Genomic DNA, 103861 nt, shown 5'->3' with positions numbered 1-103861 from the left:
GTCTACAGAGTGAGTTCCAGGACAGCCAGGGCTATACAGAGAAACCCTGTCTCGAAAAACACCAGTAAAACAAAACAAAACAAAACAAAACAACAACAACAACAATAACACAGCTTCAAGAGATGGAGAGATGGCTCAGTCTGTAAAGTACACGCTGAACAGACATGAGGACCTGGGATTGGATTCACAGCATCCACATATAAAACAGGTGGGTGAAGCAGGGTGCATATGTAACCCTAGAGCTAGGGGTCTGAGGGTGGGGACTGTTGAATCCCTGGAGCTCATTGACCAGTCATTGGATCAATGAGCTTCCTGTTCAGTAAGAAACTTTGTATCAAAGATTAAGGTGGATAGTGGTGGAGAGAGACATCAGATATTGATCTCTGGCCTCCACATGCCTGCATATATATACCTAAACAGATACACAGACATACATCACACACACACATCCACAGACACACAGGCACAGATATACACAGATAAAGAGATGCAGGCACACACAAAAGACACAGAGACACACACACAGACACAGACACACACACACACACACACTCACATTTGCTGACCAATTCCTCCAAGCAGGACGTGTTGTAAATTGGGCATTTCTGGCATTTTGGGTGTTTTGGCATTCTGAGTTACAAACGAGGGTTTAGGTGGGCAATTAGACCACGTACTCAGGTGAGTTTTGAGGGGATTATGGGTAGAACAGGAGACACCAGCCAAGGCAGATCTTATGTGCAAGGTTGTTGGCCACAGTTATTTGTGGGGCTTCTATCTTTTCCTGCTCCAGTCTCCAGAGGATTTTATTTTATTTTTTGCTGCTTTACAACATTCTGTTCCTGCTTCCTCTGCTCTCTCTCCTTACAGAGGCCTTGAGGTGGCCTCAGCTTGGCAGTGACCTCACATCTCTTTAATGTCAGATGCATCAATGCTTTTCACGTTTCATCACTTAGGGGTGGATGGCTTGTCCTTAAAGAGTGTGAAACTGGGCCTGGGGACATAGGCCTTTTAAAAAATTCAGCATTCAGGAAGTAGAGTAAAATTCAGCATCAGAAGGTCCCCATTTTCTCTGGCAACATGACAAGTTCAAGGTCTGCGTGGGATACACGAGACTCTGCCTCAAACAAACAAACAAACAAACAAACCACCCTCAGACCCCTAGCTCTAGGGTTACATATGCACCCTGCTTCACCCACCTGTTTTATATGTGGATGCTGTGAATCCAATCCCAGGTCCTCATGTCTGTTCAGCGTGTACTTTACAGACTGAGCCATCTCTCCATCTCTTGAAGCTGTGTTATTGTTGTTGTTGTTGTTGTTTTGTTTTGTTTTGTTTTGTTTTGTTTTGTTTTGTTTTGTTTTGTTTTACTGGTGTTTTTCGAGACAGGGTTTCTCTGTATAGCCCTGGCTGTCCTGGAACTCACTCTGTAGACCAGGCTGGCCTCAAACTCAGAAATCCACAGGTTGGGACTGGATTCACAAGTCAACCTCAGAGAGAATCATATTGGACCTTCCTGCTTTCATATTTACTCTGGTTCCTCGCGTATGTGAGAAAGGTGAGCTTACCCCAGGGCCCATCTCCATCCATCTGCTGAGGGAAGGAGAGACTCCCCTGCATAGATGGGCAGTTGCTACAATACATAGCTCATGAGAGCCAGTGATAACAGGAACCTTCGGATGTGATATGATGAGGAGCCTTCAGCATTGTGATAATCTCCCCCCTAAAGCTGCAACCCCCAGTCTGATTGTGAGAAAACAGCAGAAGCCACGCTGAGCAGCACCTTCCAGGACACCCCGATACCCCTCTAACATCGAGGACAGCTAGGCATAGTTGCGCCCACCTGTAATCCCAGCACTTAAGAAGCTGAGGCCATAGGAGTACTAACTCCAGGCTAGTGAGACTTGGTCTCAACAAGATGGAAAATAAAATAGAATAAAAGTAGTTGTCATAGTCAGGAAAAGCCAAGCTCTCTCCAAATGCAGGAGACAACAGAGACACCATGATTAAATGCCATGCTGGGTTTGATGGGATCTTGGCAAAGAAAGCAGGCATCATTGGGGAAAACATAAGCCTGTATGTAGTTCAGCTGATGGAAATGTGCTGATATGGACTCTTTCCCTTTGAGAAATGTTTCACAGTTCCAAAAGACACTGACATTAGGGAAAACTGGTGGAGGCTATATGGAAACTCCCTGTATTAACTTTTAAATTTTTTTATAATTCTAAAATTATTTTAAAGTGCAAGGCCTGGATTTATTTTATGTGTACAGGTGTTTGTTTTTATGTGTGTTTGCATACCACAGGCATTCCTAGTGCCCTCTGAGGCCAGGAGCCTCCATATGAGAGCTGGTTAACTCTGTGAACCAGAGAGGAAGGAGAGGAACAGAATTAAGATGCTTTATACAGGCAAATACGCACAGTCACATATACTTTCTCATTTACATTCTCATTTACACATTAACACATTCACATTTTTGTTGGGCCCAACCACCTGTCTCATGTACTCCACAAGTATTCATGCATGTTTACATAATACACATATACCTACACACGTATGTACAAACAGACATATACATTTGGATGGATGGATGGATGGATGGATGGATGGATGGATGGATGGATGGGGCAAAACTCGCCAAGCCAAACCATCCAGCCTACAACTTTGTTTCTTTTCTCTGGTCTTTTATACCTTCTTAGACAAAAAGTTCTTAGAAAATTACCTCAGAGATAAAATGTTACATAAAATGGGAGTTGTAGAAGGATGTTGATACTAAGATCACAGCAGTGTTTCATTATAATATGTTTATTATAATTTCAAAGCAATAGTTTTTACACAGCCTTGCCTTATCATAGTGCACACCCGTTACTTTATCCTTGGACCTAAATGTTTTTCCTTGAACACAAATTTGTAGCTGGGCATGGTGGCACACGCCTTTAATCCCAGCACTTGGGAGGCAGAGGCAGGTGGATTTCTGAGTTCGAGGCCAGCCTGGTCGACAGAGTGAGTTCCAGTACAGCCAGGGTGATACAGAGAAACCCTGTCTACAAAAAGACAAAAAACAAAACAAAACAAATTTGTCCCAAACCTATTTCTCTTTTTAGTGTAATTATGAAAGCTCATTGTGCTCCCTTACTGTGCAGCCTTTACTTATGAAGAGTGGGCACATTCTATTATTGATTCTAACTTTATTACATCTTCCTAGCAAAGCAACCAAGACCATCCCTTAAAACGTTCTTCCTAAAATTATTTGGATCAAATCAGGAATTCTACAGCATCATTAATTGATCTAAACAGTATTATTTCACAAAAGTTGGTCTCTATGTTGATATTTAGGAAATCTGATGAATAGGGTGGGCTAGTCCCAGGGGCAGTTATATTATTTAATAATGACGGGAAAGGCATGTCAGCTGCAAGAAGCAATCCTGAGCTAAAGTCTCTTGCCATCGAGCTCACCCATTACAGACCATGCAAAAATGGTGGGCCACCTCCAGGAAGGCCACCTGCTAGCCTTAGCCTATCCAGGATGGCTCCTGATTCATTTTCCAGTCATTCTACATTTTTTTTTCACAGTCATAGAACAAGGAGCTCAGCAGTAGAGCACTTACCTAGCAACAGGTACAAGGCCCCAGATTCAATCCCTAGCCCTGCAAATAATAAAAATTAGAGGAACAACAACAACAACAACAACAACAACCAACGTGGAACACATTTCTCAACCCTATCATGATTAGTCCAAGATTACCGCCATCCTTCAGTCGATGGCTTCCAGTGTTGACTTTGTCTCCCATTTGCTGCCACCAGTAGGCAGCATTAACAGGGGGGCTGTGAGCAGAACATTGGTCTCCTTTCCATGCATCAGGACCAATGAGAGAACAAAGCCATTGCACCCTTTGGAGAACAGTGTGAGAGGTGCACCTCCGTGTTGTGAAGTCTGGATGAAGCCTCCAGGGCACTGCGCTGGTTTAAATGAAAACTGATTCCTGTGGGGCTCCTGATTGAACACCCGTTCCTCGGTTAGTAAGACCTTTGGGGAAGAACTGAGAGGGATGGTGGCCTTGTTGGAGAAGGCATGTCACTGGGAGTGGGCTTTGAGGTTTCAAAAGCCCATGTCAGGCCCAGTCTTTCTTTCTTTTCCTGTATCTGTAATAAAACAATCTGACAAAGCATTTCTCTCTCTCTCTCTCTCTCTCTCTTTCTCTCTTTCTTCATTCATTTAATGTTTATGAGTACACCATTGCTCCCTTCAGACACACCAGAAGAGGGCATCAGATCCCATTTCAGATGGTTGTGAGCCACCATGTGGTTGCTGGGAATTGAACTCAGGACCTCTGAAAGAGCAGTGGGTGCTCTTAACCACTGAGCCATTTCTCCAGCCCCTGACAAAGCACCTTAAGGGAGGAAGGGTCTATTCAGGTTATAGCCCATCTTGGTGGGGAAGCCACAGTGGCAGGAGCTGGAGAGCTAGCTGGTCACAATGCATCTGTAGTCAAGAGTAGCAAGGGACAAGTGCTGCTGCTCAGCTTGCTTCTCCATGTCCACAGTCTGGGATCCCTGCTCCGGGATCTCCACGTCCACAGTCTGGGATCCTCGTCGACGGATGGTCCTGCCCACAATTAAGATAGTTTTTCCCACACCAACTGACTTATGAGGCTTATGTCCCAGGTGGCTCTAGCTCCTGTCAAGTTGACAACACTAACTATTCCAGAAGGTAATTAAGTTTCAATGAAACCCTGAGGGTGGAGCTCTAATGATAGGTTTAGTGTCTTCATAAGAAGGGAGAGACACCAGTTTCCTCCCTCTACCAAGTGCAGACACAGCAGGAAGGCAAACCAGGAATAGGGCCCTCATCGGAACTGAGTTGCCAAACACCTTGAACTTGGACTCTTGGCTTCCAGAACTTTGAGAAATAAATAAGGTACCCAGCTGTTGGGTTTTGTCATAGCAGCCTGAGCAGACTGACAGAAGAGTGGCTGTTCTGGGAGGACAGTCTGACATAAGAGTCAGGGCTTGCCTGCGTGCACATAGGCCAAAAGGCCACATTGGCAAAAGATCTCTGGGGCACACCATCTGGGCTGCAACAGGTCAGATAACAGCCAAGGCTGGGACCATCCTTTCCCATAAAGCTCAAGTTCAGGTTTGTTTTCTTTTTTCTTTCTTTTTTCCTTTTTTTTTTTTTTGACCAAGCCTTGATTTTTATTAAGAAAGCTGCATATTTATTTTGCTGCTTGAATCTGTGCTTGTGCCTTCAACACTCTCATAACATTTTTCTGCACCTCAATAAGGAAAGCCCTCTAGATCCTATCACTTAACTCAGCTTACAGAACCACCATAGACCCAGCTGGCATGCTTTTTTTGTGTTAGATAATCATAAGGACTTTAGGTCTCACAGCACGAACCCCTTGTAGTCTGCCTGGGTACACACCACGTGTGGATTTAGGTGCTTCCCCAAACTTCTTGGTATAAAGGTGAACAGTCCTGTTGTCAGGGCTTTGAGAGTCTGGACTGTGAGAGAGCCTACGACAGAATTCAAACATTGGGCCATTCTGAGTGCCTCTAAGGACCGTCCCTGGAAGAGGAAAAGGAAAGGGCCTCAAATTCAGGTTTTGAAGAGGGCCACTTGTATCCCAGAGCCTTGAACTCATCCTGAGTCGAACACGAGAGTCTGCCAGTCAACTCAGCAACACCAATTTACTCTGTACGTAAGTACCTTGAAGAGGAAAACATGGCAATTGGGCCTTCCGGGTCTGGGGCCCAGTCATTCTGCTAGCTGGCACTCATGGCCCTGGCCAGAACCATGGGACTTAGAGAATCTTAAAGGATAAAGTTCTGGCTAACAAAACCCTTGCCCAGCTTGGGAAACACTTCAGGTACCCTTTGTAGATGCTTTAACTGGCTCTAGAGGTCACTTGACTTTTTCGAAAGCATCACTTCTGCCCCGTGGGTTGGAATAGTCATTGTGTCAGCCAGATACAAAGACGGTTGAAACCCTGCCCTTCCTCTCAGTGGAAGGAGCGTCAGTTATACTGTAATATACCTGTAGAATGGATCATATGATTGGTGACCATCTTTGACAAACAATCTGTTCTGAGAGGTCCTATCATTGGTCCTTCCTTCTTTTCAGGACAATGCCTTCCGAACACTATACGAAGGGACATTTTGACATTGTGGTTCCATACAAATGCATCTTCCATTTATCCTCCACTTCTAGGTAGCGACTGTGCTGTGAAACAAATGAGAGTCCTGCTGTGCATAAAGAAAACAGTGTTTTTATTCTGTCCAGCATCTCCTGTGTCTGTTAATTATTATATATGTTTGATTTCCTAATGCTCCAAAGTGCTCAGAGTTAACCTTTAATTTTCTCTCAAGGAATGTGTGTGCCTATATATGTGTCTCAAGTTGGTTTAAGTGAAGCCCTCACAAATTAAAAAAAAAAAAGTAAATATAAAAAAAAAACCAAAAAACACTGGGCTGGAGAGATGTCTTAGTGGTTAAGAACACTAACTGCTCCTCCAAAACACCCAGGTTCAATTCCCAGCACCCACATGGCAGCTCACAACTGTCTGTAACTCCATGGATCCAATACACTCACACAGACATACATGCGGACAAAACACAAATGCACATAAAAATAAAAATAAACAAATGATGTAAAAATCACCATTTACAGAACACTCACTCAAATCTCTTAACTCAACCCCCTGATATTAAACTTTACCTTCTCAACAATGCAGTAAGTCTTCATCCTTACAAACCATATTTTAAGGTCATTAAGTTTATGGTGTCTAAGTAGCTCAGCATTTAAGTGCAGTCATTGCTCTTGCAGAGGACCCTGGGTTGTTTCCTGGTACCCACACGGTGGTGGCTCACATCATCTGTGATTCCAGTTCCAGGGCATCTGTCACTCTCTTCTGGTCTCTGCAGTCACCAGGCATGCATATACACATGTGTAGCTAAAACCACTCACACTCATTAAAAAAAAATCCTTCCTAAAAAGACAAAACCCAAAATTAAAATGAATGAAAAGCTTAAATATAATCAAGCTACTAAAACAAAAACGTGGGTGAAATGCTCTGGGCATTGGTACAAGAAGAGTTTTTGGGTTTGTTTTTTTCAGAAGTAGATAACAAAAGCAAAAAAATTATATCTCAAATTGCATCAAATTACAAATCTCCTGCACAGCAAATGAGACAGAGAGACGTGACCTGTGGGAGGGAAGAAAGCCTTTGCAAACTAGACATCTTAGAAAGATGGTTAATCTGTAGAATGTGTAAGAAACTCAATTTAGTAGTAAAAAGAAAAAAGCAGAGGATTTGATTTTAAAATGAGGAAATGATATGAGTAGACATTTAAAAAAAAAAAAAAAAACACTAGCCAAATGGCCAACAAACAAGTCTATGAAAAAAAGTTAATTGGGGAATTTTCAAGAACTACGTGAAAACCACAGGAAGACATCATCTTACCCAACTTAGAACGGTTATTATAAAAGAGATTAAAGGTAGGGTTGGAGAGAGAGAGAGGGAGAGAGAAAGAGAGAGAGAGAGAGAGAGAGAGAGAGAGAGAGAGAGAGAGAGAGAGAGAGAGAGAGATCATTAGTTAAGAGCACTGCCTGCTCTTCTAGAAGACCAGAGTTTGATTCCCAGGACCCACACGGTAGCTCACACTGTAACTCATTCTGACCCTCTTCTGGCCTTCCTGGGTACCAGTCACAAAAGTGGTGCACAGACAGACACGCACGCATGCAAAACATCCATGCGCAAAACAAAACAAAACAACAACAACAACAAAAAAACCCGTTCTAAAGAGTAACAAAGTGCTGGTGAGACAGAAACGCAGCTCTCATACGCTGAAGGAGAAAACGTAAATCTCTACGGACATTATGGAAAGCTTCTTTCAAAAAGCAGAAAAAACATCTACTCAAACGACCTCAGGGGTGAGAGGCGACACATTTAAAGGAACTGAAATCAGGATGCTCAAGGGACACTTGCACTTCCATGTTATGGTAGCGCTTTTCTTTCTTTTTTCTGCTAAAGACTTCAACTTTATTGAATAAAAAAATTACAAATGATACAGCAATTAGAGCAAAACCAGTTCTTGGAGGGCTGTAACTGTATATAATATACAACAATAAAAACAACAAATCTAATTGTACCCTCAGTTTTACCAAGTCTGCATGTCAATGCCATCCTCACAGTACAGACTTTCAGGCCACCATCGACTGCAGAGAACAGAATCGTTCCAATGTGATATAGGTCTCCTTTCCTGCATCCTAGAGCACAAAATGCTTCCAAAGTTAACGCTCCCGTTTCCAGTGTTAAAACAGCGATATACTTCAAGCAAAGTTCTAATTCTTCCCCGTGGAGTCGAAGCCTCTTGGGCCTCTCTCAGCGTCATCCAGTGTCTGCACTTCCTCTAAGTCTGGATCAAAACTCTGCTCACAGATGAGCTGCGCAGTCCGATCACCGTTTTTCACCTCAAACTTCGGTTTTCCAAAATTAAACAGCACGACACCAACATTTCCTCTATAATCTTCGTCTATGACACCAGCGCCTACATCTATGAAGTGCTTTTTCAGTGCTTTACCTGAATGCCTGTCTTCACAATGGCTTTCTCCATGGGTGATAATGTATAACCATAGGCACTGTACAGGTAGTAGCCTACAGCTTTACATCCCTGCATGCATACGGCAGCTTGAAAATTAACCTGAAAGTAGAGTAAGGCATGGGAGGGTCAAATGGAGAGAGGACAACTAATGGTGCTGAGATGCATAGGATAGATGGAGGAGTAACTTCTTATGTTCTTCCTTGCACAGTGGGAAACCATGGATGACAATAATTCATGAAATATTTCAATATACCCATCGAAGAGCAACTGAGCCCTCTCAACACAAACAATGACACAATAGATATGCTAATTACCCTGTGTGATGGTCAGTTTTGATTGTCCACTTGTCACAGTCTAGAGTCACCTGAGAAGAGTCTCAAGGACAGATTGTCTAGATCAGGTTGGCCTGTGGGGATCGTACTGACTAATTGATGCAGGAGGACTCAGCCCACCGTAGGTGGCATCACTCTTTAAGGTTGGGTCTTGGACTAAGAGTGAACTTGAGGACAGCGTAAACATGCATGCCATTTCTATCTGCTCTTGATTGTCGATGTGACTGAGTGCATCGAGTCCCTGCTGCCTCAACTTCCACACAAATCATGGACTGTAACTTGGAATTATGGGGAAAAGAAACCCTTTCTCCTCTAATCTGCTGATCAGTATTTTACCACAGCAACAAGACACTAAATTAAAGCGCTCTGTCTAGTGTTCATTGCTTACACATTTCTGTCTACTATACATTGTTTGCATAGGTTGAAACGCCACACTGGACTTCATAAATATGTATACCACGTCCAATTACTAGGTGTCAATAAAAAAGAGTATTGAAGCATGATTGAATTTCATGTTATAATGTGGAAAAGAATTCCAGTTCACATTTGTATGTACTATGGTAGTTGAGGTACAGATATATGTGAAAACTTCTGGGGCTGGAGAGATGGCTCAGAGGTTAAGAGCACTGACTGCTCTTCCAGAGGTCTGGAGTTCAATTCCCAGCAACCACATGGTGGCTCACAACCATCTGTAATGTGGTCTGATGGCCTCTTCTGGTGTGTCTGAAGAGAGCAATGGTGTACTCATAGATATAAAATAAATAAATACATCTCTAAAAAATGTAAAAACAAAAACAAAAAACAAAACAAACCCCAAAACTTCCTAGCTGGGTAGTTAGGAGTTTTAAAACTTCTATTTGTTCTACTTCTATTCTCTTTTACAACAGTTCTTTTTTTGTATATGAAATAAAAATGATAAGAGAGCCTCAAGTTGGAACTGAGCACAACTTCTTTCCCTCATTTAAAGGAATGGAAACCTCTCTTCCCTCTAGCTTTCCTTAAAAGAACTAAGTCTGCCATGAATTAAACTCTCAAGGTGGAGGGACTAGAGGTATTTTCATTTTTCCAAGTACTTCTTTTTTTTTTTGAGACATGACCTTATGTAGCCCAAGCTGGCCCAAAGCACTCTGTGTAACAAGTTCAAGGATGAATATGCTACTACATATGGTTTGTGTAGTACTGGGAATCAAACCCAGGACCTCAAACACACCAGGCAAGTACCCCACCAACTAAGCTATGTCTGCAGTTCCATGTGCTTTAAAAAGGCTCCCAGTCCTCCGTGTCTGTCACTTTTCCAAATCCCACCACCCGCTGCTCTTAACCCTATCAGTCTGATCTCCCATAGATGTTCAATATTCGGTGTTAGGAATGTGGTCGCAAGTAACAGAAAACTCAATGGATTGTGGTATAAATAAGGCTCACCACCCTCTTTAAAGCAGGAAAGGAGTACAGAGTTTATGCAGTTTCCTTGGTGTGTCCTAAAGAGGCAGGTTTCTTTGCTTTGTTTTACATTTATAGTAGAGTCTTCTGCAAGGTCTCAGAACGACTGCCACATCTCCTGGCATTGTATTATACCATGGTTCCAATCATGAAGTAGGGGAAAGTTGAAGGACACAAAATCTCCCAGGACTTCCTTTATATCCTAAGTCTCCCTTGGAACTTTGGTTTATGCTTTATGGACTAGAACTTTGTTTCACTGGTATGCTGTCAAGCAGGGGAGGGGGCTTTGCTTTTTGGCCTCTGTAGTGTAGAAGTGGGAAGGAGAGAGGGGCTTGGAATAGTGTCTATGTGCTAAAGCACTTATCAAAAACTATGTCTAACTGAACTTTACTGTTTCATCCACACACTGTCCTGGCACATTGTTACCCACCCTTTCCCCTCTTCCTGTAGGTGAGGTTGTGGTCTTAAAGAATCCTTGTTTTATCTCTTCTATGAGGGCACCAGTTTCTTCTTCACTCCTACTTGGTTCATGGTCTCTTCTGAGGATGACAGTCACCGTTTTCTCTGCTTTCCATATAAACGTGTTCTTTGCACAGCCTAACACCCTGATCCCTCCACCTCTGAGTTCCAAGGTCAGTCACAAGGCCAGGCGCTCTAGGAAGCTGCCTCCATCCCTCTTTCCTCTCAGCCTGACACGTGGGGAGTACGTCTCCAATGTTGTTACTTTCCTCGTGGAAGTTGAAACGAAATTCTTGACAGTGGTACTGTTTGCAAAACGTCCGGTGCATGGCAGGTGCTCGAACTTGTATCTCTTGTTAGTAATAGCTTATCTCCTCGATCGGATACAACTCGTTGGTGACAGGTTCTGAATCATCCTTTTAAAGCACGCCAGGCCTGGCGAGGCCATTGCCCATAATAATGCTGCGCCCATGTAATAAGGGGCTGGGCAAAGGAAGAGCTACAGTGCTGGGATGTGAGACATTCCTTTAGCCTGAATGGTAGCCAACTTTTCAGAGAGAAGCCCCTTACTCTTCTGCACTAAGAACAAGTAGAAGCCAGATTGCTTCTGGAGCCCGCACCGCGATGACGTAAGTGTCCGTCACTTTACTCCTCCCACTTCACCGGAGCCCGAAAGGGGGCGGTGTGGGCAATCGCGCTTCGCGCGGCCCTCTGGGACAGCTGCGCACGCGCAGCTTCCGGCTCCAGGCTCGGAGACTTATTTGACGCTGCCCACCCGGTCCCTTCAGAAGTCGCGGGTCAGCTGCGCCGCGCAGGCGCAGTAGTCCCTTCGGCGGGGGAATTATTTGACGCCACCGCCCCTGGCAGTCGGAAGTTGCTTGAACGGAGCCCAGCCGGCCGGCCAAGCGACCGGTGTTCGTCGTCCCCTGGGCGCCCTGGGAGAGTCACTGACGGGTGGACGGACTGACTGCCGGTGGAGGGCCGGCCGGGGCAGTGGCAGCGCGGGCCGGATGGCGCAGGTCGCGTGAGGCGGCAGGCCGAGTGCGGCCCGCGGTGCGCCCGCCCAGCGATGCGGGCCCCGCCCGTCGCCTCAGGTACGCGGCGGCCGGCGCGGTGCGGCCGGACCCTCCCCTCTCGCCGTGCTTTTTTTTTTTTTTTTTTTCCTCTCCTCGGCAGCTACTGAGGCAGGGGCTCTTTGAACCTCCGCTGCTCCCGGGGCCGAGCGTCGGCGGGCGCATTCCTGGGTTCTGAAGTGGCCGCACCGGGCGCGGGAGCACAGTCCTGGCCCGCGGATTCTACCGGGTGTGAGCGAACCCGGGAGGGTCGGACTGGCGGAGCGCTCCCCTGGCAGCCTGGGGACAGGGGCGGGTCTGGAGTGGCTGCGGCAACTCCGGGGAGGATGCGGTCCACCGAGGGGCAGGTGGAGTTGCTGCTGTCCGGTGAGGATGCTACTGCCCCGGGCACGGTGACGCTTGCGAGGAGAGTAAACAGCCACCCTCCGCAAATGCTTGCTGTCCGCCAGGCCCAGGCCAGATGGGGAACTTGAGCACCTTGCACGGCAGGACTGTTACCCCATTCTACGGACCAGGCAACCGAGGCCCAGAGCGATCGGGCGCCTTTGGTGCCCAAGGTCATAGAGCTGGGTAATTTGAACCCAAGCAGCCTTGACAGTCCGATCCAGGTTCTTAACCAATTAGGTCATTGGATGTCCAACTTTGATGCACGGTAAAAATCACTTGGGGAGTTTTGAAAAGATTCCTGGTGCCATAGCACCCCAAACTAATTAAGCCACCATGCCTAGAGGGTAGGGGGAGACAAATACTAGTATCTTTCTACTATTATCTTTCTAGTATTTGTCTTTCCGGAGATCCCTAGTGGTTCTGGGCTATAGTAAGGTTTGACAACTGTGAAAGCATGTAATCTCAGAGGTCTGACAGTGCCTCTCTAGTTTATGTGTGCAGGAGGATGCTTGTTAAGATTGTGGATTCTACTGGCAGAGATTCACATTGTCACTCCCTTCCCCCCAGCGCGCCCTTGTTCTATTGCTGGAACTCTCCATTTCTCTGCCTCAGCCTCCTGAGTGCTAGGATGGTAGCTGTTCGCTAAGAGAGAACTTTTCCTTAGATCCACAGACTACCACCCCTTTGGTAGGTAGGCCTCCTTGAGGGTGAGACCTAATTATGGATTCTTAGCTGAGCTTTTAAAAAATGTATACATTCCTTGCAAAAACTGTTGTTTTGCAATTTCCCTTAATATACGGCACTCATGGTTCTGGTTTCTGTAGCCTCTGGACTTTTGCATACACTGTTCTTTCTACAAGACAGTCCTCCGTGTTTTCTCAGCACCCTACCCGAACACATACACTTTATCTTATGCATCAGTTCTGTCTATTGCCCAGCTCTCAACAGTCCCTTCAAGATCCTCTGCCTCCCCTGAGCCCTGCCCACCTTGGCATTATTGTAGAGTAGCTGACCACATGTTTTTCTGTATTGTACTCCTAGCTCTTCTGTAAGGTTTTGATGGCAGGGACCATGCTTTTCTTGGTCTCTCTCGGAGTACTTTGACATCGAGGCCAACAAACCTTTTTTGAATATAATGTTTAGTCCCTTTATGTCATAGACCTCATGCCACAGAGGCATCTGTTTTCTGTTTTTATAAAAGATATTTGCTGTTCTTAACATTAGGGTTTTTTCCTTTTTCCTTAGGAATACTCTAGTTAGGTTTATTCATTTATTCAGCAGATGAATAAAATGTTAAATTCTTATCCATGACAAGGCACGATGTAAGACCATGTTCCAGCAACATTGGTTGGTTTAGCTGGGTGAGGTGGCACACACCTTTAATCCCTGCACTCAGGAGGAAGAAGCAGGTGCATCTCTGAGTTTAAGGCCAGCCTGCTCTGCACAGTGAGTTAGTGACAGGATAGCCAGGGCTCCATACAGAGGCCCGCCTCAAGTAAACCTCCACCCAACCAATCAACACACAAAAACAAACAAAACAAGAACATTGGTGAATTTTATTGTTAACTCCCATGTAGACAGTCTATTCTATAGTGAGAGACTTTTTATTGCCATTGGGTCTTTTTTGCATGTGGTCTTTCCTCATTGTCTAAAAGAAGTGTTGTCTAAATGCTATTGCCTTGTATGTATCAACACACGCAGATGGGATAGTTCTCAGTTATGTTCATCCCATCTGATGGGAGACAGTCAAACTCTGTATCAGAGCAACTGACAGACTCCGTGTAGTTTATTACATAATGTCTGAACTGCCATTGCTGCACATGCTTACCAGTTTAAAAGGAAGTCAGTGCAATAATTCACATTGCTTCTGTTTTTAGTACCGCCCCCTTTTTTGGTAAAATTTATTTTTATGTTTATGGGCATTTTGATTGCATGCATGTATGTGCACTACTTGGATGTCTGGTGCTTGCAGAGGCCAGAGGAAGGTGTCAGGTCCTCTGGAACTGAAGTTCCACAGGGTTGTGTGCTTCCATGCAGTTGCTGGAACTTGAACGTGGGTGCTCGGCCAGAGCAGCCAGTAAGTGCTCTTAACCACTGAGTCAATTCTCTAGTTCTTTGTTCTTGGTTATTCTTAAAGCCATATGAGATTAAGTAGATTAAATATTATAAGGTCATTATGAAGAAGTTTGTTTACAATGAAGAGTCCCCCTACCCCTGTCTTTTTAGATTGGTACTGGGGGTTGAGTACAGACCTTCTATGCAAGTGCTGTACCACTGTGTCTTGATTCCCATTTTATTTTATGTGTGTGTATACATTTTTTTTAATTTTTATTATTATTTTTTCTGAATACTGTTTTACTATGTAGCCCTGGCTAACCTAGAAATGGCTATGTAGACCATGATGTTCTTGAATTCATGGAGGTTTGTATGTCTCTACCTCCTGAGAGGTTAAAGGCATGTGCCACCATACCTAGCTATAATTTTTTATTTTGAAACAAGGTCATACCAAGCTATCTGGGTTGACCTTGAACTTAGTCTGTAGCTTAAGCAGGCCTTGAACTTAGGGTCCTTCTGGCTCAGCTTCCTAAGTAGCTGGAATTGCAGGCCTATACCAGCATGCCTAGCATTTCTCCCCAGTTAAATGTGATGTGTATAGATTGGATAAAAAGACATATTTCATAAAGTAATTTTAGCAGTGTAGTATTGTTAGGGGAAGGTTCTCTTGTCTCACTCTTATATACGGTTTGCTTGGTGTTTAGGCTGAGGCTAATAGAGAAAGTGATGGGATGAAAGGTGTTAAATTCAGCCTCTCAAGAAACTTGGCCTTATTCTCTTATCAGGTACAGACAGAGTTTCCAGTTCTGGTCTTGGCACGTGGAAGAAAGTCAGTTTTTAAAGCTTGAGGTTAAAGTTTTGAGCTGACTTCCACTGTATCATGGACAAAGGTCTTTTAGACAGAATGACTGGTTCTTGTGGTATAAGATAAAGTTTTAAGCTGGCTGTTCTGCTCACACCTATAATCTCTGATAAAGCAGGCAGATTGGGACAAGTTTGAGGCCACCCTGAGGTGTATAGTGAGAACCTATCTCACCTCCTTTTCCCAAGATGTTTTAGAGGTAGTATCTATATAGTTTAGTTTTAACTTTTTATAGATAGATTGTGCTAAAGCTTCTAGGCTCCTCAGGACTGGAAACACCAGCCTTTCCCCTAGACTGTGTCCTCTTCCATGTCGTCCCTGCTGTCCCTCATGTGACACACTCTTTGTTGACAGACAATTGGAATGGGAAAGCTGAAAAGTGTAATCTGTATTTATCTATTTAAGATTAGAATGGTAGTGAGTGTTTGGTATGTGACATGCATTTTGTTATAGCAACTGGAGGTAAGTTGCTATAAGTACTTAAGTTCTGTAGTTAGAATTGCAATAAAAAGCATCGTGCCTTAAGCATCTCTGTGAAATAGAATTTTCTGTCATGTCTGATCAGTCCAGTACACTGTGATAATTCTGTATGCCTACTAAACACTTCAAATGCAATAAAGGAACTGAGTTCTAAATTAATAGTTATCTATGCCAGTAGTTATGATACTGGAAATATTAGTCCGGAACAGTTTTGATAGTTCTGGCTGGGGGCTAGGAGTGTATTTATATTTTCTTTCATAGACTAGCAAAAACCATCTGTTTTTTTTTCCTCTGGGAAGAAATGCAGGCAGAAGTTGTCTCTCTCCTGTAATTCAAGAGCTTGATAGGATCCTTAGCAGTTACAGTCTAGTGCATAGGTGACACCATTCCCCCCACCCCACCTTTTTAAGTGCCATCTTGATGAATGTTTGCCTTGTAGAGTCATTAAGACCACAATAGAGTTAAGAAACGTGGTCCTTCTGTCATAACATTATATGGATGAGTTTGTGTGCACTTTTCCCTTAAGATCCAGTGACACTCTATATAGCACACTGCTACCCTTTACCCTGTTTAACATGCACCTTTCTTTATATTTCCTCAAGTATGTTGTTGACTTAGGCTGCTTTATTTGATCTTCTCTCAAGTCTCTCTAGATAGGCACTGAAGGTGCTCACCCATTTTAGAAACAGGGAGACTATGAAAGTAAACGTAGAGTGACTTGTCCAAGGTCATGTGTGAGGCACAGAGTCAGAAGCATTGGCCCTTGAGGCAAGAGGTAGAGTTTCTTGTCCCAATGTTGCTGTTACATAATGTGACCCCAAATGAGTGGTAGTCTTATGTGTGTCCTTTCCAAATGGCTAGTAAGTCTTTCTAACTTAAGAAGCCTAAGGTAGTTGTTGGAATAAAATGAAGCAACCTGTGAAAATTCTTGGAAATTGGTCAATTCCAGTTACACAAAGGCATGTTATTATCAAGTCAAGATCTCAGGTACTTCTAATCTGCTGCCTAGTAGCTGATCACATCATTGATCATATTAAATGCTATTTTGTGATAATGTCTCATTGATTTCTGTCTTAATCATTATAAAACTTTGTCTTAGTCATTGTGTTCTGTTTATAGCTACAAACCTAAATCCTAGGACAACCTGATAATACAGGTGTTTAATAACATTTGCTTAGTGATACAACCGATACTTAGATTTACTTCAGGAAGTTTGCAAACAATTGTCCTTTATAGTTTGACTTGAAGCTCTTTTGGAATAGTTTATTACTGTGTTTGCTGTATAGAATACATGGGGTGACTAGTGTTTGAGTCAGTTGATGTGACTAATATTAGGTTGTAGCCTTTGTGGGTCACCACTATATTGCTTGTTTTGGGTATTGTCATTTAGACTGAACTTACATATGGGGTGCTTCCAAGCTGTAAGTTGTAAGCAGCACAAAGTCATACAATGACAACCTTGAGAGAAGATACTTTGAAAAGGGTCCATGTGGAGTTAAGAAGGAAACTAGTGATCAACAGGGTGCACTTTATCTTGTTCCTGTAGTATTTACTTCTGGCACAACTCCCCACAGCTGCACACTCTAATATCTAATCCTGATAGAGATGTGTGTGACAGTTTTAAACCTACACTTAACCCCCTGGAATATCTCTAGATTGGTATTTAGGAAGTGGGTTTACCGACTTCTTTCCAGATAGTTATTCCGTCCCTGTATTACACGCACTGGTTTGGACAGATAAGGTGTGTAGAATTCTTCTGGAATGCTGTACAGGAGTGCAGTGGTGTAATTGCAGAAGGGGCAGATGCATTGTGCCTCTAGGGTATATCTTCCTTGGAGGGTAGCTTCTGGTTTCATTTTCTGTATCCCATATCTGCAGTTGGATGTACTTACACTTTTTCTTGTTGCAAAGTTTTAGTTTATGTGGACACAGTCTGTCTTTAGTTTTTTACTTTTATTTTTTAATTGAGCGAGCGTATGCCATTGTGCATATTTGGTTAGAGGACAACTTGTAGGATTCTGTTCTCTCCTTTTACCACGTGGATCCTGTGGGTTGAATTTAGGTCCTTAGCCTTGCTGAGTCATCTCACAGGCCTTGCCTCCAGTTTTTACTGAATTAATTATAAATCTCTAATCCTGCCTTTCAAACCCCTTCAAAATTGGGCATTGCTTACATTTTAAAAATTATTTAAATTAATGGAAAAAAAAGGTATTTATTTTTTTAAGGCAGGGTCTCACTTCAAGCCTAGAACTCACTATATAGACCAGGCTGGCCTGAACTCACATGGATAAACCTGCCTCTACTTTCCTAGCTCTGAGATTAAAAGCATATACCACCATGTCTGGCCTTTTTCAAATAAAATCCTATTATCATCTACAATATAATCTTCTTCCCTTTCCACTCTGAGCATCTTGTTCCAGATGTGGATTTGTTTTAAAACATTAGAAAAATTGTGTGTGTGTGTGTCTGTATGTCTGTCAGTTAGTCACTGTGTATATCTGTGAGTATATGCCATAGGTGTGCAGGTATCCATGGGGTCTAGAAGAGAGTATCAGTATCAGATTCCTAGAGCTTGAGTTACAGGCAGTTGTGACCTGCTTAATATGGGTGCTTGGGTTTGAACTCAGGTCCTTTGGAAGAGTGGTAAGTGTTTTAACTGCTGAGCCATTTCTCCAGTCCTGTTTACTTTTTGTTTTTCTTCTTGTTTTTTTTTTTTTTTTAATAGAAGGATCTTACTTTGAACTTGGTCTTTCAAGTGTTAGAATCACAGGTGTGTGCCATTATACTCTATTCCCTGTTATTGCTGTCTTTTCTTTTATGATTGCCCTTTCTTACTCTCATTGAGTACCCAGTTTTCTTGTAATCAGTGTCCAATTTGTATGTTCGATATCCTTCTTGTACCCTGAACCTACCTGGTTTTCAGTTCACTCTTTGTATCAAAAGTAGTCTTTTCCATGAATTTTTTGGTCATTGCATTGCTAGCTGCATAGACATTCATGCAGGTAAAACACTCATGTATGTAAAACAAAAATAAATCTTAAAAAAAAATGATGACCTCATGTTCTAGCCTAAACCTACTCAATCAGAATTTCTAAAGTTGAGGCACAGGAGATTGCTTTTTCCAGCTAACGTATCATAGATAATTTTTATGTTTATATGGAATTTGATAGATAGTATAACTTTTTCAAAATTAAAAAAATTGCTTTCTTAAAACTTTTATTTCAGCCAGGCATGGGGACGCACACCTTTAGTTCCAGCACTCAGGAGGCAGAGGTAGGCAGATCTCTGTGAGTTCAAGGTCAGCCTGGTCTACAAAGCGAGTCCAGGACAGCCAGGGCTATTACACAGAGAAACCCTGTCTAGAAAAACAAAAAATAAAAACAAAACCTCCCAAAAACTTTTGTGTCCTGTAATAATAATTTATAACATCAGTTTTAATTTTAACTATTTTCTTTTAACATTTGGAGATGTAATTTTATAATAACTTAGCTTGAAGTATATATAGAATTTGAAATATATATGATAGTATAAAATTTTGGGCATACTTTAGTAAAATAGAATATTTACTAAACTCTCTTTCCTCACTGGTACAGCAAACCTTGACATTCTCAAATATCTAATACGCAATGTAGGTAAGGAGTTGAGATTTCTACTGAAGACTGAAATTTCCTAGTGGAGAACCTATACACAACTATTGAATAATTGAATGTGAAACTCTCTAAACAGATCAATAGGCACTCAGAACAAGGAGGAGATGGTTTTGGAGTCAAAATTTTAGCAGAAGGATGAATCTGGACTGGACTTCATCATATAGGTTAAAATTACCAATAGGAGAGGCAGAAACAGTTGTAGAAGTTGATGGAATTGGTAGTTCCTGAGCAGCTATCACTAGTCCTTTGAAGCTGGAGCTTGGAGGCAAGGACTGTGGGACACAATGCTGTAAGCAGTTTCAAGGCCTGGAATTGTGGCTTAGTGGTAGAGAAGTTGCCTGACATGTGCAAAGCCCTGGGTTTGATCCCCAGCATAGTATGCAGACAATTAGATTTCTAGCAATTTTATTTATACATTTTTTTGAATTAGAGAAAAACCCATACATTCTATATAAAAGGACAGATGCCTTGGAATAGGCAATAAATACTTTAAAATGAAGGATAGGGAGAGATTCTTTGCAATTGTAAAAGATTCTGTAAAGCTACTGGAATTAAATCATGTTATTGGCATAGTACATGACAAAAATGTTACTTCAATTTAATGAGATAGGATTTTTTAAATTAAAATTCATTCAACGTATTCTGGTTATGGTTTCCCCTCCCTCATCCCCCAGATCCTCCTTACCTCCTGACCCATCCAACCCCATGCCTTCATTTTCTCTCTTTAGAAAACAAATAGGCAAATAAAAAGGGAAACAAACCAGAATATAAAAGGCCAAAACAAAATGCGAAAGCGTAAGAAACACACAGACACAGACATATACAGACACAAACAAAACCTATAAAACACAAAATCTAAAACTATGACAATACAAGCAAAAGACTAGTAGCATAAAAATGCTTAGTCACAGCAATATAAGACCAAAACAATTCCACACAAACATATTTGGGTTCGTTTTTGTTTTGGACATGAGGCCTACTGTTAAGTGTGATTTATGTACCTGCTGAGATTCCATTAGAGAACACTTGATTTTTCCTTTACAAGCTGTTGACATTTGGAGAGAGACACCCACATCTGGTCAGTGTGCAGAGAGTGAGACTCTTTGGGACACTCAGTCCTAAATGGGATGTCTTCATCAAACTCTCTCCTCAGGGCTCAAGAAGCTATGCAGAAGAAGAGATGGAAAGGTTGTAAGAGACAGAGGGATGGAAGACACTAAGGATGTATTTTGAATAGATGATACCAAACCCAACTGCATATCTGAAAGACAGCCTTTCTTACATCATTTGTAGAAGTAAATTCCAGATGAGCATAAAACTTAAGTGTGAAGAACATTGAAAGAAAACCTAAGAGACTGTATGTACACATAAAGTCACCCTTAGCATTATTTTCTGTCTTAGGACTGTTGTTGAAAGGGAAATGTCGGAAATGTCCTTATGTTGTGGTAGAGTTCTGGAGCTGTTTTTCTGTTTTATTTGTTTTTTGTTTTTTCATTTCTCCCTCCTCCTCCTCCTCTTCCTCCTCCTCCTCTTCCTCCTCCTCCTCCTTTTCTTCTTCTTCTTCTTCTTCTTCTTCTTCTTCTTCTTCTTCTTCTTCTTCTTCTTCTTCTTCTTCTTCTTCTTTCTCTCTCTCTCTCTCTCTCTCTCTCTCTCTCTCTCTCTCTCTCTCTCTCTCTCTCTCTCTCTCTCTCTCTCTCTCTCGTGTTTTCTTTCCAGTACTGGTATTTGCATCTAAGGCCTTGAGGCATGCTAGGCAGGTATTCTATCGCTGATGTATATTCTCAGACTATTTGTATTTAAAAAATGTTGTTTTGAGACAAGTCTTGCTAAATTGCATAGACTGGCTTTGAATCTACTCAGAAGCAGTAGTGTAGTGTAGGTGCTCATCCAACTACTTCTTGGGCTAGCTTGTCACCTCATCTCCCAAGGAAGCTTTTAGATAGCTCAGAACATTAAGATACATTTTAAAAATTACTTTTATTTTTAATTATGCACGTGTGTGGGGAGTATATACCTAGGAGTGCTAGTGTTTTTGGAGGCCACCAGAGGACATTAGATTCCCTGAAATGGAGTTAGAGGAAGTAAACCACTGGCTGAAAGTGCTGAGGATTGAACTCTGGCCCTCTGGAATAGTAGCAAGCATCTGAGTCCCTCTAGTTATTTATTATCATTATTATTATTATTATTATTATTTTTTGTGAAACAACATGTTATTTAATTATGCTGCTGTTTATACATCTTTTTCTTATATTAGCAATAAACATAATTTGACATGCATAACTGTTTTGTCTTTTCAGGTGCCATTTGGATAGTACTTTAGTGGCACAATGTACTCTGAGTGGCGGTCACTGCATTTGGTGATTCAGAATGATCAAGGCCATACCAGTGTGCTACACAGCTATCCAGAGAGTGTTGGGCGAGAGGTGGCGAATGCAGTGGTCCGTCCTCTTGGGCAGGCATTAGGTACTTCTTCAGTGGCTGGTAGTGAGAGTTTATTAAAAACTGACAAAGAAGTAAGTGTTTCTTCATTTTATTCTATTGTGTAAAAGTATGCATTGATTACTAAAAAACTTATTTAGTGTTGACTTTTAAAAAATAATAAAAATAGTTTTATTACTTTTAATTTTGTATCTGTATGTAGTCTTGAGTGTGAGTGTGTATACACGAGTGCAGATGCTTATGAAAGCCAGGGTTGCTGGATTCCTCTGCAACTGGAGTTAGCAGCAGTTGTGATCCGCCTGGCATGGTGGATGGGAATCAAACTTGGGTCCTCTGCAGGAACACTGCATTGTTACAGTGTGGACTTTTTAATGGATTGCTGCCCAATGTAGTGAAAGTTCTCTGTTTTTATCTCATTTGGATTCTTAGCTGGGACTTGGGCCTATGGGAGATAAAAAGAAAGGGTTGTGCCTTTTTTTGCTGCTGAGACTTCGCACTGGCCCCCTTCATGTGAGCCGAGTGGTTAAGACAGAGAATCAAGTGTCAGACCCTTAAGTGCTAGGCTCAGTTTTCAGATCTCCATTTCTGTTTCTGTTTGGAAGTCCCTGTCTTAGTTAGGAATACTATTGTTGTGATGAAACACTATGACCAAAAGCAACCTGAGGAGGGAAGAGATTATCTAGCTTGCAGAGTCCATTGAGGAAAACCAAGGCAGGAACTCAAACAGTGCAGGAACCTGGAGGCAGGAGCTGATGCAGAGGCCATGGAGGGGTGCTGCTTACTGGCTTTCTTATAGATCCCAGGACCACCAGCCTAAGGTGGCACCACCTACAGTGAGTTGGGCCCTCCCCCATCAGTAATTAAGAAACATTTTCAATTGAGGTTACCTTCTTGAAGATGACTATACCTTGTTTCAAGCTGACAAAAGTAGCTAGCATTGTCCCCTTCCTTGCTTATATGTAGACACTCACTGAAAGCCTCACTTATGTCGGATTTTCCATGCTACATGTATGTGCTGAGCTTGAGCTCTCCTGTGTCCCTCACTCTGACGATTATTGAGCCTAGTTTCCAGATTTAAGGGTGATGCAGAACAACTATGCCCTTCTGGTTGTAAGGTGGGGTAGTTGGAATTGAGTTTGGAATTGCTGTTCCTAAACTTGCTGTTTAAAGGCTTCCTGGAATAACTTGGTTTGGAACTGGTTTTCTGTTCATGGGGTCAGGGCAGTAAGCTGACATAAAACCCCAGTCGGAAGTTGTAAAGGAACCCTGAGAATGGCATGATTCTATGTAGGTTTAGAACTCTGTCCCCTTTGTTTAGGAAAGTTCATGCAGGCTTTTTAGGCCTATTCTCAAACCCTGTCCTTTTTTGGTAGCAGGGTTTCACTGTATCCCTGGTTGGCCTTGAATTCATTTTGTAGACCAGATTGGGCTCGAGTTTAGATCCACTTGCTTCTGCCTCCCAAGTGCTTGGATTATAGGCTGTTGCCTTTGCCCTGGACATCTCTATCTGCTCTTGGGGGTTGGGGTGAGTTGGTGCAGTGTCAATGACACAGGCTCCGGGAACAGGGAGAAATGCTGCAGCTCATCTGAGCACTGCTGCAAGCTCCTTCAATACCCTCCACTCACGCCCCCATTCGTTCCAAGAAAGCATCTATTCTAAACAGAAGTTCCCGATTGGATGCCATTATTTGCACCAGCAATCCCTTGCTCTCTCAGGCAGTCCTCAGTTAAGTCCTCCTGCAGGAATGCTGGTGTCACAGGCAGTCCTCAGTTAGGTCCTCCTGCAGGAGATGCTTCTGCAGCTGCATGACCCCCAGCATTTATATAGAGTCAGCCTTGCTGTTCTTGCTACAATAGGAGTGCCTTACTTTATTATAATTATAATTATTACTATAGTTATTAAAGATAAGGTCTTATTCTTTAGATCAGATTGACCTAGAACTCACTCTGTAACCAGAGTAGTCTCAAATTTGCAGTCATTCTCCTGTCTCAGTCCTTCAAGTATTGGGATTACAGGAATAAGCCACCATGCCTAGCTCTTCTTATTTTGATCATTCATGATGTTTCAGACTTCCCAGGTGCTAAAGCAGAGAGATCTCAAGTTCAAGGCAGTTTGTTTATCCTCCCTTGCTCAAGGATTGCTAAAGGTTGAAGTCCTTCAGTCTTTGTAGTTTTCTCATTAAAGGGCCTGCAAAAGCCCTGATCCCCTCTCTGGCTTTAGTTGTGATCCTTGCTGCCTTTTCCTGAGATGAGATGGCATGTAGATAGATAGAAAGTGACCTAGTATAGCCCTTAGTTATTGTCTTTACTGCCCTCAGAAGATTATGGAAAGATACTTGGTTTCAAGTTTTATTTATTATTGTTTATGTTGGAGGTTGGGGACAGGGAGGCATGTGTGCCATTTTGCACATTAAGAGTTTAGAGGACAAGTTTTGAAAATCAGGTCTTTTCTTCTACTTCTGGTCCTTAGAATCCACCTCAGGCTATCAGATATGTGCAGCAAATGGTTTTACCCTGAGTCATCAAGGGTTTTTCCCTTTAGAACAGTTGAACTACTATGACATTATCCCAAACATCACTTGTCTTTTTTCTTTCAACTAATAATTAGGGATCTAGGGCTCTTTTTAAGATTTCTTTTTTGACCTGGGGAGATGGCTATATAGCTCAGGCTGCCTTGAACTTGAGGTCTTAGTTGGTAAAGTGCTTGCTGTGCAATCTAGCTTTAATTTACCCTGGTCTACATAGAAAGTTCTAGGACAGCTAGGACTACATAGTGGAACCCATGCAAAAACAGAAACAAAACCAAAAAACAAACAAACAAAAATCGCCAAAACCCACCAAAAAATCCAAAACAGTATAGTGGCATGTACTTTATTATCATCCCAGCACTGGGGATAGAGACAGGAGGATCTCAGGGCTTATAGCCAGTGTAGCCTAAATGCAAGCCCCAGGTCAGTGACACAACTGTCTCAACAAGCAAGGGGTACAGTACCTGAGCAGTGACACCTGAGGTAGACTCTGGTATCTACACTCAGGCACAGGCACATGCATGTAACCCACAAGCATATGAACACATTCATACTCTGTTTTCTTGTGTGGTTTAACATTCAACACCCCCTGCTCTGAATATGTCACAGTTTCACTGTGGTTACAGTTTTATTGAGCATTTGTTGCTGCTAGCCATAAATGTCCTACCTTTAGCCTTTGTAATTGTTTTTGAGCATTCCCAGGCTTAGGCAAGAGAATCCAGAGTGTCAGGATAGCCAGGGCTATCTAACGAGACCCTTTCCCAATTCCACCTATCCTCTACCCCCAAAATTCAATATAGGTATTTATTTTGTCAGATTCAAGTTTTTAAAGTATTTTTGAATCCTAAATTATATTTAACAAACTGACAATTCTTTTTGTCCATGTTGTTTACAGATAATTGCCCATTGTTTTCATTGTTGTTGTTGTTATTATTATTATTATTATTTTGAGATAGGATCTTTCTGTTTAGTTCAGGCTGTCTTGGGCTCACTGTGTAGCTTAGGCTTCCTTGAACTTGAGATCCCCCTGCCTTAGCACCTGGGAGTGCTGGCAACATCAACCATGTTTGGCCTCAATAAAAGTTTTGGCAAGGTAGGTGTGGTATAGTTCAGCAGTAGAGTGCTTCCCTGTTGTGCTTAGCGCTCTGGGTTTAATCCCTAGCATCACCAAACAGCAGCAGCAACAACAACATGAAGTTGATATGGCCTTTGATAAGCCAGTGGCACCCTTTCCCCAAATACTTTCAGAACCTTCATTCTGTTATTGTTCTGTGTGGTATTTGGGCCACTTATAAATCCGGCCATTCTACATCCTGCAGGCAGTTATGTCTTCATCCTTGTCCATAAGGATTTCTTGCCACATTTCCTGTTAGAGATAAAATACCCTGATGCCAGGAACACCTGTTAATGGCTTAGTGACTTGAGAAACCAGGTTCATGTTTCTCATTGGTTTCATGAACCTATGGTGGGCTGAATTATTTAAATATGCTGTTTTATTTTTTGATGTATGAAATGAGGACAGTTTACCTGTTACCTAGGGTTGCAGTGATGGTGACTTTTATGAAGGTCCTTTTTAAACTGTAGTGACTGTACAGTTGTCAGCTCTTCTCATAATGAGCTGGTTAGTAAAGCTTGACTGGCTTGACTTGGTCTATTTGAGCAGCCTGGTCCTCAGTGCTCACATATCCTCTTTTATTAAATGTTTACTGATCATCTGCTTAGTATTTGTCCAGAATTTTATCTGGAATTCACTTAAACATTCTAGGCTTTGATGTCTGTAGACTTTAGTTTTACTTTTCTTTTCCAAGTTGGGAGATTTTTTTTCTTCCTTTCTCTTAGTATCTTAATTTCTTTGTTTGCTTGCTTGTTTGTTTGTTTGGGTTTTCAAGACAGGGTTTCTCTGTATAGCCCTGGCTGTCCTGGAACTCACTCTGTGGACCAGGGTGGCCTCAAACTCAGAAATCTGCCTGCCTCTGCCTCCCGAGTGCTGGGATTAAAGGCGTGCACCACCACGCCCAGCTAGTATCTTATTTCTTATAGCACTTAGTATGTGTTTCAGGTGGTCAGATGCTATGACTAGATGCCTAGTTAAGACCATATCCATGCGGTCCTTCTTCATCTCTGTAAGTTCTCACCTGTTCATTCTAGTGTTGTAGGTTGTTTTGCTTTGTTTTGTTTTGTTTTTATGACAGAGAAAACAAGTTGTATAATAAGTTGAATGATTCATCTTCCTTTCTGTCATTTGTTCCTGTTGCATAATCTGAGGATGGAATATAATTGGAATGATTTCTTAAGTGATACATATTTACATATGCAAATTGGGTAGAATAAAAATACTATTTTTTCTTATTTTAAAGATATATTTATTTTATATTCTTTATGTGTATGGGTATTTTGTCTGTTTGTACATTTATACACTAGAAGAGAACGTTAGATCCCATGGGACCATAGTTATAGATGGTTGTGAGCCACCATGTGGGTGCTGGGAATTGAATTCAGGACTTCCTTAACCACTGAGCCATTCCTCCAGCCCCTGCATTTTCTATTTTTATATTTCTAGTGTCTACAGAAAATTGAAAGGATCATTTTATATAGTGAATGGTAATGATATCAAAAGGGTAAAACATACAAGGGCTTAATATTTAAAAATAACAAATTTAATTTCTCCTGAAATTTGCTTGACAAATCCAACATATGTCTACAACATGGAAAATATATGTCTAGATTCAATTTGATGTATATGTTGAGATGACTGTATCTTCAATTCTGGGCACTAGAAGATGTTGAATTTTAAATTAATCTAGTGAGATACAGATAAAGATCTATAATCTTTGTGAATATTTTCTTTTGCCTAGGTAAAATGGACCATGGAAGTAATTTGCTATGGACTGACCCTTCCATTAGATGGAGAGACTGTAAAATATTGTGTTGATGTATATACAGATTGGATTATGGCTTTGGTGTTGCCAAAAGATTCTATTCCATTACCCATTATTAAAGAACCTAATCTATATGTTCAAAGTATATTAAAACATTTACAAAATCTTTTTGTACCAAGGTAAGTTGGACCTAACTATCTGGTCATTATCAAGATCATAAACAAGTCACATGTATAATGTTACTTTATTAAATATAAAAGCTGTTATTGTTAGTCCTTTGAATTACTCATTCACTTATGGATTCTATAAATATGAATAAAACAGATAGGCTTACAGGGTCATGTAACGTTTCAAAGAGGTTTTTCTTTGTTGTTTTGAGGTGGCTTCTCACTGCATAGCCAGACTGGCCATGAACTTGCTGTGTAATGTTGATCTAAACTCACAATCCTCCTGCCTTAGCCTTTTGAGTTCTGAGATTACTGGTGTGTTCTACCACTCTTGGATTTAGCACAAGTTTTTAAATAGATGTATCTTTATTTTAAATGCTTTTGGCCTTGTTTCTGAGATGTTGGATATTAAAATTTGGTGATGGTGACATATTTCTTTCCCTCTTTAAACATTTTTGGGGGTGGGGCTGGCAAGATGGCTCAGTGGGTAAAGGTGCTAACCCCTAAGCCCAGTGACCAGAGTTTGATCTTTGGGACCCGTATGCTGGAAGCAGGCGGAAACACCCACAAGGACATATGCACGTGCACCAATTCAGTGTTTTAAAAATCACTCAACTTGTGCATATTTTTGTATATCATAATTCTTGTCTCTGCTTACACCAAAGGCAACTGTTCTTACCTTAAAATAATCTTGTGGTGTATGAAGGAGTAGAATTAAGCAAACAGGCCAGGCATGGAGGCTATATTTATAATCCCACTACTTTAGAGGGGGAGTCAATATGGGGAGTTGAAGACAGTCTTGTCTACAGGAGGAGTTGAAGCTTAACCTGAGCTACATCATGAGACCCTGTCTTAAAGAGCCAAAAAAGACCAGTGAGATGGCTCAGTGGGTAAAGGTGCATGCCACCAAGCCTGGTGTATTGCTGAAAAAAGTAATGGCATTTGAATAAGTTGTGCTTTTGTTTTTACTTTTGTTTCTTGAAAAGTGTGACTATATTTAAGTGTTTTGCTATTTGATAATTAGCTTGTTCCTCAAAAGTGGGGTGTGTTTGTGTGTGTGTGTGTGTGTGTGTTTTTCTGTGTGTGTATGTATATGTATGTAGAGATCAGTGGATTCTGAAAGACATTGATTCAAGTATTAGGGCTCCTTCCCCCTGTGATGCTATATAAAGATTCGGTGAATGTTTTCAATGCTGAATATTGGGACTTCTGATTTAATCTTCTATTACTGCAAGTTTCTGTTTAAAAATTTTAGCTAGTTCATCAAATTGTCATCAGAGCTTACTTAATTGTTTTTATATAAACTGATTCTCAAAGTGGAGGAAACTGCCTTTACCTTTTGCTAGAGATTAAGTTAATATGATTTCCTCTTTTGCCTATTAAATTAGTTTGATTTTTTTCATAATTGAATGAAGAATATGTTATCTGTTGAAATTGATTGGAGTTTTAATTGCTTAGATACATTATAAGAAATGCAGTACCTATTTTTCCTAGTCCTTGTGTATATGTCTCCTAAGCAGAGGTCTACTTTTTTCTTTTTTTCTTTTTTTTTTTTTTTTTTTTTTTTGTAAAAAGCTAGCTATAATGTTTCTCCTCAGATCTGTGGTAGAGTAGGAAGACAGATATTAAATTACAACTACTAAATTAAGAAATAAGAACTTATGAAGGCAACTGGGGAGATAACTCAGCAGTTAAGGGCAGTGGCTGATTTTCCCAGAGGACCTGGGTTTGATTCCTAGCACTCCACATGGCGGCTCACAAGCATCTCTATAACTCGAGTCCACAGTGTATGATGTGGGCAGGGTACATACTTGGTACTTAGGCATACCTGCTGGCAGGGTGCCAACATAAAAATTAAACAAACAAGTAGTGTGTTAACAAAGGCAGGTGTTAGTTAAGTTCTGACTGGTTCACTAGCCCCTGTTAGAAGGTTTTTCTGAAAATTACAGTCACTTTTGAGATTGAGGAAAATCTCTTTTGTTCCGACCTACTCACTTTTTATATAAAGACTATCCCATTTCTTCTAGTTTAGAAACTTGAATCCTGTTCCTGAATTTAGGCTTTCTGAGTGAGGCTAAGGAACCAGGGGAGGATTTGTTTCTTTTCCTTTACACCTGGAAAGAGTGGCCACTGTGGGGAGCATGCCCTGCAACAGCCATCTCAGAAGAATGTCAGCTCAGAGCCGGGGGGGGGGGGTGCTTTTGGTTCTTATTCTGGGCTTATGTAGTCTATGGGTGAATAAGCCTTGAAGGTAGTTCTTTATTTGTTCTTCCTCAGGTAAGGCAGAGCAGACACATGCTTGAACTGTGTGGCATCTTCTGGACTAGCTTCAGCTCTAGATGGATGTGCAATGGACACCCCCCTCCCTGTGTGTGTCTTTGTGATCCATGCACAAGTGTAGGTGTGTCTACATGCAGAGGTCAGAGGAGGAAACTGGGTGTCTTCCTCTGTTGTTCTCTGCCTCACTCACTTGAGACAAGGCTTTTTGCTGAGCTAGAAGTTTGCCATTTCAGCTTAGCTGCCTGGCAAGCAAGCTTTCTTCTTTCTTTCTTTCTTTCTTTCTTTCTTTCTTTCTTTCTTTCTTTCTTTCTTTCTTTCTTTCTTGTTTGTTTTTTTGAGACAGGGTTTCTCTGTGTAGCCCTGGCTGTCCTGGAACTCACTTTGTAGACCAGGCTGGCCTCGAATTCAGAAATCTGCCTGCCTCTGCCTCCCAAGTGCTAGGATTAAATGCGTGTGCCACCACACCTGGCTGCAAGGAAGCTTTCAGGATCCACCTATCTCTACCCCACAATGCTGGGGCTACAGGTACACAGAGCCATGCCCAGTTTTTTATGTGAGTGCTAGGGATTTGAACGTAGGTACTTCTATGTTTGTATAGTGAATGGCCTTATCTATTAAGCCCTTTCTTTGGCCCAGTTCTGACTTCTTTAGGGGACAATTAGTTAGTTGTGTGATTTGTCTGTAACTTTAGGGTAGGGTCCAGCTTTCTGGGTCATGGCCCAGGTCTAAGGAGTGAGCATTCTAGGCATAGATAATTTGCTGACATTACTTGAAGACACTCCAGCTCTTTATATCAGGTCACAATTTATAGAAATTTGATTTTATAATTTATTACCAGTATTGCATTGGGTTTCTCATTGGGAAATATGGAGGTCAGCTCACCAGTCGTTAGAGCTGTTCTTGAAATTCTCAGGTTGGGTATCTTAAAAAGAGAGGCAAGGGCTAGGCCTTGGATCTCTAGCTTTCTCTTCTGCCCCCATTTTATTGAATAGTTTCCTTCTCTTAAGGAGCAAAAATGTCTAAAGAGAATTTTGCAACTGTTGTTTGAGGAGCCCTTGGAGCCGATGTTTATTAGAGCAATAGTAGCAGGCTGGCCTCTCTGAGGAGATGCTGACATGCTTCGTCAATTTTGGATACACCATTGGGCCTCATAACAGAGGTTACCTTTGGGGTGACTGTGAATACTTGAAAACACTCGAAGAATTCTTGTGAATGTGTGTTTCAGAAAATTGAAAAAGAATATAAAGGCTTTTCTGCTCCAGTGTGAAGAACAGAGGTAACTAGGCATGTACTCATCTATCAGGAATTAGTTGACTGTCTGCTATTATGTGCTGGAATATTTCAGAAAGGAAATCCAGAGGTGAAGTTTACATTCTAGCTCTTCTGTCTTCTCACAGAAGATAATTTTTCAGAGAAGAGGTGGATGGAGATCTCAGGGTACTGAACTGAATAATGGGGGGGGGGGTTAGTTGTAAACTGAGGAGGGTTGTGCTGTCCACTGGTGGCTTAGGCAGTGTCACTGGACCACTGTTCTACGTCAGTAAGTTTCCTGTTCTTTGGCTGTTGCTGTCTCTCTTCCAGGACTGTCAGTGATATCTGTCTGTCTTCTTCAGACAGGAACAGGGCTCCAGTCAAATCCGACTATGCTTACAAGTTCTGAGAGCCATTCAGAAACTGGCCCGGGAGTCATCCATCATGGCTCGAGAAACCTGGGAAGTCTTACTGTTGTTTCTTCTGCAAATTAATGACATACTTCTGGCCCCACCAACTGTTCAAGGTTTGTTAATGAATTTTACCCATATAATTCTAAGCTCCAACATAATTTACATTTAAACTTAGTGAATGATAGTCTTTGGAAATTTCAAATTTGATAAGAATGTTGACAAACAATTTTTTGGTTGGAAAGATACAACATGGGTTGGGGGTGGTGACACCGTCCTTAATCCCAGAGTTCAGGAGACAGAGCCAAGCAGATTTCTAAGTTCAAGACCTGCCTGGTCTACAGAGTGAGTTCCAGGCCAGCTAGGGTGACTCTTTTTAAGACTCTGCCTTAAAAAGAGGTGGGGGATGGCGTGTTTGGAGTGTTTGTGTGTCTAAGTTATTTGACCTTTGGTGATTATTTTGCTAATGTAGAAAAATGTAACTGCAAGTTTTTCCACCTGTGCCCCGTTCCCAAATAATGACTTGGAGGCTTATTTATTTATGAATAAATCCTTAGGCCATAAGCTTTGGCTTGTTCCCTAACTAGCTTATAACTTATTAAACCATTTATATTCTATATCTGTTACAAGGCTTGTTACCTCTCCCCAGTTTCATGCTCAGAGTCTGGGTGATAAATCTCCCTTGCTTGACTATCTCAGAGTTTCTCTCTCTCCAGTTGTCTAATCCTGCCTCAGCTCATTGGCCATTAGCTTTTTATTGATAGGTGATGCTTCCACACAGTGCAAAAGAGTTTATCCCCACAGAAAAAGACTTGTAACTAAGCATGTTGGAGAAGGATAGGAACAATAGTTTGTTTTGTGCAGTATAGTATAGAGCCTGTCTAAGAAACAGCAAATGCTAAATTAGAGTCTGTGGATAATGTATTGGAAGGCAAAGTTGTTATCAAAGTAGAGTCTTAAAACTGGAAAGTGATGATAGTGAGATATCTTGTTCTTGGAAACGACCCAGGGCCTTGCCCCTGGTAGGCAAACACTTAACCACTGAGACTGAGCTCCGCCTCCAGCCCAGAAAACATCTTGTTTGGCAAATAAAACCTCCAAAGCCTTAAGGTGTTTGATTTGGAAGTATGACATTCATTAGCAACCCATGAAAAGCCTCTACTTTTATACAGTTTTGCAGTGTATTTCAGAAACCCAGCTTTGTACATTAAAGCAGAATACACATAAAGTAAGTTGGTAGTTGAGTTTCAGGGTCTGTTCTTCTCTGTGTATTCTAGCATGCTTATGTTGTCAGATAGATACAGTAACCAAGGAATGTTTAGAAGGAATCATGGAATTGAAATGTGGAAAAGGACCCTATGATAGGAGTACAGTCTGATACTGATAGTAGCTTGCCAGTCAAAGCACTGATTCATTGGCTCTCTGCTATTGGTTCCCCACCCTACACTAGTGACTGACCTCAGCAGTTGGACTCAGGCATCTTGCCCCCTCCTTGGGCTCTTTATTATTGGAACTCTGATTTTGCTTGTTTGTACATTCCAGTTACTTTACCTTCTAGTCCTAACTATTTTCTTGAGCTGTGCATGTCCACTGCCTCTTCTGGTTTCAGGACTTTGACTAGAAGGACAGATCTGCCTTTTGTTTAAGGTTTGGTCTTACCTGGTACTAGTGCTTAGCTTACTCTTTGGTTTTTTTCCACTGAAGGGCAGCTTTAAGCACCTGGGGCATTTTGTTGCAGACTTGGAGTCAGGAAGACCTTGATAATTGATCTGAGTTCTTTTTTATTGGCTAAGTGGAGTGGAAACATTCTGGCATTGGAAGTTCAGGGTTACCCTTCACTACATAGTTCCAGGTTAACTTGAGTTACATGACAGGACCGTGTCTTTAAACAGAAACCTAATAGGTATTCACAAATACCTGTCCTGTAGAGATAAATGAGAGGATTATGTGAGGTCATGTGTCAACTGCTTGGTACAGAAGGTGATGTATAGTGGTCACTCATTGTTGCCATCCATCTCTTTCTTTCTGTTTGTCCTTAGCTAGAACTCTACTAAAAACTAGCCGGGCAGTTTGAAAATTCCCAAAAAGTGATTCATTGATGTTCTCTATGATTCCTTCATAGGTACTTCCTCCTAAACATCTCAATTTAGTTATTTGAAAAATTGTTACTGTTACAACTATTTAATTTTTGATTATTTTCCAATATAATGAGTGAAAGACTCCACTTTAAAAATAAGTATGCCAAAGATATGTTTCTTTTCATTGCCAGGTGGCATTGCTGAGAATCTAGCAGAGAAGCTGATTGGTGTTCTCTTTGAAGTTTGGTTACTAGCTTGCACCCGGTGCTTCCCAACACCTCCTTATTGGAAGACAGCCAAGGAGATGGTGGCTAACTGGAGGCACCACCCTGCAGTGGTGGAGCAGTGGAGCAAGGTTATCTGTGCACTGACCTCCAGGTAAGTCATTGTCTTCCTCATCCACCTGACTGGGGCACCTCTTTTCTGGGTCTGTCTTTATGGGGTTCATGGAATATATTTTGAAAAGTCTGGATCCATCACTATGGATTTTAAACTGTACCAGTTTAAAAGGAGTAAAGTCAGGGAGCTGCCTCATGGTAGAGGTTCTGGCTATGCAAGCCTGACAACCTGAGTTTAATCCCCAGAACTCATGTAAAGGCAAAAGGAGAGTTATCCTCCGACCTCTACATGCATGTTATGTCGTAATGATGGCTAAAGAACTGTGTCTTCTTTTAATTAGTTTTGATTACAAAAGCCATATGTGCTAATAATATCAAAATTGGAAAATGTAGAGTAACATCTCATCATTTAAAAATGATTTTCAATGTACTTCTCATTTAGTTCCCTCTTATTAAATACAAAACAAGTTTGGGATAGGATTGTTTACCTGTGTTTTTGTTTGATGTCATTCATAATTTAATAATTTCTATTTTGATAAAAATATACTTAGAAATTTTGTTGAAGGAATACTTTATATAGTTTTTTATATATTTTGATTGTTTTATTAAAATAAGATCCCTAGATACAGAGTAATTGAGTCAAATGGCTTTGAAAAGTCCCAACACGTGTAGACTATTACTGTTATGTAAATAAGTTGTTGAATTCAGTTAGCTTTTATGGTATATCATAAAATGTACTATATTCTAACTGAACTTTATGTAAAGTTGTTATAAATTATACCTTAGTTTTATTGAAGGATTTACAGTGGTACCACTTTTTTTATTTTTATTTTTAAATTTTTAAATTTTTTTTTCGGTTTTTCGAGATAGGGTTTCTCTGTGTAGCCCTGGCTGTCCTGGAACTCACTGTAGACTAGGCTGGCCTCGAACTCAGAAATCCACCTGCCTCTGTCTCCCAAGTGCTGGGATCAAAGGCGTGCGCCACCATAGCCACTTTTTAAAAAAATAGTAGGAAGCTGGGTGTGGTGGCATACATCTTTAATCCCAGCATTCAGGAGGAAGGAATAGGCAGATCTCTGAGTTTGAGGACAGCCTGGTGAAGATTATTTCCAGTCTGGTTTCAAGGGGAGTTCCATGCCAGCCAGAGCTACATGTTAAGACTGCCTCAAAACAAACATAAAAATTAAAGCCATCCAACCAAACAAAACAGGAAAGAAATAATGTATATGTTACTTTATGTTTAATAATGTAATTATATAGGTATAATAGCAAAATACATAATTTATGACCTGAAGGTTTTATAAATAAGTTAAATAGTTTGAATATTTCACATAAAACTTTAAACTTTAAAAAAAGTCTGAAAATTCCTTGTAGTTTGTTTTTACAAATCAGAGTTTTCATACAGCTTTTTTGCTTAGGTAAGGTGTTGCAATATATTTGATCACATTGTGAACCCTGAGATTGTGTTGTTTACTGGAAAAACACAGTTTTCTTGTTTATAGTTGTGGTATGTCGTAGCCTTAGCACCCACCTTCAGTCCCTTTGGCTGGAATACAGACACGCCCTTAGTATACTCTTTTAATCCATACAATGAAAGTAGTTAGTTTATTAAAGGAAGCATTCATATTTGCAAGTGATGTTTAATTGTGTGGGCAGACAAAGTGATGAATCAGAGAAAGATTTGACAGAATAGGTTATGCCCAGCTATCATGGGAATAGAGAGAATGAAAAGAAAGGCTACTTAAGAGAGAGCAGTTGCAGAGAGAGGAGACAGTTTTACAGGGACGATTTGTATAGAGGCAGGTTGCTGAGACAGAACAAGCTAGTGACAGATGAAGACAGAACAATCCAGAGAATGAGAATGAACCAGAAGATTAGAATATATTGCCAATGTTAGTATGAAGCCAAGTAGAATAATTCAGTGAGAAACTGAGAGAAGTCATATGGAACTAGTCAGCCTGGAGGTGAGTTTTGAGCCAAAACAGCTGAATTGACCATCCCGAGTACAAGAAGGAGTGAGCTTACTCAGCAGTAAGTCTCAGAGGCTGAAAACTTTCTAGGTCTAGATAAAATTGTATGGAGGCTAGAAGCTTCTAGGATTAGGCCTTGGTTAAAAGACTGAGGCAGTAACCCTCAGAGACGACAGAGCAGGAAAATAAAAGTTGCTTTCATGTTAAGGTATGTTTAATCCATTTTCTTATATAACGCTTGGATGTTTGTTTAATTTGTTAATAATGGACTTGGTAGCTGGACGTGGTGGTAAAGACTGTAATATTTGTTAGTCAGGAGGACCAGAAGTTCATAGCCAGCCTCTGCAATTTAGTGAGATCTTGTTTCAAATTAAAAAGTTAAAACAGACTGGGATATGAGTCACTTGCTTGAATGTGTGAGGTCTAGGTTCAGTCCTCAATACCAATTAGAAATAAAACAAGACAAAACCTGAAATGGACTTAGTGGTGAATGGCTTTATTTTCCAGATTGCTCCGCTTTACATATGGTCCTTCATTTCCTCCATTTAAAGTTCCTGATGAAGATGCCAATCTCATCCCTCCAGAAATGGACAATGAGTGTATTGCACAAACATGGTTTCGATTTTTACACATGCTAAGGTATTGTTATTTTATTCACGGCAAGAACCACACTGTGCTTCTGCTGGAATGCAGCATGTGTGCTAAGCACAGTCCACAGGAAAGAGCTGAGTTTGAATAGCATGCATGTCTGCATCGTGCATCTCCTCCTCTCACCTTTCCAGGGTGCTCCAGTTGCCTAAGCTGCTTTTGGCTGCCCTCTCTAGGAACTTGTTCTCTTGCTTGTTACTGCATCTTAGATGATGCTGTCTCTTCCAGGACTTTGTCACGTTCTTTAGGGACTTGAGCTCCTTTCTCTGTCATCAGTCTACTAGCCATTTCATTGGCTCAATAAAATAAAAGTTTTAGAAAAGGAACAGAGGAGGAAAAGGATCCAATGCCCTTTTCTGGTGTGTCTAAAGAGAGTGACAGTGTACTTAAATATATAAAAAAATAAATAAGTCTTTAAAATTGGATCCTAAGAACCACAGTTCTTATATTTGGTAGAGATTGCCTTTTTCTACTTTCCTTTTCCTCCTACCATCAGGAGTAGTCTTAATTCTTAAATTGGATTGTGTACATTTTTTTATTGCTATAAACATTGCTAAGGGTCTGGTGAGATGGCTCAGTGGTTAAGAGCACTGACTGCTCTTCCAAAAGTCCTGAGTTCAAATCCCAGCAACCACATGGTGGCTCACAACCACCCATAATGAGATCTGACGCTCTCTTCTGGTGTGTCTGAAGATAGCTACAGTGTATTTAGATATAGTAATAAATAAATCTTTAGGCTGGAGTGAGCAACCTTCATTCCCAGCAACCACATGATGGCTCACAACCATCAGTACAGCTATAGTGTACTCATATATATAAAATAAATAAATAAATAAATAAATAAATAATTCTTTAAAAAATAATCTCTAATTATATAATTAATTCTTTTTCCTTTTCAATAGTAATCCTGTGGATCTGAGTAACCCAACTGTTATAAGCTCAACTCCCAAGTTTCAAGAACAGTTCCTGAATGTGAGCGGGATGCCACAGGAGCTGAGCCAGTACCCCTGCCTTAAACATCTGCCTCAGATATTCTTTCGTGCCATGCGTGGAATCAGCTGTCTGGTGGATGCATTCTTAGGTGAATTTTGTGTATGTTTCTTAGATGTTTGAAGAGTTGTGGGTAGATATTCTATAATTTAATGTTGTATCCTCATAGGGAAGCCAGAGAAAGAGGAACAGACTTGGTGGCAAATAATGACCTAGGAAAAATTATGTTCAGCAAATTGTGATAGCTAGAATGCTATTGTCTTTCTGTAAATCAAACAACAATACTAAGGAAAAGACATAGCCATTTCTTCTGGGTTTCTATCCTACTGAAATAGGTTCTGTTACTTAGGAAGAAAGGCTAAATGGACCATGGGGCAGCTCTGTTTTTCTTAAAACAAAAACAAACTTTTTTTTTTAAGGCATTTCTCGACCTCGATCAGACAGTGCTCCCCCAACACCCGTGAATAGATTAAGTATGCCCCAGAGTGCTGCTGTGAACACCACACCACCACATAACCGGAGGCACCGGGCTGTTACTGTGAACAAGGCCACAATGAAGACGAGTACAGTAAGAACGTTGAGCCTTGTTGTTTTGCTATATGGAGGGTAAGTCCTACAGCCTTAACTTTCTCCAACTTTTCACGTCTGTGGACACTTACTTGTATTCTTCTGGTAGGTTACTACTGCTCACACCTCAAAAGTTCAGCACCAGGCATCCTCCACCTCTCCTCTGTCCAGTCCAAATCAGACTAGTTCAGAACCCAGGCCGCTGCCTGCCCCCCGAAGACCAAAGGTTAACAGCATCTTGAATCTCTTTGGATCGTGGTTATTTGATGCAGCATTTGTTCACTGTAAACTCCATAATGGAATAAACAGAGACAACAGCATGACTGGTAAATATGCCCAGAAACATGTAGTCATTATCCCCTTTCTGTTTCTTTCTTTTTAGTCTTTCCTACCTGCAAGATTAATAGAGATCTTGAAAAGCACCCTGTTTCTAACCAGGCAATATGCTGTGCTTAACCCCTTCCAGCTGAACCAATAGAATCATGTGAAGCTTTCTTATCTATCCTTTTTAATGTGTATTTTATGAAGCTTAGCTTTTGTCTGGTTTTATTAGTGACACTTAAGGTTAGCTACTTTCTGTCAAATCAAATTCCATTTTGTAGGTGACCTGGAAATTCTCTTTATGTCAGCCAGGATGATAATAGGTATATGAATAGTTAAAGATTTTGAGTGAAAATTCACTCATTGAAATGTTTTCTTAGATTTTTCGCAGCCATTAAATCATCAGTACATTTAAATATCAGAAATTTTCTGTTTGCTTCATGGTAACATCTCAGGTTTTAGTCTAGAGAAAATATGATCTGCTCTGTAACTTTGTAAGATTTGCTGAGCATTGCAAGCCAACCCCAGTATCTTTATTAGACTTTACTATAGAATGGAATTGTCTAAATGAAATTGGATTTGTCGTCTTACCAGTATGCATGATGCAAGTGCCAGGTGGATGGTGAGGTAGTGCAGAATGTTGTGACTGGTTATCATCTGTCTTGCACAGTTGAATAATAATAGTGGTTGGCATTTATTGAGTGCTGTTAGTATGTGCCAGGTATCATGTTTATGTATTAATGAGTGTGTTAGTTGTTTTCTGCAAAGTACTTTTCTACAGGCATTGTCTGATAGTATTACTTTCTGACAGTATTATTTTCCAAGAAGAGTGTTGATCCAGGGATAAAGTTAACAATGTTCACAAGGGACTCTTTTTCTCAGACACTCATTCACAGCTGGGTGTATGCCTATGAATAGTTTATAAATGTAATTATTTTGGATGTTCTTATGAATCTTTTAAATAATTTAGAAAAATCTTAAGTATGAAGATGTTATGGAATATGAGGCTGCATAAATCTTTTGCTTGCTTTAGTTTGTTCAAATTCAGGTAGTTTATATTTTACCATTTCCTCATTACAGTTTTATTCATGAGCTTGAGTAAGTGAAAGTTTTTAAAAACCATTCATGGGTATATTTTCATTATGTCATATGCCATATATTTGAGTTTTCTCAACCATGTTTATTGATTTATATGTTATTATCCAGAGTCAGTCAGCCTTTAATTTATTTTGATAAGGTATAATTCTTACAACGTAAACTAACTGTTGAGAAGCTGTTGGCCTTGACATCTTTGAATCTAGCATGGCTCAGTCTGCTGCTTTGTGGAAGGCTTGTCTAATGAGAATCTAGAGCTTTCTATCTCTGGAGAGTTTGTAACAGCTTTGTTTACTCACTGCACTAGAAGATAGAACCAGAACTGAAGTGATTAATGAGCACCATATCACTTTTCCTTCATTCCTAACCTTCTGCTCAGTTCAGAAATGAGAGCTGCTCCTGCCTCCAGAAATGCTAAAGGCTGTTACATTACCTAGGAGATCTGAGGAGTCCAAATAGTTACAGTGGATTTAGAGTGCTCTTGGGTGCCAGTCTTGAAGTCTTGGATGGGAGGCACAGGGGTTGGGGGTATCATGTGTTTTCTAAGTACTGGCTGCCATCAAGGAATTCTGCCATGCAGTTCACCTTTAACTCAACTTTACTTGCTTCTTTGAATTGTTAGCTTTCAATTTACCTCATGCACTGTGCTTTGTAAAAGTAACATTGAGCTGGGAAGGGTTAATAAACTAAAAACTTTAGTGCACGTTATAGGCAGTTCAAAACCTCAGTTCTTTGTAGCTATGTAATTTTCTTTGTTCATTGTTTTGCATGATACAAAATCATAATTTCGGACCTGAATGCACAATTTCCTATGTTTTTGAATTAGCTTGTGGTATCGTAAAGCTTTAAATCTAACTTTGAAAAAGCTAAAAAGCTTCTTAATTTATTGTAAAATTTCACCATCTTTAAAGTATTTTATAATTACTGCTGTCCTTTGATTTGTTTCCATTTATTTCTATTATCTTGCAGCATCTTTTATCCAAATTCTTCTTTCTTATAAATCTTGTAAGTAGGAACCAGAAGCTTCTCCTTAATCGCAGTCATGTTTTTATTTTTTCCATAATTCCATTAAAATTTTTGATTGTCATTGTCTATTGTAGTTTTTGCACTTGGGAAGAAAACTATTTTTTCTGTGTTTTGAATGGGGAAGATTGTTGGCAAAAGCAAATTAATCTGCCTGAATCAATCCCATTATTTCTGTATACTAGTCTGGTCATGTCATGAATTCCAGGACTTTGCACTAACTGTGTTTTGGCTTTTTTTTTTTTTTTTTTTTTAGCTTTAAGCTTATTTTTATACAGATTTAGTGTTTAATTTGTATGCATTCTGCATGGAGTGTTTTCCAAATGTATTATTGCTGGATAGTTTATTCAGGACTAAAATGGCTCATGGGAAGTTGCATAAAGATTTATGCTTGACTCTGCATCTATTAAGCCTTCTATCATTACAAAACAATTTATATTTTATGTGTAGTAATAAAAGATTTCAGAGTGATCTGTGTGCTATGAAATCTTTTGTTAAAAGCAACTTTCGAAGGGCTTCTGTTTTGTTGACAACGAATGACCATGATAATCCTCCTTACCAACCCAATTTTCTGATTTATCAACCTCAAGTTTGCTGCTGTTTGTGACTGTTAAAATTCATTCTCATTTGCTTGGTTGGGCAGCTCTTTGGTGTGTGTTGTGGAGCTGGGTGGGTGGTGGGGATGCCCTCTTTGCCCTCCTTACTCAGTTCTTATCCTCACCTTGTCATGTCATAAAGTACTCAAACTGGCATGCACTTGCCCTCTTAATTACTTTGTCCATTTGGGTTAATTGTATAAATTTTAATTGCTACTTTTCTTCATGGTTAAGCATCATTCTATAGAAGGAGGAAAAAACAGAAAATAAATAATAGAAAAGGCAAATTCTGTATATATCTGTATGCAGATGTATACAATTATAGTCTTCTGACCAGAAATTCAATGAAAAAAATCATTTTTGTAGAATCTGTTGACGATGTTATTGTAAATTAATTGCTATCTATTTCAAAGAAGATATCAGAGAGCCCTTTAAAAAATAAATTATGACATAGTTGCTAACCAAAGCATTATTGGATTCTATTAAAGTAGTTACGTAATGACACCAACATTTGATCTTTGTGTCCAGGGTCCCATGAGCCTATTTGGCATTTTGATAACATTAATGAAATGCTCCTTTTTTCTCCCCAGCCATTGCAACACAAGCTAGCATGGAGTTTCGACGGAAAGGGTCCCAAATGTCAACAGACACCATGGTTTCCAATCCTGTGTTTGATGCAAGTGAATTTCCTGATAACTATGAAGCAGGAAGAGCTGAGGCTTGTGGGACATTATGTAGAATTTTTTGTAGCAAGAAGACTGGAGAAGAGATTCTGCCAGCTTATTTATCCAGGTTTTAGAATTTTTTTGTTTATTTTTGCATTTATATTATTGGTAAAATACTATTGTGGCATGGCTAAATCAGTAAGCCACTGTTGGCCTGAAATGCTTGCCAGTGTCTTTATGTAATTGAAAACTGCTTGAATTCTATTTTACCTGCCTCATCAGATCTGGTAAAGACTTTAAGGTTTTATTCTAGAGCTATTATTATTTATCCTATCATTTGTAAATTCTGGAGAGATTTGGATGTACCACAGTAGTTTGATAATAGATTTTTGGAGACAATGTTAGGTTCTGTGTACAGTCCAGAAATAACTCAGCTGTGAATTTTTACTCCAAAGCGTTTAATGACTGTGGTGAATAGATTCAAGCAAAATTACAGTGATTCAATAGGAAGCAGAAGTTGGCAGGAGAGAGACATGATGGTTTTGAATGTTTGGAGGAAACAGCAACTCATACTTAGCCTAGAAGGGTCAGGAGAGAGATCTGGCATATTATTAGATATTTGTACTGGATTTAGAAAAAATCGGTAGTGTTGGAAGGTTGAGTAGGATTATCTTTGCCAAGCCTCTGGCTTCCACCATCTGTGCATGCCCCTGCCATCCATTCAGCTGCTCAGACCACAACCTAGGCATCATTTGCCTTTCCTTCTTTCATTTTGAGTTGATTATTCAACTCCTGCCTTGTAGCATTTAGCTCTCTTATTTATCTCTTCACCCTGTTCTTACCATGACACTTCAGGTGTTATTCTTTGGAAATTTATAGTTCTTTATTCTGCTTTGCCCTTCTTCGCTACTTGTTTACATGATAACTGAAGTAGGGTTACAATCAAGTAGACCACTGAGATACCTGTATTGCTAGATACTTAGGAAAGAGGGTGCCAAGTCTGAAACATAAGTCAGGGAAAACATGGTATAGACTAGTCAGAACAATTTTAACCATAGGCTTTCATCTTTTTTTTTTTTAATTAGGTATTTTCCTCAATTACATTTCCAATGCTATCCAAAAAATCCCCAATACACTCCCCCCCCCCCCCAGTCCCCCACCCACCCACCCCCACCCCTTGGCCCTGGCATTCCCCTGTACTGGGGCATATAAAGTTGGCAAGTCCAATGGGCCTCTCTTTCCAGTGATGGCCGACTAGGCCATCTTTTGATACAAATGCAGCTAGAGTCAAGAGCTCTGAGGTACTGGTTAGTTCATAATAATGTTCCACCTATGGGGTTGCAGTTCCCTTTAGCTCCTTGGGTACTTTCTCTAGCTGGCTTTTATCTTTAAATGTGGTTTAAGTCAAAGTGAATAAATTATGAGACGCTAGTGATACTTAATCAAGTTTAAGGTGAAGCAATACAGTAAGGCATATAAAAAGTAGGAATCAAGGGCTGGAATGTGTTTAGGGACCAGAACAACTCTCCTGCCTCCTGGGCCTCTGTCTCCTAGAACTGCTTCTAGAACTGCTTCATTCTTCCTTGCAGGTCATTTTCCTTATCCTGCAATGTGCTTGTACACAAGCTCCTAGTTGTCATCACCATCTTCTAGAAGTCCAGTGGGGTTAGTTAGCATCTCTGAAATGTGAGAGTCTAGGGAAAGAAGATCTGATTAATTAGCTGTCTGCCCCTCCTCTAGCTACATATAGCTGCTAGAGAAGGTCACATAGTTGTTGGAGTTTACTCCTCATCAGGAAGGCCCATTTCTCTGAAGGAGACCTTGGGCTGGAGAATTATTTCAAATTGTATCAGTAGTAGGAAAGGAGAAAGTTATGGACATGAGCTTTCTATCTAGTTCAGAAGAGTGGGTGGGTGGGTCATGTGACAAACTTCGCAGGTTTTTGAGAGGACAAATGATTTATTTAAGTTTCAGTCTTGCATTCCAAGGGTGTGTGGGCTATTTATCAAGAACTGCATAGTATGTGCCTGTTTAATTGAGTTCTGGGCACAGAAGATAGATTGAAATGAGTTGAATAGGCACCAGTGAGTGAGGAGATTGTTTTGAAAGAGTTTTGCAGAGAAGGAAGAAATGCCATGTGAGAAGAAGAGTGGAGCAGTGTGCTTGCTCTTGAGAAGCAGGCCCCTCAGTGCTGAGCGGCTTGGTTGTAGTTGGAGGTTGGAGGAAAAGGAAGATATGTTCAGGTGGATTCCTCACAGGCATCTTAGTGTGATCTTCTTCATACTCTGATGAACAAAGAGTGGGCTGGGGCTCCTTTTTCTCTCAAACCCCTCAGAGGCAGTGAAGGAAGGAAAATGATACAGACTCACCTCTGTTTCTTAGGATTGTGAATGCTACAAAATTTTACTACTTTAGAATTTGACTAATTGATTCCATCAGTTGATTGATAAGTACCCAACATTTGTTTTGGTGTGGCTATCTCATTTATAGGCACCTGTAATTTGATGTACAAAGAGTTAAAACTTTTTAAAAAAACGTATAATGGACATGGATTGTATGATTTTTGGATTGTTGACTCCTAGTAGTTCCTTAAAGTCTAGAAACTAGAGTGCAGAGTAGACAAAGGCTCTTCAGATAACTATGTAGAGAATGCTAATAGTTTGGAAACATTTGATCAGCAGTTTGTTAAAATTTTTTTTCTTGCTTTCCTAGATTTTACATGCTTTTAATTCAAGGTTTGCAGATAAATGATTCTGTATGCCACCCTGTCCTGGCCAGCGTTATTCTAAACTCCCCTCCTTTGTTCTGCTGTGACTTGAAAGGGATTGATGTTGTGGTTCCTTACTTTATTTCAGCTCTTGAAACCATTTTGCCTGACAGGTAAGCTGTCATTTTCTACCACTGTGTCCGCTTTCTGGTTTGCCGTGGTCTGTTTTGGTGCTTCCTCCTGTCTGCTAATTTATCCTATCTAGTTTTTACAGTCCAAGGGGACCTAGGCTACATTAAGTTGAGTACAGAGCATCCAAACACTCTCAGTCCCTGGGTGCCTTCAGTTCTCATGTCCATGGGCTGACTGGATCCTTTCTGGCTTGTCTAGATGGGTCAGACCTGAAATCCTACTGTAATGAAGTAGGCCTTACATTTTCAGTTACATTCTAGCTTTAATTCAGTCAGTGTGTAACATAGCAGTGCTTGGATTGTGGGAAAAATGGCATAGTTTATATGAAAGTAGCTAGAAATACTCTTTAGTTGAAAAATACTAATAGTTTTTTATTTTTTGGCAGAGAACTCTCAAAATTCAAAAGCTATGTAAATCCAACAGAATTGAGAAGGTCATCCATTAATATCCTGCTTTCTTTGTTGCCCCTCCCTCATCATTTTGGTACAGTCAGATCTGAGGTAATGTTTCTTTAATTATTTCTTTTTCTGTCTCCTCCCCCTTCCTCCTACCCCCTCTCCCACCATGATTCGTGGTCTTGCTAAATATCTCAATTTGGTTGCAAACTTAAAACCCTTCTGTCTGGCATCCTGCTAAGCATCATTATTAGCATTTTTTTGTATTCTGCATTCTGCTTTTGTATGCTAATTTAAGTCAAACTATGTTTTTAACAAAATGGAGCAGGGCTTTTAAAAAGTGGTTTTCTAGCCCTGTATGGTTACACAAGCCTTGAAGGTAGAGGCAGGTGAATCTCTTTGTGAGTTTGAGGCCAGCCAGGGCTATACAGTGAGACCTTGTCTCAACATTCAGTAAATAAACAAATATTTAAAAATACACATTTCTAGTGGATTAGTGAGTTTTTTTGTTTTGTTTTGAGTATTTCTAATTTTGGAAGTGCCAGTATGTCATGGCTTACTGCTCATGTGTTATAGACTAAAGATGTCTGACTACAGGTCAGACAAGTGGGAGCTACAGTTAGGCTGAAAGCCTGGATCCTTAGCCTGTTCACCTCTTGTCTCCTCCTGCTTTCCTAAATGGCACCATGTACAATAGTTGATGTTAAATGTTTTTTTCTTTCTTTTTCTCTAGGTGGTCCTAGAAGGAAAGTTTAGTAATGATGACAGCTCTTCTTATGATAAACCAATAACTTTTCTGTCCCTGAAGCTGAGACTTGTGAATATACTAATAGGTGCCTTGCAAACAGAAACGGACCCTAACAACACCCAAATGATACTAGGTTTGTGTCCAGACAGTTTTGTTTTGTATTTTGGTAAGTGAAACCCAGGTACTAAGGATCCCAGGCATGCTGGAGAGACAGGTGAGAGAATCCCAAGCTTAATGCAACTGTTAACTATTCTGCTTCAGAGTTAGAGGTTTCTTGGTTTTGTTTTTTTGCTTTTTATAGAAAAAGGTCTAAGAAGATCTGGTAAGATAATTCAGTGGTTAAAGATGTCTGCCACCAAGACGACACAGACCTGAGTTTGATCCGCAGGTCCCATAGGGTGAGAGGAGAGAACTGGCTCTCTTTAGTTGTCCTTTGACCTCCACATACATGCCATGGTGTGCACATAGCCTTTCTCTCCCTACATAAGTAAATAAGGAAGGAAATAAATAGATAGAAAAAACAATAAACGATTTTTAAAAAAGATGTATGGAGATAAGATGAGCAAAGGCGAGCATTTAGTCATCTTTTTTCCCTCCTTTGTCCCGACGTTCTTCTTTCTCTGCCCGTTTCCTTTCAGTACTGTAGTGGGTACCTTGGAAGTGTGGCATGTTAGTCAATGAGAAGGCGGACTCAGTAGTCAATGGTGAGTTGTTAGTTTGACAAAGAGCTGAAGGGACATGTGATAACACACTTTTCCACATTACTGTTGATGTGGCTATAGAAACAGAAAAAAGCCCAGGAGAAAAACTAGAAGCAAGAGAATTCAGCTGTTTAAATTCTGTACTTGGGAATTGCACACAGATTCTATGTGTTAGGAAAATATTTTAAGCCAGAGAGAGAGGAAAAAAATACTGTTCACATGAAGGGACTTGTCAGAAATCAAAGAATGCAAAAAGTTTAGTCCAGTGTAGAGGTTGGAGGGGTGGACAGGGTGGTTGCAGGGGAGGGGCACCTTTGGAATCAGGCAGCAAGAGGTTCATTGGGTTAAAAGTGCTCATTGAGTTAAAGGTGCAAAAAAACTAATGACCCGAGTTCCGTTCCTGGACCCTAACTTGGAAGGAGAGAGCTGAATCCTGAATGTTGTCCTTTAACGTCCACATATGCTGTGGCATGCACTTGTGTGCAGCCAACCCTTACCCTCAGAAAGGAAAGTATAAAAACTTGGAAGGCATATCAGAATATGGGGATTTTTAAAGCATTGCCTGTTTTAACCTATCAATGTATTTATTTGTAATCTTCAGAGAATTTCAGGAATACTTTACCAAAATTTCCCTTTTCATTTTTTTAGGGGAGGGGAGGAGACACAGAATCTGTCTATGTAGCCCTGTACTTGCTGTGTAGCCAGGGTGGCTTCAGCTGATAGCAGTTCTTCTGCCTCAGGCCTCTGAATGCTAGGGTTATCTTGGTTCCAAATCATTTCCTCTTTGCCCTGACTGAGCCATCGTACTGTAATTGTATGTCATGTAACTTCTTTGTTTTGCTATTGCAGGGGCAATGTTAAATATTGTTCAAGATTCTGCACTTTTAGAAGCCATTGGTTGCCAAATGGAAATGGTAAGAAGTTTACATAATCTGTCATAGAATATATGCTTCTGATTTTATGTAAATCATTGTCAGCAGTGCTGCAGCTGAACCTAGAGCCTCAGCACACGCTCAACAAGCTGTCTCCACCGAGCTGTGTCCTCAGTCCTTTGTCTTTAGTTTTTGAGGCAGTGTCTCATGGAGCCCAGGCTAGTCTCAAACTGTGTATATAGCTAAAGATAACCTTAATCTCTTGGTCTTCCTGCCTCCACAGGTTTGCACTGTCACACCTTGTGTTTGAAACCATTTTGTCTGTTTATAAATTTCTGCTCATAGACTTAGAAGGACCCTAATTTAAAACATCACATATATTGAGAGTTTTCTCATTAGGTCCTTGAGAAATCCTAAATGAGAGAAACACCAGTTGGGACAGTTTCGAAGTACCAATTAACTAGTCTGAATTTTCTAGGAAAGGCCTTTCTAGTTCCTGTTATCCCTAACAGATATAGGACTACTGTTAGATGTGCTATCTTGTTTGTAGTTCCTGTAGTCAGAAGTTTGCAGGGGCTCCAAAGTACTAAAGTTTTTAAAATGTTATTTAAAAAGCTCCCCAGATTTGGACAAATTCCTAAAGATACATGTTATACTTGGGGTTCAGGCTGGGCTGTGGGGGAAATAATAAGGTATAATAGGCTGAGCTAGATAAATGAAAAAAATTATTAAGGAAATTCATTCAGGTAGATTCATCCAGTAGATGGCTTATAATGTGCTGATCTGGAGACAACAAGTTCTGTTTATATGGGAAAAGGTACAAGGAATCTTTAACAAGTGGGTTTATTTGCTCCTATGTGTATGGGAATTTATACTAACTATAGTATTTTATTGTTTGTACTTTATCGTGCAATCACATTTAAAAGTTGCTCTTTTATGTGTGTATATACCCAAATGAATATGGGTCTTCGTACGTGTGTGTATAGATTCATGTGTCTGGGAATGCTTGCATGTGTCTGTGCTTGTATGTTTGTGTGTGTGTGTGTGTGTGTGTGTGTGTATGGGTGTGGGTAGGTGTGAGCATGGAGGTAAGAGGAGGATGTCAGGTATTCTGTGCTATTACTTTGCCCTATTACCTTGAGACAGTGTCTTTTGATGACCATGGAGCTAGACTGGCAGCCAGCAAGCCCATCAATGCTCCTGTTTCGACCCCTCCCAGCACTGACATTATAGGCATGCGGATGGCCATACTCAGCTTTTAAGTAGGTGTTGGGGATTTGAACTGAGGTTCTACCACTTGTGTAGCAAGTACTCTTACCCACTGAACCATCTCCCTGGCCTTCTCTCCTTCTGCCATTTTTTTTTAAAAAGTAGGTTCTGGGGCTCAGACTCGGGTCCTCATTCGTGAGTGGCAAATACTTTATTGTCTGAGCTCATTTCCCAGACCCATATTGTCTTTATTTGAAGATTATATTCCTGTTCTGAGGTTTTTCTGTAAATGCACTTTCAGGTATTTTCCTTAATGATTTGAAGTCATTATTAGCTAGAGAGCTCTAGCATATGTAAAGGGTTCTAAGGTAACTCTTTGAAAAACATCACAGGAGACCTCAGTATGGATGTTTGTAGTTATCAAACCCTGTGTATCCTGTTAACAGATGGCATCTGAGCAATAGTACCACAGTGTCTGTCTGTTTACCATCTGTGTATCACCTGTGCTAGTTAGCCTGTTAACTGTTTCAGTACTAGGGATGAACCTAGGGCCTCCTGCATGTGAGGCAAGTGCAGTACTCAACTACAGCCCCAATTCTAACAGGTTTTAATAATTAACTTTTAATACTTGTAAACCACTCATCTTGGTTCCTTTGACTAGGGTGGTGGAGAAAACAACCTGAAGAGTCATAGTCGCACTAACAGCGGCATTAGCTCAGCAAGTGGAGGAAGCACAGAGCCTACAACCCCTGATAGCGAGAGACCTGCTCAAGCTCTTCTGAGGGATTATGGTAAGCTGTGCTTAAAACAGTCTGTTAGCATTTACACGGGTCAGTTCTCAGATTTACAAAATAAGCAAAACTAAAGCTTTTCAAGAATTGAAAATAAAAATAAAAATTCTGTCTACTTAGGTATAATAGACAGAAGATGTTAGTCTAAAAAATACTAAGGAAAAAGTATTTTTATGATTTTTTTTTTTTTTTGTAGATCTGTTTTGGAGTTTGTTAGATCTTACAGATGTTTAAGATGAAAGGTCTATGTTCTGCACCAGGCTAAGATGTGGACTTTGCTTCAGAATAATGGCAGAGACTGTCAGTGAGCCAAGCAATTGCAGCTGTGAGGGAAGTGATGGAGGTTGTACTAGAGGAGCCCCAGAGTAACATGTGTTTCCATGTTAAAACTGACTTAGACACTCTGTCTTGTTAGGCTCTTCAGTTATAAGAATAAAGAGACACTTTTTGCCCTAAATAAATTCTGCTAAATAAAATACTCGCCAGCAGAGCATCCTGTTCAGTGGTGTCCTTTACACTGAGCACTTATCCTATGGACTCAGTGTGAACATGTTATAATGGTTTTATGCACGAGTGTTAATGGTGATTAAACCTGTGAGTGTTTATTCCATGAGATTAGCATATCTAATTCCCTAGATGTGAGCTTAACTTTTTAGTCATCTGGAGAATTTTTGAGCCGTGTTGATGGGGGATGCTTTCAGTTGAAGTTTATGATACATTACCCATCAGCATGTCAAATACATAGTCATTATATGTATATTCAGTACATTTAAATTGTTACTTCTTATGTAGACTTAGGCATTCTCTAGGTTGAAGTTCTCTTTCTCGTACTTTCTAAGACATTTTAAAACTGAAGATAATTTTGCGTTACTGCATGTGTTGTATATAAGTGTTTGAAGGGATTGCTTGTTCCAGCATTTTTCAGCTGGTGTTAGTGAGCTCTGCTTGTTATGTCATATTTTTTACTAAGAAATCCAGATTTGTGTTAGTGTCGCATGACTGTCTCTCTTTAATGATCATTCCTTTTTCTGTTGTCACTGCCCTCTTTCTGATAGGATCCACAGGTATAATGCCCCTAAAGCTTCCTTTATAATAGAATTTATCATTGCTTAATTTCTTAGAACTCACTCTTTAAGTAATAATTACTATAAATATAAAATTGAAGTCCAAGTAAAAGCATTGACTTGGTTATCTTACCTTCATAAAGGTATCGAAGTAGTGGTAGAGAGCGAAATGTAAACACGGGTTTGAAAAGGCATTGCATGTGGGTTTTACTGGCTTAACCCTGTCATTTCAGCAGATGCTTTAAGCTAATTCCTAGCATCTGAGGAGGCTATAAGGTTCAATTTTTGCCTCTGTAAAGCTCTAGGAAATAACTTGGATGCCTTTTCATTGTTTGTCTTGAAGATTAAGCTTTATTTAGATACTTATTTAAAAATTGAAGACATCAGTTTTTATTATAAGGATTTTTACTGAAATTGCCAAGTCCGAAGTGTTCTTTGTTAAAATGTAGACTGGAACTAGAAGCTGGCCCTGTCCCATGTGTGCCTTGTACGCCATCATCAGTGAGGCCTGGGGCTCAGGCTGAGGCTGGTGGGCGGGGAGCATAACTCCGTGTGGGTGCCCATTGTGCTCACTGTGGCTGCTGTGGTCTGTGCCTGGTGGAATGCTGTGCTTCTGTTACTAATGCTTAGTTGTTTTCCCTCCCTGTGGATGTGGCATTGGGTTATATCCTAGCTCTTAATACAGATTCAGCTGCTGGGCTCCTGATTCGCAGCATTCATCTCGTCACTCAACGACTCAACTCCCAGTGGCGGCAAGATATGAGCATATCCTTGGCAGCTCTAGAGCTCCTCTCTGGCCTGGCAAAGGTGAGACAGCCCTTTTAGTTTAGCCCAGTAGACTCTCGTCATGCTTTTTTTTTTTTTTTTTTAAATTTTGACACACACTCCTTTGTGTGGGTATTTTGGTGTTGTCAGTATGCATGAGTGTTTTACATTCAGAGTATACAAAATCAAGCCTCCAAGTGAGACTTTGCAAAAGGAAAAATAGGTCAAAAGATAGAATCTTTCTGTTAAGGTACAGAAAACATTTCAATACTGGTGATTATTTGCACATACTAGTGTATTTTTGATCTTATAAAGAGTTTATATAAAGTATTTCTGTGATTACTATTTTCTATTATCAGTAGTAAGCAAAAATTGACCATATATTCAATTTTCTGTTATTTGAATTCTATGGAGCTTTAGAAGTGTGGGATCTTTTTGCACTTATACCTCAGTCTCTCTTGTTCTTTTTCTCTCTTAAATTTATGTAACATAAAACTAACCATCTAAAAGCAAATGATTCAATGGCTATGAGTACATGTGCTGTGTAATGCAGCTCACCAACTACACTTGCAGTGTGTTTTTGTCACCTCAGAAGGGACTCCCTAAGCCTCAAAGCAGTTGCTTTCTAGCCTACCCTCCCAACCACAACATCCTCTGACAGCCACTGAGTTTTTGCTTCTTTGGATCTACCCAGTCAGGACCGTTCACATAAAGGGAGCAATGTGAAAACCATGTTATGTGTGTCATTTCAAGAGTGCCTGTCTTTTTCACTTGATGTCATTTTTTAGTTTCAGCCCCTTTTTATGGTTGCCTAGCCCTGGGCTGAATGTAATTATCACTGTTTGCCTGCCTGCTCATCAGTTTAGGGGTATTTAGACTATTTCCGTCCTCAGCTTTACTACTAGAGTCCCTGTACATGTATGTGTATTTATTTGGAATATCAGTTTCAGTTCTTTGGGGTATGGACTGAGGGGTAAAATTCTTGGGTTTATGATAATTCTCTTTAGCTTTTGAAGAACTACAAATTCTTCCACAGCAACATACAAGAGTTCCAAATTTTCTGCATCCTTGCTAGCATCTGAATACTTTTTACTATTAAAATGGAAAAGAATATTTTTCATATACCAGTTGATGTTGTGAGGATCAAATGAGATGAAAGTATAAAATGCATTGTGGTCACATAGTGATAAGTCACCACAGAGCGGTAGTGTCTGAGATGATGATGATGCTTAGGTCCTCATGTCAGAGCTGTCTTATGAGCTATGAGAAACAAAATAGACAAAAAACTTAAGTGTGTTCTCAACACTATTTGGAACTTTACTTCAGAAATCTCCAAATGTAATAGATCTGTGAGGAGCAGTTGCTGATATGTAACGTTAGGATAGCTGTCCATGAAACATGGTAGACCATACAGAGGGGGAGGTGCTGCTCCTTGTGACCTGTGGTTCACTTTTGGTTGAAGATGGATTAGCTTGGATGGGGTATTGCTTTGTACCTGTGCCATCATATACAGTGGACTAATACTACCTGATTTCATAACTTTCTATAAATAAAATGATTTAAACAGTCTGGTGTTAGAACAGGGTTGAATGAATAGACTAGTGGTCTTGAGACTTCATGACCACAGTTACGTGGCTGTTTGATTTTTGACAGAAGTGCAGAGATAACTCTTAAGGAGCAAGGTTAGTCTTTTTGACTAGTGATACTAGTAGAAAAGTTGGTTTCATACCTTTTTAGCATATGGTAGGTATAAAAATGAGCTAAAAATTGATTGTAGACTTAAATGTAAAGTGTATTAGTCACTTGTCTCATGCTGTGACAAAATACCCTGACAAAAATCAACTTAAGGATGGAAGGGTTTATTTTGGCTCACAGTTCAAGGGTACAGTCCATTATGGCGGGGATGTCAAGGTGGCAGGAGCTTGAAGCAGCTAGTCACGTTGAGTCTGCAGTCAGGAAGAAGAGAGCAGATGAATGCTTGTGCTCAGCTGCCTTCCTCCTTTTTATGCAGTCCAGGACCCAAACCCAGGGAATAGTGCCACTCTCCTTTAAGGTGAGTTTTCCTACCTCAATGTCATTAGTTGTTAGGGAACTGTAACTAGAGTCACATTGAAATACTTTTACATAATCATTAGCATGACCAACATTGAGGGCTAGGAGTATAGCTCAGGGCAAAAGTTCCTGTTAATTAAGCATGAGAATCTAAATTCAAATCCCCAGCACCCACTTAAAAGGCCAGACAGGACCACATGGGCCTCAGAGTAGCAGGTAGAGATAAGCAAATCTCAGGAGTTTACTAGCCTGTCAACCTAGCTGAAACAACATGCTTTAGGTTTTGTGAAAGATCCCCATCTAAAGGGAATAATATAGAAAGTATTAGAGCAGTGGTTCTCAATCTGTGGGTCGTAACCCTTTCGGGTCGAATGACCCTTTACAAGGCTCACCTCAACCACCATAAAACACAGATATTTATATTATAGTTCACAACAGTAGCAAAATTAAAGTTATGAAATAGCAATGAAGATAATTTTATGGTTGGGGCCATTATGATAAAGATAGCCAGCAGTCCTCCTGTGGCCTTTGCATATATATAAACATATATGCATATACCACATATACACACATAAAGAAAAAAAGAAAGATAGGCTAAATTTAAAAAGACTTGACTGTACCAAATGTTGATGAGGATATAAGGAAACTGTTAATGAGAATTGTAATTAATTGTAATAACCACTTTGGAAAAAAGTTTGGCAAATTCTTAAAAATTTAATCATATGGGCTGAAGAGAGATGGTTCAGTGGTTAAGAGCACTGACTGTTCAATTTTTAGCACTCACATGGCATCTTGTCTGTAACTCCTGTTACAGAGGATCTAACACTCTCACACAAACTTACATGTAGGCAAAACACCAGTGCATATGAAATAAAAATAAATTATGAAAAAAAAACCCAAAGCAAAAAAAAAAAAAAAAACCCCATTTAATCACACTTGTATCTTAAGATCTTGTCATTCCACTCCCAGTATAAGAGAACATATCCATTCAGTGACATGGATGTTGATAGCAACTATATTTCCACAGGATGGAAATAATCCAAATGTCCATTAACAAGTTACTAGTTAGACAAATTGTTCTATATTTATGTACTAGAATACAGCTCAATAAAAAGAAAGAAATTTACAAAAATAGATACATCTGGAAATAATTAACTATACTAAATAGAAGAAAGAAGCCAGCCAAATACCCCTCCCTAAAATAGATACTGTAGAATTTATATATACTTTAGAAAATATAGTCTGATCAATTATGGTAGCAGAGAATGATAGCAGTTCCTCATGGGATGGGGTGGGAGGGCAAGAGGAATGAGGAAGCTTACAAAGGTGCATGAGGAGATTTGGGGGTGATGTGTGTTTGTTATCTGATTGTAGTAACAGTTCTTTGAGGTTACATACTTTGAACATATGTAACTTATGGTAATTGATAATTGAACCTTTGGGCTGTTTCACTAGACTTTGTGCAGAGCAGAACCCATCACTGTGAGGTTGGGTTAGGAACCTTAAAGTACACACGCGTTTCTTTTCTGGACATTCCTTCACATTTTGCAATATGAGTGAGTGTATCCAAGAACTTTGGGTTTTAAGCTATCAGCAACCATGTAAAGTACTGCTTTGGGTTTGAGAATACCACTTTCTTGTTACATATAATGGTATATCTCGAATATTCTGTTTCTATTTATAAATAATATTTAAGAACAAGGCCTCTTTTATATCACATTATCAGACAGGCTCAGTTGGAGGGCAAATGCTTGGTTTAGTGGTTCCTGACTGACTGGTTCTATTCCTTAAATGGACATGCTTAGGTGAAGGTGATGGTTGACTCAGGAGACCGGAAGCGTGCCATCAGTTCTGTGTGCAGCTACATCGTCTACCAATGCAGTCGGCCAGCTCCTCTTCACTCCCGGGATCTGCACTCCATGATAGTGGCAGCATTTCAGTGTCTCTGTGTCTGGCTGACAGAGCACCCTGATATGCTGGATGAGAAGGTGAGCTTGTTCAGTCTTGAAAAACCAAGCAGGAAACTGGATGTTGAGAAAATACCCTTTAAAAGAGAATATCTGAATTTAAATACAGTATCACATACTTTGAATTTACTTGTTTGATTTCAGTAGGATACTTACTCTTTTGAACATAACTTGAAAACTGTCATCATGTTTAGATTTGGTTCCAAATAACTCCACAGAGAATTTCTTTATGAAAGAGAAGACCTCGCTTAATTTATCTGAACCAGCAAGATCTCTTTTATAAAAAATAACATTTTCATTAATATTTGTAAAATGTTATACTATGTATTTTGTACATTCTTGTCTTTTCACCAAGTTCTACCCACTCTATCCTCACTTTCTTACCTACACAATTTTGAGAGTTTTTTGCTTGTGTTGAGTCATTTGTGTTTCTTAGCTACTATTGAGAATGGGGCCTGCCCTGGAGTGTGGTCAACCTAACAGTGATCACGTTCTTAAAGAAAGTAGATCTACCTCTCCCAGCAGCTCTCATACATGACCACACATGCCAGTAGCTCCCTGGCTAGTGATAATAGTTTTTGCCCATTTTTACCATCCAAGCTGGAATATTATTTAGCTTGAGCCTGCTCAAGTCTGTGTACACTTTTGCATTTGCTATGGGCTCATACGCATAACTGTTGTGTCTGGAAAATTACCTTTTTCACTAGGATGGCAGACTGTAGATAGCTATTAAAGCTATTTGGTTTCCTATTATCAAACAAAGAAGGACACTTAGTTGTGAATCTGGAATGCGAGGGTAACAGCTTGCCTATAAAAGTTACTATTGTGGAAACATTGTATTTTTCACAGGGTTCTGCACTTTAAGAGGGTTCAGCTATCTAGTCTGTTTTCTCTGCCACTGTCCCTTATAAGGAAGCTGGCATAATGAGCTCAGTACCAGTAAAGCTTTCCAAGATCATTGGATACTTAGAGAGATCTTTGTAAGTAATATTGTCGATAAAATCTGAGTTAGTTTCATTGTGGCTTTTAAAGTTATGCTATCAGAAATTGTTTCCAGGACTGGCCTTGTAACTAAGTTTAATAGAATATCTGCTTAGTGTTTATGAAGCTCTCAGTTTGATCTCTAGCACAACATGAACCAGATGTGATGGGGCTTATTTGTAATTTCAGGTACTTGGGAGGTAGAAGAAGGGGGTCAGAAGGTCAAGGTGATCCCTGACTTTATAATGAGGTAGAGCCCAGCCTGGGCTACATGAAACTCTGTTACACAAAAACACTTTTAAAAAGAAATTATTTGCTGGGCAGTGGTGGCGCACACCTGTAATCCCAGCACTCAGGAGGCAGAGGGCAGGTGGATTTCTGAGTTTGAGGCCAGCTTGGTCTACAGAGTGAGTTCCAGGACAGCCAGGGCTACACAGAGAAACCCTGTCTCGAAAAACCAAAAAAAAAAAAAAAAAAAACCAGAAATTATTTTAAGATGTTAATCATTGGAGTTGGGGATGGTAGCACCTGCCTGTAATCCTACCATTTAAGCAGAGGCAGAGGGTTCTAGGTTCAAGGCCAGCTTGGGCTACATAGTGAGTTTGAGACCAGCCTGAGTGCCATATTTGAGACACTCTAAAAAATAAGTAATTCTCTTTGATATATTAGGTAATCTGATGAGTCTTAAACCACCTAGGTTTGACTGAATTACTTCTGAATTACTTCCAGGGTTTGTCCATGGTAATTTTGTGAGCTCTGTATCTACTAAAATTAAAACCTGTCTTTAGTCTCCTTTGAATATACAAATTTAGTTCTTTTAAAAGAAATTTAATGGAAGTTTGGTTTGTTATATTATAATACAAACATATATTTGTTAAAGAGCATTAGAAACTGGAGCTCCGCCTCCAAAACATAACTGCTGTTATGGGTTCTTTGTCTTCTTTTAAGTAACATATATAAAAATTGATTTGGGGTTGATGAGATGGCTCAGCAGATAAAACTTCCTGGCACCAAGTCTAATGACTTAAGTTTAATCTCTGAATCCCACATGGTGGGAGTGGAGAACCAACTTCCAAAAGCTGTCCCCTGACCTTGGCTTGTACACACACACACACACATCTTCTTTCTTGAATAAAATAAAGTGTTTGAAATATTTTTAAAAATCGTTTTGCCTTTTCCTGATTCTAGGATTGCCTTAAGGAAGTACTGGAGATTGTAGAACTCGGTATCTCAGGAAGCAAATCCAAGAACAGTGAGCAAGAAGTCAAGTACAAAGGTGATAAGGAGCCGAACCCTGCATCCATGAGGGTAAAGGACGCCGCCGAAGCCACTCTAACATGGTATGAGAACAGCTGCTGGATTCTGAACTATAACAGACAGGGCAGCAGTGGCCTCTGCTGCTATGCCTTCCTTGTTCAGCACAAAGTAACTCAGCCCCTGTAGGGTGCTGCATCTCCAGACACAAAATGAAAGGAAAGAATTCTTTTTGTACTCATTCTTAGACCAACAGGAAACCAGCGAGTTGGGATGTGTGTATTTCTGTACTGGCTGATACTAACTCAGGTCAGATCATGTTAGAGCCAGGAAGTAACTTGGAGTTAACTTCATCACTTTCTTTGATGGCTTAGCCTAGAGATGAGCTGTGTCACATCTGCTGCCCAGTGACTGCATCTTTTATGTTATATTCAGTTTAGATTGTTTAAACTCCCTTGTAAAAGCTTGGTAATAGAATCATACAGATAAGTTAGATTCAGTTATTACCATGAATACCATTCTGGTATAGTAGGAAATATGAAATAGAAATACAAAGTTCTTTGGTATCAGGTGAATAGTTAGAGCCCCCAAAGAAGAGATACAAATGAAATGTCAGGGAACTGGCAGTGGGTCCTTTTGAGATACAATGAGAGCAGAGTAACATGCTTAGGGAACCATATTGACCCAGACTGAGAGCATAGGGAACGTTTTAGCTGTGAGCAGCATGTAGACAAATAAGAATACATGTCACATAGAAGCAAGAGGTTCTGTCTTTGAGAGAATGGCAGAAAGAGTTGAGAAAGTCCCTGTTCCTGCTGGATTGGGGACTGGAAAGAGATTGTGTTTGAGCACATCTACAAGGGACTTAATAATTAGAGATTACAGAGATTCATAGAATATGTAAAAATATGGTTCATGCAAGGAAGTGAATGAATAAGGACCTAGGAAAATAGAACCACAGGAAGGAAGAGTGTCAGGTTACTAAGGACTGGCTTGAAGACTTGTGTGCAAGCCAGCTCTGCCTAAGATCCTGACATCTTTGTGAGTATATAGCACCCTCTGCTTCTTTGGGTTATATTCAGAATAATTGGATTTGTTTCTGTTCTTCTTGGACTTAGGTGATAATTTTCAGAAGGATGTTTGCTTTGGTTTAGAACTGTGTGTTGTGTTAATGTCTAGACTTTCAGTGCCTTTGTTGAGATTTTGCTAGAGAAGTGGTGAAGATAGCTATGAGAGCATGTGCTCGTGCAACACCTGGGCTGGAGGAGCCATAAAGTGTCACAGAATTGGACTTAATATATACCAGGAAGAGGAGGAAGGCTAGGAGATAAGCAGGGAGAACCTTGCTCACTTGAGTTCTTGAGTTCTTTGTGCTGCAAGAAGTTTGTTCTCCTCTAGACTAATTGTTCATATGAGAGCATAGTTGCTGTTGAGGGATGGCTGTATGCCTGGGGTCTTTCTCTCTCAGATTGTAGTTATCTGAGGGGCTTTTGTCTTCATTTTCTGCTTTCTTGTGTCTATTAGCAAGTCCATTGTGAAGTCTTTAGTTTCCAGTCTTCTGAAGAGTTCATCATGGAGGAGCATGTCCCAGTCAGTTCTCACAGTTGCTGCTTTTTTCATCAGCATCACTTCTTTTTTCCTGTGTTTATTTTTATTTGGTTTGATTATTATTATTATTATTATTTTTTGCTTGTTTGTTTTTTGTTTTTTGAGGCAGGGCTTCAGTATGTAGCTGTCCTGGAGCTCGCTAAATAGACCAGGCTGGTCTCAGACTCAGAGATCCACCTGCCTCTGTCTTCCAAGTGCTGGGATTAAAGACGTGCACCTCTATGCCCAGTTGTCAACATTGCTTTCCCTCAGCTTTTTCTCTGATGTATATCTGTCATTCTTCATAAGGCCATCAGCAGAGTCCCTTAGACTGTCTTTGTAAGGTCTTCCCGTCATCCCCTGAAGCCCCAGATAATATCCTGTACTAGGTTATCTCACTTTTTGTCTGATTTTTGGTTCCAGTCTCTTAACTTTTCCTGTTTGTCATGTATTCTATGGCTAAGCTCATCATCCTTAAACATTATTTCATTCTTCTGTCTGAATGATCAGAAGCCTTGTTTTCTATGCTGTCTGACGTCCAGTGGAGGGTCAGGGAAGTGATCTGACTGTTCTCGAGCCCTCCCTCACCATAGCTGGGCCACTTGTGTGGTTAACTGGGCATGCCCATACTTGTTTATATAGTTCTCTTGCATTTCAGGTACCAACATAGACTTTCCATGCTCACAGTAAACCTAGCTACTTGTAGGAGCCTCCTTCGGTTACTCTGGTTTTGGAAGCGCAACTGTTTTCACTACTTCTGTACTCACTGACCTGTCTCACACAGTATGGGCATCCATACTGTCACAGTCATACTGAGTTTATTTGGTATGTGCCAGTCTATCTTTGATAACCTTTACAATGTACATATTAAATGGTTGGGTTTCTTGACCTTCACATATAAGGATAAGTCCAAAAGTTATTTCAGTGATTCCCTCTGCTTAAGGTATATTTATGAAATGCTTAACCTTCAATTGGGGTTTAGAGTCTAGCCCCTAAGCTTTCCCACTTTGTTTTAATTATTAAAAGCTTGATATTTTGTATCAAACTAAAAACCTCTCAGGCTAAACTTACTCTCCTTGATTGTTACTCAGACTTTTGGTAGTTAATCTTGTGTACTGCAAGCTGCAGTACAGAGCAGCAGTGTTTATGTAACTCTGTTCCTTTCTTCTGGTTCCTCCATGTGGCTTTCATAGTACATGGATTTGAGTATCTTTATTATCCTGTCACTCAATGGGTTTAGCTTTGACCATGATCTCTCACAGCTAGACTAATGAGTACAGTGTTCTCTATGAGATCTGAATGTCTTCAAACTCTGTAGAACAGTGTATTTCATCAGCATCTATTGGGAGACTGCAGCAAGACTTCTCAGCTGCACTGAGATTCTCATTAAGTTAACTGGATTCTTTTCATGTTGCCTTTTCACCTGTTATTCTTACCCTATGCTTGCTTGTTTGGGAGTATTTAAATTTCTTTTTGTAAGATATTCCATATTATTTGTAGTCTTTAAATCCTACCCCTTATTCTGATGTTTGTTTTTGCTTAATTACTTTGCCCAGCCACCCACCTCCACCCCGGTCTCATTATGCATCTCTGATTGTCCCAGAACTCACTGTGTAGGCCATGCTGGCCTTGAACTCACAGAGATACTCTGCTCTTTATAGAAATGAAACGAAACATGTATTTGTATGTGTGCATGGACCTGTGGATGTCAGAAGATAACTTTTGAGTCTTTTCTCTTTCTTCCATGTGAGCTTCAGGGAATCCAGTTTTGGTTGTTGGGACTGATAGCAATAGTCTGTACCTACTGAGCTAGCTTACTGGTTCCTGTTTATTTTTGCGGCAGAGTATCACTGCTTAGCCCAGGCTGGCCTCCAATTCATGGCAGTCCTCTCGCCTCACCTTGCTGGGCTTTGCTATTACAGGCATGAACAAGTGTTATGAGCTTGTTTTGAATGTTCTAATCAGAACACTGCTTATAGAAAGGAGAGGTTGGACCTCAGAGCATACCAGCGGAGACTTTCTCCCAGAGGTTCACAGGATTTTTAAGCTTTATCTACAGGTTTAATTTCAAATGTTTGCTCACCATTCCAGTCTAGTCAGTACCAAGAGCAGAAGAATGTGGTGAGGCTGGTAATGATTTCATCTGAGTGACCTAACCTCTTCCAGCAGCCTATTTGATAGAATTGTAGACCTTAACTGGGACATGACAAGCTCACCTGGTCTATGTGCTTTGTGACATCTGTGTTATTCCGTGGGAGAAAGCCAAAGCTGTATTTTCTCAGTACTAGTCTCCTGGGTGTCTCCTGTTTCTCACAGTCTCAGAGTGCTGAACTTACTGAGCAGTTCCCTTGTTCCTTGAATTGTAGCAGTACTTCTAGGAGCAGTGAGAACTGCAAGGAAGCAGTGCCTTCCATCATTAGAGACCTTAGAGGGCTGAGGCCAGATCACCCAAGCTAGAGATTGAATCATAAAATGCTGATAAGCGCTGGGAGTGGGGCTCAGTGGGTAAGAGCACTTGTCACACAAGCACGAGTGCCTGGGTTCAGCTCTCCAATGTTCAAGTGAAAAACTGGACATGACTGTGTGCACCTGTAAACTCACTCAGTGCTAGAGAAGAAGGCAGAGACAGAGGGATCACTGGGGCTTATTGGCTGCCAGCCTAGTTCCACATTCACTAAGAGACACTGTCCCAGGGGATTAAGGCAGCGAATAATAGAACAGGACACTTCATGTCCTCTACTTACATACATACACCCCATATGTGCATACAATATGCATACAACACATGTACATGCTCACATACACACACAAAAATGTTGAGAAATAGTTTTCCATATGAGATGCATATGAAAGGCCAGGTTGATATTACATGGTAAAATCTTTGTTTAAATACAGACTACTTTTTCTTTGAGCTTCAGTCTTTTATTTTAAGTGAGAGTAATAAAAATGGAAATAATGATGGTACCTAATTCATATGGTTATTATGAAACTATATGAGAAATATATATAAAGTGCCTAGACTAGTACTTAATATATAGTGAGAGCTAAGTGAGTTTTTAAATTCCTTGCATAGATGCAGAAATCTTTATTCCCTCATTATGTGTGCATAAGTCTATGCACACACTCTGTATGTACACATACAAACATTTCTGAATGGTAAGTCTTGATCAGTAGAAGTCTGCTTTATAAAGCATTTCGTGTTATACTTTTATTCATGATAGTTTTTTGAGATTTAACTCTTAGTACCTCAAGTTCCTTATCTGAAATGAGGATATATCTATTCCTTGGCCATTTAGGAAGAAGGCAGCAGGCCTTGGGTTTTGGCCTCTTAATAATCACTTAGCTCTCTGCAGTTTTAAGTTTCTATCTGAAAAGTAAGGAGGTTTGGCTGATCTTTATGTCCTTTTCTAGGCCTACTTTGGCTATTGCAATCCTGCAACTTGGAGCACACAGCACAGTTGTAAATGTGTCTTTAGGAGCTTCCTGACTTGGAACTGTAGTCAGCTATATTCCCTGGGTAACAGAGAGAGAGAAATTTGCTTGCATTGTTTTATTGGGAGGAAGCAGGACTGGGCAGGTAGAGGAACAAAGGTTCTAGACGGTGGAGGCAGTTGCAGCCAGTGCTTAAGCTGACTTGACTTTCAGAGTTCTCTCCAGCTGGGAGGGCATTGGGACCTAGGACTCTTGACAAACCAGTGAATACGTCCTGTCTGAGAATGAAGCAGTGGTCCTCGGTGAGGCAGTCATGGCTGCAGGCAGTTCCTAGGCCAGTTGAAAGCTGTGGCTGCTGTTACCGTGCCCCAGGAGAGTGGCTTTCTTATTCGGGCGCAGGTTCTACCCATCATGCCACAGGGAGTATATCTGACTTGTGAAGAAGAAGCATAGCTGTATTCAGTTAATTCAGAGGGGCAGAAGGATACATAGATCCAAGAGGGAAAGTTAGAATTTTCTTTGGGAATTAATTGTTTTTTATTCCATTCTTCATAGTATCATGCAGTTGCTTGGCGCATTTCCTTCACCCAGTGGTCCTGCTTCTCCTTGTAGTCTGGTGAATGAGACCACTCTGATCAAATACTCCAGGCTGCCAACCATAAACAAGCATAGTTTCCGGTACTTTGTTTTGGATAACAGTGTCATCCTGGCAATGCTGGAGCAACCGCTTGGAAATGAGCAGAGTAAGTTGTAGCACTCTTAGCTTTCTCTACTGCTCAAACAGTGTATTGTCAGTTCTTCCAGGGAAGCAAAGATTGCAAGTCCCAAGTAACTGTTTGTCAAAAAGACTTAAAGGTATAGGCTAACACTACCAGAGAAACAGAGGCCAGAAAATAAAGCGTGCGTATAAAGTAGAATTAATTGTTTAAAGATTCTTTATGTATGCCTGAAATATCATGGTGTCAAACTTTTATATAAAGTTTTCTTAGTGTGAGATATTTTATATTTACTGTTGATAAAAGTCATTATCCACTTTGTGTCCATGTGAACCTTGGACCCTGCACCTCTGCTCCCTTCCCCTTGACCCATCATTGTTCTGTCTCAGTCATTACTACCCACAAAGGGAGAAATTGGAGAAGTCATCTCTACTTCCTCCTCCTGTTACTTCCTTATATAATTAGTCTCGATGTCTCTACTGCCCCAGTGACTCTTGAATCTTTCCTTTATATTCCTCCCAGTGCATCCAATAGAAGGCCTTATTAATTTCTTGCATTGATTTGTTGCATTTTCTTTCTACCTGGTCTACTATCCCCTTTGGCAGTTCAAAAAATTGCTTGCCCTTACCACTTCCTTCCTTGTACCGTAGTGCTCATCCTTAAGCATGTAGATGGTCTGTTGAAAACACTTGAGTGATGGTTCATTAAGAAGACATACACTATTCCCCAGTTACGAGGCTTACAGAGGGTGTGTGATTTGCTTAGGGTAACTTGAGAAGTATATAACTAGGATTCAAATTCAGGTTTTCCAAACAATACTATTTTCTGGTGTTGTCCTACCACAGTAGGACTTCTCAGCGACTAAAGATACATGCCAAGGTAAGCAGAGTCTGAGTCCTGTACAGCTTCAGTCAGCTGTAAAACAAGAGAGCTAGCCCTGATTGCAATAGGATACTATCGCATATTTCTGTCCTGTTACGTGTAAGTTTAGTAGCATTACTATGAGATAGAATGGCACCATTCATCATTGGTCAGTTACCTTCTTTATCCCCGAGCTAAGGCTTGCCTGGCTTTTTCTCCCAGTTGCCTACTTTTCATTATAAACAGTCCTTCCACACTAAGCTGTCTGCTGAGCAGCCTGCAAAGTCCTAGTGTCCCCTTTAGACCTTCTGGTTCTCTTGCAAGTTTTTTTTTAGGATTACCTTACTCTTATTCCAAGTAAATATATATACTGCATAGATCATCTACCCAAAACCAAAACCAAATTAAAAAACAAACAAACAAACAAAAGCAGTTTTATATAATTGTAAGATGTTTTCTTTATTGGGATAGTTAATAACAGAAGAAATGGGAGTGTTTGAACCAGTTTTTATTTCCATAACTGAGACTAAGAAAGGAAATAAAAAAGATTCTGACTCTTTTTTTTTTTTTTAATGTTCTTGTTTGATGCTTTAATTAATGAAAGCCAATGGATCTTCTCTCACATTGTACATACATTGTTTCTAACCTGTGAAATTTTTATTTTTATTTTTTTTTTAGGTGTTTCTTTTTTTTTTTAATATTTTTATTACATATTTTCCTCAGTTACATTTCCAATGCTATCCCAAAAGTCCCCCATAGCGCCCCCCACTTCCCTACCCACCCATTCCCATTCTTTTGGCCCTGGCATTCCCCTATATTGGGACATATAAAGTTTGCAAGTCCAATGGGCCTCTCTTTCCAGTGATGGCCGACTAGGCCATCTTTCGATACATACTGACTCTTTATATATACCTCCATCCCTGAACTTCTGCTGGGAGGAAACAGTTGCTGCCTACAGCAGACAGTAGGATCCCAGGCTGAGCAAATGTAATGTCAGCACAGCAGATGTCCAACCTGCTTTCTTTCATAAAAGTTGTCTATACCATCTCCAAACTGTATATATAGAGGTACTCAAGGATGTTAGAGGAGTTCCAGTAGAGTGCTCGGTATAGAGGCGGGCAGCAGTTCTCACATACCACTTAACTGCAGCATTGTGATTTAGGAGCACCAAGCTAGGACTTTAACCATGAGATGCCCTGCAGGTGGTAGCAGGCTGTATATTATATGGTTGTTATCTGAGGTAAAAACTTAGACACATACATTTTATTCTAGATGACTTTTTCCCCTCTGTCACTGTGCTGGTCCGGGGAATGTCTGGAAGACTTGCATGGGCCCAGCAGCTTTGCCTTTTACCCAGAGGAGCAAAAGCAAATCAGAAGGTACATCAGAAGTTACAGTGTGTGCGTGAGTACATACACACGGGTGCATATGATTGTGCGTGCGAATCCATGTGTGCGCTTATTAAAAGATTAAATAACATTCCAGCACAAAGTCACAGGTTACATGAATGTTTCCGGGCCCTAGCTAGGTTCTCTGTCACTGAATTTACCCTAGAATCATCTTGGGAACCTAGAATTCCAGGTCTACTGAACTCCTTACAGGGACCTTTAAAGAAAGGATAATTTCCAAAAGCTTTTCTGGTGATCCTGATACTCAGTTAGGAGTAAGGACTACAAATCCAAACAGTGGTTCTAGACCTTTCTATGCAACTTTAAAAGCCAGATGCATACTGTATGTGAGAGAGGTTGGATAGACCTTTGAGAGGCTTAACATTGTTTTCCATGATTCATTCTGTATAATGAATAATGAATATAGCTAATACGCTATATAATTTACTGTAATATTTTATAACATTTAAAATTATGTGGATATTACCTACTTGTTGGAAAATTTAGATTAAAAAAAGAGGAATGTTAAATGAAGTCACTTTTCAGAAGGAGCTAGGCAGTTAGATACTGATATACTGATAATTTTACTCAGTTTTCTTCAAATCATTTTTCTTTCTGTATAAGGTTAACAGCTTAAAGAAATATGCATTTGGTATAGTACTTTGTAAGTTTTTGGTATAGTATTTTGTAAATTATTGCTTTTAAATAATTTACTTATGTTACTAAAAATTATTTTTCAATATTATAATGAAAATCCTCATCATTTGGATTCTCTCCAGATTTAACACCTGAGAAGTGAGCTGAGCAAGTTGTATTCTGTTAGTAACTTTGTAAGACTCAAGGGGTTGGGGAAACAGAATAGGAAAGGATGTAAATTTTTTGAAGGTTCAGTGTGCACAATGTACATAGTAGGGCAGCATGTTGGGGCCATGAAGACCTAGATTTGGACTCATACTCTTAGTTAAACCAGCTAAGGTTCTAATGAACCATGCTTTCTAGAGATGTGTGGAGTGACTTGAGAGCTCTTAGGTACTTTGGTCTTTTGTTTGTTATTTTGTTTTACACTGGAAATATAACCTAGGGCAACACAGGGCATGGCCTGGTGGTGCAAACCTTTAATCCTGGAGCACTCAGGAGGCAGAGGCAGGCATAGCTCTCTGAGTTTGAGGCAAGCCTGATCTACAGAGTTCTAGGACAGCCATGGCTACACAGAGAAACCTTGTCTCAAAAACCAAACCAAACCAAACCAAAACATCTAGAACAATGTAGAAATTTAAGAAAGTTTGAATCTTAAAACTTTAAACTGCCTTAATCATTAACTTAAGAGTTGTGTGTGAGTGACTGATGCCCGAACAGTGGACGTCTGAAGCTGGTTACTGCTCAAAGAATCTGGAAGTTGTCAAATACTTTTAGAGACATGAAATTGAGTACCCAATATAAAGGTTTCCTACTTGTACCTGTACTTGTACCATTAGCATAGCATATGCAGATTCGATGAGTGTTGATGATACATACACCTAGGAAAATAGAAGCATTCAAGCAGACCAGGGGCATGGCCAGAAGATACACCATTAGCAGTTGTTGTTGGATGATGTGTAATGCCCATAATTTCATTTGTATTATTTTAACAGCTTTTTGTGCCTGAACCTCGCCCAGTTCCTAAAAATGATGTTGGATTTAAATATTCTGTGAAACATCGGCCATTTCCTGAAGAGGTGGACAAGATTCCTTTTGTAAAAGCAGACTTGAGCATTCCAGATTTACATGAAATTGTCACTGAAGAAGTAAGACAAGTTATTGTTAGCTCCTGCTAAAGGAAAATACAACGTTCGTAGGTGGTCTATGTGGTCAGACATTGCCTTTAGTGTCAGGGAGGAGAGGAAGAAGATGTGACTGCCATCAGCAGTTTGACATGTCAAAGGATGGGTATGTAGATTTGGGCCAGTTGTTAAGACCTAAATATCTCTTAGAGACAGGCTGCCTGGGCCGTTGACAATAGGTTTCAGTAGTATGATAACACGATCAAAGTCTGGTAGTAAAGGCAGATATTTGGATAGCATAAGAAGTGTGGTTGGGATTGGAGAGGGAAATACAACCCTTGAAAGTGGCTACATCTGAAGCTCAGAGCATTTGCTCATGCCTGGTCTAAATAGTGAAGGTTGAGGTGGTTGTTTTATTTTATTTTATTTTATTTTATTTATTTATTTTTTTTTATTATATGTAAGTACACTGCAGCTGTCTTCAGACACTCCAGAAGAGGGTGCCAGATCTCATTACGGATGGTTGTGAGCCACCATGTGGTTGCTGGGATTTGAACTCTGGACCTTCGGAAGAGCAGTCGGGTGCTCTTACCCACTGAGCCATCTCACCAGCCCCCGAGGTGGTTGTTTTATTAAGCCAGGCATGAAGGGATGAAACTTTAATTTAGGATTGATCAGAACATAAGGAACCCATATGCGTAAGTACTTTAAAATGATAGGTACTGCAGGGTGAAGATAACCATCTGGGAGTCAAGTGAACAGCTCAGAGCAGAGATAGCAGGAGATAGGAAGCAATTGATTAGGTCCTGGGGAAGCATTTTGGGCTATAGGTCTAACTTTGAACAATGCTGGCTTAATACTATGCTCCATGCTTAACTGAGACATAGTGTTGATCAGCAGAATTTACAATTTTTTTTTGTTGTGTTTTGCTTTGTTTTTATCTTAAAATTAAAAGACTTCATTTTGAGGAAATGTTTTAAAAGTATCTGACTTATTTCAGTTAGAAGAGAGGCATGAAAAATTAAGAAGTGGTATGGCACAACAAATTGCTTATGAGATGCACCTGGAACAGCAGAGCGAGGGGGAACTGCAGAAGCGAAGCTTCCCTGACCCTGTTACGGACTGTAAGCCTCCACCTCCTGCCCAGGAATTCCAGACAGCCCGCCTTTTCCTTTCTCACTTTGGATTTTTGTCCTTAGAGGCATTAAAGGTAAGTTTTAGGGACTTCTATGAATAAATGTATTCACAAATTAACCATTAGCTAATGATAGCTATAAACTTTTGTCAAAATGAAGAAAGCTTTAAAACTAATGAACAAACTAAAAAACTGAGCTTATATTATTTGCATTCAAGTCAGTGGATGCTGTGCTGCAGTGTGGGTTCAAATTGGGCTCCAGAGCAGCGCACCTGTGAAGGGATTGCTTCCCTGGTCAGCTGAGCTCAGAATTGGTTCTTTCATGCCACTCTTTAAAAGAATGAAGTTCATTCTGTAGTAAAATTTTCATTTATTATTGTGTATTTGGGCTTCAGTTTGTGGTTCTAAGAATTGACTACACATGCCAGACAAGCACCCTACCAGTGAGTCCCATCCTCAGCCCCAGTTCTGCAGCATTACAATCCTAGCCACACACTATTATGCTACACAGTTGGTAAGATTAGCTGCTCATGGTGGCTCGTGCTTACATGGAGACAAAAACTTCAAGACCAGCCAGGTCTACATAGTGAGATCCTGCCTTTAAAAGGGGTGGGGATATATACCCTAGTATTGTAGGTAGGTAGATAGGTAGATAACTTGCCTGAAAAGTACAACTGACCTGCACATACGTCATTTAATTTTTTAGGAAAGCAGAAAGATATTGCTGATTGATTTGGATTTCAGCATGTAGAGTGTGTGTGATATATATATATATATATATATATATATACACACACACACACATATATACACACATATACACACAAATATGTGTGTATATATATATATATATATATTAAAGATTTATTTATTTTATGTATGTGAATACACTGTAGCTGTACAGATGGTTGTAAGCTTTCATGTGGTTGTTGGGAATTGAATTTTTAGGACCTCTGTTCACTCCGGTCGGCCCTGCTCGCTCAGTCCCTGCTCTCTCAATCCCTGTTCTCTCTGGCTCAAAGATTTCTTTATTATTATATATAAGTACACTGTAGCTGACTTGAGACACATCAGAAGAGGGAGTCAGATCTCATTATGGGTAGTTGTGAGTTACCATGTGGTTGCTGGGATTTAAACTCGGGACCTCTGGAAGAGCAGTCAGTGCTCTTAACCACTGAGCCATCTTACCAGCGCAAGAGAATATATTTTATACTGTAGAAATTAGTTTGAGATGTGGAATGTAAACATAAAACCTCTTAAAATGGAAAAGGAAAGAACCTGATATGGTAGTGTACACCTTTAATCCTAGTGCTTGGGAGGCAGAAACAGGAAGACAGATCTCTTGAGTTAGAGGCCAGCCTGGTCTACAAAGTGAGTTCCAAGCCAGCCAGGGTTCATAGTGAGATCCTGTCTCTAAATAAATAAATGCAGAGTAAAAGTGCAGATAATGGAAACTAATAGATGTAGAAGAAAATAAGGAAGGCACAGAACAAAGATCAAGTCTACAAATGATTAGTGATATTCCCAGTGGAGTAAGTTACCATAGAAGAAGTGGGAAATGGAAATATCTAGGATGAAAATTATTATATCCTTTACTAGCCTTGTTCCTGAGAGTGTAAGTTTTTTTCTTTTTAAATTAATTTACTCACTTTACATCCCAATCACAATTTCCCCCTCACACAGCTCTTTACCCTACTCCCCTTTCCCTTCTCTGAGAAGGGGGATGAACCCCCGGGGTAGCATCCCCACCCTGGCACAACAAGTTACTGCAGAACTTGGTGCATCCTCTTTCACCAGACAAGGTGACCTCAGTTAGGGGAATGAGATCCACAAGCAGGCAACAGATTTGGGAACAGCCTCTGCTCCAGTTGTTTGAGGAGCCTCAGGTAGAGCAAGTACGGGGGGGTGGGGGGTGGGGCGGCTAGGTCCAGCCTATATATACTCTTTGGTTGGTGGTTCAATCTCTGGGAGCCCCCAGGGGTCCAAGTTAGTTGACTCTGTTGGTCTTCCTGTGGAGTTCCTATCCACTCTTCAATCCCTTCAATCCTTCCCCCAACTCTTCCACAGGAACCATCGAGCTCTGTCCAGTGTTTAGCTGTGGGTCTCTGTTGGATGGAGCCTCTCAGAGGACAGTTATGCTAGGTTCCTGTCTGCACTCATAATAGAGTATCATTAATACTGTCAGGGATTGGTTCATGTCGATGGGATGGGCTTTAAGTCAGGCTGGTCATTGTTTGGCCATTCCTTCAGTCTCAGCTCCATCTTCATCCCTGCACTTCTTGTAGGTGGGATGAATTTTGGGTCAAAGGGTTTGTGGGTGGGTTGGTGTCCTTATTTTTCAACTGGGGGTTCTGTCTAGCTACAGGAAGTAGCCACTTCAGATTCTAAATCCCCCACTGCTAGGAGTCTCAACTACAGTCACCCCATAGACTCCCCCAGAAGCCTCCTCTATCTCATGTCTCTGGCATGTCCTAGAGATATGTTTGTGCCCCCACCCCTAGCTGTTGATTTCCATTTGTTCTCCCTGTCCTCTCTTCTCATCTCTCCTCAAACCAGATCTGATCCCCACCCTCACCCCATTCCTCCCCCTAACCCCTCTGTCTTAGTTAGGGTTTTACTGCTGTGAACAGACACCATGACCAAGGCAAGTCTTATAAAAAACAACATTTAATTGGGGCTGGCTTACAGGTTCAGAGGTTCAGTCCATTATCATCAAGGTGGTAGCATGGCAGTATCCAGGCTGGCATGGCGCAGGAGGAGCTGAGAGTTCTACATCTTCATCCAAAGGCTGCTAGTGGAAGACTGACTTCCAGGCAACTAGGGTGAGGATCTTATACCCACACCCACAGTGACACACCCATTCCAACCAGGTCACACCTATTCCAACAAGGCCACACCTTCAGATGGTGCCACTCCCTGATCCAAGGATATACAAACCATCACACCCTCTTCCACCCAGGTCCCTCCCTTTATCTGCCTCAGATGACTGTTTTATTTCCCCTTCTGAGTGAGATTCAAGCATCCTCACTTGGGCCTTCCTTGTTGGGTCTGTGGATTGTAGCGTGGGTATCCTATACTTTATGACTAATACCCACTTATAAGTGAGTACACATATCATGCATGTCCGCTTGGGTCTGGGTTACCTCACTCAGGATGATATTTTCTATTTCCATCAGTTTGCCTGGAAATTTCGTGGTGTCCCTGTTTTTAATACTTGAGCAGTATTCCATTGTGTAAATGAACCCATTTTCTTTATCCATTCTGTAGTTGAAGGGCATCTGGGCTGTTTCCAGTTTCTGGCTATTATAAATAAAGCTGCTATGAACATAGTGAAGCATGTGTATTTGTGGCATGGTAGAGCATCTTTTGGGTATATGCTTGGAAGTTCCCAGGGGTAGTCTTATTCCTGAAAGTGTAGCTTTTCTATTCATGTTAATACTTTAGAATATTTAAGGATTTAAGAAATAATGATCATTTAAAAAAATTTTCTACCAGAGTAGGAAAAAGTTAGGAAAGTTACCAAGTTTATTTTTGTGAATTTTAGCATATTTCTAGTAATCTAAACAAGATATTACATACTTTAAAAGGAACTATAAACCAATTTTATGAATATATGTATAAAATATTAAAGAAAATACTAACTGAATTCTGAATCGAAAGCATGTTAAGTGGGTTCTCTTTTGCAACTTAGTATGATTTATCAAAGAATGTAAGGAGAGTTGATTATTGGAAAATATTAGTAAAAATACTAAGAAAATAATTTGACTCCATCAAACAATAAAGGAAATCAAGATTTTATAGAATGATACTGGTCTGACCTTAAGAATACCCTTGAGTTTAGGACACATACTATGAATCTGTACCTCAAAGGCCTTTGAAGTGCTGCTTCCCTTCCCCCAGCAAGTTAGAGGCACCTTTTGCTCTAACTTGTCAAATAACAATGAGAGCATTTAGACACTGAGTTGTTTTTAACTTTTACCCTTAAATAATTATAGATTAATAAACTGTTCTAAAATAATGTTGAGGAAGATTTCCCATGGTGACACCTTACATTACAAGGAAAATGAATAAAGAAAACTGAACTACATAAGAGATTTCATTGGGAAAGAGACAGTTTGAAGAGAAACTGACTTCTTAATTAGGCAACCATCAATAAAATATCTAAGATAAATGAGTTAAAGTAATGACTGTTTGTAAGATCCAGCTGAAAGTATGATGTGGACTGTTGATGTCTTAGCTGGGAGACATACTTCTATAAAGGCCTGAGCAAACAGAGTTTGACCCCTGGTTCTCACTGGAGTTGAGGTAGGGGGAGTAGAGCACTCTGACTTTCCCATAGGCGCACGCATACACTTTGTAAATTAAAAAGAGTAAAAGTTCAAAACTGCAGTGTGAAGTTAGGTGTGGTGGTGGAACTTTAACCCTAGAATTCTGGAGACAGGCAGGCAGGTCTCTGTGAATTTGTTTTCAGCTTGGTCTACATAGTTGAGTTCTAGCCTAACCATGGCTATATAATGAGATCCTGTCTCAAAAATAAGCAAACAGTACATATACACACACAACTCAACGAGTGTGAAAGTACTCCAGCTGCAGCTGAAATAGTAACACAAATTTTATTTACCCTAAAAAAATTTGTGCAAGAGCTATAGGAAGAAACAAAGGAAAATCACAAGTATGTGAACACTCTTCTCACATGGTATCTACAGCATTACTCATAGTTCTTCATCCACAATTTCAAAGTAAAAGTGGAAAACTGGGAGGTCTGACTATATTTCAGGAAAATTCATTGAGTTGCAAAAATCTGAGTATACCTTTACTCCCAGCACTTGGGAAGCCAAGCTAGGTGGATCTCAAAGTTCAAGGCCAGCCTGTTCTACAGAGAGTTCCAGACCAAACGAAGATCTGTAATAAGTCTCCATCTCAGAAAAACAAAAACAAACAAATCTGCCCTGAATTGTCATTGGACTATTTGTGATCTTCTACTGTGACTTCTGTTTTATATCAGGAAGATAATGCCTGTGGTCAGTGTTTCCCAACTCTTGGTAGGAATTTAAGTAACAGACCAAGTTCAGAATCCCTCCTCTGTGAAAAAGAGTGATTCTTACCACCCCTGAGAGAGGCTTTCTTAAAACAACAAAAACAAACACCACTGCTGGCAAAACCTTGTTTTGTTAAACGTTTATTTGGCAAAATCAAAGAAGATAAGGGACTAGAAGAAAAATGAAACAAAAAAATGCATTTTATTTATCTATTTTACATATATGAGTGTTCTGTCTTAATGTAAGCCAGAATTGGGAACAGATCCCATTATAGATGGTTGTGAGCCACCATGTGGTCACTGGGAATTGAACTCTGGACCTCTGGAAGAGCAGCCAGTGCTCTTAACTGCTGAGCCATCTCTCCAGCCCCCAGAATGCATTTAAGTTTTCAAGAACTTTTAGGTTTATACAGCAGCCAAGCAAGAAGTGTAGGGGACTCCCGTATTACACCAGCTTTCACACTTTCCTGTGGTGGCAGCTTCCATTGCTGTGTGTGGTGCATTTGCTGTAGTAGATGAGCTTGTAGTCGTGGATTATTAACTGGAGTTTCTTTTTTTTTTTTAATAAATTTATTTATTTATTATATGTAAGTACACTGTAGCTGTCTTCAGACACACCAGAAGAGGGAGTCAGATCTCGTTACAGATGGTTGTGAGCCACCATGTGGTTGCTGGGATTTGAACTCTGGACCTTCGGAAGAGCAGTCGGGTGCTCTTACCCACTGAGCCATCTCACCAGCCCCTTAACTGGAGTTTCTAATTTACCTTAGAGTTCATTATTGTAGTAGGCCAGTAGGTTTTGACAAATTGTATAACACGTGCCCACCATTGCAGAATTTACAAAATATTATGGGGTTTGTGTATATATGCATGTATGGGCACATGCATGTTCCTGTGTGCAGAGTTCCTACTGCCATCACAGATTCCTGTAAACACTGGTCTTTGTACCATTTCTGTGTTGTTGTACCTGTTCCATAATGGTATATGTTTAGAATCTTGTACAATACAGTTTCGCACTGTTATTTTTCCACTTAGCCACAGTGAATTTAAAATTCTTGCATGTCCTTTTAGGACTTAATACCTCCTTTATTTTTATTAATAAGCAGTTTGTTTATCCATTCACCTATTGAAAAATGTCTTGGCTTCTTGTACATGTTGGCAGTTATGACTGAAGCTGCTATTTAATCATATGCAATTGCTACATTGTATTTAAGACTGTGTGTTGGCAGGAAACTGTCACTTATCTTCTAAAGTAACTGTACTGTATTGTGTCTGTATTAGCAATGGTTAAGGTTAGGTTTTTTTTGTTGTTGTTGTTTTTGTTGTTGTTGTTTTTATTTTTGAGACAGGGTTTCTCTGTGTAGCCCTGGCTGTCTTGGAACTCACTCTGTAGACCAGGCTGGCCTTGAAATCGGAAATCCACCTGCCTCTGCCTCCCAAGTGCTGGGATTAAAGGCGTGCGCCACCACTGCCTGGTGGTTGAGGTTTTAAAATACATTTTTAAAAAGTTCTGAAGGGACTGGAAAGATGATTCAGCTTTTAAGAACACTGTTTGCTCTTACAGAAGGTACAGGTTTAATTCCCAGCACCCACATGGCTGCTAACAACCATCTGTATCTAGCCCCAGAGGATCTGATGTTCTTTTCTGGCCTCTGTGGGCACCAGGCATTCATAAAGGGCACATATACACATATTTTTTTATTCTACAGAGCATTATATTCTAGAGGAAAAAAAGGATCTCAGATTACATATACACTATAACCTCAATTGTCTAAAGCAAGTAAAAATAACTTGATGTATGAACACACTCAAGGACAGCTAAGGCTACATAGTGAGTTGGAGGCTAACCTGGGCTGCCATGTTATCCTGAGACTGTACTGGAATGAATGAAAGACCAATCAACCAAACTGTCACAGTCACAAATGCTGCTTTATGATGGAATAATGCAGTGATAACAATTGCTTCTTCGTCTTCTGAGACAGGAACCTGCAAATAGTCGTCTACCTCCTCATCTTATTGCACTCGATTCTACCATACCTGGGTTTTTTGATGACATTGGGTATCTGGATCTCCTGCCATGCCGGCCTTTTGACACTGTTTTTATTTTCTACATGAAGCCAGGTCAGAAAACAAACCAAGAGGTAAGGATTCTGAACTTTCCCTCTTCTTTCTGTGCTATAAACATACAAGTCTTTCTGTCAGTTGTTTGTATTTGTACTTGACATGAGACGTTTGTGTCGATGCTTAAGGCTTTTGTTTCATTTAGAAACTGAGTGCTTGTAACTCTGAGCCATTCTACCATCAAGGAGCATGGCTAGAGTCATGGATTCCTTTTCCATGAGGAACTCACACTCACGAGGCAGAGGAGGCAGGCAGAGCTGAAGGTTAGCCACAGGGAGCCAGAGTGAGGCCTCAAGCTTCAGAGGAGGACTACAGTTATACAGTTATACAGTTCCTGACAATCTTCCCTGGGGCTCCTGCGAAATAGAAGTTAGCAGCAGGCTTTCTTCTTACAGGTTGCCTCACAATAAGCCATTTCAATGAGGTAAAGCATAAAACAGGGTGAAGTAAGACACAGTTGGATATGGGTAACAGGTAAAAGACTAGGAGGGTCGAAGGGATGTGTGATGTGAGAATGGAGAGCTGAGAGGAATGACGGGGTCAGAAGTGTCTGTTGAAACACCAGCCACATCTGGTGGTCTGAATTGGACCTCTAGACCTACATGAAGGAGAAAACTGACCCCCAGAATAGTGTTCTGACCTCTGCATGCTATGTCTTATACTCTTTTCTTTTCCTCTCTCTCTCTCTCTCTCTCTCTCTCTCTCTCTCTCTCTCTCTCTCTCTCTCTCTCTCTCTCTCTGGCTGTCTCTCACTAAATAAGCAATGCTTAAAAAATAATTGAGAGCTATGGGTGATCAAAACAAACATACTTCTAGAGACTGATTCTGTGTTCAAAAGAGAATTGTAGCAGTGGCACAATGGACGAGAAGTAATAGCTGTAACTTTTTTTTATTTCAGGCGTGCAGGGTAGTGCCATCAATTGACATTGTATAAGTGACTAGAGATTTATAGACTAGCTGCTTCACTCATCTGAGAGGAGCCTTTAAAATCATGATTTTAAGGTCTTGCTTTTGCTAACACTGTAGGCCTGAGGCAAGCTAAGAGAGTCTTATTTTTAGAAAATTCTCTAAAGCAGGTAAAAATAACTTGATGTATGAACACACTCAAGGAAAGGAATGGTTTTGGCATACACTCCCTGCCTCCTTTTTATTTTTCATTTGGAAAGGAATTCCATATTTTCCTCCCTGTAGAACTGAGTGCTTAAGAGCAGCTGTTTCTTTGTTGTGGGAGCTACCCAGTGTATTTCAGACCATTGAGCATCATCTTTGACTTTGGGTGCCAGCATTGTTCTATCACTGTGTCTTAGTTTCTTTTCCAGTTACTGTACTAAGATACTCTGACAGAACCAACATAAGGGGAAAGGGGCTTCTTTAGCTGATCATTCCAGGTCCATCACGTCAGAGAAGTCAGGCAGGAACTTCAAGGGGCTGGTCACATCTCACCCCATACTCAGGGACCAGCATGCAGGCTTGTATTCAACTCCCTCTCTTTGTGCTTTACATCATCAGTCCAGAATTGAACTGCTTGCTTTCAAGGTGGTTCTTCCCATCTCAGTTAACCCTGTTAAGAAAATACCTTGATAGCCGGGCAGTGGTGGCACATGTCTTTAATCCCAGCACTCGGGAGGCAGAGGCAGGCAGATTTCTGAGTTCGAGGCCAGCCTGGTCTAAAGAGTGAGTTCCAGGACAGCCAGGGCTACATAGAGAAACCCTGTCTCATAAAACAAAAAAACCAAACCAAACCAAAAAACAAAAAAAAAAGAAAATAACCTTGGTGGGTGATGGTGATGCACACCTTTAATCCCAGCACCCAGGAGGCTGCGCCAGCCTGATCTACATAGTGAATTACAGGACAGCCAGGGCTATATAGTAAGAAGACAGACAGACAAACAGGAGGGAGGAGAAAGAGAGAGAGAGGTGGGGAAGGAAAGAAGGAAAAGAAAGAACCCTCACAGACATGCCCATAGAGCACCCTAATCTAGACTCCCTCACTGAGACTTCCCTTCCCAGATTTTGTCAAGCTGACAGTACATAGTAACCACCATACTGTGACAGCCAAAATTATCTCCAGATTTATTGTTACCTGGAGGTCAAAATGGCCTCAAGATGAGAATGGCTGTTTAAATTTTTCCCATGTCTTCATATCTATTCATTTGTATGCTGTACCCATCCACAGCCCATGGTATGTAAGTGGAGGACAGAGGGCAACTTGTGGGAGTCAGTTTTCTCCTTCTGCTGTTGTGTGTGGGATTCTGGGATCAGATTCACATTATCAGGTTTAATAACAAGCTCCCTTACCATTGAGCCATTTTGCCAGCACCCAAAACCACTGTTTAGAATGAGTTGAAGAAGAGAGAAACTTTTGGTTACTTTATTTTTCTATACTGCCTATATTCTCTCCTTTGGACTAAGGAAAGGGTGTTATTATGTTTATTAATTAATTATACCAAATATTTATTGAATTTGTACTGGGTTTATAGTTTTATACATTTTTCAAGGTTGTTACCACACACCTGTTTTACATTTTTCATCAAATAGGTCTGGCTCAGTAACTTTTGCCAGAGGGAGAGCTTAGAATTTTATTTACATCATGTCCTAGAATCTTCACAACCATCATTATCCCCACTTTGCACAGAAGAAACAGACACGCACCAGCCAGCCAACTCTAGAACATGCATGTTCCACTATGGTGATAGATTCCTAAATTCATGCTGAACTGGGCCTTGATTTGTCAGAAGCTTCAAAGCCCATCAGTCTTCAGGTGTGTTTATTTTAGTAAACCTTTGTATTTCCTTCATAACTAATGCTTGCTGTGTATTTCAGATTTTAAAGAATGTGGAGTCTTCCAGAAATGTTCAGCCACATTTCCTAGAATTTTTGCTCTCCCTGGGCTGGTCAGTAGATGTGGGGAAACACCCCGGTTGGACGGGACATGTGTCCACCAGTTGGTCAATCAATAGTTGTGATGATGGTGAAGGGTCTGAACAAGGTAAAGCTTGGAATAGCTGTTTGCTCTTTCCTTGTTTGATCATTCTTGTTCCTCCTTCCCCTCTCCTGTGAACCTTTAGTATTTTAAACAGATTGCATCAAGGGAAGGTCTCCTTTCCTCAGTGCTGATCTTTTTGGGGTTATGTTGTAGTTTGTATATTCTCTTTTTAAAATCATGTATTTTGTGTGGGAGGGTTGGGGAAAGCGGGGTATGTATGAATTAAGCTCAGGTTTTCAGGCTTTGCAGCAAGCACTTTTACCCACTAAACCCACTGGCCCCAGCTTAAATTTTGAAGATCATTTATTTTTCCTATGGGCCAAGAAATTCCAAAGTGGTTAAGTTTTTTTGTGTGTGTCACCAGCACCCTTATTTTATTTGCAGTTTTCTTTTAGATATGTTCTCTGCATTCTTGCTTAGTCCCTACTTGCCTTCTCTTACAGTAAAGAAAGGCTGGTTCAGACTTTACATGCATATACCACACTAGTCAGAAGAAGAGAAATAGCTGGGTTGGAATCCCTTTTCTCCCTAAACCCTGACTCTGATAAAGAAATTGTATTTAGAGTTAGTCCACCTACACTTGATCTTCAGGCCTGCTCCAGAGTAGGGGCAAGCAGAACAGATGTTGGAACAATGAGCATAGTAAATACAGAGTGCTCCCTTAAAGTTTCAGCTGTGACCCCTGTCTAGTTTTATAAGTAGACTGTTACTGGAACTTAGCCATACTCCATTTATGTGTTGTATATAACTGCTCTGGTCCTACAGTGCTAGAAGTGGGTAGTTGTAGCAGGGACATACTACCTGCAGAGCATAAGGTATTAAAATCTGGTCCTTTACAGGAAGTGTGTCAACCTCTGCTCTAAACTTCTTATGTACCATATCTTTACCAGCATTAAGTGTCTTTTGTAATATGTTAGGTGAAAATTTTCCTGGTTATGATTGAAAAGTAAGTATGTCTTTATATATTTCCTCTCCTGGAAATCTGTGCCAGCCTCCTGTGAAGGTCCTGATTTTTTTTATGTCATACTGATTGTTGTATGTGCATTTTAACTGAGACTCAAGAGTAGTTAGGGGTGTTTTAACTCATTCTTTCTGACGTAGAGCAGATACTTGCCTTGTATGTTTTTATATCACTGACCATCAGACAAGGAAGAGCAGAGGCTGAGCTGAGGGGCAGTAGAAAGTCCAGGTCTATTATAGAATCATTTCACAAACTAGGAAATTATGATATAGAATTATCATAAGGATACTTAACCAACACTCATGGTTTTTTCTTCTCACCTACAAACTGGTTCTTGTTAAAAATGCTATGATTTATAAAGTGGCTAGATTTCATGAACAGGAAGATGAATGTAGTGATATGTTGTTTCTTCTCTGTAGATGAAATAACTTCCTCTGAAGACGTTGGGGCTAGCATTTTCAACGGGCAGAAGAAGGTGCTGTATTATGCTGATGCCCTAACAGAAATAGCTTTTGTGGTTCCTTCTCCTGTGGAGTCACTGAGTAAGAACTTGTTTTGCGTTGTGCTGTTTTGCCATCTGTTCACTACTTGGTGAATTGGTATTCATTGGAGGAGATTTTGAAGTCCTCAGAGGCTTCATTTAGCTTCTAAGCAAAGGGACTCTAACTGTAAACAGACACAGTGTGAGGTCATCACTTAACTTTCTGTAGTGTTAGTTCCTTTTCCCGGTCTATGACTACTTTATTCTAAAACATAGTTTCAGAAGTTTCAGTCCATTATGATGGAAAAGACATTGTGGAGTGGCTTAGTCCCTGGCAGTGGGAACTTGGACAGCTTCTTGCATTACAGCAGACTAGAAGCGGGGACCAGGGCCAGAAGCAGCAGTCAGGCTTTAACCTTAAAAGTCCCTTCCCAGTGACCTATTTCTGCCATCTAGTTCCACTTCCTAAAGGTTCTACAGTCTTCCAGTAGCACCAATAACTGAAAAGGAAAGAAGTACTTAAAATATGAACCGAAAAGGAATTTCTCAGATACAACTTTAATACTCTGTATCTAGCCCCAGTGGCTTAAAGCCATCTCATAATAGATAATATGTCAGTTCAGCTCTCAAAAATTACCACAACTCTAACAGTTTCCACAGCGTTCAAAAATGCCAAGTCTCTTTCTCAGACTCGAGGTAGCTGTCACCTGCAAAAGTCCTTGTCAAATAAAAAGAAAGTCACATACATCTGATACAGAATGGCACAAGAGTAAAGCATTCACTTTCCAAAACCAGGGAGTAAGAAAGGTGGGGCTGAAGCAAGACTAAAACCCAGACGTCCAAATGTTATCCTGTAACAGTTTGGCAATCTGGGAACATTGATATGTGATGTGAACTGATAACAGACTTGAACATCCTGCCCTTATGCCCTTTAGAGTTGGAGTATTCTGTCAGGTACATCTTGGTCTAATTCCACTCTTTGACAGTAGTGCCTAACGTCTCTGACATGCTGTAATCTCTATCACAACTTTGGTTTCACCCTTAACAGCTTCACACACAGCCTGCTCTGGGGCTTCTTGCAAGGTTTCCACTCCATGACACACTGCCTTTTTCCTTTTTGTGAGGGCGTGGGAGGAGTTTTGAGACGGGTTTGTTTGTGTAGCCCTGGCTGTGGTGGACCTCACTCTGTAGACCAGGCTGACCTCAGACTCACAGAGATCCACCTACCTCTCTCTTGAGTGCTCGGATTAAAGGTGTGTAACACCATGCGCAGCTTAGTCTATTATTTTTTATGTCAGCCTCATTGAGTTTTTCAAGGCATTTATAGACTGTAGACAAATTCTTTGCCAGAATGTGATGAGTGACTTTCAGTTACTTCCTAGTAAAATACTTGTTCTGAAACTCAATGAGTTTCAGTGAATCTCTTTTGGCATTTCTGGTCCTACTAGAACTGACCATTAAGCTCTGTTTACAGCATTCTAGAGCTTCTCTGGCCTACATCTCCAAACATTCCCCTGCTGATCAGCTCTTAAGACCTATAAACCACATGGTTGAGTTTGGTTACAGAAACAGATCCACATAACACCAAAACCAACTTGGGATAGAAAAGGTTTAATACATCTTAAAGGTGAGAGTCTATCATCAAGGAAAGCCAGGGCAGGAGTTCACGCAGGAACCTGGAGTCAGAAGCTAAATTAGAGCAGAAACCACCAGAGGTCACTGCTTCCTTCTCAGTCCCAGGCTCCTATTGAGCTACTTTTGTTAGAGGGCCCAGGCCTATCTGTGAAGAAGTAGCAATATCTTCAGTGGGTTGGGCCCTCCTGCATCAATTAGTAATTTAAAAATACCCGAAAGACATGCCTACAGGCCAGTCATCACGGCAGTTCATTTGAATCTCCCTCTCCCCAGGTATGTCAAGTTGACAAGAAAACTAGACAGTGTTGGTTACCAAAATACCTGACAGAAGTAAGGGATGAAGGGTCTATTTTTGGTTGATGGTTCTAGAAGTTTTCATCCTCATTGTGATAATGCCAAGGCAGAATGGCTTAGTCAATAGCTGTGATAGCATATGGTAGGGGCTTCTCACCATGATGGATCAGGAAGTGGACACCAAGGTAAGAATCAATGGCTAGGTATTTACTTCAAAGGACCTTCCCCAGTGACCTAGTCTCCCTTGCCAGACCCTACCCACTAAGGCTCCCCAGGTCCCCGAGTAGTGCCACTAGCTAGAGAAGAAGGGTTCAAAGTAGGAGCCTCTGAAGGCAGTTTCATATTGAAAACACAGCAGGGCATACTTAATGTTAATTCTGCCTTTTGGGAGGGGGTTATCACATCTTCATGTATATATGTTGTACTGTGTGTACATTTCTCTAGTAGCCTTTTGCATATCCCTCTATACATACACTGTTAAATTGCACTTTAGCATGAAAGAAAACATGCTCTTGCTTGTTTGCCCCCCCCCCATTTGTTTCCTTCTCACGGCAAGCTTACTCCTCTCCCTTCTTCCTTCTTATTGGAAATTTTATGTGTATCTAGATTTCATGTATGAGAAAGTGAGAGGCTTGTCTTTCATGGTCATTTCATTAGACCCTATGATCTCTAGTTTGATCCAATTTTGGCATTTGACATATTTTGTTTTTCTTTTATATGCTCATCTAATGAATCTTTGAGTGAAATCCTACTTCAGCCCTAGTTTTGTCTTTTTATTTAGCTTAAATATGTACAGACTCTGGTCATTTCTTTCTCAATCATGAGTAAAGCCTACCTGTCCTCGATATCCATGTGAGAGCCTTTATGTGGAGCCCCATATAAACCTAGAGCTAGCAGGATCTCAGAATGCCATCACACTCATCTTTGGACAGTAGGCAGAAAGCTTGAGCAGCCCAGAAGAGATGGCACTGTTCTTATGGATTGAGTATGAGTATTCTCTCTTAATCTAAACTCATAAGCTTACTTTGCTTAGAATATTGGTGTGGCCTGGAGAGATGGCTTGGCAGTTAAGACCACTTGTTCTTCCAGAAGACCCAGCTTCAGTTCCTAGCACCCATACTGAGTGGCTCAATCACATATAACTGTAGTTCTAGATCCTATAGTCTTTTATAGGTGTGTACCCCCCCACACACACACATTTAAATGTACACACAATTAAGTACATTTGAAAAATATTGGTCTTTTGCAGATTAATCTCATTTCTTATCTGGCTAGACAGTAAGTGGAAAAATATCACCTTCATAAGTGTGAGATATGATACTTCACACTTGATAGTCTCATCTCCAGAGTAAATAGTTTTGCTGTGTATAGCTTAGCAGCTTCCCTACCCTTGTACTTGACCTTGACTTTACACTGTAGGCTCCTCTCTGTTTTATACATGTATTATTTTTGTTCCTAGTAGAATGAGCCTTCCATGATCCATTTCATAGTATTTACTTGCCTTCCTTTCAAAGCTGTGGTCTGCCTCCTTATTCCAGCAATTAAGGCCCAGCTGTCTGTGTAGGTTGAGTGCCTGCACTAGTAGGTCTTCCCAGACCTAGAGCCTTTTGGTTCACACTGTGGTTTTCACAATTGAGTCTTAGCCTACAATCACCATATATGCCTAATGCCACTTCCATTGCATGCTCTGACTCAACCTCTGTTAATATTAATATTCTGGGGCAAGAAGGAAGGCTCTAGAGTATTTGTTGCTCTTCCAGATGATCTAGGTTTGATTCCTAATACCTATATGGTAGCCTACAACCGTCTGTAACTCCAGTGACAGGGAAGCCAGTGCCCTTTTATGACTTCCTTGGGTACCAAGCATATATGTGATACATTTACATACATGCAGCCAAACCATTTGCTTACATAAAATAAATATTTGTATTTTCCTGGGATTTTTGCTCATTTGTTTAGTTTTTACTGCTACCAGACTGTTCTTTAAATTTCGACTAGGTCCTTGCTGTCTTTTAGGTGTCTCAGTGACTACTTAGGATGGTGCTTTTGATTGAGTGTATAATATAAATAATTCAGAAAATAACAGATAGCTTTGAATTTATTATTTTCTAGTCTTAACTCAGTTAGCCTGTAGAGCAGGAGATAACAAACTATAGTGCACAAGACAAATTCAGCCAAGAATGAGTTTATGACTTTAAAGTGTTTCTTCTTAAATGTATGGATATTTTGCTTGCAGATATGTATGTGCTTGACATGTGTGCCTTTGGTGCCCATGAAGGCTAGAAGAGGGCAGGGGAGATCCTGGAACTGAAGTTACAGATGGTCATCAGCCCCCATGTGTTTGCTAGGAACCAAATCCAGGCCCTCTGCAAGAGCAGCCATTATTCTTAGCTGCTGAGCTGTCTCTCCTGCCCCAACTTTTACATTTTTTTTTCAAGTTATAATAAAATGCAAAGAAGAGTATGCTGCAAAGACCTCTAGTTAGCAAGTCCTATAGTTAGGTCCCCTGCTCCTTCATAGACTATCTGCTAGAACTTGCTATGGAAACGGTGCTTTGTTTAAGTTACTTAGGTTAGTTAGAGCAGTTAACACGATTAAAGTCTGCTCCAGAAAAGTAGCAGATACTATAATCTTTTTTCTTTACCTTGTAGCTGATTCATTGGAAAGTAACATCTCAGACCAAGATAGTGACTCAAATATGGATCTTATGCCGGGAATTCTGAAGCAGCCACCCCTGACACTTGAGTTGGTCCCCAATCACACAGACAGTCTTAATTCCTCACAGAGGGTAAGTTGTTTTATTGACTTGCCCAAAATTTTGTGGTGAAGTGGCAGTAATTGTAGAATCAAGTCTGGAAGTTTCTGAGTTTTTAAAAGCAGGAGGTATAGCAGGATAACTGACTCATTAACTTAAGTATTTTAAAATAATTCTTGAATTTTTCACTTTTCTAATCTATAATAGTTGGTTCTAAGACAGAATTTTCCTTGATTAGACATTCTGATAACATGGTTGATTTTCTTGCTCACTCCGGTTTAAGTGGAGGCTTTTCTTTGTCCTTAATAAATATCCACTGAGCAGACAGCAGGAGCTGTCTGTAGATTTTGTAATCTTACATTATTCAGCTAAGAACTGACCGTATAAAGGTGGCAGCATATTGGAGACTCTAAGGACTGCAGTTCTCCCTTGTCTGTTGCTTTGCTTTCAGCCATTTTGTGTCCCAGATTCAACTATGATCTAAAAATATTAAAAGGAAAATTGCAGAAATAAGCAACTTGTAAGCTTAAAATTATGTAACATTCTAGATAGCTTGGCGAAATCTGCCTCTTCCAACCTAGAATGTTGATCATCCTTTTGTTCAGTGTCTGTACACTGTATGTGCTACCTACTTTATTGGTTTGCTGTCGTGAAATGGAGTGCTGCTGTGCTTACATTGTCACGGTGCTTTGCTGTGTCTCACTCATGAGGGCATTGCTTCACATTACATCATCATAGGAAGAGGAATGAATGTAGCATGAGGAAAGAAACAAAGTTCACATAGGCTTTTATTAAAATACATTGAAATTGTCCTGTTTTATTACTGTCGTTAAAACATTTATTTCTTTTTTGTTGTTTTGCTTTGTTTTGTTTTTCTTGTAGTTGTGCACTGGAAAAAGAATACCTATAGAATTGGGTAGTAACTATGGTTTTTAAAACCCGTGGAAAATCTTTGTGTGTACCCCTGTGGATAAGGGGGCTACTGTGTATGGTTAAATCTGTTGGGTATGGCACATGGCTCCTACTACATGTGAGAGGCTTTTGCTTGTATATTTCTTATTAGTGGATGTTATTTCTTTATCTGTGTTTCCCCTTTAATCTTTATTGAAAAATGACCAAGTAAGTGATAACAAAAATACATGATCAGACTATAAAAATGAGAAGATTGATTTAGAACAAATAATAAAAATGATTAAGTATAAACTCAACCACAGTCAGTCTTACATTTATATATGATTTTTTTTTAAAGATTTATTTATTTACTATATGTAAGTACACTGTAGCGGTCTTCAGACACTCCAGAAGAGGGTGTCAGATCTTGTTAGGATGGTTGTAAGCCACCGTGTGGTTGCTGGGATTTGAACTCAGGACCTTTGGAAGAGCAGTTGGTGCTCTTAACCACTAAGCCATCTCTCCAGCCCCCTTATATATGATTTTAATTTGGTTCCTTCTACAGTAAAAATTACTTCTGCCTCTCCTGTCTTCTCCCAGTACGGGGATTGGGGGGGCGGATTAAGCTTAGAGCCTCACTCGTGCTAGCCAAGTGTTTTCTCACTAAGCTGTATCAGCAGTCCTCTCTAGGTTTATTCTGAGACAGGATCTCACTAAGTTGCCCGCTGACTAGAACACATTCTGCAGCTCAGGCGAGCCTTGAACTTCCTGATCTTTCTTCAACAGCATCCCGAACCGGAGCTGTGAAGATTAATTACTTTTAGCATAGGTACGTGCTTAATTTGGTAAAAGTAACAAGTTATATGACTCCTAAACATGGACTGATGTTAAACTTCATGAGGTTAAGAGGCCTCCCAGCACAGTTTGAAAGGAGTGGGGAGTGCAGACATTATCCTGATTATCATATTCTGAATGCTAACAGTTATGCTTTCATACCCAGAGAATGACAGCTCGTAAAGCATCTTGGTTTTTTAATCAATATTCTTTTCAGACTGAAAAAAACCTAAAGTTTAGCACTTGCTGGTGAGGAGAAAGTCAGCAAAGCCTGGACAGAAGTGAGCCTCGTTAACACGATAAAGCACACGGAGTAAAATAGCCAGTGTCCTGTCTGCATGCTGTGCATTGCTTTAAACACTTTCCTCTAAGGTGAAGGAGAGCGCCAAGATGTTTGCTCTTTCTTCTGCTTCTTGATGGGGAAGTGGAGGTCCAACAGAAAAATAAGACAAGAAAAAGTAAAATACATAAAAAAATGGAAAGCAAAGAATAAAACTGTATTTGCCAATGGCATGACTGTATATATAGGAAACATTAAGTAATCTGTTTAAGTCCATTGGAATCATTAAGTGAGCTTAGCAGGACTTCAGGAAAGAATGCCACGGTGTTGACCAAGGTTTGAAGATGACTCCCAGTGACCCTGGCTTTTTAATTGTCTTCCTCCTCTGTGTGATAAAACCTGTGACTATGATGGTGTACCCCATGATTATGTATATTTCATGGCAATGGGAGTTTGTGCATATAATTACAATTATTTTAAGGCAATCAAAATGCAGGTGACGTTCAGAAAGCTGACCTAAACACAGGGCCCTGTAAGTGCACTACAACCCTGAGATGAAGAGAGTAGCTTATTAAACACTGCTCTGCTAAGAGAACAGTTTCTAGATATGCTTGGGTTTGTCTGAGACAAATCTTTTAACATTTTTTTGTGATTCAGATAGAAATAAGAGTCTGGGGGCTTGTGATGGGGCTCTGGTCATTTGGCAATGTATTTGATATACACATTTCTATCCTAACAAAATTCAACTTACCTGCTGCACAGGAGCTCTGTTTAGCTTATTAGAACAAACATAGATCTGCTACGTGTCATGCAAGTGGTATGGCTCAGAGCGCCAGTTTGCTAAAGGTCATTCACATAGTCCTGCTAACCTTGCAAAGAAACTTAACGCTGATTGGGTGAGCTAGGCATTATTGCACATATCTATAATTCTTGCACTTGAGGGTAGAAGCACAATAATCAGAAATTCAGGGTCAACCTCAGCTACATAGTAAGTTTGAGGCCATTGTGGGCTACATAAAACTGTCTTAAAAGTAGACAAACAAAATATAGGCCAGTTGCTCTATACCCTACCCAACTATTTCCCTTTCACATTTTTTCATCTTTCAGTTAGCAAGCCAACTCCATCTGGCTCTCTTATCTGGCATAAAATACTTTGCTTTTTATACTCCTTTTTTTTCCTCTCTAATTTTTTTCTCTCAAAGAACATTGGCTTTGCAGGATCTCTGTGTCCCAGCCATTCAAGAGCTGGAAATATTCTACATGCTTTGATTGTAACCCCCTCCCCTTTTTAAGACTTATTTTTATTTTCTGTGTATCAATATTTTGCTTGTGTATATATTTGTGTATCACATGCATGTCTGCCTAGTGTCTAAGGAGGCCAGAAGAAAGTGTTGAGAGTCCTGGAATTGGAGTTACAGATGGTTGTGAGATTCCATGTAGGTGCTAGGAATCAAATCCAGGTCCAAGAGCGTCAAATGCCAGTGAGCCAGCCATCTCTCCAGCCTCTTCATTGTAAACAAACAAACACTCTATTCCTGTATTTTCATGGGTCTACCTTTTGACTGTCTTTCAGTCAAATTCCAATTGTTCTTGGTGCACACTGATCACTAGTTTAGCAGAGGAAAACTACATCTCCTGTCTATAGCTTACCCTGAAAAAACACTCCCTCTGAAAGAATAACACTGGTTTGTTTTTAAAGATAAAACTAAAATAAATTCAATCAGTAACTTAACCACAGATGTGCAAGTCCCAGTGTAAAATCACAAGTATTGTGGAAAACCATGGCAACCTAACTCCTCCATAAATCACTAATCCAGGCAGGGCATGGTGGAAAATACATGGTGCAGATCTCTGTCAGTTCCAGGCCAGCCAAGATGCAGTGAGATTCTGTCATAAAAAAGAAGAAAGTTGCTAATCCCTTAGTAATGGCCTACAGTAAGAGAAAATCACGTGAAATCCTAAAGAACTCAAAGAATGGCTATAAGTATGCTCAAAGATGGGCTAGGTGTGGTGGCACACACCTTTAATCCTAGCACTTGGGAGACAGAGGAGGCATATGAGTTCATACTCAGCCAGGACTACATAGTGAGACCCTGTCTTAGAGAGAGGAAGAAAATAAATTAATTAAATAAACAAACAAATAAATAAATAAGAAAGAAGACACAGATTCCTGAATGAATTCTAAGAAAACAGAAAACAGCTGAATGGAATGAGAAAGCTGATACAGGAGCCAGTGACATGGCACAGGATAAGAATATTTGTCATCACACCTGACAACCTGAGTTTGATTTCTGAAACTTACATGGTGGAAAAAGAAAAACAATTTCCACAGGTTGTCCTCTGGCCTCAACATGTATGTAGCATGTACATAAAAATAAATGTAAAAACATTTTTAGTTAAGACAGTCAATACAGTCTATGAAAGAGCCAATTCAATAATGAGAAATACTGAAGAACAAGTAAATTGAAATTCTGGAGTTGAAAAACACAATAAGATGAATAGAAGATTCATGGAATACCTCATGAATATAAGTGAGTGATGAAGGAGAGGAGAGCATATCTGAATTTGAAAACAAGGTAGAGAAGTTGGGACAATTGAACATGGACAAAGATTAAGTTAATAAGAAAATAAGAGCAGTACTTTCAAGATGTATGTGATACTGTGAAGACCAGACCTAAGAATTATGGGCATAGGGAAATGAAATTTTCATTCTAAAGACATAAAGATTTTATAAATTCATTGTAAAGACTGACTTTACCATTTCAGTAAATTCAGAACATTTCCCCAAGGGGAAAAGATGCCAATCCAGATACAGGAGGCATTTAGAATGTGAGAGTAGAAAAGAACCTCCCACATCCCAGCATGACTGAATCACTAATACAATGAACAAAGAAAATATGCTAGGCCAGAGAGGTGGCTCAGTGGACGGAGCGGTGGCTCGAGGATTGAGTTCAGTTAACCACGCATGTTACAGACTGGGAGTGGTATGTGCTTGTAATTCCAGCACTGGACAGACAGGCAGTTCCCAGGTTCTCTGGCATGCTTGCCTAGCCTACCTTGTGAGCTCCAGGTCAGTGGAAGACCCTGTCTTGGCTGGTGGAAGGTAATGAGTTATCCTAGTTGGTGGTTCACAGTTCACATTGTCCCCTTCTCACGACTGCACTTGACCAGTCTAAAAAACTGTCTTTATGATAGAGTGGATAGCACCAGAGGAAAACACCCACGGTTGTTACTCTAGTCTTCATACATGTGCACACAAATGAAATGTGCATGTGTACACACAGAAAGAAAATGTTGAAAGCCTCAAGGAACACCTTATTTTTGAGATTATAATATAGTTACAGCATTCCTCCCTTTTCTTTCCTCTCTCCAAATCTTTCCATATACCCTTTCTTGCTCTCTTTCAAATTCATAGCCTCTTTTTTTTTTTTTCCAGCTAACCCCTGTCCCATCCTCAACAGAAACTTTTTTTTTTTTTTTTTTTTTTGGTTTTTTGAGACAGGGTTTCTCTGTGTAGCCCTGGCTGTCCTGGAACTCACTTTGTAGACCAGGCTGGCCTCGAACTCAGAAATCCGCCTGCCTCTGCCTCCCAAGTGCTGGGATTAAAGGCGTGCGCCACCACGCCCGGCAGAAACTTTTTTAAAACCATGGGAAATAACATATTTTGTAAGGCAGTTGTCAACCCAGACTACTATTCTCAGCAAATTGATCATAACTGAAAAAGAAGCTTTCTGTGATGTGGCTGAAAGAACTCATGACCACTAAGCTACCTCCATAGAGATAACAAAGGGAATCCTTTGGACTAAATAGGACTCTAAATATATCTACGAAGGTATAGGAGCAAGCAAACCTTTTTAGTTAAGCAAGAAATGGGAAAACACCATTCTAAGACCAACAAAATGACAGGAGTTAATACAGTCCTGTTAACACTTTTCCCTAATCGGAACACACAGACTGATAGGATTGAATTTTAAAAAGGGATTTGTTGCTACCAAGAAACACACCTTAGGCCTGGAGAGATGGCTCAATGGTTAAGAACACTGGCTGTTCTGCTAGAAGACCCAGGTTTCCACATAGCAGCTCACAACTGTCTGTAACTCTAGTTCCAGAGGATCTAACACCCTCACACAGACATAAATGCAGGCAAAACACCAATGCACATGGGGGAAAAAAGAAAGAAGCACACCTCACCACAAAAGACAGATAAAGCTATCTACCATAGGGTTAAAGGATGGGGAAAGATAATTCAGTCAAATGGAACAAGGAAACAAGCCTTTGTCATTATTCAGAAGAGTCCCTCCATACTCATCAAGGGAACAGTCCATTAAGAGGACATTATAATTCTAAAATCTATATTGAAAATAGGTACACACGGTTTCATAAAAGCAAATACTACTAATGTGTGAGCTCATTAATCCTAGCATAGGAAAAGTGTTTGATATTCACCAACTGACAGGTCATCCCAACAAAAATAAATTTAAAAACAGATTGTCCAATAGGACATGAAGGAAGTTATAACAAGTGTAAATACTAATGGCAATTAAGCAAAACACTCTTTTAATGAATAAGTCATTGAAGAAATAAGGAAATTAAAAAAAAATTCCTACTATCAAATGAGAGTGAAATATCAAAATGTGGGGTACAATGAAAGCAGGCCTAAGAGGAGGATCATTGCTGTAAGTGCTCACATTTAAGAGATCAGATAGATTTCAGTTTGACAGTTCACCTTAAGATCTTGGATAAATAAGAAAACAATGAAATTCAGAAAATCATCAGGACATGCCTTAAAAAACATATATTACACAGAAAATCCAGGAACATGGACAGTTTTTTGGATATATAGGCAAATCAAAATTAAATCAAAGTGATATCATTTTAACATATTTATAACAAGCAACACTGTTGAAGCACTTATTTAAGAAATGAAAGGAGAGGGGCTGGAGAGATAGCTCAGTGGTTAAGAACAGTGATTGCTCTTCCAAAGGTCCTGAGTTCAAATCCCAGCAACCACATGGTGGCTCACAACCATCCATAATGAGATCTGATGCCCTCTTCTGGAGTGTCTGGAGACAGCTACAGTGTACTTATATAATAAATAAATAAATAAATAAATAAATAAATAAATAAATATTAAAAAAAAAAAAGAAATGAAAGGAGAGCTGGGCATGGTGGCGCACGCCTTTAATCCCAGCACTTGGGAGGCAGAGGCAGGTGGATTTCTGAGTTCGAGGCCAGCCTGGTCTACAAAGTGAGTTCCAGGACAGCCAAGGCTATACAGAGAAACCCTGTCTCGGAAAACCAAAAAAAAAAAAGAAGAAGAAGAAGAAGAAGAAATGAAAGAAGAAAGGAAGGAAGGAAGGAAGAAAGAAAGAAAGAAAGAAAGAAAGAAAGAAAGAAAGAAAGAAAGAAAGATTGATTGATTTCCAGAAAGAAAGAAAGAAAGAAAAGAAAGAAAGAAAGAAAGAAAGAAAGAAAGAAAGAAAGAAAGAGGGAGAGAAAGGGTTAAGGATAAGGAAAGGAAAGAAGGATAAGGAAAGGAAAAGATAAGGAAAGGAAAGGATAAGGAAAGGAAAAGATAAGGAAAGGAAAGGAAAGGAAAGGAAAGGAAAGAAGGAAAGGAAAGGAAAGGAAAGGAAAGGAAAGGAAAGGAAAGGAAAGGAAAAAGGAAAAAGGAAAAAGGAAAAAGGAAAAAGGAAAAAGGAAAGGAAAAAGGAAAAAGGAAAAAGGAAAGGAAAGGAAAGGAAAGGAAAGGAAAGGAAAGGAAAAAGGAAAGGAAAGGAAAGATAAGATTGATTGATTTCCTGAGAGAGCCAGACTTGGATGAGTGTGACTGCTGAGTTCCGCTGACTTCTAAGGGCTAAGGCAGGGAAGGAGGAGGCACTTTCAGGGGGTTTTCTGAAACCAGTGCCCAGTACCAAAACAAGATACAGACATAACAAAAAGAAGATTATAGAACAAGCTACATGGCTGTAAAAATTCTCAGCCAAATATTTGCATGTTGAAATCGAGTGTATCAAAAGATCATGATCAAGTTGTCTTTATTCTAGAGATTTAGCTATGGTTCAGCCTACAGAAATCATCAATAGGGGGCCAGAAAGATGGCTCAGCAATTAGAGCACTGACCACTCTTTCAGAGATCCTGAGTTCAATTCCCAGCAACCACATGGTGGCTGGAAACCATCTGTAACAAGATCCGATGCCCTTTTCTGGTGTGTCTGAACACAGCTATAGTGTACTCATATAAATAAAATGAATAAATCTTTTTTTAAAAACTGAAAAAAATCATCAGTAAATATAATAATATACCACATAAATGTTTATTCAAGGATAGATATCAGATGATCATCTCAATAGATTCAAAAAGTTTTATGACAAGCTCTGAATCCCTTCATGATAAAAGCCCTGAAGAGGGGCTAAAGAGACAGCTTAATAGTTAAACAAAGCAATTACTGTGTGGTTCCCAGCATCTGTGTTGAGTGCCTCACAGCCGCCTATCACCCCAGCTCCAGGGGATCCTGTGCCCTCTTCTGGCCCTCCTTAGGCACCCATGTGCACATGCACATATAGACACACAGGCACATACACAGATATACAGACAGATAATAAGTCTTAAAAAAATAAATGCAACTAAAAAAGGCCAATTCAGAAAATGATGATCTTTTTGTGGGTTCTAGATTTTGAATAGTTATAGGATTATGTATGTATATATAAAAAAGTAGCAGTGAAATTATGTAGAGCAACAAAGGGACAAACAGAGGTGGGGAGAATATGAAAGATAGGAGAAATGAGGGCTGAAATGGTGTGTGGGCAACATAAAATATATGTCTACAATTTTAAAAATAAATATGTACAAAGATTTTCATTGTAGCACTGTTTGAGTATATATTTAAAAAGTAAAAGATCCCAATGGCCATTAACTGAGGAATGATTAAGTAGTGAAATTTATATACTATAGGATATCATGCATAATAATAAATGCACCCTTACATAATGATTTAAATACACATGCCAAAAATAGTTCATTAAAACTAAGCCAATTAAAAAAAAATTAAAAAAAAAAAAAAAACTAAGCCAGTTGAGTGGCAGAGAAGACAAAAGTGTGTACAAGCTTTCCCTAAAGACCAGTGAACTCTTGTCTTTTTGTAGCCATGAGGGCAGTTGGGTATTACTACAGGACCACCTCATCTGGAAACTGGGAATAGCTTGTCAGTGTTGCATTTTAGAGACTAAGATCCCCAAAGTGGTGCTATTTCAAGCTTCTAAGCAGGGATACTGAGGAAGAGCTATCGTGACAAATTTATTTCACACTTTCTTCCCAAAGTGACTTTGGTGACATAAACACATCACTAAACATCTTGGTAAATGTCTGATCAGGTAGTTTTTAAAAACCAAACAAAACAATAAAAACCATTCTTTTTGCTCTTCTCTTCATGTAGCTCAGTCCCAGTTCCAGAATGAAGAAGCTGCCTCAGGGTCGCCCTGTGCCCCCGCTCGGACCTGAGACAAGAGTATCTGTAGTCTGGGTGGAACGCTACGATGATATAGGTACTCTCTGAGGAAAGAGGGCTTTTCTGAGTAAAATGATAAGATGACAGGGACTTCCAAATGCCTGAAAGGGTGGATGCAGAGGCTTGACTTCATAAGCCGGGTTTGTATCCCAGCCTCCATTCAATTTCATGAAGACTGTTAAAGTTCTGCCATGGATAAGTTTCTTAGGGTTTTTGTGTAAGCAATGTTAGAACCTCAGCAATACATGTTTAACCTAGAACCCTGTCCATCTCAGAGTTCATAAGAAGGTGTCACAGCTACTTGTGACCAGGCCCTCACAGTCACAGATCAAATTCTCCAAAATCTCTTTGCTTTAGGTGAGTTCAGCCAAAGCACATTATGAAAGACAATTGTCTGTGTGTGGGGAGTCACAGGAGTCCTCACTGTGGCATAGCACAGACTCTGGACTTCTGTGAATGTGGGGAAATTGAGTGGTAGTAACTGAACTGTTTTCTTCTAGAAAACTTTCCACTCTCAGATCTGATGACAGAGATCAGCACTGGCGTAGAGACTACTGCAAATAGTAGCACTTCTCTGAGGTATGTTCTCTTACTTGCCTGAGGTTATCAGCATGACTGTTTTATTCTGTTGGTACAACTTCATAAAAGATTTAGAGTGAACAGTGGTTACAGACAAAAAGTAAAGAACCTGGAGCTGGAGAGATGGCTCAGTAGTTAAGAACACTTATTCTTGCAAAGGAAGCGGGCTTTGTTCCCAGAGCCCCACATGGTGGCTCGCAACTACCTATAACTTCAGTTCCAGGGGATCCACTCCCTCCTCTGACCGCTGATGACACCAGGCACACATTTGCTCATGTGTACATGCTGGTGAAATACTCAGACGAATACAGATAAGCAAAATAAAAATTCTTAATCAAAAGTCAAAGAAAGGGCTAGCAAGATGGCATGCTTATGGCCCTTATTTCCATGTTCGAGCATTTGATAGACTAGTAGATACAGCTGTTAGCTATTCCACTGGTCTCGCAGTCAGTGTCTCAGTCTTCCCAGGATCATGGAGGGAGGAAAAAACCACCATGGGTTACACATAGTGAGACCCTCAGAAAAAACGTAAAAGTAAAAATTAACTTTGTTAAACAGAAAGTTGTACATACTTAGTGTGTTAAATCTGCTAAGTTTGGAGGTATATACGCATGAAACCATCACAACAATATATCCCATAAACATTCATATTGCCTTCAGAAGCCTCCTGCCACCCATGTAGCCAGCATTTTACTATTATTACTATTATTTTTAAAGTTTTATTTATTTATAATAGACATACTGTAGCTGTTCAGACACACCAAAAGAAAGCAAGAGGACATTGGATCCCATAACAGATGGTTGTGAGCCACCATGTGGTTGCTGGGAATTGAACTCAGAACCTCTGGAACACCATTTAGTGCTCTTAACCACTGAGCCATCTTTAGCCCTATTACTATTGCTACTGCTACTGCTTGCTCTGCCCTCGGGCTTTTAATTATATAGTACAGTATAACTTTACTCATCACAATGGACAGTTGACATCTAGGACTTGCTCTGTACAACTGAAATTTTTTATTTTTCTAATAAAAACCTTCCTATTTGTCTTTAAGCACTGTGTACTCTCTGACTTTATTTTTTATTTTTCAGATAAATGCTACTGTGTAGAATTTGTCTTATGCATGACTTTATTCTCTTAACATAACTGTTTCCCAGGTTTATCACAACCCCTGTCTTGAGAAAAAAATCATATATAGAATTCCCACATTAGGCTTTCACTGTTCCTGCTTGTACTCTGGGCTCTGCCTTGACAGTATAACAGCCACACTTCTGCTCTTGCAACAAGGAACTAAGCAAAAGCCCCATAGTCGGCTGCCAGATGTTTAGCCCTCTGTAATATACTTGCCTGGCTGTTCTACCCCACATCTTAGAAGTGGTTTGTCTAAGAATAATTTTTCCAGACTCTCTTTGTTATTTAAAAAGCCTAACTCCAGGAATAAGTACTTATGGCCAGTGGTTCTGGCTGCAGCAGCATAGGTTCCAAGGAAGAATATTCTGAGCAGACTCTGTTCAAATTTTGCTGACAGCAGGTCCCCAGGCCCTGGTGTATGTTCTTATACTGCATAGGAAAGACTCTTGTGTGTCTGAACTAAAAAGATTTATCTTTTCTAAGATCTACAACTCTAGAAAAAGAAGTCCCAGTAATCTTCATTCACCCTTTAAACACTGGATTGTTCCGGATAAAAATCCAAGGAGCCACTGGAAAATTTAACATGGTCATACCTCTGGTTGATGGGATGATAGTCAGCCGGCGAGCACTTGGTAAGGGCTTTGTGGGTGCTGAAAGGCTAGACCCCTTGATTTCTTCTTTTTTCCTCTCACCTTTTAAGTTTTATTCTTTGACAACCTCATACATGTATTTAAGGAACTTTAGTCCTTTTCACCTCATAGTACCTTTCCTCATTTCTCTTCATACTACTGAATGAAGCCCTGACAACCTTCTTTCATGGAGTGTGTGTGCGTGTGTGTGTGTCTGTGTGTGTGTTTCCCACCTGATTTAAATAGGGCTCCCTATAATGGGTGTGGGTAGGAGGTCATTGAAGTATAGGATGTCAGTGAGTACACCCCTGCCTTGCTTTCTTTAAGACTTTCATAAAGCTCAAGTAAGTAAACGTAAGGAAATAGTCTTAAATAATAGTTCCTGCACGTGCTGCTGCCCTTTAAGAAGGGGTGGATGTTGTACTGCCCTTTGTTTAAGCTTCAATCTAGTGATACAGATGGGCCTTCACTCCCTGCCAGGACTGGAAGAGGAAAACTGTTGTTCTGGAGCAGAGGACAGGGCTCTGCCAGAGCTGCCTTGACTCTGGTCTCATACTAATGTCTCTCTGAAGTTTTGTCTTGGTGTCTTGTTTCTGAGGTGGGAAACTAGAGGGTTGCAGTGAAAGAGAGCTCTGGAAATGGGTCTCCTGAACACAGGTCACCTGGCAGCTCACTAACAGTTATTCTGACCTCTGTTTTCAAGGCTTTCTGGTGAGGCAGACAGTAATAAACATTTGTAGAAGAAAGAGACTGGAGAGTGATTCCTACAGTCCACCACATGTCCGTCGGAAACAGAAAATCACTGACATTGTCAACAAATATCGGAATAAGCAGTTGGAGCCAGAGTTTTATACTGCCCTTTTCCAGGAGGTTGGACTCAAGAACTGCAGTTCTTAGAATGCATTTTGTCCAGGTCAGTGAACTCCAGAGTGGGCTCTAACATCAAAGCAAGACAGTCCTGTAAATCAAAGCTAATCACTCCTAAGAGCTCACTGCTGACTCATCAGAAGAAATACGATGTGAAGCCACTGGCTTGAAGACCCAGCTTTCCAGTGAAGGGACCCTGCACAGTCACACTCCTGCTGAAAACAACAACAAGCATTTTAGCCATAAACTTTCTTTTAAAAGTGACAATTTTAGTAAAATATCAGCCTTTTGAGGAAAAGGCTTTATGCATCAGTTAAATACATGCATTGATAGTGTCAACAAGTTTGCAAGTTAGAAACTGAAGATAGTTTTATACCTCGCTTTTTAGGAGGGTGTATTCAAAATTAAAATCTGTCTCAGAATCTTCCAGAACTTTTTAGGCTCAAATTGACACTGTGGAGAAGGAAAGGCTGCAGCGTTGTCCTCTTGTGGATTCATTTGTCACCCCGTCACACAGAGGGTGAAACAAATGAGTTTTGTTCAGATAAAAAGTCCAACATTAAAATATTTCCTATTTTTCTCCCCATATTTAACAAGTTGTCCCTCTGATCGCTGTGGAGCTCTGTCAATTGACTCAGCTTTTTAGCAGACGTGGGTAGTGGAGGCCCTGCTGTATCTCTGAATAGTATACTGTCATGTTTATGGTTAAAGGCTGTGAGAGAACGATGGTGCCTCCCTTCTCCGTTGCTGTTCAGTTTAATGAAAGGGTGATAGGTTAGACGTGGCTCCTCCATTAAACACCAAGAAATGTGAGTTCATAGCAGGGGCTTCATCCACCATTGATTGCAGGACCAAGCTGCAAGCTGCAGTAGTTGAGGAAAGGTTCTAATTTGTGGCTCAGGAAGTAGTGTCCCACTCACTTAGCTCCTTAGAGGGCACCCAGCCCACAATCCACAGAACTCAGTGCCACCTCCTTAGGTGGCTGCTGCTGTTTGGTTTCTAGCCTTAGCCAGCTGAAGGCACAAGTCGCTGCCACCTCACTGCTGCTTTTCTGCCAGGGACAAAGCTTTGGAAGTGACCAGAACCAAACTGTTTTAGAAGGACTCCTGTTACAGCGCTCAGTATATACCTGTTTTTATGTTCTCCTTCAATAAGATCTTTTTTGTCTTAGAAAACAAGTGACATTTATAGTCCAAAGAGAAATAATCACACTTGAATGGTGGTGTTCCCACTGGCCCTCTATTGGCATTAAAGTGTAGACCAGGACTCTACTGTTTGGTTTGAGGTTTCTTTTCTTTGGATATCAGGGGCAGTGTTGGGCCGGCTCTCCTGTGCAGGTGCCTCCATTCTAGACGTATGCTCTGCCATCTGGAAGCACAAAGCAGAAGTTTGCCACCACTCCTTTTATTTTTTTCCCTCAGCTCAGTTACAGACAGCCACCCCCACTCCCACCCCCATCTTCCTTGTCCTCTTCTTCCCCTGTGAGTTTCCATTCAAGGCATAGAGCTTTCTGTCTTTGATTCCCTCTGAAGTCAGGCAATAATCTAGTGTTCCCAGGTGACTCCCTGAAGTGGGGAATGGTGAAAATTAGTGAGTTTTACCCTAAAAATATTCTTGTAACTCAGGAAGAATAGGTGAAATTGAACAACACCTAAGATACTTCCAGATTTGACACTTCATGGGCAAAGTGGGTTCTTGTTCTAGCCAAGGTGAACAAAGAATTTACACACATACATGCAACTTCTAACATTCCAGAGGGCACAAATATCTGATAAAGAGGGACTTCCTTTGTGTGATTCTTCTCAAAACCTTGTTTGGATGTTTTTAAATGATATTGGAAAAATAACGTATGGGTTATATGTGTAGGGGTGGGCTTACTGGCCTTCCCCCTTCATTTGGCTCTAATTTCTGGTAACTCTTTATAATTCTGATTATTTTGGTAAGAGAACAACCATGGCAGATGCAGTTTGAAATCTGGGGCATGCAGTGGTTTCCCCAAGGGAAGAGGGCTGCCCCCTGCCCCCTGAAGGAGAGAAGCCTCGGTGTGCACAGTCAACAGCTTGGAATGCACCGTCACTGCTTGCTTCTGCACCACACACCGTCTCCCCAACAAAAGGCTGGCAAGAAGAGCTTGGGCCTTTGCAGAGGCGTTTGGAATCCTGCTCACTGAGCTCACCCTCCTGCCTGCACTAAGGTCACTTTGAACAGAATCATGGCAGAGGAACATCCTTAGTACCTAGCAGTCATCTCAGTAGTTCACGTGATACATTTGCCACCACAGGTTCAGAAACTTTGGGGGGAAACTGGGACCAGTCTGGACTGTGGCTTAAGCTATTCAGTTGCTGTAGTTGGAAACCCAGGCACCTTCAAACAGGAAAACATTTCCCAAGGGTATTTAGGCTAGTGGCCCATTCTGTTCACTTTTGAAGCTGGGGGTGAGGGTGGGGGTGGGGCTTCTACTTTGGCCGGAACACGGAAAACAGGGCTCTTAACGCCACCTTCCCCTTTTGTCTAGGGTTTCTTCCTTAGGCCTTCCTGGCCTTTGGCCCCATGAAAAGAATAATTACATGGTAGGGCAGCCCTCCCCAGCCATACTGATGCATGTGCCATGTGTACATACTGGTGCACATGTGTACACAAGCATCTCCCCCTTCCAGCACCTCGTTTTTAGGGTAGCTCCATCTCTGGACTCACATACAAAAATACGTACAGTTTGGCCGGCCCCCTCAGTGTCTAACCCACGGGTAGTAGGGCAATCTGGAAGGCCGGCTTCCACATTTATGAGCTAGGGAAGAACCAGGTTCGGCTGGCTGCCATTACAGTGATGAGGTTTCCAGGGTGGTTATTCTTATTAAAAAGTGGAACTTCCCTCACATACTCAGCCTTGGGTACAGCTGGATAAAGCCGGTAGCGACTGCCTTGGACGTTATGTGGCACTTTCCTGGAAGCAGTTGTCCTTTAGCATTTAAAACCTGTTCAGGCCAGATCTTGTGTGCCGCCAGCGACCATCAGCTTCCACCCACCTATCTGTTCTAGCACTTCCTGACAGCCCCTCTTCCTGAGGGGTCCACTTGGACAGGGAGCCGCTGATCGCACTGCTGGCCCGGCCATGCACTGCATAGGGTTTGCTCCCAGTAGCCACCCTTGTTCTTCACACAGGCTTTTTTAATGGTGAGGGAGAAGGTATAATTTGGGATTCCACAGTGCCTTGCATACAGTAGGCGCCCAATATCCATTTGTTGAAGCAAATCAAGTTCCTTGTTCCCACAGTGACCAAGGCATCTTCCTCCTCTGAAGGGCTTGGCGGTTGTGGCTAAAAACTAAGCATCATTATTTGCTCGAAACCATATTTACAATTTGTATGAATTTCGGTATATTGCCAAGATGGGATCTTTTTCCTATTGTATTTTCTGTAAATATTTCTGCCACCGACTTGTAAAGTAAAGGAGATGTAAATATGAAGGTGTGCCTGTGTCCCTTGCTGCTTCCGTTGGATCTGGGTCAGCCTGGGAAGAAGGTGCAGAGCTGTTCGTATTTATGCCTGTCCTTTGTCCACAAGAAACCCACGGGATATTGAATGTACTACACACAGTCAATTAAATTTTAAGGAGCTTCTTATCTAATAACTTGGTGTGTGCTTTTGGTTACAGGCTCTGGGGCTGGCTCCTGTTTGGTTACAGACCTTGGGGCTGGCCTGCAGGGGCTCTCACATCATACTCTCCAGGAGAGTCTGCTCAATTTGAACTGATTTAGGTTTTCTTTCTTTTTTTTTTTTTTTTTTTTTTTTTAGTTTCCATAAAATACTCAAAAGTAGGCTAATTTTAAGAGAAAAATACATGATCTTTAATGCTTACAGGAGCGTGGAACATTAATACATAAAGGTTGGGAGTTGGGAGATGAGTGAGTCCTGGGGTTTTCTGCCTACAGAGAAAACTGACAGACCAGGACATTTCCAGGGAGGGAAAGCACAGACGTTACCCTGTGCCCTTTGCAAGGGTTGGCTGCAGAGGATTTTACAGGGAATGTTGGGCCATGAGCCTGGGGCCTAGGTGATGGTCTGGTGAGCCTTGGAAAACAGCTGAAAACTCTTGGAATGCATGTATCCACCCAGAGCCACCCCTTCAGTGGGGTACCCAACCCACGAGCTGCTCTCCTGCTGCATCTGAACTGCCTGGGATCCAGAGCCGCCTTGTGCATTCTTCTTACATCAGCTCTACTTGCCAGCCACAGGACCTCCAGCCAGGCCCTCTGGCCAAAGAAGCCGACCTTGATGGCCTCATTTTGGTGTCTGGAAAGGTTTCATAGCCATAAATCTGTATTCAAGTTTTTCCATGTCTGACACAGCTTCTGACCCAGCACCTTGAAATCCCAGCTTGCATTGACCACATCCAGCCTGTGTGCTGCTCTTTGATGCATGCTTGAATGCTGTTTGTCCAAACCCCTCCTGTGGATCCATCCCCTGAAATTCCCCATAAACCCCCAAGTCAAGTTTCAGCTCTTCTCTGCTTACTCAGCCTGGCCTGGTTCCTCTTCCCCATAGATTGGTTCACCCCCATCCCCAATCCCGCTCCCATGACTCCGTCCCTAGCACAAACTTCATATATCAGCTTCCCTCTCTAGAGCTACTCTGACTTCACCCTGTGCTTTCCAGCTGTGAGATGCTGTCCAGCCTGCCTCCCCGCAGTCCTGATGCACCCTTACAGTGAAGCCTCCATACATGAGGATGAGCCTAGGAACTGGCATGTTTGGTACCTGAGTTCATTGAGGATCCTAGGTTCTGCCTCTCTTCACCAATTCACAGGCAGGGCAAAGCCCAGGGTGGGGATTGTGTGTTGCGGGAAATATCTAGAGCTAGCCCCTGTGCCAGGTGATCTAGCTCACTCGGTCTCTTGGCCCGCCAACTCACCAGGGCTCCCACCAGGCAATCTCTTGGACAGGGCCCCCAAGTTCCTCTTGTTTTCATGCATTGCTCCATTCACCCCTGGTTAGTCATCTCAACACCTAATTACCCAATAAAATCAAGACTCTTAATGCTTAACTAGCCAATCATATTTATGTATCAATAATAACACAATTTACAAGATGCCAATACAATAATTTCAGAGCCAAATGATAATGATAAAGCTTTAACACAATTATTCTAACCTTTTGATAACACCATGTCAGCCTCCATTCTGGTTCTCCCTCTCCTCAGACCCCTCTCTCTCTGTCTTCTCAACTCCTTCCTCTGCCTCCTCCCTTCTCCTGTATAGTCACAAGCCTCCCACTGCCCTAATGTGATTGGACAGGGAAAATCCTGCAACAATTGCTGTTTCCTTGGGACATCAGCTCACAGCAGGAAGGAGAAGGGGGTCTGAAATGAATGCTGTGGTTCCCAATGTCCTCTTTTGGGGTACCTGGGTGCTGCTAGGAGAGGAAGTCAGAAATAGGGTGGGGTGGAGTGGAGGACATCTCCCTTCAGGGAGTGAGCATCACTGTACAGCCAGAGCTGCCCCATCTGAACAGGATCTGATCCCATGGGGAGCAAGTGTGTCACAGCTCTAATGAAGCAGCTCTCTGAGACGATCTTAGCTTGTTCATGTTTCTTTATTATATAAACAAATACGTTTTATTTCAGGGTGAACGAGGAATTCTTTAATTTCGGGGAAGGCCATGAGAGTATCTAGGAAGGGAAGGTCATTCATTGGCTGAAGTCCACGGGCTATTGAGATACCTCATTAGCATGAAGAGGGATTCTAGGTGCTGCATTCCTGTGACTGACTGCCTGTGGTCTGCTCAGTGGAGGGTTGTGGTTACGGGTTCCAGAGCAGGCACTAGAGGCAGGGAGCTGGCAGCTCAGTTCTCCAAGATTCCCCGTGTTGGAACATGCTTCACTTCACCAGCTCTGCTCATCTTGTACTCAGTCCATGTGCCCTACAGGTGTGTTTAATGCACCTCCCTGCCCCATCCATCTTTTGAAGGTTGTGCACCAGCCTGTCTATATACAGACTTATACTGACCCGCAGTGCCTACTTCCTGCCGTGTGTTTTAGTAATCACTTAGGTATTTACTAAACACAAATAGGCCAGGTGAGAGGAGGATGGTGTTTGTCTTGCCCACTGCGATGAGGGGCAAGCTTATACAAGTCCCTCACTAAAACTCCTAGTAAGGAAACGTGGGGAAACTTCAAAGTAAATTACTGTGTTAAAGTTTTAAATGGCTGCATAGTAAGTGACCTGACAGACTTAGCCTACAATGTTGGTGCCTTTGGAGTGGGGTATTGTCCAAGGCATTTTTCTCATCAGTCTCTCCCTTCTATGTTGACACAGGTGCTCTTGCTGAATTTAGCTATTACAGCCATTCTGGCTAGCCAGCTTGGCTCTGGGGTTCCCTGCCACTGCTGGGATTTCCAGGTGGACCAACGAGGAAGGACACCAGACTTTATGTGGGTTCTGGAGATCCCAACCCTAGGCCTCATACTTTGGAGTGGGTGTTTTTTATACCTCACCCCCAGTCTCGTGTTTTGAACTTGGGAGACTCCACACTGCCCACCTGCAAAACAGCCAGACTTGCACTGTTGTGAAGGCTGGCAATGCTGGACCTGTCTTTCCAGCAAAACAACTATTGCTGGGGCTATACAGCCTCTTCCCTTCCAGCCCTGAGCTCCCTGTAGTCCTCTGTCCCATGAGCTTGGTGACATATAGGTATGTGCTACTGGGAGGAAAGACCCAGG

At 40.6% G+C, this 103861-nt stretch overlaps 1 protein-coding gene across 6 annotated transcripts; it reads left to right on the top strand.

Annotated features, from left to right (window-relative positions):
* Positions 1–11667: 11667 nt before the first annotated feature.
* Ralgapb (Ral GTPase activating protein non-catalytic subunit beta) lies at positions 11668–100611 on the top strand. Of its 6 annotated transcripts, XM_085832664.1 has the most exons (32): positions 11668–11926; positions 20493–20696; positions 21637–21852; positions 27162–27364; positions 31246–31409; positions 33563–33749; positions 36187–36318; positions 37230–37408; positions 37737–37885; positions 37994–38210; positions 40270–40305; positions 41510–41711; positions 44297–44464; positions 44869–44983; positions 45612–45759; positions 47177–47241; positions 49070–49199; positions 50937–51070; positions 54886–55068; positions 57217–57368; positions 62857–63044; positions 65151–65257; positions 66898–67050; positions 68027–68236; positions 75182–75340; positions 78144–78309; positions 79687–79809; positions 84329–84465; positions 93874–93982; positions 94446–94524; positions 96137–96285; positions 96986–100611. In XM_085832664.1, exons 3-32 carry the CDS (start codon positions 21667–21669, stop codon positions 97177–97179), a joined length of 4524 nt encoding a protein of 1507 aa, XP_085688790.1. In that variant the 5' UTR covers positions 11668–11926; positions 20493–20696; positions 21637–21666; the 3' UTR covers positions 97180–100611. The 6 variants fall into 6 exon arrangements, with proteins under 6 accessions (XP_085688790.1, XP_029326570.1, XP_029326560.1 ...); XM_029470710.2 differs by lacking the exon at positions 20493–20696 and having other exon boundaries at positions 50949–51070; XM_029470700.2 differs by lacking the exon at positions 20493–20696.
* Positions 100612–103861: the final 3250 nt, after the last annotated feature.

This window comes from Mus caroli, unplaced genomic scaffold, assembly GCF_978045245.1.
Source record: "Mus caroli unplaced genomic scaffold, Mus_caroli_1 scaffold_2, whole genome shotgun sequence".
NCBI lineage: Eukaryota > Metazoa > Chordata > Mammalia > Rodentia > Muridae > Mus > Mus caroli.
This window is presented reverse-complemented; position numbering and strand designations above follow the sequence as displayed.

Excerpts from the sequence above, each read along its gene's own strand:
- Ralgapb (XM_029470700.2), top strand. The coding sequence starts at position 21,667 with ATGTACTCTGAGTGGCGGTCACTGCATTTGGTGATTCAGAATGATCAA. Across the intron at positions 37,409-37,736 it reads TCTGGTGGATGCATTCTTAG|GCATTTCTCGACCTCGATCA; the intron begins GTGAATTTTGTG and ends TTTTTTTTTAAG. Across the intron at positions 37,886-37,993 it reads CCACAATGAAGACGAGTACA|GTTACTACTGCTCACACCTC; the intron begins GTAAGAACGTTG and ends TTCTTCTGGTAG.